This window comes from Stegodyphus dumicola, chromosome 10 (assembly GCF_044657685.1).
Source record: "Stegodyphus dumicola isolate Sdum_Otavi_A_Nest chromosome 10, ASM4465768v1".
NCBI classification, from domain to species: Eukaryota; Metazoa; Arthropoda; class Arachnida; order Araneae; family Eresidae; genus Stegodyphus; species Stegodyphus dumicola.
This window is the reverse complement of record NC_140777.1, coordinates 185,617,949-185,762,127: the sequence shown is the minus strand read 5'-3', so window position 1 is coordinate 185,762,127 and position 144,179 is coordinate 185,617,949. Positions and strand designations below refer to the sequence as shown.

The 144,179-nt window shown below is 32.3% G+C and overlaps 2 protein-coding genes and 1 long non-coding RNA gene across 6 annotated transcripts; 1 reads left to right on the top strand and 2 right to left on the bottom strand.

Moving 5' to 3' along the window:
* Window positions 1-3,577: 3,577 nt before the first annotated feature.
* LOC146995236 (uncharacterized) lies at window positions 3,578-6,010 on the bottom strand. Its single transcript, XR_015043724.1, has 3 exons — window positions 5,398-6,010; window positions 5,232-5,300; window positions 3,578-3,899 (listed from the first exon to the last, which is right to left on the bottom strand). It is a non-coding gene; the product is annotated as an uncharacterized LOC146995236 (long non-coding RNA).
* Window positions 6,011-33,170: 27,160 nt separating this feature from the next.
* On the top strand, window positions 33,171-65,624 carry LOC118206023 (lysosomal phospholipase A and acyltransferase-like). The gene is made up of 7 exons (XM_085825998.1): window positions 33,171-33,444; window positions 40,311-40,467; window positions 50,445-50,563; window positions 54,061-54,159; window positions 56,456-56,683; window positions 61,324-61,624; window positions 63,478-65,624. The coding sequence occupies exons 1-7, from the start codon at window positions 33,333-33,335 to the stop codon at window positions 63,698-63,700; spliced, it is 1,239 nt and encodes a 412-aa protein (XP_085682124.1). The 5' UTR covers window positions 33,171-33,332; the 3' UTR covers window positions 63,701-65,624.
* BHD (folliculin) lies at window positions 54,655-132,050 on the bottom strand. 4 transcript variants are annotated; one of them, XM_085825996.1, is made up of 11 exons: window positions 131,906-132,050; window positions 121,801-122,037; window positions 116,623-116,769; window positions 105,244-105,465; window positions 100,074-100,338; window positions 98,564-98,727; window positions 97,704-97,817; window positions 92,556-92,787; window positions 84,541-84,643; window positions 67,641-67,743; window positions 54,655-54,861 (listed from the first exon to the last, which is right to left on the bottom strand). In XM_085825996.1, exons 2-11 carry the CDS (start codon window positions 122,035-122,037, stop codon window positions 54,835-54,837), a joined length of 1,614 nt encoding a protein of 537 aa, XP_085682122.1. In that variant the 5' UTR covers window positions 131,906-132,050; the 3' UTR covers window positions 54,655-54,834. The 4 variants fall into 4 exon arrangements, 3 of the variants coding, with proteins under 3 accessions (XP_085682122.1, XP_085682121.1, XP_085682123.1); XM_085825995.1 differs by lacking the exon at window positions 54,655-54,861 and adding an exon at window positions 66,124-67,564; XR_015043657.1 differs by lacking the exon at window positions 54,655-54,861 and adding an exon at window positions 68,750-68,937.
* Window positions 132,051-144,179: the final 12,129 nt, after the last annotated feature.

Below are 144,179 nucleotides of genomic sequence, written 5' to 3'. Positions count from 1 at the left end.
TTCCTTGTATTGATTTAAGGCTACTGCTTCGTTAGCCAAGCCATACTTTAATGCTTTAGTTGAAACGTTATCATTATATATGATACGTTTCACTAAAGCAGCACTGAGTGTTGTTGGACGCCTATCAGCAACATCTTTGAAAAAGGATGATGATATTCTTCTTGATTTTTCGTGACGCCATCTTTCAGATGATGACTGTCCACGTGTTACGGCCTCAAGAGAATCTTTTTTTGGAACTTCAATTGATATAAAAAAATTTTTAGCTGCCAATTCATATGCTTCATCGGATAGGTCTGGTTTCTCAGGAAAATCACCATAAGAAATATCCCCACCTTGCTGAATATGTCCTGCTTTCCTCGTATTTCTCTTTTTGTTCTCAGTGTCAAAAAGTCTACGTCTCTCAAGACGTTTTACATGGCGCTTATTTCTGGAAGCTAAGAACTTCAAAGTTGGAGTCCTGGGGCTACTTCCTGTTACAGCTTTTTGTGCATTTTTTTGCCACTGATGTGCTGGATATTGATAGGCCATGACAGCAATACTCGCACGCCTGTTCATGCCACCAGCTTTGGAAAAATCAACTCTTTTTCCACCAGATGTTTTACACAGTTGACTCATGAAGCTTTCAACAGGATTATTTGTGGCATTCCAAATAAGAGTACTGCTACACGATATCAGTACTCTTCCCACTTCTGCTTCAATAGCTTGCAACATACCCGAGGAAAAAATTTCATTGTATGTGCTGTCCAACTCTGCACCTTTCTTTGCACAAAAAGCACTACAAGCATCATGCTTGCCAAATACATGATGTGGCCCATTTGTCAAGTCAGATACTAATGCATCAATAGCTTCTTGTGTGTGCTGATAATGGCTAGGTAAAGCATGAGCTTTTATAGCTACTCTAGCACCTCTGACTAACAGTGGCATTTTAATTTTCAGCAATTTACGGGCAGCAATTCCTTTAGCCCCGGGGAAGCGCGCAGTATTTTGCTGAAGTTTCTCAAGAGCTCTGCGATATCTTCGAACAGCATGGTTAGCACATTCTACTTTGATCACCCTCCTCCATATGAAACGCTTTTTTTCACTTTGGCCATTGTGTTAGCATCTCCATCTCCAACAAGTCGAGTACAACGTATTTTGTGAACACACTGGAGATAATTCAGACCTTCCACAATGGCACTGCTTTCCATACCTGTAGAAGGCCCATTCCAATTTCGCCAACAAAGGTGCACTTTATTTGGCATCTTGCCATCTTCAATAGCACTGCATATAAGGCACACTTTGTTGCGAATTCCAACAAACAAAATTTTCTGGGTGACCATGCCTATAATAACAGATATGCCACTTGAAGCATTGTAACCATGCTCATAGCTTCTTTTACACCAACCTCCATCAACAATGACAGTTATACAGTGATAACCATCATTATCTTTATCATTGCGAAGTTCTGCCTGCCTTTTCTCCTCTTCTATAGCAGCACACATAGTTTCCTGTGCACATCCCTGTATTATTTTGCCAGTAGTTCGCTCACAAGAAGCAAAGGTCGAGTTGCTCATATACGGAATTTCCATGATGCTAAACTTTTCCTCCTCTTGTGAAAATCCACTGCCAGTAGATAACGCACCTAATACTGCAAGCTGATTTAGGCTGCTTTTCTCCATATCAGAACAAATTGTTGCCATTTCCCCACATAAAATTTTATCACATACAAGGTTATATGTAGTGACAAGACCACGTCGAATCACTTTGTTAAAAATAAATGATCCTCCAAATTTACAATTTAGGGAATGTTGCTCTAATGTCCTAGCCTGCACTATTACAAAAGACATATTGCAAATTGTTCTGCCAGATGGCAATGGATTTGCCTTTCGTCGATCTTCCCTTTCGATAATTAAAGGTGAATCAGGACACAGAAATTCATCATTAAGGTTCTCCTGAAGAGGCTCAGACTCCAAGCTAATATATATATATATATATATATATACAATATATATACATATATATATATATATACAATATATATACATATATATAATTAATATATATAAATATTACAAATTAGGTTTAAATTTGGCTTATTTGATGACAGCAAAGCACTTGATCTTCCTAAGAGGAGGAATGCTTTCATGGAGGACTTTCTAAGGGAAATGGCTCATGTACACGGGGAAAACCATGAAAACGCCCATGCAGGCAGCCCATTCGCAATTAGGTTTAGGAAATTTAGGCAACAGATAGCAAATAAATTAACAATAATAATACACTGGATTACCAGTATATTACTACAAGAAGATGAGTCATCTTCACAACTGCTGCTTCCATGCTCGCAGTGTCATTTGCTCGTGCAATATTAGTCAGTACTTTGTGTGCCGGAGGTTTCACATGAAGGGCCTCTACACTTGAGTATAAAATGATGGTGTTCCAGTAAACACTGAATTCAGAGGGGCAAGAATAACTCTTTCATGGTGGATAACTCAGTTATCAAATGACTTTCTAAGGCTCTATTCAAGCCGTTGTATAAATGTCATAATTCCCAACTAACAACGCTTTGTAGTCAGACCTTGCTATGTCACAAAAACTAGTTTGGGCATTAAGCTTGAAGTTTTCAACTTTGTGCCGACTTGATATAAGAGTCGGCCAATCAGAGCATATACATAAAACCTATTGAGAGAGAAAGCTGTAGACACATACATGCATGCACAAATTTAGCTTCTCTAATTGGCTATGGCTTAGACCCTCTCTCGCAGGTGTGAATGGAACTCCCACATTTTGTGCCTTATGATTATGCGTCTATGACATTTATACCATCATGTGAACGGAGCCTTAGGATGGCATACTAAAAAGATGCACTGTCTTGTGGGGATAAGCAATTTATACTCCTAAGCCTAAAAAAAAAACTTGGAAAAAAAGATCACGACTTAAATTTGTTGTCTAATTGCTCTAATTTGAGGCACATTACGAGAGGAAAGCAAAGGTAGTAATCAGAATTATTTAAAAATTTTATCCTTATATTTTTCTTAAAAATTCTGTAAAATAATAAAATTTTTGGTTTTCCTCAAATAAATATATATGGAAAAAATAATAGCCACATAATCACAGATTTCATTTTGTTATATTTTATTAACAAAATTTAAATTATAAAAAATCTCTTTCATGAAGGGAACATAAAACATCATGAAAACAATGAAAAAGAAGCAATATTTAAAAAAGATAGTAGGCTTATTGATGAGGCTCCCATCAAAAGAATCAAACCCCAAAATATTTTCATTTGCTTCAGTGTCCCGTCTGAAAATTTCACTGATTTCAATGAATATATTTTTAAAAAAATCTTTTATTTTCAAGTTCTTTCATGCAAAACGTCCAAATTTGGTACAAATCAAATTCATCCCCCTCTTTTTGATAGCTACAATATTATATTTAACAGTTTTAATAGCTATCAGTATGTAAACAACATAATGTAACACCATAAAAGAAAAACATAAATGATGACATTTTAATTTTGGCATAGAGAAATACATATTTACCCCAAAAGAGAGCTTGTATTTCTACCTTCTACGTCAGAGTCAATAACTGAAATGTCCAGATCAGAACTGAGAAGAAAAGAACCATAATTAGTTTAATTAAGATACAATAACACACCGACCAAGTATTAATTTGAGAGTCAAGCAACAAAAATCAGCATCATATTTTGAAATATTCACTATTTGAAAATATAACGCTGATTTTGGTTGCTTGACTTCTAAATTAATACATAATTAGTTAACCATAATTAAGTAACTGTAATATCATGCACAGCTAATATCTATTTTAAAAATAAACCAACTTACCTCAGGAAAGCCTGGTTTGTCTTAGGAACATTAGCTGTAACTTCTGGCGTAGAAAAGTCAAATTTTTCACTTCCGGACCTAAGAATGAAAGAAATAAACTGCTATAACATAATTAAAAAAAAACATGAATAAATAAATAACACATAACAAATTTAAGCATTAAGCTATGTATGACTACCACCCATCTCAGACAGTGCGACAGATATTGCTGTATACTGTTTCGCCATACCCTGTGTAGCTATTATTTCATGCTGTATAACCACAGTTTAGAAAAATTACAAAATGTGTTATTTATATCTATCTAAAAAAGTACATTACTACATGATTTGTAAGAATAAATTAGAGGGCTCTGCGAATGAAATTCCTTCCAATTAAAAAATGTAGGAATAAAGAAAATGCAGGAATTGCAAATGCAGAAATGAAAAAGGGATTATATTTTTTGTACAGAATCCAGATGACATATTTTTCAACATTTTAGAAATTTCAATATTAATTTTAGGGGCATTAAAATATTAGGCCCCTAAAAGCAGAATATAGTTTTTAAATGTTCAGATAATCTTCCTATGAGAAGAATTCCTTTGAGAAGTACACATCTGAACCACAATTAAAAAACATGTACAAGAACAGAGCTGAGGACTTCTGTTTGCAGAAAGTCTGTCACATAACATATGAAAAGTTTCTTATTGGTAGATTTTTGATCAGACAGATATTTTATTGTTATACAGAGAAAGCATTCACTCCCTTTATACTGAAGATAATTCAATTTGGACAATGGCAAAAAGGCTAAGCAAGCCTGAGCGTATTGGTCCCATTCTTGGCACTAGTTTGGTTTACGCTCAAAATACACAGCAGATATTTTCTAATTACCTGCATCCCATTATCAATTCAATTCAGCTTTTGGTGGAATTTACCATTTGTGACATATTTTTCAAAAACTACACAACATGCATACATGACAAATACACAGAGCCATAAATAAACAAGCAATAATATATATTTATATATAAATTTTACTAAATGATCATAAAATGTTCCAACGCTAAAAGAAAGTTTTAACATCCAAGTAAATGACATAATAAAAAAAGCAAGTTGAACAGCGAGCACATGAATAAATGTGCATACACCTGTAAAAATATACCATAGGTAACTGACAAAGCATTTCGTAGCAAACATATGACTATAAAATTTCCAATAATACATGTAATGATGGTGAATTCAATTTAGATCGCAAGAACATGCTCATACTTTTGAAAAGATTCAATTATTTCAGCAATTCCTTGTGAATTGGAATTTACCCTTTCAATATTTCCCAAAAATTTAGTGTGAATGGAGGAATAAATTGTTATAACAGAATTGAACAATTATTAGCATCCCCTCATACACACACATACAAAAAAAAAAAAAACTTACTTTGTAAAAAAATCATCCGGGCAATGATTCTCCTTTGACACAGATGCAGTTGTATCAATAATTTCTGACCTTCAATAAAAAAAATACGCATATTTTACTTCGGAATTAACTTACTACGAAATCATAAACACGGGGTAGTCGATATAAAGAATAAATTATTTCTCACCTTTCGAAAACATCCGCTTGTTCGGAATCTTCCACATCTCGGGAATTTAATTTCATATTTTTTTCTTGAGCTCGACGTTTACGCTGAATTCTGGATCTTTTATTAAAACCAGGATGTTTTTTCGGTCGTCCTTGATATTTTCGCATATTTTTTGCAAACTGACCACAGTACAAATAAATGTAAACAAAACGAGTGCGGAATAGCAATGCAATAGGGTTGCCGTAAACGTCATTCTGCTGACAGCTGACAATGTTTAGTGAAAACTGTGTATAAAGGAATATATGAAACGCTTCTAAATATTATTTAGAAAAAAATAGGATTTATAACTGATATCAAAATCAATTACTTCGTGAATTTTTGCAGAAATAAGATTACAATGTTAAATTTTAACTCGTAGCGCCATCTATTGATGGCTTTCCAAACTACACATTAAAATTACGTATTTCAAACTAATTTTTTTAAAATATAATATTTAAGTAAATTTCATTTCAAACCTGATTCTAACATTGTGATTCGAAAACTGACCTATTGCTTTATATTTCTGCCAAATTTCACGCAACATAGTTTCTTAATTAGCGATTCTGCGTGTAAAAAAATTTTTAGTATTGTAATGCTGCTGTAGTAGACCACCTTAATTTCGTATTTAGTTTGGCCCAGAGGGTATTCGACGTTGAATGGATGTGTTACTGCTTTGTCGATTAGCGTTGACAGTCTTGATTTGAAGGCTATGTCACATTTTTGCATCATTTGCAACAAACTAAACAAAATGGAAAGCAATCTTCAGCACGACGTATAGTTCATAATATATATAGCGTAACATAATTATTCTGCAAATTATAAAGAAGCAGCTTCGGGTATGGAAGCAGTTGGTGTTTATTCGCTTTTTGAATGATCTATTAAATTACGAAAGCTGAAGTACACGGAGTATTATGAGGACGGAGATTCTGAGGGGTTTTTAATTGTGAAAAATATATATGGTAAAGATTCGGTCAAGAAACTGGAATGCATTAGACATGTACAGAAAAGGGTTAGTAGTGCACTACGAAAAATAAAAAACTCCACTCCTGGATTGAAAGGGAAAGGTAAACTGATTGGTTCTTTTATTGATAAACTACAGAATTAGGGATTGCAATTAGAAGTAATGTTGGAAACTTAATTGAGATGCAGCAGGCTGTACTAGCTGCTTGTTCCATTGTAGCTCTTCTTCGAAGCCAATGCCCTCCTCAATCAACGAGTTGGTGCAACTATCAATGTGCGATTACAGAAAAGAAAAAAATCAGCCAAAAACCTCTGGTATATCAACATATATTTTGAATTTAATTAAACCTACATATATGGAGTTGACTACATAAACAAGAGTTATTAAAAGTGCATACATGGCAAAACTCAAAATATCAAAGAACGTTTTAATGGCATTTTATTGCAAATTGTTCCTCGCGAACATTAATGTTTGGAGCAATAATGGATTTATAGGTTTGCTTGAAGCATTTTCAAGGTTAGCTGTGTGTTCTGAATTTTACACTGAGCAGGGAATTCTAAAACTTAATAAAGTGCAAAATCATGACTCTTGGCGTCATTCCGCAAGTTTTACAAAAACCCAAAGAAAAAAATTACGCTTTGTTCGAAAGAAAAAGCGCAATGTTTGCGAAAATACAAACAAGGTGTCAATTAAAAAGACGGGGATTTTAATTATCAGGGATGCATTTTTCACTAAGAAATTGTTTTATGAAAACTTTAAACTTGTTTTCTGAAAAACGAGTTTTTCAGTAAATATTGCCAATGGTAACAGCCATAACTCACAATTTTATGAATAAAACTAAATGATACTTTCTATGCATGTTTCATATAATCTGATGCATGCCCTGAAGCAGAAGATTTTAGAAATATTAATTAGAAGTTGAATTGTTACTTTTTATTTTTAGATTTTGGATGCAATAATAAGAAAATATGCACTTAATGCTATATATTTTGACATATCTCAAGAACATATAAATATTTCTTAATTATTTTGCTTCATTGCATACAAAATAAGTGTAAACATAAATACAAATTAAAAAAACTGTATATTTATGTATACATTGTTCACCGTGGTTGTTGCCGTAATGACAAAATTTAAGCAAAATTTAAATAAATAGATAAATCGTTTTACAAATTTTTTTCATTATTTTTCAAAATTAAAATTACTTAGCGTTACTTTTTAAGCTGTTTTCACTCAATAGTATGCTTATCTTTAAATTAACCCTTTAACTGCTTAAGACGTGTTTAAACGTTTTTGGAATTTCTTTAAAAATGCTTAAGACGTCTTTACACGAAAAACTGGTTAAGACGTGTAATCACGAAGCCCGAATTTCGCGAAGATTGCTTAAGACGTGTTTAGACGACGCGATCTGGTCTTCCTTCCCCTACCTTTCTGCAGGCGGCTGTCAGTTGACACAAAAGTCTTAATAAGGTGTGAAGTCTCTTTGAAAAGAGCACTTTAGGAAAAAGTCTTTAGAGTGAAGTATCTTTGTCAGACAGCAGGTATGTATTATCTGTGTGCCGACTAAAAGTTTGCGAAAGAAGATAAATCGTTTTACAACTGTTTGCCTTGTGGTAATTTATACAAATGAAAGTCAAACAGGATCCGACGTTGTTATAGTACATTGCCGAATTTTAGTAAAAACAAGAAAAAATAAGAATTGTAACGGAGGACGCCTTTATGCCTATATGTTATGGAATCGAATATTTTATTTTGTATTGAAAAATGATTACAATTTTTGATTAGTCAGGAAAAAATATAAAATGTTGCAACCAGCTTTCTTGTTTGCCTTCGTATTTCAAATGCGCGTTATTATAATGGTATATTCTTTTTACATTCTTAAATGTTAAAACTGTGCTTTCAGCATGCCTGAGTTTTCTACTCGTATATGTGGCTCTATGCTCCGTAGAAATGGCGAAATGACATATAAAAATTATATGAATGTTGAAAGGAACATATTCTACTTGAAACTTCAACTAAATGGAATAAATGAATACGCCGAAGGAATTTCTAGAAATATTTGTTTTAAAAATTTTATTATTAAGATTTTAAATCCAAAATGTTTTGAAATCTAAAGAAAAAAATATGTAATCCTTGAAACATTTTTGGAAAGAAATCTATCGATATAAAATCTCTTAAAATTAATGGAGTGTAAATTAATTAAAACAGTTAGTGTACGGAAGGGTTAGATATACTGCGCACAAAAAATTACAGTTAGAAGATCAATTATTAAAAGATATAAATTAATTACATTAAAAGAATTTAAAATTAAATTAACATCTGTCCAAATGTCAATGCTAACAGCAATAGCACGAATGAAAGTTATTCTTTAAATTCCGAACTTAATTCATCCGTCGGTACGCAATGATTGGATCTTTGCAATTACTTTTCTTATAGATACTGTAAGGATCTTAAGTTTTACTAACGTTTATTTTATTTTAAATCTTTACTATCACTTCTTATTTTCTACTTCCGGCCAGAATTAAAAGCGTTAACTTATTTATGCAAAATTTGTCTGGCGAACGCCAAGTTGGCTTTTTGCCAAGCGAGAGAGAGGAAGGAGTTAGTCGAAGCAGGCCGCTTACCTTAGAAGTTTTACTCAGTTGCTGGTTGCCTTCCAGGCCAGAGGTTTAATCATCTTGATAATTTTAAACGTATTGTAGTGTTAACAGTTCTCTTTACTACATACGGCTTCCTGTTAATATAAGGCCAATCTTCCACGTTTATTATTTCAAAGTTAAGTTAGCGTTTAGTTATATTTTTATATTCTTACGTTTAGACCACCAGTAGTGGGTCTTTGTATTCCGAAGTACGGAAATTATTGTAAAGAGAGAAAAATAAAGGGTTTGTATACCCTTCTTGTGTATCCTGTCTACTTCCCACAGTTATTGAACATAGCTTTAGTAAGCTCTCTGTTCCGAGTCAGGTTCTTGCATGTTCCCAAAGAAAGTAAGACGGAACATTGATCCTGATAGTGGCGCCCAACGAAGAAGAATAACCATGGCCGAGTTTCAAGAAGAATCTGTGCTGCCTGCAGAAGCGGCTCAGAGTCCAGAAATGCCAGCTGCCGCGCTGGAAGGATTTGGTTACATCGTCCAGACCATGCGCGCTTCGATGAAACCAGAATCAACATTTAATGGAAGCCCACCGGTAACCAGTTTTTTGGAAAAATTGGATGACCACTTCATGCTCTACCCCGTGCACGAATTTCAAAATGTTACCTTAGCTACCAGCGCTTTGAGGGGCCAAGCGCTTAATTGGTTCAAATGTATAGGCAGAAGTCTCTTGGGTCAAGCAGGAAGTCCCACCTATACTTACGAAAATTTCAAGACTGCCCTACTAAAAGCCTTCCCTGTCGTAAGGGATCGTGCAAAATTAGAAACGGAACTTTTCAGCATATACCAGAAACGAATTGAAAATCTCTCAAGTTTTATTTTAAGAAAAATTCACGTCTTCAAACTCCTGTATGGAAACCGTCCGGATCCTGAGATAATTCAAGTGATTTTGCCGAGGTTACTGCCCCAAGTGCAAGACTTTATTGAATTAAGAAATCCGACTACACTGGAAAAGTTATTTGAGCTAGCAATCCAGTTTGAAAGTAGAAGAACGGCGGACATTGAAAGAAGACGCCAATATCAACAGCGAAACCAATTTGGTGCGCCAAGACTACAGCAAACTCAAGCACACGGCTACGGAAGCAAAGCGAATCAGTGGGCAAGGAAACCCGAGCATTCAAAAACAGCCGGCAAACGTCGACAGTTCAATAGCAACCCAGGAAAAAAGTCTCAAGGCCAGTGGAAAAAGAAGGAAAGCACGGAAACGAAAAATAATTTAAACTAAAACGGATTTCTGCTGTCGGAAGGGTGCGGAAATCCGAAGGCCACGAAAACCCCTCTTCCTTCAAGTTAAATACAGTAATGGTGAAAAATTTGACTCTTCCGAAGATTGAAGTGTTGGTGAATAATATCCCAGCCACCGCACTCCTGGTTACAGGCGCGCAGTGTTCCTGTGTGGCAGAAGATTTTTTAGGAAGTATTTTCGGAAATACCGCATATATAATTCGGATAATACGACAGTGTTAGCTGCGCAAGGAGAACGATGTAAGTGTATAGGTAAATTACCGCTGTATGTCCGTATCAAGGACGAACAAGTAAAGGTTATGTTTTTCATAGTAAAGAATCTGCAAGCACATATTATCTTAGGAATAGACTTTCTTTCAGAGGCACAAGCAACGCTGGATTTTAATGAAGCGTCCCTTAAGCTGACGATGAAACCAGTTCGTGGAGAAAAGGCTGAACCACCGATGTTAAACCTTGACCACCTGCCTAATGAAGAGCAACGAAGAATCCGACAAATGGTAAGTGAATTTGCTTCGTTATTTAGTGATATTCCAGGATTTACTCAGGTTACTAACCATAGTATTGACACCGGAGATTCAATGCCAGTTCGCCACAAAGCATACCGGTATGATAAGAATAAGGAAAAATTTATAGAATGGCATATCACCGATATGCTACGTAAAAAGATCATAACGCCCATCTCAAGTAGTTATGCTAGCCCGGTGGTTTTATGTAAGAAAAATAATGACTACCGTAAATTAAACTCCATAACTAAATATCCGGTATATCCGTTACCTAATTTTGAAGAAATTCTAAGGAACATAACATCCACCAAATATATAAGGACTTTAGACTTAACGACTGGTTATTTTCAAATAGGGGTTAGGCCTGAGGACGTGCCTAAGACTGCTTTTATAACCAAGTCTGGCACTTATGCATTTCTGCGTGTGCCGTTTGGCCTTTCAGGGGCACCGGCAACATTTCAGCGATGTATGGACATTGTGTTAAGGCCTGTTCTTGGAAAGTCTACATTTATCTATTTAGACGATATCATTATTACTAGTGATAATCTCGACCAACATGTACAGGATTTAAGACAGGTGTTTTTTTTATTAAATGAGGCCGGTCTAAAAGTTAATGTCGAAAAGTGCAAATTTGCAGCCCCTGAATTAAAATATTTAGGTTACAAAATATCTCAGAAAGGAATCGAGACAGACGAATCAAAAATAATCGCTGTACAAAAGTATCCGACTCCAAACACGGCGAAGAAGCTCTCTTCTTTTCTAGGACTTTGTTCATATTATAGGTCCTTTATAAAAGATTTTGCAGCTATTGCTGAACCATTGTTAAAATTAAAAAGCAAAAAGGCAAGATTCTCGTGGACGGCCGAAGCCAATAGTGCTTTCGAAAAATTAAAACAAGCATTAACGCAAGCCCCTGTGTTGAAATTTCCTGAAAAGGATGAGAATTTAGAGATTTCAGCGGATGCTTCGGATTATGCGGTAGGAGCGGTACTTTCGCAAAATCAGCAGCCCGTGGCATTTTTAGCCGAACTTTAAATCAAACACAAAGAAACTATTCCGCGACCGAGAGAGAGGCACTTGCAGTTCTGTTAGCAGTGCAAAAGTTCCGAGTCTATTTTGGAAAGGCGCCAATAACAGTGTACTCTGATCATGCGGCGGTAACTAGATTGTACTCAGGGAAAAACTTATCCCCAAGGTTAATAAGATGGGCACTCAAGCTACAAGAATATAATCTGGTAATCAAGCATACCCCCGGAAAGGAAAATATCGTAGCAAATGCCCTATCCAGAATTAAAATAGATGAAGAAGGTAATACCGTAAAGTTGGCAATGCTCACAGCCTGTACAATGAATTCCTGAGAAACTGTAATAACCGGACTGGGTAAGGATCCTGAGTTTGGAAGCATTTATGAGTATTTAAAGGATCCTGAAAATTTTAGCCACCAAGATATTGTGGCGATAAGAAATAGGGCGGCCCATTACGAACTAATAGATGGTCTATTATTTTATACAAAAACTACGAATTCCAACAACGAATTTCGACCTGTTATCCCAGCTAGTCTTAGATTAAATATCCTGCAGGAGCTCCATGACAGCCCTTTAGCTTCTCATGCTGGTATTCGAAAAACTATCCAACGCGTACGCGAGGCAGTCTATTTTCCTGAACTGCAAAAGTTAACAAAAGCGTATGTCCAGTCCTGCCCAACATGTCAAGCAGTTAATTATATTAATTTCCGCCCGGCCGGGTTTCTAAATAGTATTAAATCCGAATTTCCAAATGAAATAATTGGCATCGATTTATTGGGCCCTTTCCCAAAAAGTCAATTAAATAAAAGTTGCTATCTCCTTGTTGTGGTCGATCATTTTAGTAAGTGGACCGAAATTGTTCCCTTAAAACGAGCCTCCGCGAAATTAGTTACTGATTCTATTTTAAATAAATATATTTTAAAATACGGGGCGCCCCTAAAAGTTATATCGGATAATGGTCCTCAATTTGTAAGTAATGTATTTGAAGACATGTGCCAAAAACTGGGCATACGTCATTTAAAAATGGTCCCGTATCGGCCGCAATCAAATATAGCGGAACGGGTCAATAGAAATATAGTGAAAATTATCCGTAGTTATGTTAACAATTTTCATAAAAGCTGGGATAACTATGTCAATGAATTTGCTTTCGCCCTTAGGACCGCAAAACATGATACAACGGGGAAAACTCCTGCTGAGTTATTTTTAGGCAGAAAGATTATAACGCCGTTAGATAAATTATTTTATGTGCAACAAAGAGCCCCAGAATTTAAAATGGGTGATATAGAAAAACTAATTAAAGAACCAAAAAAGAATACTGAAGTAGCACAGAGAAAACAAAAGCTGTATTATGACTTGAAACGACGGGAAGTAACTTATAAAGTAGGGGATGAAGTATTAAAAATTAAGCATTCACTTTCTTCAGCACCAGAAGATAAAACTGCCAAATTTTTTCCACGATTTGAAGGACCATATGTCATAGAAAAAATAACTCACGCTGTAGTAGTGTTAAAAGCCAAGAATGGTGAAACCTGCTCCGCAAACATTGATCAAATCAAACCCTACTATGATCGTAATAAAATGTAAATATTAACAAATCTTTTGCAGGATCCGGCGCGGCAGACACGGCAGGCACAAGCTCCAGAGGTGGAACAACGACAAGTACAAGGGCAAGCCATTAAGAGGTAGGAGCAAGTGAAAAGAAAGTTTCCCCGCGGGAAAATTAAAGGTAACAAGAAAAAGAAGCCGTTCCACCGTCCAGAAAAGAGAGCTCACGAACACCCCCAGAATGAAGAAGGGAGAAGGACGACGTATGCAAAGAGAGCCAGGAGAAATGAGAGCAACTATAACCCGGCTCTAAAACGGAAGATCTACTCATCCGACAGGACTCCGCAGCAAATGTCGCCGAACTGCGGAAGGGCCACCAGCGGCGGAGGAAAAGTTACAAGGAAAATTTGAACGGCCAGCAACGACGTCCAAGCAGGAACGCGAAAGAAGTTTCCCGGTTCCGCCAAGACCAGCTGCCATCAAACGGCCAAGACCACAGGCAGAGGCGAAAAAGAAGGTATTCAAGGGTGATCGAACTGGAGAAAAAAGAAAGCTTCTAGAGGAAGGCACTGAAGGGCGAGCCCGCACAAGAAGGAGGATAAATCAGACGAGAATCTGCGCTACCTTCCAGGACTGGGCTCAGAAAAGAATGTCCGAATATCACAAAGATAAGTAAAATTTTATGTTACTTTTCAAACTTAAGTTAATCTTTCATTCTTACTGCAAGTGACAGGTTTCAAGAAGTTTTACCTCATGCGAGGTCTACCTTTATCGCCAAAAGGGCGAGAAATGAGTTGTTACCGATTTTGGTATTATGTTTTTCAATTACTCGCGCGTAAAACTAAAGTTGATGTATAATAGCGATGTGTAAATACTTAAATATTGTAAAAGTTATTGTATAAATTTTATTTAAAACATTCTGGCAAGAAAGAAGTTTTAGTCTGAAAGACTTTTTGAAATGTAGTATTTCAATGTAGAAAGAATTGGCACTTGCTTTGAAAAGAATAGAAGTTAACAATGTACTACTAATGTATGTTTTCAAATGCGTAAAATTAACGGTATGTTAATATGTTCTTATATACAATGTGAACTGTTATTTTAAATGTTAAGAAATACCGTGATATGGTAAAAGTGAAAGTAATGTTAAAATTTTTTTTTTATTCGTGTGACTGTAAAAAGACCAAATCATGGTGAATATGTGTTAAAGGTTGAATGAATGTAGTTAGGCTCTCTGACGCTACACTTCAGAGTTAGCCACTTTCAGAATAGTACCTCAGGGTTTAGAGTTGAAGTTAGGGCGTGTTACTAGGTCTTGGTATGTTGAATTTTTAACACGTTAGTGTTTTGATTGTAGGAGGAAGTGTTGAACACGTATACATAAACACATTCGTGTTTGGTGTTCTTTTACAACACATGTCAGAGAGCACGGGGAGAGATAATTAAAATAGTCATGAATGAAATAAGAATGTTAAGAGAAATATAAATATGCATGTTACTTGCCATTTCATTAAACTAGTTTTCCTTCCAGATATCTGGAAGGAACCAGATTTGAATAAAAAGCTCCTGTTTAGATGCAGTACAGATGAAAAATTGCGTGTCCTTGGAGCTGCTATTGTAAAAACAAATTTCTTTTTTTTTTTAAATTTCTAGTTTCTAGCGAGAAATGTTTGTAAAAGATTGGCCTCGCGTTAGATTCTAGAGCTAAAAGTTTTCAACAAGGTCGTTTTAGACCTCAGTTTCAAACTAATTAACTCTGGCGGGAAGTATGTAAGGATCTTAAGTTTTACTAACGTTTATTTTATTTTAAATCTTTACTATCACTTCTTATTTTCTACTTCCGGCCAGAATTAAAAGCGTTAACTTATTTATGCAAAATTTGTCTGGCGAACGCCAAGTACTCAAGTTGTGGCTTTTTGCCAAGCGAGAGAGAGGAAGGAGTTAGTCGAAGCAGGCCGCTTACCTTAGAAGTTTTACTCAGTTGCTGGTTGCCTTCCAGGCCAGAGTTTTAATCCTCTTGATAATTTTAAACGTATTGTAGTGTTAACAGTTCTCTTTACTACATACGGCTTCCTGTTAATATAAGGCCAATCTTCCACGTTTATTATTTCAAAGTTAAGTTAGCGTTTAGTTATATTTTTATATTCTTACGTTTAGACCACAAGTAGTGGGTCTTTGTATTCCGAAGTACGGAAATTATTGTAAAGAGAGAAAAATAAAGGGTTTTGTATACCCTTCTTGTGTATCCTGTCTACTTCCCACAGTTATTGAACATAGTTTAGTAAGCTCTCTGTTCCGAGTCAGGTCATTGCATGTTCCCAAAGAAAGTAAGACGGAACATTGAACCTGATAATACTACAAAAGGCCGCCAACGAAGTAGCGGTAAAATCGTTGAATACTAATAGTTTGAAGTGGGTTCAAATCCTGACGAATGGATTGCCTGCATACCAGTTTTAGGAATTTTTGCTGCCCATGTTTAATGTGAATATGAGCCAATTTTAGTTAGCTTTTCATGATGACGTGCCTTGATTACGAGTCCTCGCTCAGGTTGTGTTTGGTTTGGCTTGTTAGATTATTAAGCACGTGAAGGCGATCTGTCTAAGGGGAGGTATGCTTTCGTGACAGATTTTCTAAGGGAAACAATCTCGCACTACAAAAAGTTAAAACCATAAAAACGCCCATGCAATCAGCTTGTTCACGGGGGTGTTTGAATGCAGGTCAAACTACCAGTATGTTAAGAGAAACGATTTCAAGAATGTTTAATTATTTTATTTAGTTTGTCATAAGCTAAATAAAATAATTAAACATTCTTGAAATCTCTTCACATTACTGAAATGGCAATAACTTTAAATTATACTATGCTAGCACTTTTCCTCTAATATGAAATTTTGAACTTTTCCGTTATCGGACAGCCCGCCAGCGACTGAGCGGAGTCTAACGGAACAACTGGTGTTTCTGTCCGGGGTTCGAATCCCGGCAAACGGGCTGGTTGCCAGGATGATATTCTTAGCTTTCCATATGTGTAACATGTATGCAAGCCAATTTCCGTTAGGCAGTCCTCGACGAAGGCATCCTTCACCTTAGGCAAATAACCATCGAGTACTTTGCCATAATCAAATAAACATTTATCCATAACATGCTTCAAATATTTTTATGTTGAAAAGTTCATGCGCCAAAGTTGGCCCCCGTTGAATGAAATATGTTGCTTATTTTTTCTTTGTTTTTTATAACAACAATGTTCTTGTTTTCAGAATCTGATTTATCAATAAAATTCTGTTAATAATATGCGATTCTATTTTTTTTTTTTTTTTTTTTTTTTTTTTTTTTTGTTTTTGTTTAATGAAAAATTAATTTAAGCGACAAATCTCTTACATTTAGAAAAATTTTCGATTTTCGAAACGAGTTGCTGTCAAAAGCGCATCTTCTTGTTGCTGCATATATTTATTTAAAGCAAACTGCTTGGCGTGTGCTTTTATATTTGAAAAGATTCAGAGAATTTTCAACAGGGAAATAAAGTTATTAATTTTACTGAATTTTGTGGATTCTTTGTGTTTTGAGGTAAAAGTCAAACCATCAGATATGTGATAACCTTAAAATAAGGGTATATATAATCAGGATTTTGCGGCCAGACATTCCCAGCAAAATACATTACAAAAAATTATCTATGTAGAATTAATGTATATTCCGTTTAGTATTTTAATTTATCAGCGTTATTACACATCAGTTTATCAGTGTAACTTATATCGAGTTTTAGTTGTGTTCAATATAAGAATTTTATTTGCTTTATATAAATCCGATTCGTTTAATAATATTATATTTATTAAATACTATTTATTAGGTTTCCAAATCTGTCAAACCCAATTAATGGCCTCCTGGATAAGATATCTGATTATCGCTATTTCGACTCATATTCGAACCCAAACAAACGAACTGTTTGCATGGTTAAGTTTTGTGATTTGCCCTATGTGTAACATGAACATGAGTACGTTTTACTTAGAAAGTCGTCCATGGAGACATTCATTGCCTTCGGCTGATAGATCTCGTTTCCTTTGCCATACTCAAAAAATCTAAAAATTTTTCAAAAAGACTAACAGATGCATATAACAAAATAAAATTAAGTAAATGCATATAAGAAAATAAAATTAAGTAAATACATATAAAAAAACTGAAGTAAATGTATATAACGGAAAAAAAATGAGGTAAAAACAAATTTTCAATAATTTTTCAATACAGTAGTTTTTAAATTGCTTGTTTTCAAATTTTATTTCATTTTTATGTATGTATTAATATACAGTGTATGTGTGCGAAAGTGTGCTTGTTCGGCATATCCATATATATTAATTAAATAAATCTGATTTGAAAATGAATGCACTAACGCGCTATTCTCGTAATTTGAAAAAGACTAAAGTATTGTCTGAGAAAAATATTTATAAAGAAAATTAAATTTCGTCTCCTTACTCGGTGCTGTGTAAAAAATTTAAATAAGCTTATTAATTTTTTTCTTCTTTATTAAAAACAAATTAGTTTCTTTTCATCTATATATGAAAAATAACAATCTTGCTGTCAGAATGGAAATTCTTAAAAATATAAAACTCGTTTTTTTCGGACAAATGTTTCTGAGAAATTTATCTAAGTCAGCAGGTAGTAACAGGACCACTGACTGCTTTGTTTGAAAAACCCGATGAAGTGAATGATTTTACCCCAAAAAGGTTTTCTTTAACAAAGCAGATGCGGTCCAAATGGCTTTGCTGAGAAGCGTTCGTATTTGAATAGCTTTAAAGCTTGAGTTGGAAGACTTATTGTTCGAAGCAATCAGTCAGACAGCAATAAAATTTGTTATAGACATTTCTCTCTCTCTCTTTGTGAGTTCTTAAAATCTTGGAATGGGTGAAAGTTTATTTTGTTTTACATATATAAGGAAACTGCATGTAAAGCAAAATAATTCAAGGCACCCATTGTATGTTAATCATTGTACGTCCCCTCAGCTCTTCGGTTGGGTATTAAGAAAAGAAATTCCTATACCGCTTTTGTATTACTTGTATAGTGAAAGATTTGAAAAAAAAAATAGCTTCATATGAAAAGTTCTTCTCCGATGAATGAATACAGCTGAAACATGTTTCTGTCTTCAAGTATTTCCACAAAACATGAAATAGTATTGTACTCTTTTGTATTTTGTATTCTATTGCATTTTTATATTACTTCGTGGTAAATTTTTTGATTCTTAAATTTCTCTCTCTCTTTTCTTATAATACACAAGTACTCTTTCAAATATGGCTGACCTATGAACTTAAATTTTTATACTATAAAATTTTATATAAAAATTAGCCGTAATCATTAGACACAACTTTGTGTATATTATATTCTTGAATACATGCCTGCAATTAATACTAAGAATACTATTGATAAAATTCGTGATATAATTAATAATGAAAATACTGTTTAAGCTAAAAACCGATTTGAATCTTTTTTTCATTATAGGGTAACATGAGCCAAACAATTTTCGTTAGAAATATACAATTATGCTAACTTGACACATCAGATAGAAAATATTTTGTCGTCATCATCGGCTATGATAAAAGATTTTTACGCTTAAGATTTTGGATTATGATAAAGCACACAGGACCTATTTGTCTAAGGGAAAGGAAGTCTTCAGGGTAGATTTTTTTTTGTGGGAAACAAACTGTTAATTCACAATCAATTGTACTTATGAAAAACCCCTAAACCTCCCACGCAGCCGCTAGAATTTACCAGTGCTCAGCTATCTTACCGCTTGGAGACTAGTTGGCTTTCTAAACTTACGCAATATCTATCTGAATTAGAATATTTGCATAAAAATCGAGCAAAATAAAATGACACATTGTAAATAGTACATTTTACTGAAATCAAACTTTCTTTGAAAAAGGAAAATTAATTGTAAGGAATAAGATGGATGCATTTAATTAAACGCCTTGCAATAACAGCGCTGACCATATGTTTCGTATAGGAAATCATTTTCTTCGTGTTATCGTATAACGGAAAATATCCACAGATTATATTTTACAGTTTTTAAGAAGTCATGGGTTATCTGCTTTAAGAGAACACCTTCGTGGGCAATTTTCTAAATAAAATTGGCTTGAATTCACGTTACGCATCGGGAAAATCATAAAGACCACAAGTAGGTAAACTGTTCGGTTGCCAACAACATACTACCAACATCTAGCAATCTTATTCACTCAACTATAGTGAACTTAAACTAATGTTTGTATATTATTAGTAGTATTAAAATAACGAAAATATTTATTCTAATAAAAATTTTTGTTTGAATATCCTCCCTAGTAAGGTATTTCCTTTGGTTGAAGATTTGTCAACAATAAATGCTATGTTCAAACAAGACATTTATTTAGAGCATAATGCTTCAAAAATGTATGCTGGGATCCCTAGAAAAAAAATATCGCCGGAAAATATGTCTCCGAAAAAATATTTAATTATTCATATTCTTATGATTAATTGTTAAATAATTAATAACTTTTATAATTATTAAATGAAATGCTTATTTATACTTTACCAAATGTACAGCAACACTCTTTCTTTACAAAAATACCATACTGATTAAATTATATTGTAAGCTAATAAGTAACAACATTGCTTTGTTTAATTAAGATATAATAACAAGCCGAACAAACATTAAATTGAAAGTCAAACAACTAAAATCAGCGTTATATTTTCACAATCTAATTTTCATTATATCTTATCTCGTTCATTTGCGCTTTTGCAGCTGAGGATGATGGTTCGGTAAAACCATCGAAACTAGTATATAGGACATGTAGATGTGAACCGCGTATTTTGGTTGCAATCGGCCGCACCAAACGTATATAAATATATTTATATATATATCCACTCTGTTACCCGGTTCAGTGATCTGAGGTTCTTTAGTCTTATATGTTTGTAAATTGTACATTTTTTGCTTTAAAAATGATTGAATTATGTTGTTCTTATCTTCTGGTTAAGGTTTTTATGCCTTTAGTAAATCTGTATGCAATATTTTTAGAATCAACAATTTTAAAGTTGTTTAAGTGCCGCTAAGCCTAATAATGTTTTTGATGGTGGTCATTGCTTGTTTACATTTGAAACAGCAGAATAGTGGATTTGTTGCCAATCTAGAGAAACTTATCTTCGCAACGGCAAAGATAACGCCTTCATTTATTATTGCGAATTAAATCATGTTTAATCCTTTCTGGAATTTTTTCGAGGAAATAAGTGTTTCAGATTTACTTCGTAATTTTTAATACAGATATTTGGTATTTTTGCCTTGTCGCGAAGTGAGAACTGAATTAATTCAATGAGAAGTACTCAATCGTCTGTGAAAAACTGTTTCTTTTTTGTTTTGTTTTCTTAATTTCTTTTATACATCGTTCTAGCTTTAGTATAGTATTTGAATAGAACATGTGGCAACGATTAGATAATTCTTTAAATAATATAAATTTTGTGCATTCTGAGTTATAATATGAAAGAATTATAATACTGTTAAGTGAACCTCGCGGCAGAGTGTCGCTATTTTAAACAAATAGAGTGAATTTTAAAGAATGCATTTATTCTATTTTGGTTTATGCGCTGTCGGCGAAGTAGATTTAATTCAATCCATTAAGTTTAAATGAAATGCAAGAAAAAATGCGTATAATTTAATATTCTGTACAAGGAAGTCATGTGCTGTACACATCAGATTTTTTATATTTATTATCGTACAAATGTTCGTTTAAATAAAAATGCCATACTCGTGGCTTTTACAAAATATTTTCATTCAAAACTGATATGCTTATCAAGATATTCTGTAAGTAAGGATATTCGTAGAACAGTTTCTGTTTGTTCACAGCATTCTAAAAACATTCAAACTCGTAACAGATTTAAAATGTTAAGTTGGTATATTTCGGGGTTGTGGCTTTCATTGAAAAGATAATTCAAAGTAAATCAAGCCCAGTAAACCATTTTTAACAGTATGGATTTTGTATATGATCGGGAGTGATTTTAGGAAAGCTGTACGGAAACATTTACGCTTAAGAAATAAGATTAAAATGCAAAAGTAATGCACCCCTTTTCATATTTTTTTTCCATTACAGTTCCAAATACAATGACATATTAGTAGTATAAAACAGAGAGCCTAAAAAAATTCGAAACACTACAGGTTTTATGAGAAAAATAGATATTCAACAGATATTTCAAGACAGAAAATATTAATTATCTGAAGAGAAATGCAAAAGCAGTGACTTCCAAAATTATGTCATGAGAATAATATTTAGCATTTTTATATTACTATAATACTTGCATTTTGCATATAACCAGCAACTTTTATCTACATATTTTGTTATTAATTACAAATTACAAAGATTCGAAAGTCGGAATCATTACGCCGGGATAGCGTCTACACACGGGCATCCGCTTTGCGAACCTCATCGAGTTTGCCTGAGCCGACAATAGCTTCATCTTCATAGGCAGGTATTCTTGAGCAGTTTCTGTTCATGTTATCATTTATTAAATATATACTTTCTTTACAAAATAATTAAATTATTTTTAGCAGTGATCTTCTGCATATTTCCTTTATTTATTTTTATATTTGTCAAAATATGCCCCTGTTCGTATTTTATACGCAAATTTCCAAGTTTACTATTTTCTGCATTTCACTTATTCTTTTAACTGCTTCTGTAGAAACAATGTTTCTTACTTTTTTCTTACATATGGATCGCTTTAAACAGCACTTTTCTTGGAAAGAGAGATATAAAAATGTAGTACTGGAAAGAAATAATAGAAATCATGAAACTAAACGCTTAATGAAATTTCCTAATTATGTTAACTTTTGAAATTTATTAGAATAATAACGAATCTAGTATTTAAATTAGGTGAAAAATAAAACATAAATGAAATTACTTTCCAAAAGAAATCTAGTCCTTTGAGTAAAAAGGCGAACTAGTGGCAGAGCGGTAAGTTCATTGAATCCTGGTAGTTCGATTCGGCTTCGAATGCTGGCAAACAGGCTGGATGCAAGGGTGTTTTGGAAGTTTTCCCATGTTTAACTAGGATATAACCCAGTTTCCCTTAGAAAGCTCTTCACGAAAGCATACCTCTTTAGTTTGCTTTGCCACAGTAAAAGAAAATGCAATATAAGAGACACTTTAAGGAAAAAATTGTTTGTTAACATGTAGGGATTATCTTAACTTTTGCGATTATTTTCTTAAAAATCAGAAGACAATAGAAGAAACTAAATTCTTTTGTTAATATCAAAATAGATAATTATTATCTCACATATTTTATATTTAAACGAAAATGTTAATTTCTTTTCTTCATCGCGTTTGCTGAAATTGTTATAAACTTGCCATTGTCCTGAAATCGGTAGCAAGTGAATGTTTTCGCGATTTGATATCTGAACTATTTAATAATGATATTTTAATCTCATAAATGAACTCAGCCCTGGCCAGAGATATGACGGTAACGTTAACTTTCTAAAGCAGGCGGTACAATCAAAGTATCTATTCGCCTATAGATTCTTGGTACAACTATTGTACCGCGAAAATTATTTGCTTTCAAGCCGTCTATGTTACAACTGTCCAACCAGCCTTTCTGTCTCCCCCTTTTCGAGTAATCGTTTTCTTTAGATTCTCCAGGTGGTCCAAATTCCTATTCGGAGCAGCCCTTGGCTATGCATTGTTTCCCGTTTCTTAGCTGGTTAGCTACGTTTTGGCCAGGACTTAGAAGAGAAGGGCTAGCTCATAGAGCTTTTCCCCCTGAAGCAGAAAGTGAGAAGTGATGACGTAGCCATGATGACCCTGAGCGCTCCAATATAATTCACAGCTTGGAAATTAGCGTTTTTGAACCAGCGTTTAAAATGAGCTGTGTGTGAAAGATAGCTATAATTTGGAAGAGGCAATGTTACTGCTTTATGAATCTTAGACTGAACCATTAAAAAATTTAATAATGCTTACTCAATTTTAAAATAATAGATAAAATGTGCTACTCTTTTAACATAAAATTCCGTGGTTTTTTTATTTTTATTTGCAGGTTTTTTTATTTAATGCACGTTTAATTCTAATCATTTCTTTATTTGCATGCTAACTGAGAGAATTTGTATGCTGCTTCTAAGATAACTATAATAGCAGCTATTTAAATTTACTCAAAAAACAACTTTACATTGACATAGGTTTAAACATATATGACATATATGGCAACATTTCTGCTAACCTACGTTTGATTTTTTGCCTAATTGTAAATTTTACATTGTTATAATTCTCTTCCGATTCAATATAATAGATATTTTTTAAATAATTTTGTAATTTATACTTATATCTATATTACAATTAAATAAATGTATATAAGATTGTTACCTTAAATTTGACAAAATAGCTTTATTCAGAGTACCTAAAACAGTTATTTAATTTTTCAAAAGTGTGAGTAAAGGTGTTGGTGTATTTAATTATGGCAAAGCACACGAGGGCTATCTGCCTAAAGGGAGGGATGCCTTTCGTGGAGGACTTTCTAAGGGAAACTGGCTCGTATACACGTTACACATGGGGAAAACCACGAAAACGCCCATGCAGCCAGCCCGTTCGCGGGATTCGAACCTCAGACCGAACTACCAGTGTTCAGCGTCTTTACCGCTCGGCCGCTGGTGGGCGTGAGTAAAGGAAGCAGGTCTTTTTATGCCAATTACTTTGATGTTTTATACTATTATATTTTATCTAAAATGCTAATCTAGCACAAAATCTAATCAATAATTAGTCACAAAGGATACGATAAGAATAACTTTAACAAGTACTTTACAAAATGAGTTTGTTAAATACTTGTTATTCTTGTTGGTACTATTCATAATACCGAAGAGGCCCACCAGCGGCCAAGCGGTAAAGTCGCTGAACACTGGTAGTTCGGTCCGAGGTTCTAATCCCGCGAACGGGCTGGCTGCATGGGTGTTTTCGTGGTTTTCCCCATGTGTAACGTGTATACGAGCCAGTTTCCCTTAGAAAGGAAGGCATCCCTCCCCTTAGGCAGATAGCTCTAGTGTGCTTTGCCATAATTAAATACACACATACACATAATACCGAAGATATTATCGATTAACTCATAGAAGTCAGATGCTTTCTGATTTCCTGTGGGATAGAGTATACCTTTTGCGGTACTTTTCGAAAATAATGTTTTCTCTGGAGCGACTTTTTGTCTCTTGTTTCCTTTGACCATTAAATAATTTGGTTTTAGTTTGTGACACAATTTGATCTCTTTTCAATCTCTATTTAAAACCTCTTTAATAATATCAAAATTTAAAACAGTTACATCTTCTAAAACAAATCCTCTATCTAAAACGCGGTTTCTCAGTAATTTGAGGCAGAGCGCGAAATGAGACCTCTGATTAAAACAAACTGCACATTTTGAAAAGAACCAACTTAGTCCAGTTTAGAGTCATAGCAGTGTTTTCAATCTATATGCATTTCGTCGAAACTGAGAACGCATATTTTTTCTACAGAATACAAATATTCGCCTCTTTTCTTCTTTAGAGTAAGAACATTACTTTGAATTCTTGGACTACACTAAAATTTAGAAAACACTAAAAAATAAAATAAACACCATTTCTTTAATTTGATAATACTAGGTAAAGATATTCCAATTTTTTTTTCTTTCCAAAAATCACAGCTTTAAGATGACAGAGCTCTTATGACGATACTACGTGAAATATTTTCACTAGACCACTTGATTTTTTTCTTCTTTTTCAGTAATGCATTAATCTGCGTCTTTATAAAAATAGGCTTTAGACATTTTTCCAAATTCTCCGATTTGTGCTCCCCCCCCCCCAAATTTCGCTATTTGAGATTTTAATTTCTGATACCAATTTCTGTCTAGATGTCGTCCACCTTCTTGGTCGCTGAACAAACATTCTAAAATTGTTCTTTTCTCTATTTTTCAATACTTTAATACAATTTAATACAATTTTCTAAGGATATTATTTTGTTCTTCAAATTATCAATGCATTCTTGTTTATCCTTAAACATTCAGGATGATCTACATTTTCATTTGTGAGTTTTATTTCAAAATCATTAAAATTTGATTCATTATTGTCATCATCAATTTCGATTTATTATTGCCATCATAATTTACTTTCGTCACAGCATTCCATTCCAACAGTTTCTTTTTGTGGCTATCCAAACAAGCGATTTTTCATATCATCTTCAGAAACACTGCATAGAAAATGTTCGCTGCAAATTTTTCCGCTCTTCGCATTAATAGAATCTTCTCTTTGACATTTGTGTATCAATACTTTCTTCAAAAGCAAACTCTCATTTGGATCCTTTGGTCCCATGAAATAAAATATCTCATCCTTTCATACTTCTGTAAGTGCTACGGCACGTTACTGCAGCGCAAAAAGCCATATTACGTAAACGATACTTTACAATATAGAATTTAAAATAAAAACTGACTAAAATTACATATATATAAATTATTTTAAATATATACATTATTAGAAAACAGATATATATATTATTAAAATTAATTTGGGATATGTAACCTCTAGAAAATCGTCTCGCAGCTCAATGAAAATACTGTTTCAAACGCGGGAAATCAGGACAGGTGGCATCACAGTGACGTCAGATTATTGCCTGTTACGTCCCCCCATTAGGCTCGCGTCGGCGAGGAGTCGAACAAAGAAATGAGCTAGCCCCTTTATTTACCCCTGCGTTTTGGCGAAGACCGTTAGTTTCGTCTCATGCCAGTGTACTTGAAAATAAAACAGATGATATCTCTCTTTCAAACATTAGAGCTTTTTCTCGTGATTACAGTGTAACTTTTTTTCTCGCTGTCTTATTCAGTTCTTATAATGGCACCTCGTGTCAAAGGTCCCATTCAGAAAGAAATTAATAAGTTTCTAAAGAGATTTAGAAGAGGAAACTTTTGCTGATACAGATTCGGACTTTTCAGATACAGAAGAAATATATTTTAATCAAGCTTTTAATAAAGATAAAGTTACCGATGACTTCAAAAGCAAGGCTAATAATTTATTTGAATGGAGACAGCGAAATGAGCATGACAAAGCTAACATATTGACATTTAGCGGTAATCCTGGTATAAAGACTGAATTTTCGGAAACTCATCTTGCTACTGATTTTTTAAATTATACTTTTCAGATGAATTGTTTAAAATTTTAACCAGATAAACGAATCGATATGCTTCTCAAATCTTAGAGTTGCCACCAAATATAAGCGGAAAAAGGAAGCATGAAAGCGACTGAACGCCAGTTACATCAGATAAGCTTCAGAAATTTTTTGGATTAGTCTTACTCACAGGGCGTATTGAAAAAGACAGCATTCGAGATTATTGAATCTCGCCCTCTGACGAGGAAAGCGATTTCATAGCATGTTACTCATGAAAGTCCCAAATAAATATTTTTTACGCTCCTAATACCAGGAATTAAATCTTGACGAGCTACCAGTGTTCAGTGGTCACATTCACTCAATCATGGTTTCTTAAATTACTGTTTGTATATCATAAATAAGGATTAAAATAGTGAACAATAAAAATTAGCCCGGTAAATTTTTTGTTTAATGAGCTTTTTACTACAAATTTTGGCAGTTTAGTTGAATAGCAGAATGTTACATTAGATCATGGTATTTATTTAGAATTCACCGCTGCTACTTCTTCATACAAAATAAAAAACCGGAAAAAATATTCCTAGAAGAAGGTAGTTTTGTAAAAAATACACCCAGAAAAAGTATCTCTGGAAAAACTGTATCAGTTCTAGTATAACAGTATTTCAGTATAAGGGGAATATTTACACCTTATACTGAAATACTTTGGATTATGAGAACTGTTTAATACTTTTTTATTCATGGCAAAATATACTCTAATATTTACTAGTACGTTGGCTATATATAAATCTACTTAAAAAATCTACAAAAAGAGTCTGTTTTCTATTCGATTGCGTATACAGCTCCTTAGAGAATAAATGGTATTTATACGATATATTTCAAAATGTTTTCGAATTGGAAGTACGATTCTGTATGATGCGTGGAGAAAATTAATCAGCGTAAGTAAGGTTTTGTATATATGCCCACGATTTTCTTCATTAAAAGTATAGCTTAAATTTATATTCGAAAATCCAGTTAATGAAATTATACTCGTATATCACTTCATGGTTTATTCTATTAATTCTCAATATCTCTTAAAAATAATACACATTCAATGCATCTTTTATAACACAAATTATTAAGTGTAGAGGTAACATTATTATTCAAGTCAACAAGCCTTGTTAATGCATAAATAACTTTCGTTACAAATATGACTTGAAATTATATAATTTCTCTCAAAGCTTTAAAAAAAACATAAACAACAATGTATTTCTTTTGCCATTTTTCCCAAGAATAATAAAATACAATATTACTATAAGAAACGTGATAAAATTATCTCTTATGAAAATACGATAATGCAATGAATGTTTTTGCAAGTGTACTTATTATTCTGAAGCTTAAAATCAATTTACATACTAACTCAGTGATTTTCACATAAAACTCGTATTAGTCTGCTAGCATCTAGTGCTGCAGCTTTTACTTTTCAAATGAAACATGAAAGCAAGAGATTCAGAATCCCTCTACGCTCACTGTTTGAGATTTTGTGAGGATGTTAAAAAATATTGCACTTTTCTCATGATCGAAGCCTCATCAGTAGACGAGAAGTTAAAGACTGTTGAATTGTTGAATACTGGTAGTTCGATTTACTTTCGGTTGAAACCCAGGCGAATGGCATGCCAGCGTGTTTGTTTTTCCCGTATGTAAGGTTAATTTGTTCTTGTTTCCTACAGAAAGTCCTCTTTTTGAAAGAAGACGTAATTATCTCCTTAATTTATAATTCTGAATATTTTTTAAATTTAACTGCTTTAAATCTCACATCAAATTAAGTTGATAAAATTTAGTGTAACTAATAAAGTAATTATTCATCAAATCATAGGCAATGCATTTTGTAATAATATTTATTAAAATAAGAAAACTGTAGAGGTATTTTTAAAAATAATTGTAAAAATAATTGTTGCTAATACATAAATGGAGAATAAGAAAGATTTTAAAGGTTTTACTGTTTCAATTCACAATGAAAAAGTACTGAAAAACAGAAATATAAATTGCAATAGAAAAATAGAAAAAAAATTGATATTTCCGCGCTTCAGTCATGAAAGGAAGAATAGAAATTGAACTAAATAAAACTGATTTAAATTCAGGTTACGTATGAGAAAAATCATAAAGACTCAAGCAGTTAACCAGTTTGGTTGCCAGGACCCAAACTCGTCACGAACAACCAACGTTCAGCAGACTTATTCAATCCACTATAGTAAACTTAATTTATTTTTTATATATTAATTATTAACAGCATTAAAATAATAAAAATATTTGTTCTAAATAAAAGTTAATGATCCTTCCTTGTATGGCATTTTCTTTGGTTAGGAGTTTGGTGTAAATACTTAATGCTATATTCAAACAAGACATTTATTTAGAGCTTAATGTTGCAAAAAATGAATACTGGGAAAATTATCACTAGGAAAAAAATATCTCCCTGATAATGAATCCCATAATATATATTTAATTACTCATATCCTTTATTAAACACATTATCATAATTATTAAATGCAATCTTTATTTATTACAAAACATTCGACAATACACTTTCTTTACAATAATACTTTACTTTTCTATACAAAAATACCATATTGAACGATTATATTACTTATGTGAGTTAATAAACAACAACACTGTTTAGTTCATGCATAATAACTTAGATAAAGTGTAATAAAACATTGCATAGTGATATTAATTATGTTACATAATTCATTTGCAGCTTTCAGTTTGTAGAGTCATTCGGTTATTTTTGAAGTAAGAAACGAAAAATGTGCAATGCCCTAGCCAGGACTTGAACCTGGGCCTCTCAAATACGCGCCGAGTGTGCGAACCATTACAGCACGAAGGTATAAAGAAAGGAGGGGAAAAATACCTTATGTACTCTCCCTTTTAAAGAGCGCCAGGGGATTAGGGTACCCAATCGCCATATCAGGATGGTGAAGAATCATCATGCATCACCTTTTTTAGTTCGAGTGCCCGTGAAAAGTCATTAAGTTATTTTTTAAATAAGAAACATGAAAAATGTGCAGTGCCCTAGCCAGGACTCGAACCTGGACCTCTCGAATACACGCCCAATGTGCTAACGATTACACCACGAAGGCCTAAAGAAAGGAGTGAGAAAATACCTTATAAGTTATAAAAGTAATGTTTTAATCCTATTTCACATCAAGTTTAGTGTTTCAGTGGCAGAAAAGTAAGAATTTATAAACTCAGTCAATTAATAATAAATTTCTAAGCTGCATGAATTTCTAAGTTTTGCAAGAATAGCATTAAAAATGCAATCCTTAAAAAGAAGAGTGTATTATTTTGGAGCTGATATAGTTTGCATTGAGATTCAAACAACTGTTCTTAAATAATCCAAATCTTTGTTTTCGTTAAATAAGTCATATTTAATACCTATCCTCTTTCAAATCAGCAATCCACGCATAATTTTAAAAATGCTTTCCTTTACACTGAATTTTAGACATTTAGTCACAAAGTTAGTGAATATTTAAATTTGTTTAAAAATTCTTTTCTATAAATTTTTCAACTATAAACAAACAAATTTAAAATATTTTTCCACAAAACACCATTCCTTCGGAAAAAGATTCGAATTTGAGCATAAGAGAAGCCTAAAGTTTGAAATATACCTTATTTTTCACTATCAGTTTCTTTAAAAGGCAGTTTTAAAAGTCACATCATATTCCGTTGATTAAACTTGCAGAAATCATAAAACACCATTTTTTTATAATAATTATTCGAATATTATGCTAGACATCTTAAAAATATAAAAAGGAATATATCTATAAGGAATTATAGAACTGTTAAAAGATAATTATTATTTGCATGCAAATAAAAAATATAGAAAAAGATTATTGTTTTAAAGCTTTTTAATTTATGCTAAAAAATCGGAAAATAATGTAACATTCAAGAGAACTAATAAATAATGCTATTTAAATGTTGTAACAGTGTCACAGAAGGAATGAAACATGTACCAGTTAATACAGATTTTATTAATAAATTATAATGAAATTTAATCGATCTGCAATGAAATCAGTGACTTCGAAATCTGGGTAACTTGGTTATAAAATGCATAAAAATTAAAAATGAAAACAGGCAAATTTTAAAAGCAATTTATTCGAAAATGAGATGTTTGTATGAAAGAATATCCTTTTAGTTCTGATACCGTTTACTCACGAAATGTTGATGAGTATTTGGTGGACAATTACCCTAGAGCACTCCCAGGGTCCGTCAGAGAGAAGCTATTCATTCGCAAAGTTCTTGACAGTTCGCATCTACTAATGTTTACAGTGCAATCAATCTCTTTTAGGCTGAACAATTGATCTAAAATTCTGGGAGGCATGGGAAATAACAAAAGAACTGCTTGACAATTTTCAGAGGTTTAGGGTTATTTTCGCGACATTTTACGGGAAGTTCGGTCCAAAACTAGCGACAGTTTTAAAGGGATTCGCAGAAAATTACTCGACAGGCTAAGGGTTAATACGTTTATAGTTAAAATAAAAACCATTTCTTAAAAAATGGTACCCGAACGAGGTCGGATACCTTAAACATCGGAGTGCATAATGGCACAGATCCCGTGTGTGTCCATAGCGTTGGCATTTATGACATTGCACGGAGCCCGGCCGTGCTCTGTATCTAGCCATTTGAACGTTGAGACCTCTGAGGTTTTGTATATCGAAAATTTTCGAAAATTTTCTTTCCATCTTCACATCTTTTCACGTCTGCTAGGAAGACAGGGAGCTTGACTAATTCTCCGTTCCTTACTGCGGTAATTTGTCTAATTTTCTCTATTGGGATGTTCAAATCTAAGATTTCATTTTTAGGAGTTCGATATCTGTGGTGGCAGGCAATTTTTAATGACTGCTTTGATTGGGCGTTTTGAGTTTAATTTAAAGGTAGGGAAAGGAATAGCTTTTTCATTTAAATATTCAGTCACTATTCTATAGTGATCGGGGGTAAAGACACGAATGGTGAGCCTGCCTCCTTTTAAGGTCACCTGTGTAATTTTTAACTTGGAGTTTCTCCTCGAATTCAATTTTCATCCTGTCCCAATTTCCGGTGAAGTCGGCCAGAACAATTGGCGGAATGTGACCCGCCGACGTTTTTGGTAGGACGAAAGGAGCGTCGTTTGTGGAGTCTTCCTCTATATTAGTTTCATTGTTGACAGCTTCGAACTTGTTTTCCTGAGGGGGGTATACGACCTCGGATAAATTTAGATAAATTTAGTTTTTGGGTTTTCCTGGGTGAAGTGAATCCCTCACTAGCAACTTCCATTTTCCTTTTTCCTATTTTTTCCACTTAAGGTGCGTTTGTGTCTATTAGTGTCATCATCTTTCTAAGAATTGAGCATTAACAACTGTTTCGTGCATTTGTTCTCGGAGTCGTTCTCCGATTTTTTACTGAATAGTTCGTCAGCTGGAGTGTCATGTATATGAGTGAGATATTCAATTTGTTCGTGCATCAGATTTATTCTTGGGTCAGCTTTTGGAATATTTGCATTTTTGTGACTCATTGCCTCAACTTGTAACGCATTAATTCGTAAAGGAAGATTGTTGTAGTCGATATCATCGCAGTTACTCCCACGTATCTGCTCTAAATACTGGCGAAGTTTAGACTCTTCAATGTTGCTCATCTTGGGCTGCTATTGACCTAACCAGTTGGCTCGGTAATGCATGCTCGAGATTAACAAGAGAGAAAAGAATAACTTACCAGCAAAATAAGGCGTTCAGCAGGAGCAGGTAATCCAGATCAGGTAATCCAAATTGAGAAAACAGATAAGCGATCCCGAAAAGAAAGCAGAGAAACCCGACCTCGTCACTAGGTGCTCAGTGGTCGAGTGTGTAATGACTGACAAATTTTACTCTACAACGTGCTTTTCCGTTTTAACCCGAAATCCTCTGCAACGCCATTGGCTGCTTAGAAATTCTAGGATTTTGCTTGGTTCAACTCGCCAAGAAGTTTTCACCAATTCCTACGACAACCCCAAGGATTTGGGTCGGAATTGAGACGCTCATCGGCACATCATTCCATGATACGCCAATTCCAGGCCATTTTAAGATAAGAAGCACAGTTCAGAGAGTTCAAGAAGCTTGTTATTTCTTCTTACAACTACCAAAATTTGCAACTCAACATGTTAAATCTTGCAACTTTTGTTAATTAGTTAACACTATTAATTACAGCTCGCGGTTACTTAAATAGCATAAAAGCCACTTTCTCTAATGAATTTATAGGAAATGACTTACTGGGTCCAAGTAGTGAAAAAAAAAAAATAATCATTTTCTCATGATTGCGAATACCTTTTTAAAGTTAGTAAAAAATTTTCTCATCGAAAGAGTTTGCGTTAAAATTATTTCAGACTCTTTCTTAAATAAATTTATATTAAAATATAGAACACTACTTAATACAATTTCATCAATTTGCTACTCAAATCTTCGAGAATCTATATTCAGGAAACACGCATTGTCACATTAATTAGAGAAATATAAAGAAATGAAAAGAAATTCTCCACATATTACTGAGCAGGATTTGCGCTGCAGAATTTTATTTTTGATATACTTTGCAATAAATTTCATAATAGCTGGAATGAGGAACATACCAAACAAAAGCTTCAGATATTACAAAATAAATAAATAATTTAAATAAAAAATTTAAATTAAAAAAAAAAAAAAAAAGCTGTGCAACAGATCGACGTAATATCGCACCATCTCAACCCACGTGATGTCAACAGAATGGCAACAAACACAAATTTTTTACCGGAGAGAGAGTTGCACGTTGTTGTAAACTACCCAAAGAATTGAACTAGCCCGTTTCTCTTTAAGCTCCGCCGCTTCAGATTTGTAGTTATTATATAGTTGTTGCTCATAAATCTTCGAATTGCAATGTTTAGTTCATGTAACATTTCTGTTTTAGCTGCTAGTATAGTTTTCCTGGCATTCTTACGGCTACATGTTACGGCACGACAGGCCGATCGGCATAGCCCCGTGATATTAGGTATGAATTTCATAACTTCTTAAAATGTACCTGATGATTGTAAAGAAACCGATTTTTCTTTTTTATTTCTTACTCTCTTTTTTTCCCTTCACTTTTACTCGATATGCCTTTTTTAAATGTATGCATGTGCCATCCTACATTTAGTGCATGTTTTAAATTGACGAAATAGATGTGCTGTTCCTTGTTAAATTCAAAATTAACTTTCAGTGTTTGGAATCATTAGAAATGTTCTTAAGTAAATTTGGTTTAACTTGGTGCTTTGAACCGTATATTTCGTGTTTTCCACTTATGCATGAAGGTGGTACTAAAATAGTCAGGTTCTTTTATCAGCGTTATCAATACAAGTTCGTGATTTTTTCCCTCTAAAACTGCAAAGACTGTCAGTATCACATCAGAAATACACATTCAGACCGTATTTAGAAATGTATATATGGATGCATGTATGTACATATCTATGTGTATATGCATATGTTACGGTGAAACACCGAAATCTGGAGAATGTCGACTTTCACCGGTCAATGTCAACATTCACATAGTCTCTTGGTGTGTGTCCGAAATATTTTCCAAATACTCATATTTCTGACTTACACCGGTCAATGTTGAACATATAACAATATTATATTTTCTTCTCCGTAATTCAGTCGCGAATAAATGCACTTGAGACTTGAATTAAGAACATGAGAACCTAAAACACACAATACATTCAAAATGAGAAAGGAAAATAATAGAAGTTAAAAACTTACTTAATTGTACAGTACGTTCTAATAGGCTCTAGTGTTGAATTGGGTGCCCCTTCGATTAGCGACAATTTTTTGTAAAATTTTGGCGATGAAATCTCATTTCTGGTTACCATGATAGTTTAACTTTGCTTTAGCCTCCTGATTTTTTTTAAATAAAAATAAGGGTTTTCATCCGCAGAGAACCCGTTGGCGCTTCGGGAAAGAACCCGTTGGCGTCGTTGCATTCTTACTCGCCAAGCTCGCGATGAGCCGAGCCGTAAACGTGATTTTTAGTGCATGTAAATTCAAGTTAGCAGATAAAACAGTATATTAAGCATATGGTAGTAAAAATTCACAGATAATATGCATGTAGATGTAAAACTAAATGGTTAAACGTGATATACGAAAATAAATTTGTATTAAATTCAAGTTAGCACAGAAAGGAATATATTATTAAGCATAAGACAATATATAAGCATTTATAACGGAAATAAAAATTCATTTAAAAAATATAAATTGGTATTAATATACTGAAATTAACAGGTTAAACGTGATATACGAAAAAAAAATTGTCTTAAATTCCAGTTAACACAGAAAACAATATGTTCCTTACACCAGCAGTGGTTTGCTAATTTTGATGACCATGGTGATGCATCAAACTATTCTGTCATCTTAAACAATCAATAATATTTTTTTATTTCAATTTAATCATCTATTTATGTCACACCTGCCATCCTCTGAAAGGTTATTGTTAGAAAAGCATTAACAATATATTATCTTGTTAAAATTTTATTTATAAAAATTGATTTATTCTCATAATTTTAGATGCCAATAACCAATAATAAAAATAAAAGCATTACTTAATCATTTAAAATGCACATGCACATTTTTGCGGTCTACGAAATCAAATTATTTTAGACTTTGGAAACCTCATGGTTCTTAGAGCTGTTAATTAAGAACACAACGTGAACAGCCGTGTTACAAATTAGCATTCATCCCGAACCGAGAACCAGCATCTATCTACGAAAATATTTCTATCTATTCGTTGTTAAAAATTCAGAAAAAATAATAATAAATAAGAGAAGAATAATATAAATCTGCAAATGCGAACAACGACAGTGTTAATTCAACAAAATAAACGCAAGAGGAATGGTTGCAAACTTTGAACAAGCGAATAGGATAAATCCAATGGGTTACCAAGTTTGAACTATTATCGCCAAAGTTTGCGATGTTTACATTTACCGGGTTCTCTGCGGAAGTGCTTGAAAAAATAAATTGATGTGTACATGGTCAAATTTAAAGCAGTGCGCAATGCCTAGTTTGTGCAATTCTGGGATTTTTTTTTAAGTGAAAACAGATCGATGTGTACATGGACACAGAGTTTATGCAATTCTTTGCTTTCTTATTTTGGTTTTGTGTAGCGGCCATCTTGAAATTGTGTCTTCCTGGCACCGATCTTGGCATCAAAAAAGAATCGCCAAAAAACAAGGGGCACCCGATTGTAAACTTTTAACCAAATAAAATAACAGTAATTATGTGATTCAAACCTTATTTATTGCAACAACTTAAACTATTATGGCACTTTATGACCTCTCTTTTCGACTTTCACCAGAGCATATCTGTGATTGTCGACATACACCGGTGAGGGTCCGAATATACAAGAATGTAGTGAAATATTCGGTCTTTCACCGATGCATTTGGTGAATGTTGATATTCTCCGGTGAAAGTCGACATTCTCCAATTTCGGTGTTTCACGGTAACACATACATACATACATTTTGAACCCGGTTTCGATAACAGTAGAATACCAAAATTTCCTTTGTGTTGAACTATCCATTTTTTTAAACTTTTGTCATAAACTGTCAAATTCAACTCAAAATGGGCAGCATTTATTGTTCCCAAAAAAGAATTCATCGAATTTATTTATTTATTTATTTTATTTTTTTATTATTATTTTTTCCCCCGTTTTTGTTAAAGTACTTAAATTTATAATCTGGATGTAGCATATGAATTTCACAGAAGTATTGTGCGTAGTAGTGTTTGAGTAAAACTCGTGTAAACCATAAAAATAGCGCTTTTTCAAATACATATCTAGAATGCAAAGTTTAACTTTGCTCAAACTTAAGATCTAATGCTATTAACTTAGATCTAATGCTGAATTAGTACAAATGTGCATTTTAAACATCTTGATTTATATAAAGAAACATTCTATATTTGACTTAATTTTGCTTTTTTCTCCCTGTGACTGAGTAGATGATGTAAATTTTCAAGTTTACTCTTTCTTAATTTCTATTTAATTCATCACAGTTCATCCATAGTTTTCAAGTAGTCAAAAGTCGTTAATTCGGACGACTTTCAAATACATATTTCATTTTGTATAATTATATTACATTTTGTAGTCAAAAGTCGTTAATTCGGTCGTTTTCAGTCAAAAGTCGTTAATTCGGACACCCATAATCCGGACCTCAAAGCTAAAAACTTTCTGCGCATGGGCGTTTACGCATGCGAGTAAGACCTTTACGACTGCGCAAATTATCTAATTATTTATTTCAGTTAATGTTGATGATTGCGTTGTTCCTTAATCTTCGAATTGGATGTGGCTTATTATTTTTGCAGACTGTAAGAGCAATTTTATAAAAGTAAACTTGAACTTTCGATTATGTCAAATAGAATTTCCGATGCTGGAGCTCCCAAAGGATCTACAAAACGAAAGTATGTTTCGATATCCATCAAACAAAAAGTGGAATTGCTGCAAAAAATGGATAAAGACACGAAGAAGGTGACAGAGAGGTTGGTGAAAACGAAAAAATTTTGATTGACAAGTTAGTCGGTATTCTCGACACAGCAATTACGGGACTTGAACAGCGGAACTTTGTAACTGAACAAGAAATTATGTATGTTTATAGAATTAAAGAGAAAGTATTATCACATAAAACGAAGCAACTTAAACAACTTACATTGAAAGAAATACTTAATAAAGTAAACAAATAAATATTAAGTTTTTTTTGTAAATTTTAATACCCTTTAGATCATAATTGTTCTTTATTTCATAAATTATGGTTTCATATTTTTAATTTTAGAATTTCTGCATGCCATCTTACGAGATTTAAACTGATAATCTATAATCCGGAATCACCGAAGTCCCGACGAGTCCGGATTAACGACTTTTGACTGTATATGGTAACGTTTTGGGGGATACTCAGATAACTGGCACTCAGTAAACTTCCTGAAATTGCATTTGGCAACTTGGGTGATAAGTACCAAGCAGTAGGAAGATTGTTTAGGTTGCAAGTTCAGGTGTTAACTAAGATAGGGAGGAAGGGATATTTTCTTTCTGTTAGTAGATACTTTGCTTTGGGTGTCATGTGAGTTTGCAGAAAAATCTTTGTGCTGATGATCACGACTTTGCCAGTAGATGTTTTGAATATGCGCTTATGCTGTTTATTTTTCCATATATATATATAAATGCTATTTATTTAATATCTAAATTAAGTTTAAAAGTAGATGCTTCGATTCTTTAACGCATGTTTTCTTTTATGCACATTAATGCTATTTATTTATTTTCTAAATAAATCAATTGCACCTGTAGTTAGATTAAAATAATTTTATTTTTATACAAAAAATTTGCAAAATATGCTATTTTTCTGTGCTTATGGCTCATATTATCTTGTGTGTATTTACATATAATTAATTTCTAAATAAATTAATTCAAAAAGTTTATTTAAATTTTTTTTATTTATGGCCTTAATAAATTAATTGTGCTTCTGATCATAAAAAATGTCTGTGATTTCATCATTATTGTTACCATTGATAAAGGATAACATGTTATGCGTGAAATCCTCAAAGCATCTTGTACTGTGATAGGCATTATACATATTTGGATACTACTTTTTCATTATGGTCATTCATTCTTTAATTTTATCCTTGTTTCACATCTGGAATCACCTCAATTTTGTATCCATTTGCTTTCCTGTTTCTCATTTTATTAGGTCACTTGGTTTTAGAAGCATGTTTTGAATTTAAACTTCCATTTGCGAAATCTTTGTGTCTGAGGTATATAACTTTTCAGATAGTGCACCAAAAACTCCTCGTCCATTTGGAGGGGCAATGGGAAAAGGTGCTAGTGAAGAAAAAGGCATACGTTTCAGTTACTGCTTCAGTGGTTTCAGAATACTTTTTGTAATAGCGCAGCTATTTATTTATTGGGTAAAAGAATTAATGTCAAGTTGTGGGAGAAGCAACTCAGCCTTTATAGAAATACAGTTTTTGACTGGAATTTTATGAGAGAGATGAATTCTCAATATCTAATCTGACAACCAAATAAGCAAATACATGGCCCTTAAGAAATAGTGAATGTAAATGAAAATCAGTTTGTACAGGGTACAAAAACAAACTGCCAGCAAGACAGATACAGAACATTTTGAGGGTTATGCCTAAAAGTTGTGAATTCTTTTTCACTCAGGTTCCAAATAAAGAAACAGCCGCTTTCATGACAGAAGCCATCATTCATGTACAAGAAAGATTGTTGATTTATATAGACTTTGGTGAGCATATAAAACAGACGAATAGAAAAAAGCAGGTTAAAGACATTTTACCGTGAATCATAAATAGGTAAAAGTATAGTTTAGAGTACCCCTTGGCGATTTTTGGCAGTACATGGATACCGATTTTGTGCAATTCTTTGACTCGTTATTTTGGCTTGCTACACAAAGCCAAAATAATGAGACAAACAATTGCACGAACTCGGTATCCATGTACACATCAACTTATTTTCACTTAAAAAAAAAAACCCCGAATTGCATAAAAATGGCATTGCACACTCCTTTGACTTTATCCATGTACACGTCGACCTATTTTCACTTAAAAAAAAATCCCTGAATTGCACAAAAATGGCATTGCGCACTCTTTTAACTTTATCCATTTACACGTCGACATATTTTCACTTTAAAAAAAATCCCAGAATTGCACAAACTTGCATTGCACACTCATTTTACTTTGTCCATGTACACATCGATATATTTTCACTTAAAAAATCAAAGGAGCACCAAATTCTACAGTATAGGCACACAAAAAATACATAATTTCAATAAAATACATTTTAAAGCAAACAATAAAATAACATAAGAAAGGAAAAACATGTTATACATTTAAGCACTACCAAAAGCAAATATTCACTTACCATGATTTTCAAATTCGCTTTGTACACCCAGAGCCAGGTAAAAATCAAAATATAAATCATACTCAAATGACTTTTTTCAAACCAGGTACTCTTTCTGATCGAACGCTTCACATAGTGACCTTCTGAACCTTTCTTCCTACAAACCCATCTAAACGGTTTTTACATTTGACTAGATGCATATCCTTCCTACATACAGGACACTTATAATGGCTACTAGGTAAACCTTCATTTACACACCAGTCAATTAAAGCTCTTTTCCCCTTTCACTCCAAGTCGTACAGAAACTTCAAATTAATCTTACTATATTTGGCCATTCTACTGTCTAAAGAATCAAACCAACACACAACACAAAAACACTTACAAAACATTCTATGATTAAAAAATTCCCAGAATCATGCACCCGATTACGTCACAATAGGGTTTCCATAACATTTAACTAGTCAGGCTACCATAAATGAAACAACAACTTGACGATAAATCAAACAACTTTGCCATAATAAAAGGGGTACCTTAAAGTCTACTCTACCCCATAAATATAATTTAGTTGAGCTAATAACAGCTGCTCATTTACAAAATGTTGAAAGGCTGTGAGGGCTTTCCTAAGTGGCAGAATAAAAGTCAGTGAGGTACGGTTTGCCATTATCATAAATTATATCTTGCAGAGCCCATGTGGTGAATGTCCTTGCAATGAGAAAATACTTCTGATGCCTATATTGAAAGCAATCATGAAAAAGCGTATGAATTAAACATGAACTTGACGATAATCGTGGTGCCAACTTGGTATTTAAAAATTATTTTGTATTTAATATTTAAAGTATGAATAATTTATAACTTCTGCATGTGAAAATGAGTAAAAAATAAATGAAATTTAAATAAATCTAATTTTTGCATTATGCTACAAAAATATGTTTTTTCTTTTATCATTTATATTTGATCTCTATTTTTTTTATATAAATATTTATTTGCAGTGCCCGGTGATGGAGGTAGTCAGTTGGAGGCAAAATTGGATAAGCCAGAAATTGTTCATTATTTCTGCAATAAGAAGACAGAAAATTATTTTAGTTTATGGTTGAATCTTGAATTACTTGTTCCATATGTTGTTGATTGTTGGGTTGACAATATGAGGTAATAATTATGAAAATTTGTGTGTAGATTCCATTAAGAAAGCACTGGAGATTATTTTTGCTATTATATAATAATAATATATGAGTTCAATGAGTTAAATTTGGTACTTTCTTAATGAATTAGCCACTGCTCCAAATCACCAAATCTGGCAAATTTAATCATCAAGTTTGTAAAATGCAACTTATTTAATTCCACCATATTAATTTTAAATATTGCTAAAAGCCCATGTAGTGGCCATTCTAGTAAGAAAGTACTATAAATTTTTATTTTAACACATTGAATGCCATGCCAATTTTCTAGACTTAACAATTAAATATACCCTATTGTATTGTTAAAATCTTCATTGTATATAGCAATTGACAAAAATATTTTTTTAAAAGTTATTTCTTAATTAGCATGTATTTCTAGTAGCCAACTATTGGTTCATTCTTACCCCAGTATGTTTTGAATTGTTTCAATAAAGGAAGAGTCGGGATGTTTATATGTTTATGACAGTGAGGAAAAAGTTACATTTAGTGCTATCTTTCATAGAAGTCAACTGGTGATTGCAGTACTGGTATTTTGTGTTATTTTTCAATTTTGCAAAATCCCTAAGGTAAAATTCTGATATTTTCAATATTACCTGTAAATATTTTTTAATTAAAGAGTTTAACTTATTGAGCATCTGCCGTTATTTGAAATATATATGTTTTTTGTCAGTGTGGCAGTATCATCATCAATCATCCAATCTTCTCTCTTTGTCTGGCCCTCAGGGGGCTCACTTTTGTGATTACGGGTGTGGCAATCCCGAGGAACCCTAGCCCTTCAGGAGATCATCTTCTTGGTGAGACGGGCGTCACGATCCTGGAGCCTCAGTGATCTATCCTCTTTTCCGTCTCCTCTCCTCTTGGCTGGAACTTTCCCCCTTCTCTTCTCCCTCGTGGTTTCTCTCTACGGAGTTTGGGGCTCGTCACAAGAAACTGGAACAGCCCTTGTCTCTAGTTCTCGAGTGGCAAGAAAACTGCCCACGTGTTTGCCGTGCGTGGAGACCCGTGTCACTGGAAAGGAGGGTCCTGGTAGTTGAGGGGCGAGGTACTGTCCCCAACACACTGCTTTGGCCTCCGCTTCAGCTAAACGGGAGGCACCTTAGTCGTCCTCACGGGTGTCAATCGGCTGGTCACTAGTCCTTGTGTCAGTGGCTTGGGGTCAAGCTCTTGGGAGTACCTGCTTTCGGGAAAGCCGACTATGGGGCTTCAGTTTGCATATAGGTCCAGCTAGCCCTAACACAGGAATCTGTGTTCCCTTGTTGGGCTCCGTGGTGGGCGGGGTCGTCAGACCCGAATCTTTTCTTCTTAAATATGGCTTCTCTATTTATTCTTAAAAAAACCCGAGTCGAATGAAACCAACCAAGATATTGAAATAGTCGACAAATCCATCAATAAGAAGATCCGTACAGATGCAAATTCCAAAGATATTGAAATTGTTGACAAAACGATTAGCAACAAGATCCGTACCAATTCAAATGCCAAGGAAACTTCTTAAAATCCTTGCTTCCTCGTTGTCTCTAGTCCTTCTGGTGAACTGCAAAAGATGTCTCCTTTTCTCGTTAAGCAAATATATACATTTGTGTATAGGTGAGCCAAGGAACATAAAGCGTCTCCGATCAGGAGACCTGCTTATTGATACCCTATCGGCCACCCAGTCTGCTTCTCTTTCCCGACAAACCAAATTTGGAGAAATATCTATAACTGTGTCAGTGCACAAAACATTTAATACTTGTAGAGGTGTGATCTCGGAGATTGACCTTCTGTGTGTCTCAGAAGAAGAGTTCGTCTCCGAGTTAGCTGACCAAAATGTCTGTGGTGCTAGGCGGATCAAGATGCGAAAGGAAGGCCAGTTGATTGACACGAAACACGTGATCCTGACCTTCAACATGCCTGATCTGCATAAGAATATTAAGGCTGGATATCTAAATCTTCCTGTAAGACCATATATTCCTAACCCTATGCGATGTTTCAAGTGCCAGCATTTCGGCCATTCTAAGATGTCTTGTTGTGGCAGCCTCACATGCGCCCGATGCTCACAAATTGGCCACAATTCTGAAAATTGTACCGCTGCGCCTCTTTGTATAAATTGCAAGGGTGAGCACCCAGCATTTTCACGCCTGTGCCCAAAATGGAAATCCGAAAAAGAAGGGCAGACTGCAAAAGTTACCAGGAACATCTCGTGTGCAGAAGCCAGAAAACTAGTTCAAAGCACACAGCTCCAATCAAACAAATCATATGCCAGTGCAGTTAAAACAACATGTAGCATTGCCACCCAAACATTAATAGGCACGCAGACTGTACCAAATAAAACCCAACCGACTACATCCACCAAGAAAAAGAAAAATGCAACTCATTTGATACAAAAAAAAAAAAAAAAAAAAAAAAAAAAAAAAAGAAACAGTCAACCTAAAACTGAAAGTCCCAAACTAAACCTAAAACTGAAAGTCACAAAATAATTAATAAAAATAGAAGTCCTAGCAATAGCTCTCTTGACGATATGATTTCTGAATCTGCGGATTCAGACACTATGGAAGTAGAAGAGGGTCTAGAAGTTCCCAGGCATCTACTTGCACGAAAAACAAAAGAACAGCACAGAAAAAGCAAAAAACATTCATAATGGCCACCTTCGTGTCATGGAACTGTCGCGGTTTCCACCGAAATTTGCTTGACATCAAATCTATAATAAATGCATATCATCCTGTGTGCTTAGCTATACAGGAAACAAATCTGAAACCAGAACAACATGCAAAACTTCGGAGGTTTTCTTTCGTCAGAAAGGATAACCTTGCAGGTGAGCGTGCCAGTGAAGGTGTAGGTCTTCTCACTTCACTCGACTATCCCTCAAGTTCCTTTTCTTTGACGACATCCCTCCAAGTTGTCGCTACTCAAACAAATTTTGATATTGTTGTTACAGTCGTTTCTCTGTATTTGCCTCCAAATGAGCACATTGATCAGGAAGATTTAAATAATCTCATAGATCAGCTGCCTGAACCTTTTATAATAATAGGAGATTTTAACGGCCATAGTCCACTCTGGGGTGGTAAAGATACAAATTGCCGAGGAAGACAAATTGAGCAGATGATCGAAGATCATAGCCTTTGTCTCCTGAATAATGGGCAGGATACGTACTTCCATGAGCCTTCAAGGACATTCCACGCTCTCGACCTTGCCATCTGTTCACCATCTCTGTAGCCATTTTGCACTTTTAGTGTCGGAAATGACCTGTACAACAGTGATCATTATCCCATTTTGGTGTCTCTTGCACGAAGAGGAGCAAACCCCATGTCTAGACTCCCTTGGTTTATACTGGAGAGGGAAGACTGGGAAGTCTTCTCTTTCTCTGCAGAGCTCTCAGAGGAAATGGTAGAAGATGTGCATATCGATGACGCTGTTGAAGCTGTTACTAATACTATTATTCAGGCAGCTATGCTTTCGATTCCTAGAACATCAGGAAAAATACTAAAATATTCGAAACCGTGGTGGAATAGCAACTGTCATGAAGCACTGAAAAAACAGAAAAAAGCATGGGGTATTTTTCGTAGATATCCTACTCTGCGAAACCTCATAGCATTTAAAAGAGACAAAGCAAATGCACGAAAATTAAGAAGGCAGACCCAGAGGGATTCCTGGATTTCATATGTGTCGTCAATAACATCCTCTACGCCTAGTAAGCGGGTTTGGGAAAGAGTTTGAAAAGCATGTGGAATATATAAAGACCACTCATTTTCCTTTTTGGAAAAAGATGGCCGAGTGATTAGCTCCATAGAAGAAATTGCGAATACTATTGGTGAGACATTTGCTGCCATTTCTTCCAGCAGAAACTATTCACCTGCATTTCTCTCTATCAAGCAGCACTCTGAAATAAATCCCATCGCGTTCAACTCTTCCAAATCTGAGCCTTATAGTAGAGCATTTAGTATGCTGGAATTAAAGTGAGCTTTGTTGCAGACACAAAGGTCTTCTCCGGGTTTTGATGGCATAAATTATGAAACGCTAAAGCATCTGTTCTATAAGTCACTGAATGCCCTTCTCACTCTTTACAATAGAGTGTGGAAGGAGCATACTTTTCCCAGTGCATGGAGGAGAGCTGTTGTAATTCCTATTGCTAAGCCAGGGAAAGATCCGAGGAATCCTTCCAACTATCGGCCAATTGCCTTTACGAGTTGCGTATGCAAGCTGTTTGAAAAAATGGTAAACAGCCGCCTAGTCTACTTCTTGGAAAAGAATAATATTATATCACCTTATCAAAGCAGTTTTCGAAAGGGGAGAACAACCGTAGATAACATGCTCCTCTTAGAGACTTCCATTCGAAAAGCATTTGTAAGAAGAAGCCACCTTGTCTCGGTATTCTTCGACATTGAGAAAGCCTATGATAAGGCGTGGAGATACAGTATAGTTCGCGATCTTCATGAGAGTGGCTTGCGCGGCAACCTACAAATTTTCATTCAGAATTTCTTGAACACTAGAACTTTTCAAGTAAGAATTGGCTCTGTTTTTTCAGATGTTTTTCAAAAGGAAGAGGGTGTGCCTCAAGGCTGTGTGCTTAGTGTAACCCTGTTTAGTTTAAAAATAAACTCTGTACTAAAAGAATTTCCTTCCACCATCTTGGGATCTCTATATGTTGATGATCTGCAGATTAGCTGTCGAGGGGCAGACATGAGATACGTAGAGAGGCAATTGCAGATAGCTCTGAATAAGATCCAAGAATGGTCAAACAAACAGGGATTTACTTTTTCCAAACAGAAACTGTTCACTTTTGTAGGAAGCAAGGTCTCCATCCGGAGCCTGAGTTATATCTGAATGGTACAATTATTCCAGTTACGCCCGAAGTAAAATTTTTAGGAGTGATGTTCGACCGAAAATTGACCTTCCTTTCTCATGTTTTAAACGTGAGAAAGAAGTGTCTAAAAACACTAAATATTTTAAAAGTGTTGGCGAACACCTCCTGGGGTGCAGAGCGTTGCTCCATGCTTCGCATTTATAGAGTGCTTATCCGCTCTAGACTGGATTATGGCTCAGTTGTTTATGGATCCGCTCGCTCATCTGTTTTGTTAAAACTGGATCCTGTTCAGCATCAAGCTCTGCGGATTTGTTCAGGAGCTTTCAGGACTTCTCCTGTCCAGAGCCTATATGTTGACTCTAACGCACCATCACTTTATCTGAGGCGTGAGCAATTGTCCCTTTTGCAATATTTTAATATTCTATCTCAACCTGAACATCCTAATAAGCTATGCTTATTTGATAATGAGTGCAGTACATTATTTGAAACACGTCCATCCTGTATTCCTACCTTTCCTTTAAGAGTTCGCCCTATCATTGAGAAACATTCCCTCTCTGATGTGCGCCCCCAAGCAGTACAGAACTTTGAAAAACCACCTTAGGTAAATTCACGGATTCAGCTTCTTGATGTTTTCAAACATCACGTGAAGGCAAGCGCTAACGAGATCGTATACAGATGACTCTTCGCTGAGCACAGGCACAAATCTAGCAGTTATCTTGCAGTCTATACAGATGGATCCAAGTCAGAAAATCATGTTGGGATGGCATTTGTAATTGAAGATCACATGGAGGGCAGACGCTTGCACCGTGATTTCTCTGTCTTAACATCCGAACTAACTGCGATATATTATAGTCTTTTGTACATCTCAAGGCTCTGCCACAAAAAGTTTATAATTTTTACAGACTCCTATAGTGCGCTTAAATCATTAGAAGCTTTTTCTAACACTCAAAATCCAGTAATAGTGGATATTCTTAAGTTACATATAAACTCTTAACTTAATAATATATATGTTGTGGATATGAAGTCCTGTACTGCTGGGTTCCCGGGCATGTGGGAATAAAAGGAAATGAGCTGGCAGATATCACAGCGAAATGTGCTGTTGAACTGTCCAGCCGTCTCTTCCCTTTTGGAGACATCTGTTGTGTTGTGAAAAACAAGATCCGAAAAAAAATGGCAGCAACTTTGGGATGTTCAGCTTCAAAATAAATTAAGACATGTAAAGCCTAGAATTGAGCATTGGGAATTAACCAATAATCGTAAGGAGGAAGTTCTTTTGACTCGCCTCAGAATTGGCCACACTAGAGTAACACATAACTACCTTTTAAAAGCTGAGAATGAGCCTGTTTGTTCAAATTGTAATGTTTGTCTATCTGTCCGTCATATTTTAATTGAGTGTCCATGTTTTAATAGTCTTCGTCAGAAATATTTTAATAGCTGTGACTTAACTCTCGACCATTTAATCGGAAGAGAGGTCAATATTAATTTATTTTATTATTTAAAAGAGACTGGCTCTTATTATCTAATGTAATTTGTTTTGAAGACTTTGTCTTGAATTTTAATGTGTGCTTTTAACTTGTTTTTATATGACTTCATCCTCTGGATTTGGTACATTTGTCTACTTGTTTTTAATTATTGTATTTTAATTTCATCATTTGTAATCATCCCATCTCGTGTTTGGCGCGCTATAATCATCTTTGGTTTTGCGCCATAATCTCTCACTCACTCACTCCCTTTAAGAGTTCGCCCTGTCATTTAGGAACATTCTCTCTCTGATATGCGCTCCCAAGCAGTACAGAATTTTGAAATCCCACCTTGGGAAAATGTACGGATTCAGCTTCTTAATGTTTTCAAACATCACGTGAAGGCAAGCACTAACGAGATCGTTTACAGACAACTCTTCGCTGAGCACAGGCACAAATATAGCAGTTATTATCCGATATACACAGATGGATCAAAGTCAAATGATCATGTCGGGATGGCTTTTGTATTTGAAAATTACATAGAGGGCAGATGCCTGCACCATGCTTTCTCAGTCCTAACATCTGAACTAACTGCAATATATTATGGTCTTTTGTATATCTCAAAGCTCTGCCACAAAAAGTTCATAGTTTACACAGACTCGTATAGTGCTCTTAAATCCTTGGAAGCTTTTTCCAACACTCAGAATCCTGTGGTAGTGGATGTTCTCAAAATTCATATAAATTTAACAATTCGAGGTTATGAAGTCTTGTACTGCTGGGTTCCTGGACGTGCTGGAATAAAGGGAAATGAGCTTGCAGATATCGCAGCCAAATCTGTTGTTGAACTGTCCAGTCGCCTTATCCCTTTTAGAGGTTTCTGCAGTGTCATCAAGGGAAAGGTCAGGAAAAAATGGCAGCAAATTTGGGATGTTCAGCATCACAACAAGTTGAGAAACGTCAAGCCTAGAATTGAGCATTGGGATTTTGCTGGAAATCGTAAAGAGGAAGTTCTTTTGACTCGCCTCAGAATTAGTCACACTAGATTGACACATAACTACTTTTTAAAAGCTGAAAATGAGCCTGTGTGTTTTAATTGTAATGTTTGTTTATCTGTTTGTCATATTTTAATTGAGTGTCCATGTTTTAATAGTCTTCGCCAGAAGTATTTTAATAGCTGTGACTTATCTCTCGACTGTTTAATCGGAAGAGAGGTCAATTGCAATTAATTTTATTATTTAAAAGAGACTGGCTCTTACTACGTAATGTAATTTGTTTTGAAGACTGTCTTGAATTTTAAATGTGTGCTTTTAACTTGTTTTTATACTGATTTCATCCTCTGGATTTGGTACATTTGTCTACTTGTTTTTATTTATTGTATTTTAACTTCATCAATTGTAATCACCCCATCTCGTGTTTGGCGCATTTTTAATCATCCTTGGTTTTGCGCCATAATCTCTCACTCACTCTCTCTTTGTCTGCAAAATGCGAAGATCAAGTACGAAACCTAATCTCATATCACGTGACACAACTCTACCAACCAGCTTTTGCTGGAATGTTCGGACCTTGATTTGCTTGCAAGCACCACACAGTAGCCTCGTAATTATTGCTACATGATAATTTCAAGCATATCGTCTCTCCTGAATAATGCTATGCTAGCATTTGAAAGGTTACTTCTGCATTTGCTAGGGATGGGGCAGTAATGCTGAGATTTAGCTATTTTTAAACTGGTGAGTTTTTTTTTCAAAAAAAAAAGTACAAATTTTGCATTAACACATATATGTTTTATTTATCCATAATGAATAATAATAATAGCTTCAAAGAACATAAAATATCTGGCCTATAATATTTTGGCTTGGTTTTACTATTTAAATGATTTAAAAATATGTGGGCAAGATCAAAACATGCTTAAGCATTCAGTTAAGTTTTCAAAGGAAGTATAAGTAGACTTCATGCACATTTAAAAACACAACATAACATTAATTTGTTCAAAAGAAACTGATCCAAAACAAATTCCATTTCAGCTAAAAATGATATTACTAAATCAAAGCCATCATAAATTACAGATGTTTTTTAATGGAAAAAATGACTGTTTCAATGAAGTTCCATCTACAATGACAGCATTAGATGGTTTGCTGTTCAGAATGTTTTGTACTTCAATTGAATTAAGAAACTCATTAATTGTAAAAGCTTTCTAAAATATATGAAAATCTGTTAATACTATAAGGAGAACTGTTATAAACTATAGTAAGAGTGTTTGCAGTTCTTTGAGGAAAGGGGCCCACCAGCGGCCAAGCGGTAAAGACGCTGAAAACTGGTATTTCGGTCCAAGGTTCGAATCTTGCAAATCGGCTGGCTGCATGGGCGTTTTCATGGTTTTCCCCATGTGTAACGTGTATACGAGCCAGTTTCCCTTAGAAAGTCCTCCACGAAGGCATCCCTCCCTTTAGGCAGATAGCCCTCGTGTACTTTGCCATAACTGAATAATCCAATCTTTTGGGGGGGGAAATTAACAGAATTAAATGGTACAAAATTTTGTGTGGCATTTGATGAATGGACAAGTGTATGAAATAGATGTTACTTAAATATAAATATTCGTTGAGAAAAGGAAATTTAGAATGTAGGATAGCACTCACACATATCTCAGGAAGTACGCCAACTGTAAAATATGTAGAAGTAATTAATTGCAAATTGGAGGAACGTGGATTATCTGTGAAAGAAGATGTTGTTTGCATAACCAGTGATTAAAAGTTTGGGAAGTTGGTTGATACAAATCAGCAGTTATGCTCATAGAATTCAGATTAGAGTAATAAGTGTGCTATATCAACAAAATCAAAAACAGAAGAATTATATTTTTTAGGATTGCATTTCAAAATATGCAGTTATTAATTTTTTTTCTTTCTATTAATATATAATACACTACACAACAAGATTTCTATGTGATACTCTTCTTAATTATAATACTATATGTTTTGTTCTTTTATTGTATTTTAATACTGTAATCATTTATTTTTTATATTGCATTTTTTGTTTCTAATGTAAACTGCTCTTATTAATAATATTTGTTCCTTTATATTAAATGCATAACAAAATTTTTTATATTTTTATAGTTGATACATTTTTTGTATAAAACTAATAAATATGGTAAAGAAACAACAGCATTTAAAAAATTCCTAATACTAGTATTCTAGTACAACATTTAAAAAATACCAAATACCGGTAATGTACTTTTGGTCCAGTATTGCAACCTCAAAAGTCAGCAAATTAAAAGGAAAAAAATGATTGTGTAACTACATATCTCATAGCTGGCAATTAATATTTTAAATAAAAGATTAAGAAATTCACTGCTAATGAGTAATTTTATGTATTAAAAATGTTATTTTATGCTTTTCTCACAATTTAGCCTGATTTACAGTTAATTTTTCATATACTATTTTTTAATGACTTGAGCTTGATTCATTTGTGTTAACTTTGAAGATAAATTTTCATTTTTTGTATAGATATCTTGTATTTTTTGGTTTCGTATTTCAATTTAATTCCTTCAAAGAAAGTAATATGTATTTACAGTTTCATACTAATTTATCTTTTACCTTTTTTTTTTTTTCCAAAACAAATTTAGATTACATAACAAATTGCTTTTTCTTTTCTATAATGTAAAAAAGTGTATTTGCCCATTACATAGTATATATACGTTTTATTAATTTCATGATTTAGGATGGTTTATGATAATGAAACAAGAACAACATCTAATTCTCCTGGTGTACATATTAGAGTGCCTGGTTTTGGCAACACTACGAGTATTGATTGGCTGGATCCTAGTCAGATATCACCCAGTATGTTTGTAGACTTTTAATTATTTTAATGTTAAAATTAGATAGCAGGGTAAAAATGTATTTTTAATCTCATATTTTTAGCTATTATCTTTAATTGCTGCATTGTTTCTTAATTAATGATAATAACATCTGAACTGGGTATTTTTCAGTTAACCATGCCAAAATCTAAGGGAGTTAAGAAAGTTAAACTTAATATATTCTTCTTCTTCTTCACAGCCTGTTACAGGCCAAGGCTGTCTCTCTACGTTTCCTCCATCTGACCCGGTTAACTCCAATTAACCTTAAATCTTGCTCGACATCATCTATCCATCTAGTGGGTGGTCTTCCTTTTCGTCTTACTCCCTCAATTCTTGAAAAGGTTATCTTTTTGGTTGGAAATGCATCGTCATATCTAAACACATGGCCCAGCCATCTGATGCAAGATACCTTTATGATTAAGCATTTTGAAAGCTCCACATTTATATAAAGTTCTTGTATTCTATGACCCAAACCTTGGATTCGATTTCAAGCCAGGTTGTCGGGAACGTGTCAGTCCATTTCTGAATCAGAAATTTTTACGAGGCAAGGGAATTGGCCTTGCCCTCAACCCCTAACCTGGAATGCCAGGCCTCCAAATTTATAAACCCCATGGAGGCAGGGGTGCTCAGCTATACCCCCGGACACTGGGTACTCCTTTTAGTCGCCTTTTACGACATGCATGAGCTACACTGAGACTATTCTTTCACACACAGTCACCACATGGGTGACATAGGTGAATGGCAGATTAACAATATATACAACTTTATAAAAGGAATGGCATTTTAATAAATCCAAAATGAATGCCAAGGCCAATGCAGACATTCTAAGTTAAAAATTTTTCTAATCGGCAGTTATATGATGATTTATTCTTAGTTCTAGTTGACAGGATTATACTGCTGTGAAATCTTGACATCAAAAGTGAATATCAGAAAAGGGTTATGCAAGCTCTTATGAAGAATCTGCTCTATAGAGCCTCCCTCTCAAGGCACGGTCTTTCATATGTTCAGTAGTAGTAGAAGTTCCATTTTATAGTTTTTTAAAACATAGCATTTCAAACTAGGATGCCTTTGTTGAATTTAATTGTGACTTAATAACAATCTTAATCTCTGATAATTGTGAATTCTAATTGAGAATTTGATCTTGGCTATTGGCTATTCGTGATTTGGCGTTTAATTCATGCTGCTAATTCTTTTTTTCCTTTTTCTTCTAGCTCTCCCTCTCCCCTTTTTTGAATTCTGATAAAATATCAGTATTTGTGGCGTAACGTTAATGTATAACTTGTATGGTGGGGGGTGGAGGGTTAGAGGATCACATTTTATGTAATTACTTTTCTGTATATAACTGTTGTGTATCACATTGGTAGCTTTATCAGTTTTGGAAAAATATGAAAAGTTTTTATTTAAAAAAAATGCAAACAAATCATTACTGTGAATGATCATGTACTTAAAAAGTACTTGCAACAGGCATAATTTTATTTGTGGATCCATAAGACCTGAATTTTCTACTACACACTTTTTTTTATTGTACTTAAGATTTATTATTATTTTATTGTACTTTTATTTCCAGATCAACTTACATTTCTCTAAATTCAGTTTCTTCTTTTCCTTCATGAGGATCTAAATATTTTGGCCATTTAAAATTGGTATTTTCTGTATGTAAAATTATGTAAAAGGAAATGGTCATCCAAACATATAAGTAATTCATAATTCTTAAATTCTAAAGCTGCGTTCACACCAACGCAGTTACGTGTTTGCATGCAAAGCGTTAACCAATCAGAAGCGAGTTCAGAGGCGGCAATTGCCGGATGGCCGGAGACCGCGTGAATTGATTCAACTTCAACTTTTTGACGCTTGATGCGTCAGTTTCAGGCATCTCGTTTCAAACCTCCAGTTTATACTGTGATTTTCAAAAATTATTCTTTATCTAATCTTAATAAAAATTTCAGATTAAATAAAAAAATGCATACGCTAATAGAATAAATAGCTTTATAAATTATTTAAAGGAAAATTCTCAATTTTATTAGTAGTAATAAACCGTAATAATAAACCATAAATGATACATGCTTGATTATTAATTTTAATAAACTTAATTTTAATAATCTAAAGCAATAGATTGTTGCAAGAAAATAGTGATGGATTTCAAAATCTCAGATTCTGAATTTTTCTTAAAATATATCTACATCAGTTTAAGGTTGCTCTTGTTGCCTAGTGGATAAAACGTTGGGTTCTTGAGTTAAGGATTTAGGATTCAAGTGTCACCAGAGTGGTTTTGTAAAGGAATTGGTATTTTTTTAAAAAATATTTACAGAAAATATGGCTAGTTTCATAGTAGCCCAGATGCTTCTTCAGTTTCCTGAACTAAAATATTTTTTAAAAAAAATGATGTTTGTTTATCAACTTATAAATAACTGCTTTTTTTAAGTGCGATATTTAATTTAGTAATGCTGTAAATCCTACATATATTTAAACAAAATATACTTTTTATTGCATTATTTAAACCAATTAAGGGAAGTTTATACATCATGCAAAAACATTTATGGTATTCTACCACATGAAAAATTTACAATCCAAAATAGAATCATGCAATTAGGATTTTTTAATTATCATTCAACAAAATTCATAAATAAATTAAATTAGATATATACAGCGTTTGATATATACAACGATCCTTTTCTGGGATATCCTATTCTTATAGTCCAAACAATTCTTTTCTGGAATATTCTGACAAAAATTAGTGTTCTGCTTTTGAATAAATAGTTCAATGAGCGCTAGAAATTCATTGAATTGATGAGGTGTCATGCAAAAGTAATTAAAAGAAATTTAGTTCCGTTCAAGCGCATTTCTTCAATTAAATTATTTGCATCTCCTTACTGCAGTCATCTCTTACATATTAATATAAACCACTGCATTCTGTTTCTCTTACACAAAGCAAGAAGTAAAATAAGTTTTAATCGAGAAGAAATTAAAATCCATTTTAATTTTAAAATGTAATAAATAGTAAGTCAAAATACCACACAAAAATTTTACGTTTTTCCCCCAAGTTTCTGACATGAAGAGGCATCTAGTGCGAGCATATGACAACTTTTAAAATGAAAGTTGCCGCGCTGGTGTGAACTGGCGTACACGGAAAACATTTTTTGACGCTTGATGCCCGAACGGACCAGTGTGAACGCAGCTTTACTCTGTTAATATCTCCTTAGGTCATAATTAACAGACTTTAACTAAATGCCAAATTTTAAAACATATTTTACTATATATTAACTTCAGAGAAATCTCTCTGAATCTTGGTTAATAAAAATCATTTTAATGTTGATCTGCTTCTATATTAAACTATCCAATTGATCTGTAAGCATTTATCCCCTAGTAGTGTCAAATCAACACTTTGAGTTTAAATTAATCTTTTTTTGGACTCTTGTTCTATATATTTATCATTTAATAAATATAATCATGCAGTTGTACATCTGACAATTTTATATTCAGGTGCGTATTTTGTGAACATCATTGATATGCTAGTCACGCAAGGTTATACAAGAGATGTAGATATTCGAGGTGCTCCATATGACTTCAGGAAAGCTCCAAGTAAGTTCATAGACTGTTAATTTAATAAAAAACTTTAAAAATTACATATTATCTTACTATTATGTTTTTTTTTTTTTTATTCCTATATCAGTACTATTTGAAATTGCACCTGATCAATAAATATTTGATAGTTAGGCCCTCTTTGGTTTGTTGTTCAAAATGCCAACATTTTAGAATGTGGCATTACCTTTTTCAGAAAAATTAAAACTGTATATAAGAAGTTTTAAACTATATAAAATAAGTGAGAAGTAAAGTATGTTTCTGAAATGTGATGTAAACCACCGAAATTTCAATTTAAAAAAAATTCAACATAGCAGATTTAACGGCAGGTTTTCTTATATATATGTATGTGTGTGATGATTTGGGAATGACAAAAATAGATGTTGAAGTGCACATGGTTGATCCAGAATGAAGAAGAAGCTTTGAAGTCATACTCATAGCATATTTAAATCATATTTCTTTTATTGTAGTGAAACATTTTGTGGCTGCAAATGCTTGGCACATTTTTCACGCCTGTTTTGGAAAAGTTACATTTTTCATTTTGTTGCAGTAGGAAAAAAGTAGTAAAATACATCTTAATGAGAACATAGGTAGAAGCGAAATCCATAGTTACCAAGAAAAAGTTCCAGTTCTCGAAAATTTTGAGCAAGTTCTGAATTAGCTATGTCATCAGCATTATGTAAGTCTTATGTATGGATTGATCTAAAAATGACCCAGAGCAGAAAAAGGTATTTTAGAATAGAGTCCAAATTAAAATTAAGCGTTAAGGGACTGTTGTTAATTTAAATTTATATTTACATATATTTTTATACATTTCTTACACACACATATATCTGGTTGTAACAAAAGTTTTCTGCCAAAAAACGTTCTTAATAAAATTAGAAAAAAAGAAAACATGAAAGCACTACCTTTAGTGCAGGTATCTATGATGTTCTGTTGTTCCAAATCTATGGTATTCTGCCAACGCTTTAGTAATTTTTCTAAACCTTCAGCCCAGAAACTTGGGGGTCTCAGGTCCAAAAACATTTGTCAACCTCATTTTGGACGCCCTGTGCAGAATGGAAGATAGCATCAGCAAGATGTGGCTGCAGGTGTGAAAAAAGGTAGAAGTCTGAAGGAGCGATGTCAGGGCTGTATGGTGGGTGTGGCAAAAGATACCATTCACAGGCTGCACACAGTTCAGCCTGTGAATGCAGACACACATCGTCTTGCATCTCGCTGCACACCTTACTGTTGAGGGTTTTAGCTTTTTCCACAAACTGTTTGTGGATAATGCCACTGCAATCCCACCAGATGCAAAGCATGATCTTTTTATTAATCAAATTGCATTTTGCGATGCTGCTGACGGGCTCACATGGCATAGACCATCCCCCTTTTCAACCTGTGTTGAAATAAATCCACTTTTTATCACTGATGACCCTATCCAGAATTTTGTCCTTTTGTTGATATTCAAACATATTAGTGCAGGCCTGAACATGTCTATCCTTATCTGCTCGAGTCATTTCTTGTGGCACTCAGCGATTGAACTTGTACATCAAGTATAAACTTGATGTAGTAAAAAAGTAATTTAAAAAAAAAAATTGAAAAGTAATTTACTTTTAGAGTACGTACTTTAAAAGTAATTTCATTAGTAAATATACAAGTTTTTTATAAAATGTGTTCATACATTTTTACAAAAGAATTGCATTTTTTACCTTAAAAACATTTAACTTTCCTTTATCCTTAATATCTGCATTGAGTTTTTCAATTTTAATAGCAGTTTTATTTTTTAAATAATTGTTTTTAAAAAGTGTAATTTTGTTTACTATAAATCTTCATTATCTAATTCTTAAACTATGAATTTGGTTTAATTAGTTAACTTATGGGCAAAAAAATATAAAATGGATATAAAATTTTAAGACAAATGCAATTAGTCAAAAAACATAACGTTAAATTTAAACTTAAAATAATGAGTCAAATATTAAAGTGATGTATCTTGCATCAAAATCATGTTTAATGACCATAATAAATGGACTTAACATCGAATTTGTCAGTGGAGTGTCTTTGAAGCAACATCAATGCATAGTACAGAAAACTCCCAGTTTTTCTTATTTTGAGGTATGTAAAGTAATTTAAGATAAGATATAGAAATATCTTTTTAATATTTAAAAATTTTGAAAATGCTTGTAGTTATACTTTTTTAAAAGGTAGTTCACAAATATGAACTACCATTTAAAATAGAAATAGAAATAGATTTAAAATAGATAGGTATAGCACTTATTTTTAGATTCTTGACGCATTTTTTAATTATTTTCAGATGAAATGACAGATTATTTTAAATGTCTTAAAAATTTAACAGAAGATACATATGAAAAAAATTCTCAGACCAAAGTTACTTTTATCTGCCACAGCATGGGCTGCCCTATCATGAGCTACTTTTTTAATCAGCAGACACAAGCTTGGAAAGATGAATATATAAAAGCATTGGTTTCACTTGGAGGAGCATGGGGAGGTGCAGTGAAAGCTATGAAAACATTTGCATCAGGTGTGGTATTATTAGGTTTGATATTATTTCATTTTTTTCTTTTTTATATTAAAGTGTTGAAAATTATAATTGTGCTTTACTGCTGCTCAAAATTATCTTTACAACTCATAAAACTAATACTTCATGAAGTAAGTAATTAATTAATTTTTCTATGGAATGAACAAAAAGGCTGATTGACTTATTATTATGCAGTGCAAACTGATTAATCTATTTCTAAAAATAAAATAAAAATCTGAAAAGTTTCAGATTTTAAATTATGTCGAAAGGGGCACTTTTTTTAACATTTCTGTTACTTTTATGTATTAAATATCATGTTATTTGCACACTTAAGCAGCAATATCGCAAAATAGTTTTAAATTGAGCATAACTTTAGAATTTCCGATGCAGAGTCTCGCCACGTCGAAGATAAAGATGTTTTTTCTTTGCAATGTTTCCATGGCTTGCTTTGAAATCCTTGAGTTTGTTAATCAAAAGTTTGTTAAAGATTTATAAGATATGAAATCGATAATAAAATAAATTTTAAATTTGGGCTTCCACATGCCCATATTCCCAGTAGGATTACGTCATTCAAAATTTGATGGCTTACATACCGTTGTTTTATCACAATGCCAAAAATATATACATTGAGAAATATACATATTTTCATTATGTAATTTCTTCAAATATAATGCAGGACTCTTAACATTTGGTGGCAACAGTTTGAAAAGTGAAACAGACATTTATAGTGAATCAACGCAAAATCGCAAAATGAAAACAGTCCTTCTGGGATGAAGCCCCTTTATGGTGTGATGTCATCCAGAGCTATAAGAAGCAATTTCTCAAAGTGTCATTTTGTTTTTCGACACATTTTTAGTTTGATTTCAATGTTTATCAAATCTGAATTCCTGAATATCATTTTGAAGAACCTTTGAGGTGGAGAGCTGTTAGGCATTTAGAAGCAGGGGGGTCAATTAGAGAATTGTCAAAATAGTTGAATTTTTTAATATGACTGTACTCTGGAAACAATTTCAGATTTTAACTCGTACTGAAATTAATGCACAAGAAAAAGAGCAGGTTTCTTTGTTAGTCATACAAGAACTACCAAGCAGCAGCTGGACCAGGTGTTATCAAAGCTGAGCTATTAAATATGAAATGAAACTCACTAAAGCAATTCATTATTACATTATTTGTGACATATGGACACATGAATGAATGCCTTCTGAGTGGAACGAAGGGTCTGTTTGTTCTATTTATAAAAACGGAGGCAACTTGGAATGTTGTAATTACTGTATTGAATACAGCATATAAAATCTTCTCCACCATCCTTTATAAAAGATTGCAGAGATATATTTCTAAAATTATTGAGAACTACCAACTACCCCCTACTATTACTACTACTATTGGGTTTTACAAAATGGAAGAACGATGATTGATCCAATACACTCTATCAGAAGAAATTTTGGAACAAACAGCGGAATATAACATTGACACCTATCATCTGTTTATTGATTTAAGCTGCATAATACAGTTTAAATAGAGAAAGATTACTTGGAGCTATGCTGGAATTTAACATCCATAGGACGCTGATCAGTCTTACAAGGATGACACTTAAGAGTATAAAATGCAGAATTGTTTCCTTTTTTCTCTGAGCCTTTTTATACTGAGAAAGGTCTGCCACATGAAGACTCATTTTCTTGTCTGATGTTTAACTTGCCACTGGAAAAGGCCGTGCGAGACTTCCAACTAAACATAAGTCGAATAAAAGAACAATTCAACTACTAGCTTTTGCCAGTGTCATTGATATCATTGGACAATCTAAAAAAACAGAGAGTAAGCTCTAAATTCTAAAAGTTTTGCCATTTCTAGATTTTGTTGTTCGGTGTGTCGCTAAATTCTAAAAATTCTGGCACGTGGCACATCAGCTCGGTAACCGGCCTTTACCATATGTATGTCATATTTCTTTTGAATGTTCATATTACTAAAGAAATAAAATTAGCCACCTTTTGTATAAATTCTAAATGAATTAAATGTTTTTTAGAACAACAGAAATCCTTAATTAAATCCAAAAATTCTAAAATGAAACAGAAACGTGTTAAAGAAATTAAATACATAAAGAAAATTATTCTTCAAAGATATGTGCAGTTATTATTATGTAAATTACCAAATAGTTTATGATTTGAGCCTTTACTATAATTTCCCACTTTTATTTCCTCATATGATAGAGTTACTGAGCCAAATTAAATTGTATAATCTTCAACCACTAGTCCACATTATTAGTTTGAATTTGACTGTTCTTGTTTAATTACGTCACCGTGAGCTGTAATTGATTTTGTTAGCATCAGAAAATGCCTTTATGTTCTAAGTTCGTTTTAAATAAGAAGCTTATTTAAACTTTTCTCTGATATTGTAAATACTTTCAGATATAGCGATAATATGCTTCCAATCTGTCGGGGGTTTCGAACTATTTAACTTCTACCAGATCAAGTAAACCCTTATAGGTAACAACATTGTGGAGAGGTTGACAAGTTAGGACATAAAACACGCAGAAACTAGCGAGAGCATTGGTTTGAATAGTGAGACAAATCTTTAATTGTTAGAAAAGATGCTTAAAGAGAAGGAAATCAATATAAAGTAGCCAAAATGTTTGGGAAGGCTTCAAATTAAAATGATGGATAAATATTTTTTTAGAGTTGTTGTTACAAGACATAAATGTTTTGTAGCTTTTAAAGTGTAATTATCCTAATGTCATAAATTACATGTATTTTAAACATAAAATGTTATTAGATTTTGATTTTAATAGTGTTTTTTTTAACGAATATTGTTAAAAAATAAAATTTAATAGTGGCCATGTAAATCCATAATGACTAAGGTTATCAAACTACCTAATTTAATTATTTATAACTAACTCCTTACCCTTAAAAACTATCTTTACATATTAAAGTGAGCTATTGCCTTTCATTAATACTCACTGTGGTCACAAGATAAAATGTAAAAATTCAAGTAAAACATATTCTATGCATCTACTGAGACTTAAAATAATACAAAACAACTCATCACCTCTGGTGCTTTAATGGCTTATTGGAACCTTAAAGTATATTAACTGGGTTACAACCCCTGGAACTGTACACAAAGCTACGACACTAACTGCATCAAACAGAGCCTGACTAACTTTCAACACATGCCAACCGTGCCTACGTCAGGCCTTTCAGGTTTGTTCTAATCAGCAGGTCTCTCTGTAGACAAGCAGCAGTGGTGACAACATTCAGTTTTTCGTTAAGAATCATGCTGATTATGATCTTGCTTCTCATTTTTACCTATGCAGTTTGACATAAAATCTACCTGCTATTTACTAAACCTCTAGACTGACCAAGTATGTGACAAAATGAGACATAAAAAAAATCAACATAAAGCTAACTGTTAGTAAAATGTAAATGTCACTCATTTCTTTCAAATATGTCCAACTATTATAAGTGTAAAATATTTAATGCTACTTGATAAATTGCATAAAGTTTATTTTATTCTCAAACTTATTAATAATTATGTTAATTAGTTCATGTCTAGTAATAATGCATACTACTTAGGGATCTATTTCATTTTTAGGATGGTATTACAAAAGTGAAATTCGGGCATGGATATTTTTAATTGAATTTATTGAGTTCCCATTTGCTCATAGGTCCTTAATTTTTTTCATTAATGGTCCTTAAAAGTACTTAATTACTGTGTGAAGAAATGTGTACGAACCCTGATAGCCATTGGTTCAACATAATTTTATTATTGGGTAACTCATTTCTTTAGCTGCATAATCTGACACATTTATGGGTGCAATATGCACCTCAAAATTCTTGGAAACTTGCATCTTAAAACTGTGGATGATAGATAGAATCGAGCAGCAACATGTTACTTTGATGCAGGCAAGCAGAAAATGTATAATGAATTCAAAAGAAGGAAAGATAAAAATACAAGATAATGCATATAAAGCTGCAAATTTTAAACAAAGAGGCTTCAGTTGAAATCTTTAATCTGATTGGCTATAATACACCTGCATTGTAGGGTTATATAAGAAAGGTGATGCAGATTAATTTTGAAATGATACTCTCTAAATTGATATATTATAAAGTTACATTTTTAGGACAGATAGGGGAAATGTCCAAATTACAGTGAAGAGTATAAGGGGCTTTTACCAATTTAAATTAGAAGTTTGTTTTCATATTTTTTAGACTAATATATTTAAAAAAAGTAAATTAAATATTTAGAGAATACTCTAATTCACAGTATTTAAATTATTTTCGTAAAATTATGTACCTTATCTTAAAAAAAGGTTTGTAAGTTAAAATGCATATCTGTTCAATATTCAGCGAAATAAATGTCAGCATTTTTTTTCAAATTTCTTGCATATATTGCAATTTTTTAAAATATAACATTATTTTAATTATTCAAAGCAATTTGAATTGAGCCAATTTCCTTTGTTATCTGCAATTTAAAATAGACTTAATACTTTTAGATAATAAGCCATGCTTTACAGCTTAGATATTTTTCGTGGCTTTGCAATTTAAATGTTTTTGTATATTTTTAACATTTTAAATTATTAAAACAAAAAAGTTTTTCTACCAATTTACAGTATTTGTATTTTGCTCTAATATTTTCCTCTTTTCATTTTGTAGGAGAAAATCTTGGTGTTTTCGTTATAAGCCAGACAAACGTACGTAAGGAACAACGTACATGCCCCAGTCTTTCTTACATGATGCCTTCGGACTTACTTTGGGGTAAAGATGAAATCTTGATGATTACAGCAAATAAAAATTACACTGTATCTAACTATTATGAATTTTTTCAAGATATTGATTTTCCTATTGGGTATGAAATGTATAAAGATACATATAAATATGCAAGAACTGGCTTGAACCCCCCTGGTGTTGAAGTGCATTGTCTTCATGGCTTGAATGTGACTGATACTGTTGTCAAGTGAGTTAGTTATCTTTACTATAGTGTTTCAAAATGAAAAAGAAATATTTTTTAAATACTATTTTTTTTTATTTTTTACATAGTTCTTAAAAATTTTTCCTGTCTTCTTGTTCTGTCAGAGTGAATATTGGATCATTTTTAAATAGTAGTGTGTAAAGTTGTTCCCTTATCTGTGGCACACATCTGCAAAGGGGAATGGGGGGAAATGAAAAAGCTCACAGAAATTTCGAAGTTCTGCAGTGGAAACCAAGTGACTGTGGGCATAGCTGAAATGCATGTTAATTATAAGTAGAATCAATTCTATATGTACATTGGCTGAATTTAGATTAGTGTGTAGTTTATCTAGTATACCAGTTTTTAGGTTCACTCAAGAGGTTATCAGACTTCTCTGCACATGAGAAAAATCTGATTATCTGAACAGAAGAAGCTATTTTAAAGAATGAAGCATATTTCATATTTATTGGATCTTTATTTACTTCTTTCATTTATTTTCTTTAGCATAAGTTGCATAATAACCGGGCAATTCGGCTAGTGGAGGAGACTGATATTTTTAGTTCTTTACAAATTAAACAAAAATATTAAAAATTGAATGGGCAAGCATCTTTAGAATTTCCAGTGCAAAAAATTTTTTTAAAAAAGTGCATTTTAGTGCCTATAATAGATAAGAGTGACATTATAAGATACTCATAAGCTTTTCAATTTGGAAAAACATAATTTTCATTTTTTCCCATTGTTCTGCGAGTAAAACCTGTATCTAATATTCATGCATTCATACATATTTCATCTTTTATATCCTTATGTTAAAAAATTTCACACAAAATGCATGTATAGATATTATTTGAAATGTAAGATAGAAAAAATTAATCTTTGAAGTAACATCTATTGGAATACAGAAATTTCCTGTTGTGCTTCCTTTCCTGGTAAAGCATTAGGAGAAAGTTTCTTTTGATATTTGCCGTAAACTAGACTTTTTTGGATAATTTGAATTATGTAAAAAGTGACTTTAATATTTCACTGTATGTATTGTTTGAATTTTCTGAAATTACTGACTCCAAGAACCAGCCCTCAGTGGTTAGAGTGGAAGAGGGACCAGAAACCACAGTACTGAAAGTGAGAAAAAGTGTTTTTTTTTTTTGCATGTTTCGGATTTGTCCTGTAGTAAGAATTCTTTAACAGGTGAATCCATGTGATTTTTTGAAGGGAGAATTGATTTGATGCATAAAAACACGAAATCTGTACTGCTCTCACTGGGATTTGAAATTCTGGACCTACCAATTGCTAGGCAAATTAGCTTCCTATTACACCATGAAGGCATGTGGTAAGGAGAGAGAAAAATCCTTTCAATTTTTTTTATTTATTGCTCATATGCATAACCACTTACATGTAGTATGCAGTGGCATAGACATACTTATGTATATCATTCTGATGATTACAGGGAAAAACACACTTCTTTGATCAAAAGATGCTGTAAATCCATTTGCATTACAGTATGCTATGCTCTTCTGAATGGTGTTATGTATATCTTCTACAAAGAATATTAAGCCAGCCAGATTTAAGTTTTGTAAATTTCATGTATGCAACATGACTTTTCCACATTATGTTTAGGTATACAATATATATATAATGATTTGTTTTTCTTAAGTTGGATATTATATTCTAAAACACATTTAATCTTTAAATGAAAATTGTTTGCGTCCCAGCTACAAATAATGGTGTTAAAGTTTTGCTGAAAAATCAGAACTAAAAACTTTTAAATGTTTTCCTATGCAAATTTGGCAATGTGTTGTTAAAATCATGTCTATTGATAAAATAAATGTGCACGAACTATTTTGTAATTTTTTTGCTTTTTGCAGGCTGGATTTCCGAAATACATCCCACTTTCCTGATAATCCAAAATTAATTTATGGTGATGGAGATGGCACAGTGAATGTTAGAAGCTTACAAGCATGTTTGCAATGGCAAGGCAAGCAAAAGCAAAAAGTAAACCATGCTGCAGTATATAATGTGGATCATATGGGAATATTGGCAGATGCTCATGTCCTGGAATACATCAAGAATGTCGTTCATCAGTGGTGATTTTTGATTTTCCAGACTTCTGACTCGTATGTGCCTTTCCTTGAGAATATCTCCTAGTTCAGAATAACATGCAAAATTTTATTTAGGTAAATTTTGTTTGCAGCATAAAACAAGGTTATGCTTTTTATTTATTTTTAATAATAAATTTAGGTAGGATTGTAAATATATATATATATATATTTATATTTTCTAAATGCCTAGTAAGGCAATAGTAATTCAAAAGTCAGAACTATGTCTACAAGACTGATCATATCACTAGATGGCAGTATTAAAGTGTTATTTTATATCATGAACAATCATTTTCTGCACTTCTCAATAACTAATTGGAACAATACCACATTAAAGTAACATTTCTTCAGTTTCACAACTTCACGATAATTTCGGTATGCAGTTGTGCCACTTGCCTGAAAATCTTGTTAAGTCAGGGAAACGAAAAGTGGCTTTTAAAAGAAAAGTAACCTACAAACAGTTGTTTTTATAAGCAAGGAAATAAAAGAGTTCTGTAATGTTCTGTGTTGCTCTTGCTTCTTGAAAGTATTTTACTTAGCTGAAACAATTTTATAGACCCATTATGCTGTTCTTCATGTATTTGTTTAAAGTAGCATTATCACTTTCATATTTCTTTGGTGTGTGTCTCTCTTGTTACCAAGTGGTTCTCATACTTGTTTTGTTTGAATTGTATTAGTTCACTGTTTTTACCAGAGACTTTTTTTACAAAAAAATTATGTGGCATGAAGATTTTATTTCAAAAATGTTATTTCTGCAAGGGGGAGAAATCCTTATCATTAATTATATTAAATAAATTTTAAACAGAAAAAAAATTAAGTTATTTTATAACTCTTGAAATAATTATTTTCATTACCCCATTTCCTCGGATTTAATATTCACTCTTCAAATAATTGCATTTAGAATGAATTCTGTTAGTTCATATAGTATTTCTTTAAATTGCTTTTTTGTATATGTTAAATATGTTGAATATTTGAGTTTTCATTATTCAATACATATTAATGTGTGCAGCTGTATGTAAATATAAAAATAGATATTTTAAAGATCTTTAAAAGTAGAAAAGTTATTTACTCATCTAGTAGAAAAATCCAGAGTGCCTATAAGGGTGGCACAGAGGTTGCCATTTCTTAATTACGAATAAGCATTTTGCATGTGACAAAACATCATACTGCCTTATACATAGGCTCACAAGTTGAACCTCGGACCGAACTACCAGCGTTTATCGCTTGGCCACTGGTGCACTGTGTTGTGTTCTACATTCTTAAAAAAAAAAAAAAAAAAAAAAAGGGGGGGGGGTGTCATAAAATATGCTTTTTATTGATTTTATGTTTTTTTTAGTAATTTCAAATCTTGTTTTCTACTTGTTACTTCATAAATCCAATAAATAAATAAAATGATAAAAATGTTAAATGAAGTCAGTAACTTATAAAAATAAATTACATTTAATTAACTTTTTATTATTAATTCAATGAATGGCAGTGTACTTACAAACTGATAAACCATTTTATTTTGAAGAAAATATTTTCCAAAAAACCAGGTCTACGTTTCTTCTTGGATTAGTGATATAATGTTTAGTTCATAGTTTTCAGTATAATATAAGTAATATCTAATATTGCAATATTTTACGATTTTTTTGTAAAATTATTGACAAAGATGCACATTATTCAAAAAATTTACTGAGCTGCGAATGAGTAGATTGAATGTATTTAAGGTATGCGAAAGCTGCAAGTTAGGTATGTTTTTTAGACTTTCTTGCTGTTTTCATTGACAGTAGATGTAAACTCATTAAAAGAGTTTATTTTAACTGTACAGTTTCTTATAATGTTATTCTCAAATTGCACACATACTTGTGATTATACAAACTTTTGTGTATTATACCAAAGTCGCCATATAATAAATTTAGATTATTGAAAACGTTTATTAGTGTTCTGTACTTTTTAGACACATATATTTTACAAGTGCTTTGAGTATTACATTTAATAACAAACAAGATTAAATTTTGCTTCTTATTAGATAAGTACTTATTTATCAGGTGCTGGTACTTAACAAACTTCACAGATACAAACAAACCAGTTCTCAAAGAGTGAAATTTGTTCCGAGTCGAAAAGAAAATATTAAAAATTATTTGTGAAAAGAAAAAAAAAAAGTGTCAATTCCATTTGAAACTAAAATCGTAAGTGGTGAGAAAATGGTGAGTGCTACATGTTCGAATATGAATCTTTCTCTCAGAATAACTCTTGAGAACAAAAATTGCATGCTTCAACATTTTAAAGCTACGATGCCTGTGGAATTGGTAGTTTTCTGGGGGAAGTTGGCTGTACTGATGCATCTCAAAGAGCCGTGAAATAAGTCAATCACCATGAGGTTTGGTTTGTTTCACACTAAGTTTTCAAAAATCTCAGGCAGATTTCAAGAAATATATATACTTCATTTTATTAAATTATTTACAAAAGTAAACATATATTACAAATGATACACACTGTTTACATTTCTATATATTATATTTTTGTTTAAAAATAAATAATATCTATAAAATTTATAAGTACCCGAAAACAGTGGTCATGTGCTTTACTTCCTTAAATACTGATCCTAGATATAAGTTTCCAATTATAAAATTACAGCAGAAAAGGTATTGAATGTACTGAATACTCTCAGTACTTTAGGTAAAATGGTTTAATAAATGTAAAAGCTAATTTAGCTGTTAATTTCAAGTAAATTAAGATATTTCAAGTAATTTAAATGAATATTTATTATATGAAATGAATGATTATATAAAGAAACAAACCAATCTAGAAAATTATGCAGTACAAAATCTGAAATCCAAATGTCCTGTATCTAGAATGATCTAATATGTCGACCACCAACTGGAAAAGCTACAGAGCTAGGGTAGCTGGTAAAATTCTTGCACAAGAAATAATCTCCCACTGGACTATGAAGTTGGGAACTCAATCAAAACTAGCCTGAAGGAAATTTGGACTTGGTTAGACAGACTTTTTGCACTTTGTCTAAATCAAATAATCCAATTCAATCAAAATAAATCAGTGCATTATTTTTGCGATAAGAAAAGGGATTGGTACTTTTTGTATTGGTCTAATTTATTTTCAAAATATAAAGTTCCAATCAGTAATAGGAATTTACAGAACCTTTCCACTAACAGTGTTGTAATTTTTCATGAAATGTTCTTTACTTTTTTAGAAGCCCTTGTAGAGTCATTAGTTTTTTGAGACAGGAGATGGGAAAAATGTGCAATGACCACACCAGGACATATCGAGTATGCTTTCAATTACACCACAAAGAAATGTGGACAGGGGGGAGAAAATACCTTATACTCTAAAAACAGAAATCCAATTAAGTTTTCTTAAAATGAACACCACAAACCCATCTGGATGTTCATAGTCTCATCTAAGGGAACTTAGACGACCATAAACCTCCAAATAGGTTTGTAGAGATAATGTTTGTCCTTTTACTCTTAAAGAAAAACCCAGGCTTCATGGTAGTCAGAAGTGGTCATCAAGAAGATGTACATAGAATCAATATTAAGACATTAAAGCACATCAATCACTCTTTTTTTTTATAATATATATAGTAGTATTACCATAAAGTCTTCTGAGAAACTTATAACCTGCTCACATTTTGCCTTTTATTAGAGCATATTTTAATCATAATTTAAATCAAAAATTGATATAGAATAACAAAATAATCTTTCCTGATAGGAAAATTGATATTTTTGTAATGGCTGGATTATGATATAACAGTTTAGTAGCTTTTACTAATTGCCTGCACTCCTTGCTGTACAGATGAAGATAAAATCCTAGTTTTGTATTGTGTACTTAGACCAGTCATCCAAAATTTTAATACCTATAAAAGTAATAAATTTACACATATGTTTTCTTCACAATTTAAAAAAAATTAACTTCTAAGACACTGAACTTACCTGTTTATCATGTTCCTGAGCTCCAAGAACTGTTAATAATTTATTAGTTTCCTCTGGGCTGTGTTGTCCACCTCGTGAATATGCAAATAAAACTTTTACTTTGCTATAAAAAAAGCACATCTGTATTAAAAAACTTAATATATTTTAATAAAGAATGATATAATTTGCCTCATGCTTATAGAATTTAAAGTAAAGAATAAGAACATATAATTAACTATAATATGAATCTACAGATTTCAAAGTACTAAATGATTTTGTATATATAATGAACAGTCTTCAATTTAGCTTAGCAATAAATGAAAGTACATAATATATAGCATTTAATTCTGAGGTGAAGACAGAGCAGGCGCCATACAGTCATTTACCCTCCATGTGGTCTTCAATAATAAAGGATGCACCAACATGTTCTACTGCTTCGACCCATCCATATACAAGGGAACCTAACTAGTGTATTTGCACCTGTGGTTAGAAAAAAGTTGTCTGTACACAAATTCGTTAGTATCTTTCTTCTCAAAATGCTGGAAAACACCTAGAAGCCGAAGCCGAGCATCCTCCCAAGGTGAGATTTCAAAATGCTTTACTGTCTAGATAGTGAGATCTGTCAAGTTTTCTCGATTAGAGAATTAATCCTAAGTGAGAAATAAGGCATATGGGATGGTCTGGCCTCAAACAAGAATTTGTAACAGTCGTCAATGAAAGGAACATGGTTTGGATGGACAGGAAGATACATAACATTGAAATAGTAGCAGAGAGACCAAATGCTCACATCTTAACTGAAGCGATGACTCTTGGTAGTCATAGAGACTCTCTTCTAACCGCACCAGAAGATATATGCAGTGCCTGATTTGATGAACAGGATCTAGTTTAAGTAACATGGAAGGCCGCAGAGAACCCTGAACCGTAATCAAGTTTACAGCATATACAGTGGTGGCCAAAATTGTGGACACTTTTGGAAATTTTTATGTTTTTGAACTTTGCATGCTTATAGAAAATGTTACGTTTCACAAAATGCAAACTTCTATATATCATTTTAAAGTGAATTTATTACTGAATTCAATACAAAACACAAAATTCAATTATTTGCAATAAAAAAAAAAAGTTATACATACTTTAATATAAATAAAAAACACAGTTATGAAGTGGTTTGTAATGTCTAGCTTTCCTGGTCAATCACTGTTCTTGTTCTGAGAACCAATCAAATGTTAGTAACTGCCAGTAGAAGCTGACATCATGTTTACACTTGAAACAATTCATTATTTTGCTTTGTTCTGTAGAAGGAGGACCTGTTTCTTAAACACTGCAATTACAAGTAGGAATTTTTGTAAAAATTTTTAATATTTAGTCAAGAAGCAATGACATCAAATAAAAAGAGTAGATTGGACACCTAGAAAGAGATGTAATATTATTGTGTTACGAGAAAGTGGTCTTACCTATGCTGAAATTGCAAGGCGGGTGGGTGGTTCAGTGACTACATCTGGAGTCCGAAAGTTTTGTTTACAATATCAGGAGACAAATTCAATAAAAAACAAAGAAGGAAAAGGCCGGAAAAGGTGCACCATATCTATTGATGACAGAAGAATAAAAACACTATGTCTCCAAGATAGAAAAATGACATCAACGGCCATCAGAAGTGATCTGAATGATGCTGGTGTTTCTGTCAGTTCAAGAACAATCAAGAGAAGATTAACAGATGTTGGACTGAGAGGTAGAATTCCACGAAAAAAGCCTTATCTTAATTTTCAGCAACGAAAAAAAAAAAGACTACAGTGGGCAAAGGAACACATTAATTGGACAGATGATCAGTGGTCACAAGTTATATTGAGTGATGAATCTAAGATATCCTTATTCGCTAGTGATGGGCGAAAATATGCAAGACGTAGAATAGGAGAAGAGCTACATCCTGACTGCATTCAAGCAACCATGAAGAACAAAGTTAGTGTTATGATTTGGTCATGCATGTCAGCAGATGGCATTGGTAGCCTTCATGTCATCGATGGGACACTGAATGCCAGAAAATACATTGACACTATTCTAGAACCAAAATTTCTACCTTCCATCAGAGATCTCTTTTCCAACAATGCTTCGTTTATTTTTCAGCAGGATTCTGCTCCTTGCCACACATCCAAAATATCGCAAGAGTGGTTTCGTACAAAGAGCATTAAATTGTTGTCATGCCCAGGAAACAGTCCTGATCTCAATCCTATCGAAAATTTGTGGCACTGTTTGAAAACTCTTGTCCGAATGAGGCGCCCGTCAAATAAAAAGGAACTAATTGAGGCTATAATTGTTCCCTGGCATCATGTAATAACGAAAGAAGAGCTTAAAACTCTTGTCAGCTCAATGAAATGTCGATGTGAAGCTGTAATAAAAAATAAAGGGTACCCTACTAAGTACTGATAACTCACTGCAATCATCACTATCTAATGTATATCAATAACTATTATCGTTAACTTTTTTTTTTGTATTGCAAATAATTGAATTTTGTGTTTTGTACTGAATTCAGTAATAAATTCTCTTTAAAATGATATATACAAGTTTGCATTTTGTCAAACTTAACATTTTCATACTTGCCAACCTATGACACTCAAAAATCAGGAGATGTTTTTAAGAAATCAGAAGATTTTTCACAATGTTATAAAGACTTTTTAAATGAGGAAAATATAGTTTTTAATAATGAATTAACTTTAAATAGTAACTAATTCTTAAATGCAAGCAACAAATACCTTACACATAAAAAACATTTTTATTACTTGCATCGTTTAAAAAAACAAAAAAAAAAAAAAAAAACCTTTAATCAGTTTTCGTACAAATGGTATAAACAGTGGCAGATTTTGCTTTCTTTAAGAAAGAAACTTAATAATTTTGTTCATAGCAATTGCCACGTAGGCCTGCTTTCACTAATAAAAGTTTTCTAATGTGTCATCACTAATATTAGATCTAAATTTAGTCCTCGTTTTCGCAACAACACTGAAAATCCTCTCACACTCTGCATTACTATGGGGAACTGTCAAGATGGCCAACATAATTCTAGACTGTTCACTATATTTTAAAATTCCATCAGCATCTTTCAGTTTTCCAATTAAACTCCACTGGGTGTCAATCCTAGCTGATTTTATAACTTCATCCAAGTTTTCTAATTGTAAACTGCTGTTATGCAGCTGTTGGACCTGTTTCAATTTGTCCTCCTTTTTAGAACTCCTTTCAAGATAATAATAAATATCAAAAATGTGTTCATCCACATTTATTGGTAAAGAAGCTACTCCTTTTTCAGCTGCTAAATTTAAGAGGTGACAGGTGCACCTCATAATCTGCAAATCTGAATTTTCTTTTCTGAAGATGCCTGCAACACCAGTCTTCAAGCCTACCAATACTGGTGCATTATCGGCACCAAGTGCTAAGCAATTATCCAGAGGGACTGCATTTTCTTTTAAAGTTTTAATAATTAGCTGTGCTATGTTAAAGCCTGTCAAATGTCCTTCTAAAGTGGGGACAGAAAGTAAACTGCACTCAATTTCTGAAGACTCTGGATTAAAAAAAGAAACAACAATTGGATACAGTTTTGAATCAGTATTATTGCTTCCATCCGTTGAGAGGCAGAACGGAGCTATTTTAATGCAATCAATAACTGAAGATTTATTTTTCAAATCCATTTCTTAACAATTGCACCTCTTTTGGTTCTTGCACTTAAGTATTTCTTAGCGATTTCACTATCGGGAAACATTTTTCTAAATAAAGCTGCAGCATGAACCAATGCATTCAGTGGCAGGTTGTGCTCCAGTAAAAAGGCAGAGAACAGACATTCTGCATTAATAACTTTTTGGTCCTTTGTTTCCAAAGAAAAAAGGTCTTTTGTTTCTTTTTTTTTTTTTTTTTTTCAAAACAACTCATGTTGCCCTGGTGTTTTTGTGTAAGCACATGTTTGAGAACATCCGCCCTTCCACCATGCGAAATCGAAAAATCGCAACGACAGGCGGTACACGTAGCAAATTTATTACATTTCCTTGAGGAAATAATGGAAGGAAAGTCAACTGTGTACGATTTTTGAAACGTACACTAGTATTTCACCTTTCTCGCAGACATAATAAAAGATGATAATTTCTAAAACTATTTCCCGAAGGCACGTGTATTCACACAACTCAGGACAAAATGACCGAAATAACTAAAGAACATCCAAATAACAACTTGTTTTGTCCTCATTGGCTAATATATGCCAGATGACATGCAGTGGAGCACGATGCCCATTGGAGAACTGGAGAAGGACGTTTCTGGATACGTATATGCTCTCACTCACAATACAGAAGTTATCTAATTCGCAAGGTTTTGTTTTAGATATAGTCTAGACGAAATTCATTTGCTTCGGACATCCAAAATCACTTTTTTTTGTTCACATAACAAAGTATTCAGCCAAGTTCCATAAAAATCGTGAGTAATTTTAAGAATAAGAAAAAGTCGGGAGAAATATATTGTAAATCGGGTTGGCGGGAGAGCGGTCGAAAATCGGGAGTCTCCCGCCTAAATCGGGAGAGTTGGCAAGTCTGCATTTTCTATAAGCATACAAAGTTCAAAAACATAAAAATTTCCAAAAGTGTCCACAATTTTGGCCACCACTGTAAGTGCTCTGTAAACCCGAAGCAATGAGCAACAGTTTGCGTCCCAGGAAGTGTTCACCAGGACTTTTAAAAGATTCAGTCTCTTCAAAAAGTTCTTCCTTTAGGTGCAGGATGTGTGGAAGGAAAGCCAATTTTTGGCCGAACATCAATCCTAAAAATTTTACTTCCAAGATATAGTTCAAGGTCAGGATGAAGGTTACGCTTTCTACAAAAAGTACGCATACAGTCTTCTGTTTTGAAAAACTAAATCCTTCTTTCTTGACCACTGCTAGATTCTATTAAGAGTGATCTATAGCTGCTTCTCTACATATCTCATGCCTGCACCTTGACAGCATATGTGGAGGTCATCAACATATAAAGAACCTGAAACCGAGGGAGAAAGTTTTTTTCAGAATAGAGTTAGTTTTTAAGCTGAACAAAGTAACACTTAGTGTACACAGCCTTGAGGCACACCCTCTTCTAAAGAGAATATATCAGAGACTACAGAGCCAATCCTCACTTGAAAAGTCCTACCCTTCAAGAAATTTTGCAAAAATATTGGCAAGTTGCCACGTAATCCAATGCTGTGAAGATCAAGTAAAATCCCATGCCTTGTCTATGTCAAAAACACAGAGACTAGATCGTTTCTTTTGACAATGGCTTTACGAAAGGAGGTTTCCAAAAGGAGCATATTATCAATAGTCATTTATCAACTTATAATTGTGATTGGAACGGTCTAAATTTGAAAATACTGGCATCCAGGGAAGGAAAATCGGCACCTGGCTACAAAAGAAGAGAAAGGAAAAAAAAAAAAAAGTTTAAAAACGTAAAAAAAAAGTACACTAATGGGACCGTAGTTTCAGGCTGCCAAGAAGTTAGTGATGGTGATGTTGAAGAATGGATGAAACTTGTTAAATTTTAGGACATGCAGAAATAGTTGCACTGATGGAAAATCTTATCTTATTTGTTCTTTTTATGATCCCTGCTGTTCTAGAATTTGACATAAAAAAAATCTGATGTGTACTCCACATGACTTCCTTTCACGGAATATTAAATTATACACATTTTTTCTTGCATTTTATTTAAACTTATTAGATTGAATTAAACCTACTTCGCCGACAGCGCATAAACCACAATAGAATAAATGCATTTTTTAAAATTCACTTTGTTTACCATAGCAACACTCTGGCACTAGGTTTACTTAACAGTATTATATTTCATTCATATTATAACTCAGAATGCACAAAATGTATATCATTTAAAGAATTATCTAATCGTTGCCACATGTTCTATTCAAATACTATAATAAAGCTAGAACTATGTATAAAAGAAATTAAGCAAACAAAACAAAACAGAAACAGTTTCTCACACACGATTGAGTATTTCTCATTTAGTTAATTCAGTTCTCACTTCGTGAGAAGGCAAAAATACATAAAAACTCAAAATATCTATATTAAAAATTACGAAGTAAATCTCAAACGCTTATTTCCTCGAAAAAATTCTAGAAAGAATTATTCTTTGAATTACTTTAGCATGATTTAATTGGCAATAATAATTGAATTCATTATCTTTGTTGTTGCGAAGCTAAGTTTCTCTAGATTGGCAACAAATTCACTAGTCTCTTTCAAATGTAAACATCAATGGCCGCCATTAAAACAGGCTTAGCAACAACTAAAAAACTTTAAAATTGCTGATAATTCTAAAAATATTGCACACAGATTTACTAAAGGCATAAAATCCTTAACCGGAAGATAAAAACAACATGATTCAATCATTTTTAAAGCAAAAAATGTACAATTTAGAAACATATAAGAGTAAAGAAACTGAGATCACTAAGCCGGGTAAGAGAGTGGATATATATGTAAATATATTTATATAAGTTTGGTGTGGCCGATTGCAACTAAAATACGAGGTGCACATCTACATGTTATAGCAGTCCTATATACAAAATTTCAACGTTTTGAGGCTACTCGTTTTTGAGTTATGCGAGATACGTTCGTACAGATGCCACGAAAAATTCTCTTCAGAATTAATTTTAAAGCAGTTTTATAATTTTTTTGAAGGAAAAGAGTATTTTATTCTGTCCTTACGTACAGATATGATGCAAAAACATCGTTAAATTGCATTCGATAGCGGTCAAAATGGATATTTTCATTGAAATATGCTGCCTGAAACTTTTCGCGATTACAATACTTCCTTTTTACTTCGTTCAAGGAAGTAAAAATCAGCATTAATTTAATTGTCTTTTCCAAATCCAATATTGTGCTAGAAATGTTTAGAGTAATTTACAGTTAAGAGTTCTGAAAAACTCATCCCTTATCCCATAAAACTCAAAAGTCTCTCAGTCCACATTATGTCAAGTTTGCGAGACTCTACTGTATCAGCTTCAAGATGTCTGTAGATATCAGCTTGTTCTAGCAATTATCAAAATATACACCAAATGAATGTAGTGAGAAAAATTGCTCACACCAATATGCAACTATCGAGCATGGAAATTGTGTACAATGCAAATTCACAGCTTTCTGAGAATTGCACAGCAAAGTATTCATAAAATATCTAATTTACTGACTCTTTGGTTCCGAGTCATATAAGTGAACAGCAAGCCACAAAAAAATTAACAAAGAGACGACCGCATGTGGTTCTCAGACCACACATTTGATACGTCTGCTCTACATTTTTCTTTAGATTACCTGTATCTTCAATGAATAAAACTGGAAGCAATTTTCTTTCTCTTGAGATGACTCAATAAATATGAAAATACATTTAACAAATACAGACACTCACTACTTTATGAATTTTTGCATATATAAACAAACCTGTTCTTAAACAGTGAAATTTGTTCGATGTCAAAAAGAAAATTAAATAGAAACTTCACTTTTTTGGAAAACATATATTGGAATACAAATATTAAGGCCCAAATTCCGAGAGGTTTGTTAAAATAAAGTTTACTGTGCATGAAGCCATATATGGTTACCATCTTATTTGAGACAAAAGAAAAACCTGTTCAGACAAGTTTAGTAATTTTTAAGAAAGACACTTCAGAAATTGGTGTTAGTGCCCCCAACTAATCTGCCAACTCTTAAGTACCTCTCATACAGTCTCCTTATCGTCAGCAATTTTTCAAGGGTGAATCAGACATTGACTCCCCCACCCATGTAAAAATCGACTCATGCCTCAAAGATGACAACTCTTAGTAATTAATTTTTTACTTCTAATGTTATTTGTTGTAGCATTTTTAATTGTTTATTTTGCAGCATTTATAGTTCTTTTCTCACAACCAGCTTTAGGGAACTCTCCATGTTTTAGTATTCTTTCATAATAAAACTTGGAGAGTCCCCAATTCTTAATTTCACTTTGCTGCTGACACCAACCTTGTGAATCATTGTTTATTATTTTTTTGCTTTCATCTAGAATGATTCTCAACACACTGGAGCTTCAGAAGTTACTCACACAGCGATGTTTAAAGAATTTTTTATTTTTAATATTAGTAACACCTAGTAAGGAGGGATCATTAATAATTGAATACCAAAGAGCATGGCAACCTTTTACGCTGACATTACACTTAATGATGATTACAAATTTCAACTAACTATGCTGTGAAGTGTTGAGTGTATGGACAAGAAATTTCTTTCCATATGCAAAAGATAGATTTTATAAATGATACTGGCAGGCCAAATGATTACAGTTAGTGCTGTTTGAATTCAGAATAATTGATTTGTTATTCAGTTAATTTTAGGGCAGGTGCTACAGCTGGTGTAGCCAGCAGAATTTAAGGAAGGCAAAATTTTTATAATCTAGAGAAGCACCGAACAACATAAAAGGATGGCAAAATCTTTAGAATTTAAGAAAGGTATGGATGCAAAATGTATATATACATATGACTGTATATATAAACATGAGTATTATTAATTCTTTTTTTATTGCAAGAATAAAACACAAAATATAATGTTTAAAACCTTTCTAACACATTCCTTTAAATGATTTTGAGATGCACAGCTTAACTGATAAATGTAATGAAAGGAGTATTTTATAACAGTCATTTTTAAAATAAAATTGGCCATTTAATTCTTTGAAATTCATCAGTTAATAAATTAATCCTTAGTGAGGAATTAAGTGACTTAATCATGAATCCGATTATAGTTTCATATTAAATCACATTTTCCTTCCTAAAACTAGCTTATATCCTCAAATGCAAAATTATTCACTAAATTGTTAGTGCATATCTTGTCAATAACTTTGTGATTTTCACTATTTATTTCTTGACCACTCTATAAATTTAAATTTTCACCCTACAATAAAATTACTGAATTATAATGACTTTTATATTTGTGTACTGTTAAGTTATTTAGATACTGCAAAACTATTATTCACTGATAATCGAAATAAATATCATTTATCAGTATCCAGATATAAAGTTAATTATAACTTCTGTTACCTTTATCATGAAAAAATCTTAAATGTGTATCTCTTTTCTGTTTTAATAGAACTGCAATTAGGCAAATGAAGCTACTTTATACTGCCTGTTGGAAAAAATGCAAACAAATATTTCGACACCATACTTCTTTATCAAATAAGGGTATATGTTTAAGATGAATATCGGTTACATGATCTACGAAGTTGTTTATAATGCAAGGTACCCACGGAAAATAAACAGACAAATTAAAAGACCAAATAATAAAACAAAAAACTGAGAGATTAAATGTATGTTTAAGAAGAGTGACATTAAACTGGTTATTTTGTCGTTTGCACATCAAAAAAAAAAAAAAAAAACTTAAAAAAAAAAAAAACTTATTTTTATTTATTGAGACGATACTGAACCAATATTTTGCTTTAAGATGAAACAACATTATAACATTACATTTCGTTACACATTAGGTAAATCTACTGCCAAAACGTTATCTAACATGTGAGCAAGAATCAGAATGCAATGCATAGTAATATTTTCTGTTCTGGATTTCCAAGCTATCAGAAATCTAGTCCAACTACTACATCACAAAGCTCCTTTTTTTAAAAACAATTTTTTAGATTTGTAAAATTTTTAGATTAGCACCTTATCGGACGCTATTCAAAAATACCTACACCTGAACTAGTTAGTTTGAGTTTCGGCAGAGGACTAGGAACATGTACTTTTTATTTTCATTTGAGTAATATTTCTTTTGTGTTACTTCTTGTTAGTTTTGTCATGTAACTTTCTTTATGTAGTGTTCGTGTTTAATTAAATTCCTTTTGTTAAATGTTAAAGTTTGTCTGAGTGAAATTTTACCAGTTTTGTCTAACAACTTTACAGCTAGCCATGGTCACAACGCTACAAAAAAGAAAATGGCTGCCCAACGGTGGACCTTGAAAATTAAAAATTATTCTGAAATAAAAGTCGTACTCTTTGCCAAAACTCGAGCTCAATTTTTTCTTCTAGCTTTTCTGGTGATATGAACAATTTCATATATCCATTTTGAAATATGAAGGATTAATCCAATGTCCTTGATTTTAGTGTGAAGCAGTTACACAGTAGGTAGGAGTTTTATTTTGTGTAAAATTTCATTCATTGTGATGGTTTAACATAAGAGTGAAAGCCTGTTTCATTTTATAAATATTTAAGAATTAACCGAAACAATACTTAACTGAGATTGTATTTTGATAATTCGGAAGTTAGAAGATGTTATATTATTACAACCCATGATATTTCAGTTATGAGAAAATAAATACGTATCTTCAATTATATGGTACATCCATATTTTTTTAAGAAAAAGAGCAAAAGTAGTTCTTTGTTAATGTTATTAAAATTTGTAAAAATGATTTTATATTTGCATTAATATTGTTTATAAGTATTTAAAGCTTCATTCTTGTTTGTTAAATGGTTATTTATATATATAACTGAAAACAAAACTTGCTTTTGAAATAAGTGTTACATATTTTATTCCATCTGAGAGATTGTTGCAAAATGAAGGTTTGTCCTTTAACAAAAATGATCACTTGTGAATAACAATTCTTTAGCATGATTCATATCAAAATTAGAGCGTATGTTTATTGTAATGAATAATTTATTGAGATAAGCCGTGTATGTTATTGCAAAATATATTGCTATTTTCCTTTTTATTTATAATAACTCTTATGTAGAATTTGTGTCATATTAATCTGCTTTCATGTTCATTATTTTAAGAGTGAAAGATTAATGATGTTGGCAGCTCGATAAAAGTAGTTTGGTAAATTTAAAAAAAAAAAAAAAAAAAAAAAATTACGAATGTGTAAAGAGTAATATATGATTAGAATTCTGTGAATTTTGATATTGCTTATGTGGAATTTTTGAAAGTATATTCCATTGCCATGAAATAAAACCCTCATTGCTTAAGCTTACATATAATTGATGCTAAGGATTGAATTTTATTCTTATATTCGGTCATACTGTATTACATTTTAAATAATTAGTGTTGAAATTATTTCTAATTTTTCAACATATATGTATACAAAAGCAATTCTGTTTAAGAAACATCTGATTGCAAAGGTGTTGTTATTGTGAATTTTTTGTTCAAGATATATTTAAGAAATATTAATATTTCTTTATTGTTCTAAGTTGTTAATGAAGATATTATATTCCAATTCAAAAAGGTATAGTAAATTTTAATGGTTTCCCTATTCTTTTAATTTCTGCCAGTGAACAATATTAAATTAGATTAGAGACTTTTTCAACTATTTAAAGAAAAAAAACTACATAAATCCCCTTCGAGATGGCGTATTTAGGCAAAGGCTGCAAAGAGGACCTTAAATTATTAGCTTAGATCTTGGATTACAAGTCGCATACAACTTAAAAGTTGTTCAATTGCGAGATCTAATAACGAGTTCTAAAACCTATGATGACGAATTTACAAAAAATATGTTAAGTAACATAATCGATGAATGTGTAAAAGCCGAGAAAGAAGCTGAAGATAGGGCTGAAAAAGAAGCAGTAGAAGCAAGATTAGCCAAGGAACGCGAGTTTGAATTAGAAAAGTTTAAACTCCAGCTTAAGTTAATAAGAATATGCCAAAGGCATCTGTTTCTCAAGTAGATCAGCCTAAATTTGTTTTGGTTCGCATTCTTCCAAAGTTTAATCCAAAGGAAGATGAGATAGGACTTTATCTGACCATGTTTGAGCGTCAATTGAAGTTCGTAAATATACCTGAAACTGATTGGATCATTACCATCTGAAATAAATCAATTAGTTGTTAAAGAAAATGAAGAGGATTCTAAAGATTATGCAAAAGTAAAGCTATGCTTTTGAAGCAATATAGACTCACAGCTGATAGGTTTCGACAAATGTTTTCTCAGCACAGAAAATCTGCAGAAATTACATGGAAGGACTTTGCTTTTGAATTGAAATCTTATTTTGAAGGATGGATTAAAGAGAATTGAATATCTCTAGTTTTGAGCAGCTACAAAACTTGATCATTGCAGATCAAATAAATAAAAGAACACCTCCCGAGGTAAGAGAACATTTTGTAGACAGTTTATCAGAAATGAACAATCCATTGGAGCTTGCAGAAAAGCTCGATTATTATGAAAATGTAAGACTTGGCATGAAGAAAAATGGATCTTCCAATGCAAAGAAACCATACTGTAAAGAAAATATTAAATTTGTTCCAGAAGGAAAATCTAAAACTGGTAATTCTAAAAATGCTAACCAGATTAAAAATACAAACATTGACAATTCAAAATTTACTAATTCCAGACAAGAAAGGAAAACTTCTATTCATTGCTATGGTTGTGGATATCCCGGTTTCATACAATATGAATGTGTAAAGAGTAATTAATATATGATTACTCTAAGTGCCCTAAGTGTAATAAGTTAAAAGAAGAAATTAAAACTGTCGTCAATTGTGTAAAATTGTATGCAGTTGAATCATCCGATCTACTGTCCAGTTCCATTTTTTTTTGTGTTCCAAATGTTTGTGGAGAAAAAGCAGCTTTTTGCGCTGATACAGGGGCATCGAATTCTACTGCAGGAGAAAGATTTTATAAGTTGTTCAGAGATCGAGAATTTGGATTTAAAACAACAAATATTACGATGGTACTAGCTAATGGCGTTCAAGCTTTAACTACAGTGGTAAATCTTAATGTTGAAGGAAAGATAGTCCGTATGAAATTTATTGCTTTGCCAAAAGCAAAAGGTAACAGGACATTGCTTGGAACTGATTTTCTACAGGCTGCAGGAATAGTGCTCAACATCCAGAATGGCACTTGGTATTTCAGTGAAAATACACAAAAGCAGTATCCCTTTTACAAAGAACCATTTGAAACTAAAGAGACTCCAAACGTACTAACATCTCTGAAAGTAACATCTCCAGAAACAAAAACGTCTGCTGACACTCCTGTTGCAATTCCGGGAGCAACCGAATCCGTGAAGTTGAGAGATGATGAAGGAAAACATTTGACGAGAGAACAACAGAAGAAATTAAATTCATTATTAGAAGAGTATAAAACTAGCTTTCAGCTAGAGGGAGACCCTACTCCTTATATTGAGCACAGAATCAAGACCGAAAATAAGTTGTTAAAAAAGGAGCTAGATTCCTTATTAGCTCAGGGTATCATTGAGGAATGCGAATCACCCTATGTGAGTTCTGTTGTGTTGGTTCCTAAACCTAATGGTTCTATCAGACTGTGCATAGATTATTGAAAATTGAACTCCCAAACCGTTCCATATACCTATTCATTACCAGGAATGGATGATTTGCGAATTGAAGCCAAATCAACGAAATATATGTCTATGATTGACCTAAGAGCAGGTTATAATCAAGTTAAAGTTCACAAAGCAATTCAAGAGAAAACTGCCTTCCATTTGGAACTGTTTTTGTGAATGCCATTTGGGTTGTGGAACGCACCTGCAACTTTTCAACAACTTACTGATAAATTTAGATCAGGGTTAAAAGATGTTTTTGCCTTGTCATATCTCGACGATATAGTGTTATCAGAAACCTTTGATAAACATTTATCAGCTCTGAGAAAAGTGTTTGAAAGACTTTCTGTGTTTAAACTAAATGCTAACAGGAGCAAATGTCAATTTGCTTGTGACAGAATAAAGTATTTACATCATTGGATTACAGAAAACGGTGTAGAGGTAGATGCTGAGAATGTATCTTCCTTTCAGAAAATTCCTAAACCAATATGCGTAAAAGAAGTTCAGTCTTTCCTACAGATCTGTGCCTGGTTCCGAAGATATGTCCCTAATTTTTCAGAAGTTGCTAGACCCCTTAGTGACTTAAACAAAAAGAATAAACAGTGGACATGGGGTGAAACTGAACAAAAAGCATTTGAAGAGTTGAAAAAAAGGTTGATTTCACCGCCTGTGTTATCTCAACCTGACAGAACTAAACCGTTCATCATAAGAATAGATGCCAGTAATTATGCTTTAGAAGTAATCCTTATCCAAGGAGAACACCCAGAGGAATATGTGATTGAATATGCAAGTCGATTGCTAAGCTCAGCAGAAAGAAATTATTCAGCTACCGAGAGAGAAGCTCTTGCAGTAGTTTGGGTTTTTGAGAAGTTCCGCGGTTATATAGAAAACCAAGAAATAATAATTGCATCTGACCACCAACCTCTTAAATGGCTAATGAGTATTAAATCACCATCTGGTCGTTTGGCTCGATGGGCCCTTCAAATCCAGTCATATCATCCAAAAATTGTCGACACTCCAGGAAAATCCAATGTTACAGCAGATCTTCTTTCTAGACCTTATGCAAATAATGACTTTGTTTGTGATTTAAATGCTGTTTCTATAGATTTACCATCCCGGAAATCTAAAGACATTCGTGAGGAACAAATGAAAGATGAAGATGTAAGGAAGATTATAGACTGTTTTGAGAGTGGCAAAAAAGATGAAAATTATGTAAATTGGACTAGTAGAGGATATCTCATGAATCAAGGAGTTTTGTATCGTTACTCTCCCAACACAGACTCCGAAGAGGCTCAGTTAGTTGTCCCCTGTCAAGAGCTGTAGGTTATTTGGTCCTACAGCAGTACCACGATTTCCCCACTGCAGGACATTGTGGAGCTGAAGGCACGTACCATAAGATTGCCTCCAGGTATTACTTTTCTGGTATGAGAAAGTATATCTCAGAATACGTGAAAAATTGTGCTGAGTGCAATCGGTATAAACCAAATAACCAGAAACCTGCTGGATTACTTCAAACACCTGTGTATGCACAGAGGTTTGAAACACATGCTATAGACATTTTTGGCCCACTTCCAGAAACCCCAACTGGGAAAAAATGGATTTTTCTTATTGAAGACACCAGTACGAAATGGATAGAGCTCTTTGCCTTGGAAGAAGCCACTGTGAAAAATTGGGAAAAAATCTTAAATGAAGGAGCTTTTTTTACATTATGGTTTACCCAGAAGGTTGATTAGAAGTTGAAGTGCGGTAATGTAGCAAACCTGTAACTTCCTTGGTATTAAACAAGAACTTATTCCTGTTTATAACCTCAAGTGAATCCCTCCGAACGAAAGAACAGAGATTTAAAACCCAAACTAGCCATACTAGTCGGTGATGCTCATGATACTTGGGAAGAAAAACCGCCCATGATTCGTTTTGCCATGAATACAGCAATATGTGACACTAAAGGTCATACTGCTGCTTATTTGCAGTTCGGAAGAGAACTTAGGAAAATGAATGACGTTAATCACAATTTAAGAGCATTATTGAAAACGACAACTTTGTTGCTGAAATTACGCCGTATCTGAAAGAATTCGCTCGTTTGACACCTCAAATCAGGGAGCGTGTCGAACAAAAACAAGACAAAAGAAAGGAATACTTTGATAAAAGACGTAGACAAACTTACTATCAGCCTGGTGACAAAGTATGGATAACTATACATCCAGGCAGTAAATCCATACACAAGAAAAGTAAAAAATTTATGCCTAACCGCGAAGGTCCGTATCTAATGATTACTAACAGATCTCTCACAATATATGACATTGCAGATCCTGCTACTCCTGATTAAGTGTTAGGTACTTATCACCAATATGATGAGACCCTATAAAATGCCTCCATTGAAAGACCAAGGTCCAGTGACTCCATGAGGAAAAGAGGCAGACCTCGCAAAATTGAACTATCCGACATGGGCTCTTTGACGGGATGTCATCAGAGCCCAAGGGGGAGTCTACAACGAATGCTACAGCCTCATGCACTGCAGCGCCACCTTATCGGAATGCTATTCAAAAATACCTATGCCCGAACTAGTTAGTTCGAGTTTCGGCAGAAAACTATGAACATGTACTTTTTATTTTCATTTGAGCAATATTTCTTTGTGTTACTTCTTGTTAGTTTTGTCATGTAACTTTCTTTATGTAGTGTTTGTGTTTAATTAAATTCCTTTTGTTAAATGTTAAAGTTTGTCTGGGTGAAATTTTACCAGTTTTGTTTTTACCAGTACAACTTTACAGCTAGCTGTGGTCACAATGCTACAGATTTTAATTTCAGATAAACATATTTCAATTAGAACATTACATGATGAGTATGCCTTTTCCCATAAATATAAGCATTCACCACATGTATTTGCCATTTTTTTACCTGCCTACCTGTCCAACAATAAAAAAAATTACAGGAAAATGTGTTGTTCTTAGCGCTGCTTCTTTTGAATTAAGTTGTGTACATAATCTAGTGCTACTACCTTTGAATAAATTAGTGCATTACTCTACTTCCTTAGAATGAAATGGTGACAGCATTTAAGTTCTTCAAATAAAACTATAAGGTATTTCTCCCACTTTCTTAGCATGCTTTCATGGTCTGCACATGGGGCACATAATTCAGCGGTCCATGGTTCAATTCCCAGCGAAGGTGTTGCATATTTTTCATATTTCATGTTTCCAAATTACCTAATGTCTCTAGAAAACAAACTTCTAATAATGGAACTCTTCATTAAATATTTATGACAACTGGAACTGCACTTTTTGCTGATTTCTTACGTATACATGCAGTCACTTGCTGTTTCTGCATGTAGCAGTTTCTTCGGCAGAGTCACATTTATGCACTCTTAGCAATAATATTTGAAAATATTTTCTGATTTCACATACAAACAAATAATATTTATAAACTTCTGATTAAAATACTTCTATAACATACAGCTGAGAGAAAATGCAAGATAAAAAATAAAATATTATGCTAATAAAATATAATATCAAATAAGCAGTGATACGTTTCTTGAAATGTTAATTTGACTTTCTCCAGCAATCGTTAAATTTACTTCAGTAATAAGTTCCTTTTGATATGTTTAAATTATCATTTCTAAAACTTAAAAAATTACAATGCAGACTTTTATATCAGTTACTGAAAAACTTACTTCATCCATATTTCTTTTATGCTGAATAAAAAGCTATCCAATGCAGCATTTGAAAATGATGGATCTGCTATTGCTCTTTCCATTTCATTGAGAATTACAGGAACTAGAAAAAATTACACCAAATGAGAAAGGCAATAATTTTTACTTTTTTGTTCATAGCAATGTATCTTTAAAAAAAAAAGAGGTTACATATGCATATTAAAAAATTTGAAACTTTTTTCACATCATTTAGTGAACAACTCTATGCCTCCAAAAAAAAGTTATCTGAAGGTTTGTTCTCAAAATGTTGCAGAATTGCTCTTTTTATGCTATCATCATCAATGTCTTTTCACAAAGGTCAGATTTCAGTTTGAAAAACAAATAACAATCACTTGAAACTAAATCCCAGCTTAAGGTCAAGCTTCTTAAACCTTCATGAAGTGCTGAAAGAACTCAAGTTACCAATATTTCAAAACTTTGTTAATGTAAAATGATGGTATTTGTATGTATAATGATAGTAAAAGACTAACTTCATTTCAGTATTTGGCCAAACTGATGTTTTTTACTTATAAAAGATTAAATTAATTTCGCGGATCTGGCATCAGTTGTCAATGCTTTGATTTAGAGGATGTTCTGGCTATGATGACTGCTTTTCAATAAACTTGTTTGGAAGTGTTTCTTTTTAATGTTTATTTTAAAAATACTTGACATCTAAAGACATTAAAGCTTAGAAAACATCAACATATGGCAGCAGAGCATGGTTGTCTTCTTTGATAATGAAATTTTAAGACATAAGGGACATCAGTGAATTTTTTAAGGTAAATCTTATCTATATAATAATTTGTGAATTAAAAGGAAAAGGTGTAAAATACAATACACTTTACTCACATAGAAAAATTAACTGGTGAAAATTTCATGGCCAAAGAGAATTAAAAGCAGACTAAGAAATTTAAAAATACAGAGAAGTATCACAGAGGAAGATGAACTACCATATAAAAGAGAAGAAGTGAATTATGAAGGTGAAATAAAAGCTTAGGAGATCTGAGACGATAATGACAAAAGTTAATGAAACAAACTTAAGCAGCTTCACAAACATCAAAATATGTCAATGTAAGCTGTATTCAAAGAAACTATAGAGAAAAAAAAATAAAAACTGAAATGCATAGAATATTAACTTAAAATGGAGTGGAAAGAATCTATAGATGAATAAATCCATAACTTTGAAAAGCAAAAGTATTAAAGTAGATTATGAAATAAAAGACAAAGAATTATGGATACTGATCCTGAAGCCAACAGAACTAACAATCATTATACCAATCCTGGCAGAGTGTAAAAAATATAGCCATATCAAATTACTAATTAACATATTTTCAATAGAATTTTTAATTTTTTACATTGTTCTACATAAAAGAATTCCCTTTTTCTACTTTATTCAATTGCTTATAACAATTGCAATATATTGCTATATATAATGCAATATATATTATTGCTTATAATGTACAAATAAGTTTTGAGCATTTTTTTTTTTTTTTTTTGGAAACTTTGACGCTTTATTCAGAGAAATTGGAAGAACATTTCCCCCCCCCCAAAGTATTGTCCACCGTTAGCTACAACTTTTCCCCATCTTTCAGGTAGCATACGGATTCCTCATTTAAAAAATTCCTCATCTTTTGAGGTGATCCAAGAACCAACCCAATTTTTGGCTTCATCGTATGAAGTGCTGCTCGGACAATTCATGAGTCATCAACTGGAACAAGTGGAAGTCGGAAGGAGGAATATCTGGTGAATACAATAGGTGAGTAGAACATCTCACTGAAGCGCCTCCAAAGTTTCCTTGACGACTTTTGCAGCATGTGGGGGAGCTCTGTCGGGTTAAAGTTTGTCATGTCTTTTGGAATATTGGGGGCGTTTGAGCGTCAATGCTTGGCTCAGTTGTATCAACAAGTTCCCCAGTGATGGTTTTGTAAGGCTGGAATAGCTCATAATACATCACTTCGAGCTCATCCTACCATTAGCATTAGCTTCTTGCCATGAACATTTGGTTTGGCCGTTGAAGTTGATGCATGGCTGGGGTTACCCCATGATTTTCTGTGCCTTGGGTTGTCATAGTAGATCTATTTTTCATCCCCCATCACAATTTGATGCAAAAATTCCCTTCCGATTTTGCCTTTGGAGCAACTGTTCGCAGCGTTTGACGTTGCTTGGCTTGATTGAGTTCATACAGAACCCAATTTCCTTGATTTGCACTCTACCCGTGGCCTTGAGACACTTTGAAATCACCGAGTCACTACAAAAGTTTTGCCAGCCTCCTCTTGAGTTTGGCATGAATCATGGTCCAATAAACCCTCCAACTCAGCATCTTCAAACTTTATTGGTCACATGTTTTTATTGATAGAGTATGTACCCCATATGCTTCACACAGCAACTGATGTCCATCAGCTGCACTTTTCTTCAAATTAAAACAAAAAAGAAGAGCTTCCTGCAAATTTCGTTTTGTTGGCAAAGGTTGACATGGACTGAACACAAAGAAAGTTTGTTACTTACACTTCAGCGAAATGAAACAGACTGAATTTTAGACAGAAATGCTGGGGCATTAACATAAATATAGTTACAAGATTGTCCGATGGGATTTAATACTAGTAACACCATCTTATGTAAATCCTTCAAAACTTATTTGCATACCCAATTCATCATTTGAAGTCTTTTTATCCAGTGTGAATATATTTTCTGAAATATCTCAATTGTGCATATTTCATCTATAAAACATATTTTAAATCTTTATTTATTATCAATAACTCTGGTTAAAAATATTTAAGGTTTATAAATGAATCTGAATTTGTTAGATATATGCAAACATTCTGGCATAAAACCTATAATGTCCATCAAGAATAACAATATAATGTATCTCACTTTTTATTTAAAATCCCATACATCCAAAAGTATGAATGTTCCTTCATATCTAGAGGGAACTTATGCAACTTTTTTTCTTTACTACAGGATTATTCCTTGCATATGACTGAACTTCATAAATACAATGCTGAACTTTCAATTAGGAAACGTAGTGTGCATTTATAATAACCAGGGCTGTGGAGTCGGAATCGGAGTTGGGCAGATTTTGGGGTAAAAGGAGTCGGAGGGCAGATTTTGGGGTAAAGGGAGTCGGAGCTCGAGTCGCTAAAAACAGGTCAACTTCGACTCCAGTTTTTGTTGGGCAGTTTGAATTTGAAATTAAAGTGAATTGGAAAAAAAAAAAAAAAAAAAAAAAAAAAAAAAAATTATTTATTTATAGACTACATTAATAAATAGTTATTTTCTATTTTATTGACATATTAATAAATAAATATAAGGGAGGAGGATGGATGTGATATTTACCATTAGTATTTAAACCGATTCATTAGTTACTTCATTTAGTTACGAATCTCACTGGTAAATTTAGGTAAGCAACAGCAGCAAGAACTTTCAAAATTGATACCATTCTTAGGAAAAGGAGCAATTATTGATCAAGCAACGCTATGAGGAAGTACATATTTGATGACATAGAGGTTGTTAGAACTTTTTTAGAAGATGTAGATAACCCTAATGTTTCGCTAACAGAAAGACTGTAAAATGATCTTGCAGAATTGGAAACTTGTTTTTCAACATCATATATAGCCACAAAAAAGCTACAATCTGAAGAATTAACAGGAGGCAAGAATGGGAGAATGTGGTGTTTGTACTTTCTGATGGAGGGTTTATTGCAGAAGGAATAATTTCTTCAATGAAGAAAAGGGAAACTAGTTTGTTAATGTGGAAAGACTCTTCTCAGCTCCGAAGTTTATCAAATCAGATCCATTGTCCTCCAAGAAAGAAGATCTTGCCAAAGCTATATTGTTTCTTAGAAATAACTAATGGCAGTTTTTCTAACTAATATAAATAATTTGCTGTCATTATTATTATTATTATTATTTCTGTAGCATCTATTACTTCTTTTATATTAGAAAAGTAAGCTGTAACCCATGTGTTTATGTTTACATATATATGTAAAATATAAAAAATACGATGGCTTTGTTCTACACGAACACGCAACCTTTAATTAATTTTTTGCTATTTAGGATCTTTCCCCTAGACCAGTACCTTCTAGAATTTGCTAGCCTATTACATAACGGCTACTATAAATACTGAGTACATGCCATTTTTCAGGCAGATTTGCTTCCTAATCTTGCTGCTACAATACTCTGCGCTGCCCTGACCATCTTTTCTTCCTTTGTTAGAATTAGTTACAACGCATAAAGTTTAAATTCAATCATACTTAGTTAAAACCACTATGGATATATAATTTAAAGAGTGTTATCTAAAAGGAAAATGATCTGCTAATTGTAGTAAATAAAAATGGGCAATTAAAAGCTAAATCAATTTGTGTCGTCCTTTAGATTCAGCCTTACCACTCAGCCATCACAGTGCCAAGCTTCATCATGACTGCTGGAAAATAATAACACTCTGCTATAGAAATGCCTACCGTATCATCACAGTTGTTAATTAGTTTGACAAGATTACCTAAGTGCGAAATGGATCATTATTCCCCAAGTGGATTTCGGTAAAGTATCTACAAAAGTTCAATAGTGCTACAGTGTTATCATCCCAATTGTGGCTACGATTAGTGAAAGCAAAATAGTTAATTATTGCCTTCATGTGCTTATCTTCATCTACGGCTCCGTCAATCTATGTGCGCTACTAAATTCAGCATCAACTGCAAAAAGAGTCAAAGTTAGTTACAGTGCATCATTTCATCAGCTATGAAATGAGTATTTTTCAAGTGCGCTGTGAAGTGAAGTGAATTAGTGAAAAATTTTCAGCAAAATATTGTGTGATTCAGATTAATTTTGGTGAAATTATATTCCATATTCAAGATTCGTGCTTCAAAAATTTTAAAAGCATCGATGCAAATTCATTGGAAAAAAGTAAAAAATTAATCATAAATACAAGATCTAAGGTCATGACGTCTTCAAAAGTGCTTATATTATTTGGAAAGTGAAATATTATCAAAAATGTGATCGAAATATCATTAATTTCTTAGCTTCCAATTTAAATGTTCGAAGTTGTTTCCATTGATGAAAACAAGTGACGATATTGAAAAAATGTGTTTTAACTGCATCATTAAAAATAACTTGCTCAATAATTGGTTATATTTCGAAATCTAACAATGTAATCATATTAGAAATTTAAATTCTAATAATTTAGTAAGGTAAGTAAAGAATTTTTAGATTTTAATTATTTTTAGGGAAGGTTATAAGATAAATAATTATATTTTCAATTTTTGTCAAAAATTTTGAATTAATGTTAAAAATTTGGGGTTTATTTTGTTGACAAGATGAGAATTTTGAAATATTTTCTAATTAAGATTATTGTTTAAAAATTTTGAATTTTCTAATTATTTTTAGAATGATGTGTTTGTGAAATATAAATGAAATAATTATTAAATGGGAGAATGTTAAATATTATTAAAATTAATATACAAATATCCGAGACTTAAGAAAATTGAATAATCGTATTAAAATTTATATCAGAATTTAATTAAGAGCAAATTGTTTTAAAATTTGTTTGGAATTATGGTAAATGAATGTTATAATTATCAATAATTGTATATTTAATATGAAGCTTGATGAGGGAGTACTGGTTAAGAAACAGAGGTTTTTTTTACCTCTGCATAATTGTTCCTTTTACCCTTGTCATGTAATATAATATAAACTTTGAAGGCTCACACTTTATTTTATTTTTTAATATGATGGAGTGTGATTTTTTTTAAAAATTTAATTGAATGTTGTAGTGCAATTCGCTAATCACTCATGAAAATTTAATACATGAGTCTGTTTAAAGTTGATTTGCCCAACTAGCTGGATGTGCGTACTAGGAGAAAGCCATGGGGTCTTCTAGTTTGTGTAAAATAAGAAAATTGTAAAATGTAGTAATAAAAGTAAAACCATAATTTCAATCATGTTATTACAAATGGTAAAAATATTACTTATAAATGGTTTAAATTTTAAGATTTATGATCGTTCTTAATAACTAATGGGTATATAAAATTTTTATAATTGTGATCTGGTACGTACAAATTTTTGGATAATCCTTCCCTGAAATATCAAAATTGTGATGTGCCAGAAACAAGACATTTCTATAGATTGGACTTAAATCTTCATAGGATGCTAAAAATTATTATTGAACTGAAAATTTTACATATTATAAATTTATTGTTCTAAAGTTAATATTATATTTTGTATATTTCAAAATTATATATCTCATGTCAAAAATTTAATTTTGTAGGATTTTGTATTTTTACAAAAACACTTTGATACTATGTACAATGCCAAAAACCAGTTAACTTTTATTAGGCAACGGAGGTTTTTTGATATTTTGTACCTAGCACCCCCCAACCATCAGCAAGCTAGTCATGCTGATCTGTTGGCGAGGACGTGCCAAAATTTTGATTCAAAGTGTTAATGTCTTATAGTATCGTATCTTATAGTATATTGCTTTATTGTATCATATTACTTATATTGAATTGTATGGTAATGTTTTGTATTCAATTTTTAAACTATTTTCAAATATGTCAATGCATTGTTAATTACCTACGATGAGAATAAATGCACATAATACATTATTTATAAATGGTATAAACTGTACATTTTCTATTCAAAAATTATTATTCAATCATATTTATTGGAAAAACTGCATAATATTTGTGAACTTGTTAGTCCACAAGATGAAAATAAACCGGACTTACTGCCATCAAGAGACCTTTAAAAAGTATTTTCATTTGACTTCAATTATTTTTATGAAAGGACTGTTTAATGGACATTTTGAGAAAATTTCAGGACTTTTATGTTTTTAATTTATTCTTCTTCTTCCATATAAAATTTAGTTATATGTTTATTTATAAATCATTGTAAAATTATATAATTCAAAATTTTATAATTCTTTCTCATACTTCTGGCTTCACTAAGGTACTAATGCTTTGTTTGCCCGGTCTCTCGTTTTGAGGGGGGGGGGAGATGTAAAATATAAAAAATATGATGGCTTTGCTCTATGCAAACACGCAACCCCTAAGTAACTTTCCATAATTTAGGATCTTCCCCTCTTGAACAGTACCTTCCAGAATTCTGTAGTCTGTTATGTAACCACTTGTATAAATAACGAGCTCGCGCCATTTTGCTACGCAGAAGAAGCTTCCTCTCCGCTTGCGTTACGCGCCTTGCTGCTGCTTATACCATCTTTCCTTTGTTAGAAAGTTATGATGCAGAAAGCATAAATTTCATCGTACTTAGGTTAAATCATTATGGAATATGTAACTTGGAAAAGTTAATTTGAAATCTGCCATTCGAATGGAATAAAAATGTATAATTGAAAGCTAAATCATGCATCGTCCTTTGGATTCAGCCTTACCACTCAGCCATCACAATGCCAAGCATCGTCATGATTGCTGGAAAATAATAACACTCTGCTACAGAAATGCCTGCCGTATCATCACATATATATATGAAGGAGTCGGAGTCGGTCATTTTCACTACCAATGCCATAGCCCTGATAATAACAATATGCCACCTTTTATAACTAAAGTAACATATCTTGATTACAATTTACATATTAATAATCAAAATAATATCTCTTCATGGTAAAAATTTTATGGTTGAACTACATAATGCATTAATTGAATGAACTACTTCATAGTGCCTTGATTTTTATATAAATTTTAAGAAATTTCGAGATTGTTTCAGTTTTTGTACAAGAATACATCATTTAACAATAAACAATTGATTTCATTTCTTTCAAAATTATTTCTCAATTACTGTCCTGTATTTATTGAAATAGAAGACTTACACTTCTTTTAAAACACTTCTATTTTATCTAAACATGAAAAGTTGTAACAAACAAATTAAAAGCATTTAATAAATAAGCATTTTGCATCATATCTCACTGTTGACTATTTTTTAAAAGGAATTTTTATAAGGATCACTTGACTTAAAGGTTAACTTGTATCGGAATATAAGAAACTAAAATATTACCTTTATCAGGTAAAGTTGCAGTTGAATGGAAAACTATTTCAAAATCATCTAAGCTATTAACAACTGCATCATCATTTTTGCTTGTTATATTGATCTGGATATGTAACTCAGATGAATTAACATGATCAGGAATCTGAACATCAGGCAATAAACCCAAAAAGTTACACTTCCATGAATCTTGATAAGAAACTGAATAGTAGATAGGATAGTAGCAACCACGTGGCAATAAATCCTAACAAAGAGAAAAGGGAAATGATAAAACTTAGTATGAAGTCGAACAAATACTATTTTACTCTCTATCATAGCAGTAATTAACAATACAAATACTAATACAGGAAACAGTGCCTGGGTATGAGATGACGTTTGTCGATACACTGCCAACAATACAAAACATAACTTTGCTTTCCTGAAAGCTTTGAAGCAACTCTAAAAGAGCTCTTCTGGATTTTTTTTTTTATAAAGATGCATTTTTGGGACAGCTAAATAAGAAGCAGGATTAGATGACAGCTAAATAAGAAGCAGGATTATATTTATTATTTCTTTTTCAGAGCAATTAGACTAAACACATATCTATCTGCATTACTTTCTTTTCTTAGTTTTTTAAGTAATTAGTTCTCGAGATTAGTTCATGTAGTGCTAATTTTTATTGAATTCAGCATCATACATTTACTAGAATTGCTGAGAAATTAATCAGAAGCAATTCATTATCAGACATATAATATTTTTTAAATTGATTGTTGAAAAGTGATTGATGGATATTGGGTAATATTCAAGTAGTAGAAACTGTTTCTGCAACAAAAACATACAGTATATATCCTACAATGATTTTACTTTTATAAAGAAGACTAAAAAAATTGCTAGTTTTCATTTAAAATATGCTTTCAAAATGCTGGCATGTGTATCACAAATGTCACACAAAATATTATTTAAAACTTATAAGATTTTAACAAAACAAAATATCTGTTTGTAAGACCTGTTATGAATAATGTCGTGGCAGTTCCTCAAATATGAAAAAATCATATCTTTTACATAAATAATAGTGTTTATTATGATGATGCTTGCTATGTCAATCAACAGCATCACAATTTCAGCTTCAATATATTCAACATTTTTATAAGAAAATTTATATCTAATTAAATGTGGTTTTCCATATTCTTTTAAAATTTAAATATCATAGACTACCAATAATAATGGTAATACAACATTACACACTGAAAAATAACTTTGGTAATGATGCTAGTTAAGAAAATTATATATAATCACATACCACTATTAGATGGAAGAGATACAATACATAATTAATATAACAGTATTAGATGGATTGTTGATCCATCTACATTAATGATTGGCTTTTCAAGCAACTGCATATAGTGACCAAACACAGTAAAACAATTAATTCGTATAAATGAAAATTATGCATATAAATTAAATAATCTTATCTCTACAACATGTGTGAGCTATTAGCAAAAATATCATCCAACATAAATGACATGTAACAAAAAGACTTTTAAAACAGTAATTACAGGACAATGTAACCGATAGACAGTAAATAATGAAAATAAAGTCCAGTTTACATCACTTGTAAATTTGGTTAAATCTGTATAACGATAACAACTGAAAAATATTTTTTTCTGGTTTCAAGCCTGCAGTCAGAAGTTTGAAATAAAAGTTTTAGAAAACTGCTGCCATCAGTGATTACAAATTTGAAATTTCAATGGTATTTTTTTAATTAGCGTACTTAAAATATGAGTCTTCATAGAAGCAATATAAAACACATACAAATTTTAAATGTTATAGCAAGAATGATAAAAAGTAATCTTTGCAGTATAAATGCATCACGATGTGTCATTGGCCGATCTGACACTACATCATCGGTCATATGAACATGAATTTTTCACATCTAATTGACAGTTAGCCCATATGTACAAAAAGAATTTGCTGTGTTCATTCTTTCAATGAATTTCGCATTGTAGGTTTCTATTAATCTCTATTCTTCTGGTAGCCATATTTTATACCCCCTAGTTTCCTTGGCATATCCAATCTTCATTCCTACTTTGCAACTCATTTGTAATTTATCTCTAGTCTGTTTTGGCAAACCAACATAAGCTTACATCCAAACACTTTGAAATAAATAACACTGGGCTTTCTATTGAGAAACATTTTATATGGGGTTTGGTTATTTTTATGACACACCCAGTTCCAAAGATGTATGAAACATCCAAGAGCTTCTGCATACCTTTCTTTTCCTGTTTTACTATCATTAAGTATAGCTTTAAGCATATCTAATGCTGCAAATGTTTACATGCCCCATTCTCTTTGTATGTTCAACTCTAATTCCATTTTGGTTAATTACCTTTCAAATTGCCAGTTACAGAATTCACCACTTTTATCAGTACGTATACTAGCTAATTTTCTATTTGTCAGTTTTCTCATGTGACGATTCATTTTTACTTTTCATACAATAAACAGTTACTAATCTACTACAGACATCTACGATAGCAAGGAAATATTTACTCCCACCTTTAGATGAAATTGAGAGCAAGTCACAAATACTTAAATAAACCACTTGCAATGGTTTATTACATGTCTTCGGAACAGATTTAAATATTTACTAGACTTAGCAATAATAAATGATTGGCACTTCTCTATTGATTTTTCAATTTCGGGTCACACTTTGCATGCTTTGATTTTTACTAGTGTTCTGAATATAATTAAAGTATACACGTTAAAACCTTTGAAGCCATACCTTTGCATCATTTATTTTATTTAACTTTCCATACTGTGAACAGCTTCCTTTTAGTCTGTAGCATACCTAAGTGGTTTTACATGAGTCTAATAATGCAAATCATACATGATAGAGTTGGATAATACCATTTTGCATAACATAATCTATTCCTATTATTGAAGTATATCTACATTTTACCATTTGAATGTACAAAATGGGCACCTATCTTTTCTAACCTTGCTCCCAATAGTAAATTTCCTCTCAGGTTTGGATTATATGACACATTTTCTAATTCAATCTGAATAATTCAACTGCCTACTTTTCTGCAAATTTGATGGTGTCTTTTCTTAATACATACTGTGAAAAATTTCTACAGCTAGAGATATATGTACATCATTTATTTCTTCAAAAATATATCACTACTATTATTGCAGAAATGAGTCATAGTTGCTTATCTACTACCTAATTAAATTTTTTGCATGACCTCCTTTATCTGTAGACATAATTAAATTTATCTGCATGACCTCCTTTATCTGTAGATCTAATTAAATTTATCTGCATGACCTCCTTTATCTGTAGTTGATGCATAATTTCTTACTAACATTAATTCTTCATTTTTAAACTGTCCCTTTTGATAAATTGTTTTAAACTTATGTATTGGGGTAAACTTATGGTTACAACTGGGATCTATACTGATTTTTTGTAGACCCCAGTTTGTCATGGCTTAACAGTTCAAACCCTTCAGATAATAGTGACATATTCAATTACACATAAGCACAACAGCTTGAACCAACTTCTAAAACATGCCTGCCTTTGTTTTTCAGATAGTGGCTCCCTTCACTTGTATTCTTTTAACACTGAGTTGCATCACCTCTCGTAGCTGGAAGCATACAAAGCTATTGAAAAGCATACTTAGCTTTTCATACACAAAATGCTGAAACTTATAAGCAAAAGTAACAATAATTTTACTTGTAAATTAAAACACCTATGCTGGAACAGTAGCCTTTATATCAAAACCAAAGCAAAAGCAAGTGAATACTCCCGGAGTTCACTGATGTGATGTATTCATTAGCATAAATAATACATCACTGTACATCATCGGCCAATCATGTTAATTTACTGCAAAACAGAACATTAAGTAAAAATTTTCAGCTAAAAGCAATTGCTATGTAATGAAAGGTGGAAGAAAAGGTGTTTTATTATGGATGTTTCTTGCATTGCTAATATTATCAATTGATTGCTGTTTTATTTGATTCTTAGTGCACTGCCATTTTTGATAATAGCTTTTGTTCTTTATGTTAAAGTCAGATGAAAAATTAGTTGCTAACGGCATTTCAAGAAGGGAGAATCAGAAAGTACTAAGGAGGCTTCTAAGGCACAATATTTTATGATAACAGAAGAAAAGTCCATTTAACCTTGTGTGTCACAGAAACTAACCAATTGAAAAGAAGGATAAAGGAACCTTCCTGGAAGCAAGGGTCCATAAAATGCTTTTCTCAACAAGGTACTGAGGAAGACTTGTTCAAACGGATAACAGTTTTAAACTTTCCAGCTTCCAATATATATAAATACAGAAGCATTGGCCTGACAAGAAATATGACATCAATACACAACAGCCAAACTGCCTAGCACTTAGGGTATTTTGGGTGTTACAAGTTTATGATCCTAAGGAGGATTTTGTATTAGATGGTATCCTCAATATACCACCAACAATGCTACATGACTCAGCTTTTCCATGAGTGTTGAGGCAACTCTAGAAGCTGTTCCAGATTCTTTCACAAGAGATAGAATTTTGTACTTGTTTCCTTCCCCCCACACCTCATCCCCTTTTTAGCTAAGGATGACGGGAATGACTTTCTTCAATATCAACTTCAGCTCAAGAGGACCAAGCTCATTCTTCACAATGTCAACTTAAAAAAAAAAAAAAAAAAAAAAAAAAAAAAAAAAAAAAATTGTTCTCAGGACATTAATTTGTATTGCATCATGCATTTATTAGATTTAGTATGAACTGAAGCAGAAGTAATCTATTATTTACCAGCATGTGACATTTTGGTAGAGATTCATAAGTCTTCCAGTTTTTCAAGCATGAGATAGAAGATATAAGGTAAGTAATTAATTAAGGGAAGTTATTTTCCTTTTTATTTAGCACAATTCATATGGAGCCAGTGAAAATGAAGAAGAATCTGTTGCATGTGATTCTGAATGCAAATCTGCTGGAGACTAAAAATTCTATTTAAGAGATCTACTGATATTGAAAATATATTTCATAACAGAAAGGCACCAACAGATTAATGGTGGTGTATTGCACTAATAGCCAGGTATCACTGGCGGTATAATATAAGATACAAGATAATGAGAGGTAAAAAGAAAATTCTAATAAATAGCTGTTATATTTACTAGATTTATTAGACCACATAGCATACCTTTAGACAAGTAATCACTGACTTTATTACAGGTAAATACTTCGATTTTATGATTATCTGGTTTCCAACAATGGTGTGAAAAGCTAGGCAATGGAATTTATCTTTACCCAGAACCTAAAATATTAAAGGGGAAATATTACATTAAGAAACAAAACAATTTTTAAAAATTTAAAAATAATTTTATTTTTTTTAAACAACAGAATTAAGAGCTGCACAGTTAGAAAAATAATCATGATATAAATACACCTTCTCTGTTTTAGCATTTGATACATGAATTCACCCACTGTAACCAAAGGACAATTAAAACACTATAGATATTTTTGTCAAGACTACAGCCTTTTTTAGCAGGCACAGCTGAAAATCTTGAGTACATTTTAATCCATACGAGCACTTTTTTATTATATTTAAATAGTGATTAAAGTTATAAATATTCAGCTAGCTGTCAGGCTTACAGTAGTCTAACATAAAGATCCAAGAAGATATATCAAGTAATGTAATTTCAACTATTATTTCTATTCATTCTGTTTAGAATACTATAATTAATGACATCATATTTAATTAATTTTATAACTTCATGCAAGTCTACATAAGTATTTTAATATATTTTCAACAAAAGATGTGCAATAAAATTTTACACATGATTATTCTCTTTGTCTGCACAGAAGGCAAAAGTTAATTTTTTCCCCCTTAAAAAAGTATCAGATAAATTTTCACTCAGCATACTGCTTTATTGTATAATATTAAACATCTGCCATGACAACAACTTAATACATAACATCTGAAAGCCTATTTTTAAAATTAATAACAATAAATAAATAAATTCACAGCACCAATTCAAATAGTTCAAAAAAGAGCATAACCTGATAAAGTTCCCTGATAGAGGAAAATGCTATTGCACCATCAAAACTATCTTCCTCTCCTGAAGTCAGACTGTTATCAGATTTATAGCATGAATCATTTATAGCTGGTATGATTTCATCTCCTGATGGAGTCAGATGAATTTTTATAAAGCCTTCCTCCGTTTCTACAAATATTGACTTTATGTTATTTTATAGTATTAAATACATAACTTCTATTTTTATACATAAAACAATGACACAAATTAAACATGAATTAAATTCAAATAACTGTTTTGAGAGCATATGATTTTCTGCACATCTGCTACATGAATTAATAAATTACATATGGTGATTACTGTAACTTAATCTCTTTCCTTATAAAATAAATCATATAATAAAAAATGATATAGTTTTTATAACCATTAAAAGCAGAACTGAGATGAATATAATAAAAAGCATTATGAAAAGACATACCAAGCATAATTTCAATATGGTGACTAATAAAAATTATAAATACAATGCTCTAAAGCAAAATATCAGATATTATGGATTAACTTTTTAAATCATCCTAAAGCTTATATATATATTTTTTCTTTATTACAAAAAAAAAAAAAAAAAAAAAAAAAAAAAAAAAAAAAAAAAACATAAATAAATAAATAAATAAATAAAAAAGAAAATCTGAAAAAACATTTATTTATTAAATATCATGTTCTTTCACTTGCGTTGCCATTGCTCGCTTTGAAATCCTTGAGGTTGTTAATCAAAAATTCATTAACGTTTTACAAAATATGAAATCGATAATAAAACAAATTTCAAATTTGGGCTTCCAGATGCCCATATTCACAGACGGATTGCGTCATTCAAAATTGGATAGCTCTAGGTACCGCTGTTTTACCACAATGCGAGACACATACATACATTTATACAGATTCTTCATTATTTAATTTTTCCAAATATAATACAGGGCTCTAATAGTGGGTGGCAACAGTTTGAAAAGTGAAACGGACATTCAGAGTGATTCGACACAAAATCGCAAAACAAAAAAAAAAAAAAAAAAAAGTCCCTCAGGAACAAAGCCCCTTTGGATAGGAAAAAAAAAAAAATGACAGAGAGAGAGAGAAAGAAAACTCAAACCAACAGTATAAATAAGGTAACATCAATGGAATAATAAACAAAATTATCTGCATTAAAAAGCTATACAGTTTTTACAAAAATTAATTGATAATTTCTGCCTTACCCTGCATTTAAATATTAGACAGACAGAATGCAGTTTGAAAGCTTAAATTGTTCTAAGAACTCCTATAATAACTTATTGGAGTCAAATATATTTTAATTTTGTATTAAAAGATGGACTGCATGATTTAAAAAAATTTGTTTCCAAAATACATGCAAAACTGAATAACAGAAATTTAAGACTAAAAACAGAATAGTAACTAAATATTATTTGCATTTACAAAAGTATTGCTGAGTTTTGGAAATTTATTACAAGAGGAAATTAGAAAAAATTTATAAGATAATTTTAATTAGTTACCTTCTTGTCTTTCCAAATCAATAAAAGTATCTTCATTTGGAAAACTTTCCACCAGTCTTTCTGTTATTCGCATAGCACCAGCTTTTAAAATCCAAGTAAACCATAAGTGAAGATATGTAAATATTTCCTTATCATTTGTAAGATCAATGAGAGACCTTGCTTTTATATTTCCTCTTCTTCTACGGAAGGTGTCAATTGTCATTCTTGTCACGCTGTTAAGTCTCACAGCCCGCAAATTGTTCTCAGACTGCTCTGCAGCATAAACCTAATCAGGATTTCCATCAGATAAAAAATAAATCCCTTTAAGAAATTCCAAAAGTCAAAAAAAATTGTAAAGATCATTTAATTAATTTATTAAAAACAGATTTTTGGCCAACCATAAAACCAACTACAGTCAAAAGTTGTTAATTTGGATACCCATAATCCGGACCTCAAAGCTTCAAACTTTCTGCGCATGCGTCGACCTTTACGGCTGTGAATATGCTTGTGCGCGTGCGCAAAATACGTTTACAAGTGCGTGTTTAATGTATAACGGACGGTATAAGCTAAGCTAAAATTATCTAATTATTTACTTCAGTTAATACTGCAGATTGCGTTGTTCCTTAATCTTCGAATTGAATCCGGCTTATTATTTTTTGCAGACTGTTAGAGCAATTTTATAAAAGTAAGCTTGAACTTTCGATTATGTCAAATAGAATTTCTGATATATATTTATTAATATGTAAAGGATCTACAAAGTGAAAGTATGTTTCGAAGTTCATTAAACAAAAAGTGGAATTGCTACAAAAAATGGATAAAGGCATATCCTTTGTTTATCTAAACTTTGTTTATCTTTAACGCTGCAGCACACAATGAATTGGAAGTTGATCTGTCAGCACTAACCTTATCTTCAGGGCAGATGTTTTTATTTTATTTGGCTTATAATTCCTTAATAAATGTAGTATTTTGTCTCGATGTACTTCGTCTTTGATATGATTTAAATCAAATTCCTCATCATTATAATTCGCTTCCGATAGCGAAGAAAGCGACAGAGGTTATTGAAAACGAAAAAATTTCGATTGACAAATTAGTCAGTAGACACAGCAATTATAGGACTTGAACAGCGGAACTTTGTAAGTGAACAAGAAATTATGTCTGTTTATAGAATTAAAGAGAACGTATTATCACAAATAAAACGAAGCAACTTAAACAACTTACATTGAAAGAAATGTTTAATAAAGTAAACAAATAAATATTAAGCTTTTTTTTTTTTTTTTTTTTTGTAAATTTTGATACCCTCTAGATAATAATTGTTCTTTATTTCATAAATTACAGTTTCATATTTTTAATTTTATAATTTCTGCATGCCATCTTACCAGATTTAAACTGATGATCTATAATTCGGAATCGCCAAAGTCCCGACGAGTCCGGATTAACAACTTTTGACTGTATATGTAAATGCACATAAAAGTTGAAATTACATTTATCTTCTTAAATTTGAAGAGTTGTGAAATTTGGTACTTTGTGTTATAATAGCCACTATGAAAGAAAACTCATGTGTCAAAGTTGATCATAAACTGAAAAGAAATCCTACTTACTACCAGCTACTAAACTGAAATAGTTGTTGACTAGAAAGTGAACAATTATTTTGCACATTTTAAACTGCTTCTTACATCATTTTATCAACGGGAGTTTTACTCCAAAATAGATAAATTATAATAAAAAATGACAGCTGGGGACCAGAGAACTAATTTACAATTTGAATGCCTTTCTTCTTTTTGCAACTTTTAAGGTTGCATCTCTAATGTTTTATTCACTGATGTATAGATTTGTGGTTATTATCACATCTTCTGTTATGAGAGAGTTGGCACCATACTGAAGCTCATTAACTTATTATTTCTCACAGCAATTGCAAGAAATTATGTACAAGAAGGCCACCAGAAACTACATGAAAGTGGAAAAGCATATGCACAAAATAAATATAATTTTGTTACTTTATGTCTTCCTACAACATTTTTGTTATCTCTGTGTGATTCTTGCTGGTGACTTTTTTTTCAAGCCAGGCTATTTGTGCTTGCTGAGCTAATTTCATGGCAGCTGCTACAAAACAGAAGTACCTGACTAACCCTAAGATAAAAGCAACACAGGAACTGCTAACACAAAAGTACCATTTTGAAGATTTCCAGAAGTAAACAATATATATATATATATATATATAAACTTACCAGTATGGATGCACACTTTTAAAATAATTCTACTTTATGTATATATATATATATATATATATGAAGTAATAAGAAGTAAGTAAATAAGAAAATTGACTGTTTAACCAACCAACTATAAAAATCAGTCATGTAATAACAGTTTTAACAAACCAGAAAAATAAATAAATACAAAATAAAAAAATATTTTATAAAAAACTTTTTAATAATGAAAAATTTCAAAAGAAAAATTTATTTATTTGTCACATGAATAAAAACAAGATGAGGTACATGAAATCAAGCACACATACACATATAATATATTGGTGTAAATACTTAATTGTATTTTTATTTTTGTGTACTATTATAATGTTATGTGTTATGATTAGATTGAATTTTATTGAATAATTTCAAGGGTCTACTTTTGTTTAATAATATTTGTGGTCATACATTGTGTTTGCATTTATTTTGTGTATGCATTGTAGCTCTATTAATCTTGTAATTCTGAAATGAACAGCATTTAAATTGTGAGATTAGTTAAATTAAAAGTTGAGATATAGGCAAAAACTCTCCTGCCAGGCCTTCAAGACATTCAACATTAGACAATTTTCTGCCAATTTGGCAACTTTTTAGGAGTTTTCAAAAAGTGCATTTTCTCCAGAAATGAAACTCTGGGAGCACTTCTCCCCAAAATTTCTTTAAAGTCAGATAACCCCATACAAACAGCAGCATTTGAGCAGCAAGAGTCAGTTATATCAAAGAGTTAATTTGGTTTAAATAGTTAGCTGAATAAATCATGAATTAGAATAAATAAATATCATGATTACTTTCTCTTTCATTTCTAGCTATTTGTAAAACTATTTATGAACTATACAGTACCTTTAAGGCATAAAGATAGCCAAATAAATGTTTTTCAGAGAGAAGATAATCAAAAAATACCAAAATGTTGATGTTTTGATTCTCTACATTGCTGGTTCCAATATTTGATAGATGTGTAGCGTTTCTACCATAAGATTATAGAAGGCCAAACTGAATTTCAAATTCATTCCATAATTTGCTTTTTAAATGCAAGGTATATGTGACCATGTGAAATCTACACAGATCCATGAGTGTATGGCAATGAGGGTATAATTTTTGGGAGTACAAATAAGTGTCCACTGTTTGACAAAAATTGTGCCACTAGTAAGTTATGTTTAAAGCTGTCTAATGTAAAATGTCATAGTGTAAGGTTGAACATCTGCTAGCAACATAATCTTGAAATATTAGCAATTTTATATTAGCATCATATATTTTTCCGTGTGAAAACATCGAGTTTTGAGCCGAACGAACATCATTTGAAGAAAAAAGAGAAGCACTTTATTCTTTCAAAAATACAAGGAATGAGCTGTATTCCAGTATGATTGCTAAGCAGTGTTAGCTTTCTTTTGTAATTAAGTTCATTCATAAAATGATTATAAAAGACAAACAAACATTTAATTAAAGATAAATCGTACTTGTTACTTAATAACCTACACTACAACATATTCGTAAATGTACATAACATAGCAGACATTCTTACTGCATCGTACCAATATACATTTCCATTGTACTACATCTTAATATTTTAAAAATAGTATCAAATAGAACGACATCCGGAAATTAGCTGTTGCCATTTCTCAATAGATATTATGTCTAATAACAATAAATAATTTACAATCGTGCTTACAAGCATGACAATATAATGCTTACATCTTATCAAAGAAACGAAAAAACAAGAACGTCCTGCTTCCGAGTACTAGGCACCCAATATTGGAAATCCCATTTGATGTTTTCATCACTGGAAGTTGTGAATTTTTAAAATTGGATCAAATATGGACCTGATGTTTTGAACTAGATGACCAGAAAATACTCAGTGAAGTCATTATCCAGACATTGGCCTATTCAAGTTTTTTTAATATTCTTGATTTGTCTGCGATACATGCGTGGGTAATTTACAAGAAAACAACTGAATATAAGAACATCTGCCGTTGTGATTTTATTTTGAATATAGCTGAGAAGCTTCAAAAGATGTACATTTCATCCAAATTCACAAACTTTCTGCATCCAATGAAAAGAGAAATGATACTTGTGTCAACCCTTCCTGCAAGCATAATGAATGCCAAATAAATGAATGCAGAGGCAATAAAACTTTTAACACTTGTGAATATTGTAAAAAAATACGTTTGTCGAGCCTGTACAGACAAAATTTAAAAAATTTGTAATCTGTATGCACTGCAAAACTGAGGAATGTACCACGTAAGTACTAAGTGCAACGTAGTGCGGTTTTCAATATAATTATTTCATATTAAAAATTTTTATGAGGCAATTTATTAAATGAAAAAAAGTTTAAAAATATGTAGAATGATTTTTTTTCCTCTTTTAGGTCTTTTTTATATTAAGTGATCCTTCAATTAATATATTTACTCGCTTTATTTTCTACATTTATAACCATCTCAACCATGATTAAAAAATAATTGGCGTCTTGCCTCCCAAGCATATGAAATTTATTACAATTAATACAGCCATCTACCGAATTACATATATATATATATATATATGAGCTTATGCGTGTTTTATTTTTGAAATGAAAATTTTTCCATTAAAAGCTTTTTGGCAATGTTTAAGGAAGAAAATTCATCAAAGAAATGAGATTCATACAAATCAGATGTTAAAATAATAATAGTAATTTTTTCATTTTCCAGACAAAAAAAGAAAAAAAGAGCTGGTTTACAAACTACCTTGGAAAAAAAAATGAAATTTCCAATTTAATGCACTCATTTTCTTTTATTATTATTATTACTATTACTTGAAAAAAAAAAGTAACTAAAAAAGATGCAAGATACTGAGAAAAATTTACAACTTCAATGAATGCTAAGTATTGCAAATAACTTAAAAATTCAGAAAATTTAAAAGTGTAAACAGGTTTAAATACACAATGATATGGAAACGTGAAAGAGTCAAATAAAACTCACTTTATTAGCTTTTTCTTGAAGCTCTGTAATTATTTTTTGGAAATTTTTCACTAAAAATTCCCATGAATTTAGAAGGAAGATCTTATCTCTCATGACAATAATTATACTATACCAGCTCTGAAATCCTCGAGCTTGGCTATCTTTAAGGAAGAATGTGTGACTTAAAACATGCCCTCTGTGATCATCCCCAAAAAATATTGGGCCTTCTCTTCCTGGGCATACCTTAAGGTAAAATCATAGTAACTAACTATTTTCAACAAAATTACAATAAATAAATAAAATAATAACAATAAGTAATTTATACAAATACATCAATTTTACAGCACCCAGGAACAGGTTAAATAAAGAAAATACTGCAGAAAAATAAAAGGAATTTTTATATTATCCCATTGATTGTGGAAATTGCTATTGTCAAACCAATGAAAGTTAGCAGAGATCCTGCCAGATTTATAACAATCATTCCCGTTTCTGAAGAAACTGACACCTCTTTATTTAATAAACAATCAGTATTCAACCCACTTCATAAAAAGGCTTTCATCAAATTAAACTATTTTGTTACACCCTCAAATTTTACTGGAAGCTCTGTCTAGGTATGCTAAGATTAAAGACTCTACCCTCACAGGTTGCAATTTATTACTGTATTGTCGGCCATATCTAGATGTTCGTTTCCCCATTTAACAGATATTAATTCTCTAGTTTGTAAAGGAACACAATTTAATGGCAGGATCTTATAACTTTGAAATTAATCTACTGCTTGCTGTTCTGCAGAAGGCAGGTATGAATATCAACAATCCTTTATTATTTTTTTCCCAAAATGCAACAAAAACTTATAGCCATGCTACTTATCACAAACTTATATTATAATTTATATCTTGTTCATAAAAAAACTGGCTTATCAAAAATCAGTCAGTATTGAAAGCCCAGATGTTATGAGTGTGTTGTTACGCTCCGCTTACCTATAATTGGCACTAATTCACTTTGTTTGACAACAGTTTCACAGTCAATAGGAGGAGTTTTTTAAAGATATATACCTAATGTAATTTTATATTTTCTTTTCCTAAAACAAACATATATAAAAGATATATACATACATATACTGAAGAGCCATTACATTATAACCACCCTCCATCTATAACAATGGGTTCGGCCAGGAACAAAACCACTGCATGTGTGCAGCTGATGTACATAAAGCAGATATGCATTGTCTTTCCAAACATAGTGCAATTAGCAACATAATAGGAAAAGCAGCTGATTTGTCAGACTTCAATAAAGGTCAAATTGTTACAGCTTGGTAACTGAGAACATCAATATCAGAAATGGTGCGATTAGTGGGCTGTTCACGTGCAGGTGTGAGCACATATTGAAAGTGGTGTATAGATGGTAAAATGATAAGTCGCCAGCCAGCAGTCTGTCATTGATGACACATTGATTCCAGAGGATAGCTGAGATTGCTACACATTGTTCTCTGTAACCGAAGAGTTACAACAGTGGTGACCCAGAACATTTTTCTCAACACACATTGTAGCGTACATTGCTGCGTATGAGCCTACGGAACCAGAGGCCAAAGCATGCTCCTGCACTAACGGCATGTCATCGCCAGCTACATCTGCAAGGGACCAAGAAACATCAGAATTGGAGATTGAAAGAATGGAAGAAAGTTGCATGTTCCGACGAATCATGTTTTCTGTTCCATCACATCGACAGGCTTGTGCTAAATGCCAATTTCCAAACAAAATCCTGGATCCCAGATGCACAGTTGGTATTGTTGTGTGGCAATATTTTCATGGAGCACATTAAGACCTCATAGAACCTCATAGAACAATCCCTGATATCGGTGCACTACATGAACATCGTTGCAGACCAGGCTCACCCATTCATAAAAGTATTTCTGGCAGGGTGATAAGTGTTTACAAACAGGATACTGCACCATATTATAAGGGTCGAATCATCACGGAATGGTTCAAGAAACATTCGAGCGACTTTCAAGTCATGATTTGGCCTCCAAATTCACCTGATCTTTAATCCAATAGAACATTTGTGGTCCCACCTGGAAAAACAAATCCGTGCTGCCACGCTACCCCCTCCTAATGTATAGAAATTGCAGGACCAGCTGACGAATGCTTGGTACCAGATAACTCAGACTACCTATCAGCACCTTGTGGAGTCAATGCCAGGCTGTGTACCGGCAGTTTAGAGGGCTAAAGGTGGTCTTACATGTTAATAACAGGGTGGTCATAATGTAATGACTTTTCGGTATAGCATATGTTCATAATTTATATATATCATACTTTTATTATTACTTTCATATTCATACTTTATTTTATATACTTTCATATTCATACTTTTATTACACCATACATATATATAAAAAATCAACTTTAATTTATTTTAATAACAGCCTCTTAATTCCTCCTTTTTAATCTAAGTATTTTCTCTTTATTCTAAAAAAAGATAATAATATTTCTGCACTGCACTATTTCTAAATTCATATATGCCACACAGCTTGCATAATGCTGATGATGTAGTTATTTCAGAGCCTAAACTCTGAAAACTGAACACACTGCCATATTGGATAAATACACACTTTTAGCTTGAACATCTGTGCTGCTTGGATGCTATTTCCCTTACTCTCTTCATATTGCAGCAATATTCAAAAATCTAAATGCTCTGGAAAATAGGCTCAATTAGAGTACCAAGTAAACCAGTGCATACTTGCCAACCTATGACACTCAAAAATCAGGAGTTTTTTAAAGAAATCGGGAGATTTTTCACAGCGTTAAAACTTTTTAAATGATAAAAATATAGTTTTTAATAATGAATTAACTTTAAATAGTTACTAATTCTTAAATGCAAGCAACACGAAAATACCCTACACACACACACACACACACACAAAAAAAAAAAAAAAAAAAAACATTTTTATTACTTGCATCGTTTAAGAAAACACACACACACACACACACACACAAAAAAAAAAAAAAAAAGGGGGGGGGGACATTTAAATCAGTTTTCGTGCAAATGTTATGAACAGTGGCAGATTTTGCTTTCGTTAAGACAGAAACTTCATAATTTTATTCATAGCAATTGCCATGTAGGCCTGCTTTCACTAATAAAAGTTTTTTTAATGTATCACCACTAATATTAGATCTATATTTAGTCCTCGTTTTTGTAACAACACTGAAAATCCTCTCACACTCTGCATTACTATGGGGAACTGTCAAGATGGCCAACATAATTCTAGACAGTTCACTATATTTTAAAATTCCATCAGCACCTTTCAGTTTTCCAATTAAACTCCACTAGGTGTCAATCCTAGCTGATTTTATAACTTCTTCCAAGTTTTCTAATTGTAAACTGCAAAAATTGCAACTGCAATATTGTCAGTGATAACATCAATATCATCATCTTTCATGACTAAATGAAGTAGCACAGGAAATCTGTTCAAAAAATTCCTTATATCAGAAAAATTGTTTCATAAGAATAAATTTAATTTAATTTAATAAATTTAATTAAATATTCTTAGCACCATTGCTGGAAGGAATGAAATTTAAATTTAAACAAATTTAAATTTAAATTTAACAAACACGTATAAAAGTAAAAAAGCAAATTTAAAGCCAAAATTAAAAAAAAAAAAAAAAATATTAAAAAATTTTTAAAAATGTGCAAACATATAAAAAATTTAATTCTCGAACTAATCTACAATATCATTTAAATTCAGAAGCATAAGCAAATCAAGTGCAAAACCAATCCATGAAAATAAATTCACTAATTTAGTAAATTAAAATTAATCCAAACATTTTTTTTTTTTTTTAATGCATAAGTGAATGACTGTTGAGTAGGAAGGAGACCGACTTATCAAGGGGAAGTTGCCTCCAAACCTAAGTCTCCAATCATTCAATTCGTGTTTCCTCATTCATGCAGGCAACGGTAAAAGTCAAAACCAAAAGTAAAAAGTGAAGAATGTCCAAAAAGAAATACCAATAAAGTGGTACCCTTAGAAATTAGCATTTAAGAATTATTCTAAAAGAAAAATACTAATGAAGTCTTTTGAGAAACAAGCAAGTAAAGTCAAGTATTAAATTAAACTTTTTTTAAAAAATTAAATTAAATTTTTTTTTTTATAAAAAATAAAAAATAATCTAGAAACCAATGTATTTTAGAAGCCCTTGCCTACAGAAACCTCCCCAACACGAATATGCATATCAATAAAAAGAAACTAAAAAAGAACTAGACATAATCCATATAAACCAATAAGAAACAAAAAGAACTAATTCACAATTAAAAAAAAATTATATACTTAAAAATATAATTTCATATTTAGAAAATACTTAAATACTACATAAAAAATTTTAAAAAATACTTAAAGCAAGTAAATAGTAAGTTTTAATTCTAACTTACCTACTATATGAGTGTTGTTATCTGCAAAAGTGTTTTTAAAGAGAAGTAAGTGTGTTCTTCAACTTATATAGATGGCGCTTATGTAGGTAAAGTTGAGTGTCAAGCTGCTATCTTTGTTATATTAAAAATTTTTTGCAAACATTAATATTAAAATATATAAAAATATATCAAGAAAAATTAAATTAAAAATCCTAAAGGTATGTAATTACCAATTATTTAGGGAGGTAAGTAGCCGAGCCAATCAAGAGAGTAAGTTTGCTTGAAGTAAAATAAAGTTAAGTGGTATTGTGAATTAAAAAATGTAAACTGTTTGTAATGTGCAATGTGTGTTCTGTTAAAAAATTGTGTAAATATTGTAAATAACATTAAGTGAAAAAATTTTTTGTGTGAAAATTGCAAACTAAAGTAATTAAGTAAAACAGAAATGTTTTAAAATTAAAGTTTTAAAATAAAATTAAAAATGTCTAAAAATTTTCCAAATTTTTTTTTAAACGAAGTCCTTAAAAAACCTCTAAAAAAATTCCCAGAAATTTCCCAAAAATTCCTTAAGGAAGTTAATTAAAAGTTATATTTAATGAAAGAAAATATTAAAAGTTTAGTGGGCTTTATTTCAATTGGTATATCAAAACTTAACTAAATACTGGCTAAAGTATGGAAAATTAGAAGAAGATTGAATGATTGGAGAGTTAGGTTTGGTGGCAACTTCCCCTTGATAAGTCTGTCTCCTGCCTACTCAACAATCATTCACTTATGCATTTTTAAAAAAATTGTTTGGATTAATTTTAATTTACTAAATTAGTGAATTTATTTTCATGGATTGGTTTTGCACTTGATTTGCTTATGCTTCTGAATTTAAATGATATTGTAGATTAGTTCGAGAATTAAATTTTTTATATGTTTGCACATTTTTTAAAATTATCAATATTTTTTTTTTTTTTTTTTTTAAATTTTGGCTTTAAATTTGCTTTTTTACTTTTATACGTGTTTGTTTAAATTTATATCAGAAAAAGATGCATTTGCTAGAGCAGAAACATCAGCAACTTTAGCATGCAAAATCACTTCATGGTTGACTGGAAATTTATGTACAGGGTTCTTATACATTTCTGCACACGTTAATTAAGTACTTTTAAGGACCATTTATGAAAAAAATTAAGTACCTATGAGCAAATGGGAACTGAATAAATTCAATTGAAGATATTATCTATGCCTGAATTTCACTTTTGTAATACCATCCTCCTAAAAATAAAATAGATCCCCAAGTAGTATGCATTATTACTAAACACGAATTAATTAATATAATTGTTAATAAGTTTGAGAATAAAAAAAACTTTATGCAATTTATCACGTAGCATTAAATATTTTACACTTTTAATAGTTGGTCATATATGAAAGAAGATAAGTGACATTTACGTTTTACTAACAGTTAGCTTTATGTTGATTTTTTTTATTTCTCATTTTGTCACATACTTGGTCAGTCTAGAAGTTTAGTAAATAAGTAGGTAGATTTTATGTCAAACTGCATAGGTTAAAATGAGAAGTAAGATCATAATCAGCATGATTCATAACAAGACTGAATGTTGTCACCGCAGCTGCTTGTCTAGAGAGAGACCTGCTGATTAGAACAAACCTGAAAGGCCTGATGTAGGCAAGGTTGGCAAGTGTTGAAAGTTAGTCAGGCTCTGTTTCATGCAGTTAGTGTCATAGCTTTGTGTACAGTTCCAGAGGTTGTAACCCAGTTAATATACTTTAAGGTTCCAATAAGCCATTTAAGCACTAGAGGTGATAAAATGTTTTGTATTATTTTAAGTCCCAGTAGATGCATAGAATATGTTTTACTTGAATTTTAACATTTTATCTTGTGACCACAGTGAGTATTAATGAAAGGCAATAACTCGCTTTAATATGTAAAGATAATTTTTAAGGGTAAGCAGTTAGTTATAAATAATTAAATTAGGTAGTTGGATAACCTTAGTCATTATGGATTTACATGACCACTACAGTAAAAAGTCTTTAATTTGGACGTCCATAATCCAGAATGATCTATAATCCGGACCTCAAAGCTACAAACTTTCTGCGCATGCGTTCTTTTACGCATGCACATATGCCTTTACTCATGCTCTTAATACATTAACGCATGCGCGTTTAATACATAACCGACGGTATAAGCTAAGCTAAAATTATCTATTTCAGTTAATGCTGCAGATTGTCTTGTTGCTTAATCTTCTAATTGGATCCGGCTTATTATTTTTTGCAGACTGTTAGAGCAATTTTATAAAAGTAAGCTTGAACTTTCGATTATGGCAAAAAGAATTTCCGATTGTGGAGCAGCCAAAGGATTTAGAAAGCAAAAGCATGTTTCAATGTCCATCAAACAAAAAGTGGAATTGCTGCAAAAAATGGATAAAGGCATATCCCTTGTTTCTCTAACCTTTCCGAAATCTGTTTATCAATTTCACGCTGCTCAGCGGGAGGAACGCCGTGAATGAATTGGAAGTTGATTTGTCAGCACTATCCTTATCTTCAGGGCAGATGTTTTTATTTTATTCGGCTTATAATTCCTTACTAAATGTAGTATTTTATCTCCATGTACTTTGTCTTTGATATGATTTAAATCAAGTTCCTCGTCATTATAAATATCACGAATACACATCAAATAGTTTTCTGGTTGCAATTTTCTCATTTTGACTATACGTAATGTATGCTTTACGCATGCGCGCATTGAAAGAAATGTTTAATAAAGTAAACAAATAAATATTAAGCTTTTTTTTTTTTGTAAATTTTATACCCTTTGGATCATAATTGCTTTTTATTTCATAAATTACTGTTTCATTTTTTTAATTTTATAATTTCTGCATGCCATCTTACCATATTTAAATTGATGATCTATAATCCGGTAAAAACCGATAATCCAGAATCGCCGACGTCTAGACGAGTCCGGATTAAAGACTTTTGACTGTATTAAATTTTACTTTTTAACAATATTTGTTAAAAAAGCCCTATTAAAATCAAAATCTAATAAAATTTCACAGTTTAAAATACATGTAATTTATGACACAGATTCTTAAACGATATCAAGATTACACATTAAGAGCTACAAAACATTTATTTTTTGTAACAACAGTCAACAAAATATTTATCCGGCATTTTAATTTGAAGCCTCCTCAGACATTTTGGCTAGTTTATATCGATTTCCTTCTCTTTTAAGCATCTTTTCTAACAATTAGAGATTTGTCTCAATATGCAAACCAATGCTTTCACTAGTTCCTGCGTGCTTTATCTCCTAACTTATCAACCTATGAGGGTTTAATTGATAGTCCAAAACCCCCGACAGACCAAAATAGTCCAAAACTCCCGACTGACATGAAGCATATTATCGCTATGTCTGAAATTAACAATATCAGACAAAGGTTTAAATAAACCTCTTATTAAAACTTCTTAAAGAACTTAGAACATAAAGGTATGTTCTGATGCTAACAAAATCAATTACAGCTCACGGTGACGTAATTAAACAAGAACAGTTAAATTCAAACTAATAATGTGGACTAGTGGTCAAAGATTATACAATTTAATTTTAATTTAATCTGGCTCAATAACTATCACATGAGGAAATAAAAATGGGAAATTATAGTAAAGGTTGAAATCATAAACAATTGGGTAATTTACATAATAATAACAGCACATATCTTTGAAGAATAATTTCCTTTATGTATTCAGTTTCTTTCTTCAACACGTTTCCTTTTCATTTTAGAATTTAATTAAAAAGTTCTGTTATTCTAAAAAATACTAAATGCATTTAGAATGTACAGAAAAAGCAGCTAATTTTATTTCTTTAATAATATGAACATTCATAAGCAATATGAAATAGATATAGTAAAGGCCAGTTACAGAGCTGATGTGGCAGAATTTCTAGAATTTAGTGACACACCGAACAACAAAATCTAGAAATGGCAATACTTTTAGAATTTAGAGCAGGCACTAGAAGCAGAATTTAGAAAAGCACTAAGCAGCAGAATTTTGGATCCACAGAGATTGCATCAGGTGGGAAAATGCCTATGTATATGATGCATCAAGAAATATTAGATGAATGTTTTAAATTGTAAGTTTTCAAATTCTTTATTAATTAAAAAATCCCTTTCTATAATGCCTGCCCATGTGATAAGATCAGAAGCATTTTTGATACTTTCCATGCTTCTCTCTAGTGAAAAGTAGAGAAAATAAATTGAAGATAAACATGTTAAGATTTTAGTAGCAGAAGTAAAACATTCAAATATTATGTTTTGATTGTTCTCCCAAAATTAAGAAATTCATTGCAAACTTTCTGTAAAATACATCCATTACGTGTTGATACCATGGAGAACATTTTTTATTTTGTCACATATTTCTCGAATCTTCTAGAATCGTGGGTCTATAAATCTTGCCTTCAAATTCTTCTAAACTTTCCAAGCTGCAATGTCTAAAATCCTAAAGAAAAATTACTCCTACCATTTCTGCAACAGCAAAAAGTCAGAAATATTTTGAAAAAAAATAGGAGGGAAAAGTATAAAATTAATTTTATATAGAAAACTGATGCACATTTTGAGAATTTTGGATATTCTGAGACAATTACGTGTGAAAAACTCTTACTATGAAAAAATTAAAAACAAGACACATTTTTAATTAATTACATAGCTAATTTTGCTTTTGCTAAGAGATGTTTCGTAAATTGTGCTTTATAGCATTATACCTTTTTTTTTTATATTGTATAATAAGTTGCCAAAACGAAACTTTATAATACAACAAAAATAAAAATATTTTATTTTAATGTTATTTTTTAAATATAATTTCAATATATTACCATTATTTTAATGAAATTTATCAATGTTACGATGTTTTAAAAAAATTCTTCGAAAAATTCTCAGATCTCAGAATTAAAAAGTTTCTATAGAAACTAATCTTAAAATCGCCAAAATGTTGAAAAGTCGCCAAATTTAGAACTGTTTAATAAAAGAATTCACATACCCAAAAGCGAAAAGTTGTTTAAGAGCTCTTTACTAGAAAAAATGAATTTCAAAATGCTTATGTTTCACTTCTTGCTTAGAAACTCGAGTATCCCATCATTTATATTAGAAATAGAAACAAATTATAACTCATGAACCCATTTAAAAGATAGCCATATATACAGCAGTGAATCGCTAAAAATATTCCTCAAAATCGTCGGTCATAAAAATGGACAGGAACTTCAGATGCTTAAAATTAAGGACCTTCTTCGGATTTTGGCCAAAATTAAGGACTTTTAAGGACAAAAAATTGATTCCAAAAAAAATCTAAGGACTTTTAAAGACTCTTAAGGACCGTATGAACCCTGAATGTAGTATGTAATCACATACTCAACAGAAGTAACTTCTAACATGAAGATAAAACTTATTTTTTCTGAAAGTTCTTCCCCTACTTTTGTAGTTTCAGCTCCTATTACCAAATCTTCATCTTTCTTATGATTTTATGATTCTTATGATCTTACATCTAATCAACAATTTAGTTCCATGTTATGCTAATACAAAGTGTATAAAATTTTCCCAGTCTTAGACAAAAAGAAGAGAGGTATTTCTAGAGGTAGTTCTAGTTAACAACCCTAATTCCAATCCACTTTTAGCCTCAGCTTTAAGGTAATCATGTTATAGTTTTCTTGTTTCATCAACAGATGGTGTCAGTAGCTTGACTTCTGTCCAGTCATTCTGATCTTGCCACCATATCTATCTAGTTCATTTTCCCTACGGCAGCGGAAGAAGATGGCTCTATATTTAAACTACTGAAACTAATTCTGCAAAACTTACAAACATTATGCTGATTCTAGTTGTTTAACTTTTCCAATAATAGATACACTATGGTTAAAATGGAAGAAACAGACCAGTGGAAAACATAAGACAAACAACTTCGTATTACATACTTGTTGCAAAAATGGTGCTGCAAAGATTTCAAAATTTTAATTATTTGAAGTCTTATTTTATGCTATTTTCATTAGTATTAAAAGAAAGATGAATAACATACAAGAAAATTTATAAACTGTGCTAACTGATTTACAATGAGATATAAATCTTATAAAGATTTAAAGATATAGATTTGATTAAATTTATTCATACTTGAAAAAAAAAAAAAAAAAAAACACCTTGAATTTTTGCACTAGGAATAAGAATAACTGTGCAAAACTATTTATTTGGGAACACATTTATATGTGAAACCTTTCTTTCAAAGTCGAAAATTATTAGGAAAAGATTTCAATTGATCAATGAGCATTTATAGTCCATAATGAACATAATTTCTAGTCATTTTTCTTCAAGGCTGCAAATTCTATGAGAATCGAAATGCTATCAAGAGTCACACTGTGGTACGAAATAAAAAAGTTTATAGTTATTTGCATACAAACATATGTATTTTAATTTATAAGTCGAAGAATTTAATAAGTAAGAGAAACTAAATTTTCATCATTTATTCTCCAGTTTTGTTCAACCTGGAAAATTTTCATAATTTGCCTAATGTAATTTAATGATTAATTAAACATATTAGAGTTATTTGAAATAAGTGTCTAAAATATTAATATTTAGTTGTCAAAGTGTTTATAATTTGTAATTACAAATTTGTAATCAACAAAAATGTCTTGCAGGCACCAAATTCTTAATTTCAAATAGAAAATAAATATAAATTTGAATTGTTTTCCTGCATAATTATAATTGTTTATATACGCTTTAATAAATATATAATAAAAAAAAATTTTAATTTAGTTTATATTTTAGATAAAAAATTTTTATTTTGCCAACGAAAAAACTGGCGTATCAGCTGTTTTTTCCATCGTGCCTACATACATTTTAAGACCATTGATCTAGATGTCATTCAACAATATTATTTATGACAATAAAGACCTTTTCTGTAATCATCAAATATGATACAAAATACTACAGATAAAAAGTATAAATTTATCAGTTGAGGTAAGTATTACATCTCACTTACTTCACAGCTAAGACTTCGAACGCAGGCTTGTCGAACGGCACTGAAAACGTCAGGATGCAACGGATACTGACTGCTGACATAACTCACTCGAGATTCATGATCGTTACTTATATATCCACGTTTTTTACTTGTCATAGAGGTGCAACCCTAAGATATTTTAATATTTTAATGCACAACTCTTGGAAAGAAACAATTTTTTTGTTAAAGAATAAATTTTTACTATATAATAATAAAACCTAATTACACAAAAAGATAAAAAATTATATTCAACTACGAGAAAAATTGGTACTATTATGTTGTGGAATCCTTGGTGACAAAAGTTAATTGGCACATTTCTGCTTTAATGAGAAACAAATGGTTAGTGATATGCAGATGTGCACTTCTTAAACAAGGGAAGGTTTTTAAGCATTGAAAGGTAAATAATAGCTTGAATTTTGTTGATTCAGGTACAGGAATCCATACAAATACAACAGATAGTACGTGGAGGCAGGTAAAAAGCTTCTTGCCAACACACGATCAGAAAACAGATTTACTTTCTTTCTCTATCTCACTTTGTTTTTAAAAAATGTTAATTTACACATGTATTCTAAATGTGTATTTTCAATTTTATTGCTTACAACATGTATTCTAAATTCATATTTTTAATATTACTGCTTAAAGCATGGGTAATTTTCTTACTTTTCATACCATGCTTAAAGCATGTTGCCATGTACTTTATCAGGTATTTTTTAATTTCTAGTTATTAGAATCTGGTACTTTCCAGTTATTATGATAGTTTAAAAGTGAGGAATACAAATGGCATGGCAGAGGATGAGAAACAGATTATCACCTGCCATGCACCGAAAAATGTGGCAGGTGCATAATAAAGCAACAACAACAACAAAAATTGCTATTCTTAACATTTGAAAATTTAATTAATTGAAATTTTTTAACTATTCATCTGCATCTGGGAACCAAACCATTTGTCAAATCACTTCTCCATTGTTCATTTGTTTCAAGTTCATTGGTTTGTATATTTAGTTTTTCTTTTTATTTTACTGCAATGAATTTGAAAATTTGGGATTTACTGAGCACGAACAAGTGGTAAGGTAAAGAAAGGTCTTATCCATAAAGAAAGAGTGTGTTCAAATAAGGTTTGAGAACTTGCGCATTCCGTTTCTCTCCAGTCTAACTATTTATTTGTGGTGCAAAAAGCTGATTTTCATTGATTTTTGCGAATGGCAGCTTCAATTAAGCCTTTCAACCGGATTTTTGCATGATTAAAATTTAACTATGAAAAGTAGCTTAATGTAATGTTGATATACTAAAGGGTTATATGAGTTTAAAGTTTTTAACTTTTCTTGTTTCCTGGAAATCTCCTGCGGCAATATGTCCCAATCGTAAAGGATATTACTCTTTCTCAGAAAACAATACTAGAATTTACAGTAATATATAATGTGAATATTACAAAATGTAAACTCTGTCACATGCACTAGTTTATATATATATATATAAATTTCAGTATAACTCTGATATACGCCCTAATTTCACCAAATGTGGTGATATGCGTTCTGCGCAGATTTTTGGTGCTATTGCGTGTTGTATGGCAACCCTGTTGACACTGAAAAATCTTTCACTGGAGCTCGTTTGCGTCATGCTTGTTGGTTTGTTGGTTCGCGTCTGTGTCTAAGAAGATAGGGGGGGGCAAAGATAAAATGGTGGAAGTTGTTGAATTGAAGTTCGGCAAAAGGAAATATCATTGTGGCCATCCTGTTGAGGAGCAGTGGGTATTTGGAGGTGTGGAAAGAGGGTCTGAGAGATTATGTTTAGTGGCTGTGCATGATAGAAGTAGGGATTTGTGATTATTTGTTATTTTATTTATTTGTGAACCATAGTATGAATTTTCTGGATAGTGTGTCTGGCTGTCATATAAATACGCTAGTGATTATGTGGCGGCATGTTAAAGGCGGTATGAAATTGGCATTTCTACTGTTTGAAAAAGGCATTAATTCATGGTAAGTGCATTTTATTTTATTCTTATTTTGTAGAATGTTATGTTCATTGTTTTTTTAGTATGAATTTCTGTTGTTATTGTTTTTTTTTTTTTTTTTTTTTTTTGAATTGTTTGAAATTTATTTTAGTTATCTTGTTGATTAGTGCGTACCGTCTAAATCGTGCAATTCGTAGATGTTTTTTAAAGTTGAAACAGAATGCTGTATACATGGTATTCGTTGAAATTTATTTTTGTTATCTTAATTTATTAAAGCGAGGGGTGCGTAGCTCGTAGATTCGTTCGTTGCCTAGATTGTGCCATTTATACATGCTTTTTTCTAAGTTAAAACATATCGCTGTGTACACTGTTTTGTTTCATAAATACAAACATAATACATGTAGTAATTTTTATCACTGATGGGACATATTAACCGCACTGTTAAATACGATTGGGATGATACATCCCACAAAAAGAATTTATTCAAAATTTCTTAAATCTGACATTAAAAATGTTAAATTACTACTTAATAAGAACAATAACAACTATTTGATACTATGTATGCCTTAAATTTGATTGTACTTACTGTGAAATTAAAAAAAAAAAAAAATAGACAAATCGAAACTTGAGTAATTGGCGTGCTCAAAACATAAGTATGCCATCTGCAATCTAAAGTATAGCCAGGTTTCTTAGTCCCATAGTTGTTCACTAATTTCTTAAAAGCACTGCAAATGTAAAATCCCATTTAAAAGTGGATTATATTTACCCAATAAAGCATGAAATCTAATCTCTGGGACGTATGTGCCTATTGAGACAAAAAGGGTTAAATCACAGCATGGCGGTGGACTGGAAGAATTATCTCCAAGATGTTTGTTGCAGTTCTTGGATGTCTCATCCTAAGACTAAAATTGGTCATACTGAGAAAAATCATTGAGAGTTTGTTCACAGAAAGGAAACATAATGTAGGTCATGTATTACCTCCAGGAGGCTCTTATCGAGAAAGAAGATAATGCTTCCTAATCCCTATTTCAGATCACTCAGCTATGACTTTAATAGACATAATGCAGAATAATATAGCAGATGGAACAACAATATTCTCAGACTACTGGAAAGGTTACAAATCATCTGATTTGAAAACTGCACGATATGATCACTTCACAATTAATCACTCATTTAATTTTATTGACCCAGTCATTGATTATCATACCCAATCTATCGAATGTTTTGAGGTCAGCCATAAATTTCGGAACAAATGTCAAAGAGGCACTTTAACATTATGACTACCACTTAGTAGAACTCGTATGGCATCACCTAGATCCAAAGGCCAAAACGTTTTCTGCCAGGCTAGTGGATATTTGTAAATTTATGTCTCCCATTTAATGCCCTCGTTAATTTCAGCTTATGTTTTTTTAGTAATTAACCCTTTGCACTCAAAATACTCCTCACAGGTACTATCAAAGTTTGCCATTGTACTCAAAATGTGCCTCTCAGGCACACGGTGCAGAATTTATATACAAGCTATAACTTACGGCCTACACTCTCTTGAGCCCCTCCCCCACAAAAACTAAAATATAATATATAGTATTACGATTTACTTTAACGGACTTATAAAAGGCATCATATCTCAAATAGCTTATGGCCTTATTAGGTCTATATTCAGCTCTGCAGGCACATTAAAAATATGCTGCACTGAAGATCACATGATTGTAATTTACAGTTAAATTTTAGTTGCATGTTATTTAATGTTTCATTGATTTCAGTATCTAGTCATTTGTTTGGTGGATAAAAACAAAAAACATACTATTCACCATGGCAAAAAATGTTTCAAAATAGGAAGAAGCATTGTTTCAAAATAGCAATGATGATGAATATGAAAGTGATTCTGATGACAGGAACATTATTCTACCAGTGAAAAAAAAAAGTATTGCATTACATTAATTCTAGTTAAAGTAATGAAAAAATATCAGAAAATTTAGATAGCGTTATAATTTAAAATTAAAATTTTCATTTACAAAATATTCACATTATGATAATAATAAAATAACATTAAAAATATCTTGCCTTTTAAATACTATATGCAAATTTTACCTTCAAATAAATTACACATTACATATCCAGATACAGCAAAAAAAAGTCAGAGTTGCTGAAAGCTTTAGGCGAAAAAAGTTCGAGTGCAAAGGACTAAGAATGAAAAAGATTCTTTGTAATAATAAACGCAATTTATAATACCAACTTATATCTACAAATTGTTTACAATTAAAAAACTCACCAAAACAGAAAAGTACCCTATCCTTAAACATAAACTTGAAGCTTAAAACATGTATTCTAAACTAGCATTTTAAATTTTACTGTTTAAGTCATGCATTTTAACTTGCATTTTTAATTTTAATATTTAAAACTTGTTTCTTAATGCTTTTTAACAGCTTGGAAACATTTTTTGGTCACCAAGCTAAAAAAATTACCATTGGTGTACTGTATGCAAGCTATTTCAAAAATTTAACATTACTGTTAGTCAAAGTACATTTTCCAATACATAAGTAGATGCTTCATAATTATTATATAAAAATCATATGGCAGTTTAACTTTGAAATCATGCAATTTAGAAAATTTCTTACCACCATATCATTATTCTTAGGATATAAAGGATAATAACTAATTAAAACTGTTGTGAACAAACACCACACAAACACATTGTTTCTATGCTTATTTAAATCTATTTTTTCAAATGATTCTAACTTCACTGACTAATCCCTTAAACCAATTTGAAAATGACATATTGCATAACTCGATTGTATTGAAAATATGCAATTTTTGATGTCATTGAGTAATGCGAGATACGTACGTATGCATAGACATAACAAAAAATCTATTTTACAATCTGTTTAGGAATAGAGTCCTTTAATATGTATTGTACATTCATATGTCATGCAAAAAATCATCAAAATGCATTCAAGAATGGTAAAAATGAATATTTCTGTTGAAATCTGATATTTGAAACTTTTCACAATTACAATACTTTGTTTACTATGTACAAGGCATTAAAAAGAGAATTAAGGAGCTATTATAAGCTAAGGTTAGTTTTATCTTGCATATTCTTTACTTTATACATGCATGTGTGCAACTAAGAGTCAATATTGAAATGCAAAATTCTACATTTTTTCTGGTATTTAAAAAAAATATATTTAATATACTGTTTTATCAATACTAACCTCACAGCTGTCTGACTTTAAAGGTGGTAGACCAGTTTCTGAGCTTCCAGCAGATGCCCGTTGAGAAAAGAAGGATGGACCATACCATGCTTTTGGTGACACATCAGATTTAAAACTTTCTACTGCCTTCACTTGAGTCCATTGTTCTTCTTCACTATCATGAAAAGCTTGTGTACAGAAGAGTACACTTGGTCCATGTAATTCACAAAAGTTACATACTGCTATTACAGCATTCATCTAGAAAGGATATAAAATGTTGAATAAAATATTTATATTTCTTTATTTAGTCTTTTATGAATCAAATATTTATATTTCTTTATGATTATATATTTTTTTTATATTTTCTATCACTAAACAATAGCTTTTATTTTAGAAATGAGTAAAATGTTTGTAGAGAAGACATTAAATAATTTTTTTAAATTTTATTTTGAGATAATGATTGTTATGAGGGGGGAAAAATGTGATGATTTCAATTTATATATACTCCCATTCTCAATAGACACTCAGCAAAGAATAGTTATAATGCAAAAACTACTCTAGTGTTCACTAAAGAATTTGGTTAGAGAGAAGGGTACCCCTCGTATTATCATGAAGTTGTTTCATTTATCGCCATGTTGTTATTTCATTTATGGTAGCCTGAGTAGTTGAATGTTATGAAACCCTATTATGATGTAATCGGTTGCAAGATTGCAGTAAATTCGTAAAGGCTTGTGGTGTATGTGTGTTGGTTAGGAAGTATATTGCTTGCTTTGTGGTTTAGACGATAAAATGGCTGAATGTAGTAAGATCAATTTGAAAAGAAAGGGAAAAGAACATTACTTGACTTGTGTGTAAATGAAGGTTTACTTAGTAGCCATTATTAGGTGTCCTGTCTGTAGGAAGGAAATGCGTATGGTTGAACGTCAGAAATGCGTACAGTCAAACGTCTCTACGGACGATATTTTTTACTATTATTTTGTGAATTTATGTGGCAACGGCAGTATACAAATTCCAGTTCAGATAATTTTAGGAAGTTTTTGGATGCTGTTAAGGAATTTTGTTTGACTGAAGATGTATTAATTCGTAAATAAGGTAAGTGGATAGTTCATGTGTAGTGCAAAGATGAATTTCCTTTTTTATGTTATTTCATTGTTTGGTTTAAAATGTAGTTAATTGAGATTATATATTTTTTGTTGGCTGCTCCTTTGACTTTTTAAGTGAATATAATTCAATATGTACGAGGATAAAGTCAAGGGAATGTGCAATGCCATTTTTGAGCAATTCTGGGATTTTTTTTTAAAGTGAAAATAGGTCAATGTGCACATGGAAACCAAGTTGTTTGTGAAATTCTTTGTCTTGTTATTTTGGCGTTGTGTAGCGGCGAGCCAAAATAACAACTCAAAGAACATATTTTATTAATGTAGAATGTATTAAGCCAAAGAATGTAATTACTTTGGCTACACAAGCCAAAATAACAAGTCAAAGAATTGCACAAACTCGGTATCCATGTACCGCCGAAAATCGCCAAGTTTCACCAAGGTAAATATACTTTTACCAAGAATGATTATAATGTGAAAACTACTCTTAGTGTCCACTAAAGAATTCATCCAAACACTACTAAATGAAACAAGCATTTATTTAGCAATGAGTAATGCATATTTAAATAATATATAAGTTAAAATGTTTTAACACTGAAGTTAAAAATTTATGTAGTTCAAATACATTTTAACAATGTTACGAAATAACACAATACTCCTAAAAATCCTTTAAAAAAGCTTAAAACTTTTATAAAAATGTGGAATGCTGTTATAGTTTCTTATACATACTCCTAAAGAAGAAACTACAAAACGATCAATTTCCTTTTTCAAAACCTTTTCGATTATTTATATATTTCTTGGAAGCACACCATACTCTTCTTTTATTCTTGTAATTCTTAAAGTCTTTTTCTTATTGTATACATTGACTCTTCAGGATAAATATTAAAGTTTATTACATACTTTAACAAGTTACTACATTTCTCACTAATCACAAAAGACTATAAAGAATTAAACATTTCACTAAAAACCACCTACAGATTCATTAATAGCATATATTTTAGTACATAACATGATTCGAAATAACTTCAAATATAAAAATAAATAAACCTGAAATCTTTCAGATTTTATATCACACCCAAAGGGATTTTTTTTCATGGGGAACTCTAAACAGGATTTGAAAAGTGATAGACATTCAAAGCCATTTAACGAAAATTACCGTTAGACATTGTGACGTCTTTTCATAGCTATGCTACTGACATAATACCAGTAAGAAATGTAAAGAAACCTCCCACATAAAATATCCATGCTTGAAGATGCATGCAATGTTAATGTAAAGATGTAAGTGTGTAAAAAGTGTAGATTACACCTTTACACTTGATCGCTTCATTTAATCTTTTTGGGCATTGACTCCACAAGTTCTTTTGGTTATTTTTGGATTTATTTTATGCCACTCCTCTTGAATCACTGCTTTCAGTTCCTGCTGCGAGGATATGGTCTATTTTAAAATTTTTGAATCGTAGTTCCTGACAAATAAATTCAAAGATCTGGCAATTGGGGTGGTGCCTTAATTACTTCTGGAAACTTATATAACAGCCAGTCTAATACTGTGCAGTATCAATGTCCTGGTAGAATTTGAAACTATCCTGTATACCAATTCAGAAGTCAAACAACAAAAATCAGCGTTATACCTACAAAATTTTCACAGGACTAGTTTCGATGGTTTTACCGAACCATCATCTTCAGCTGCAAAGCCGCAAATGAACAAGATAGGAAATAATGATTAGATAAGATAAGAAAGCCTGGACAAGAATAAGCAAGTGGCGCCATCTGTTGGCGAAACCAGAACTAAAACATAATTTCTCTAAAAGCCGAAGGCAAATTTGGATTGGAATTAGGATCGTTAACTAGAACAGAAAGATTTTTATGAATGTGAAACGCCTCTAGAAAATCCAGTTCTCCAATGGAAGATGTTTTTTGAATAATTTTGGCAGCAGAAAAATTGAAAGTGTGATTTTTGGATTATTATATTATATTTTAGAAACTTCTCACAAACCTGTAAACCCTCGATTCCAAAGATTTTGGCTCCTATCGAAAAGGCTTTCAAGTTCAGTAAAGTATCAGATTCACAGAAAGAAATCATTAGGCATCTTATCGCTCATAATGTGAAATTCAATAATAAACCTTTGAAATCAAATCTAACTGCGAGAGAAAGAGCTACAATTCGCGAAATTCATTCTAACCCGGATATTATCATTTCAAAGGCCGACAAAGGTGGCCAGATAGTCGTCATGGATAAGAACACTTACATCAATGGTGTCACTTAACTCTTAAACGAAGGACCATATAATCCGATCCCTAAAGATCCTTCACCTTCGGACTTATCCAAAATAAAAACTGCGATCAAATCTTCGCAAATCATTTCAAGCAACTTAAAACATTCGCTTATCCCATCTGTTGCGAATTGTGCCAGATTAAATGCTCTTCCCAAAATTCATAAAAGTGGTATTCCTTTCCGCCCTATTGTATCAAATTTAGGTACTGCCTCGTATCCTTTAGCTAAATATTTAGTTTCTAGATTTTCCACTCTATTAGACAATAACATTTACACCATAAAAAATTCAATAGAGTTTTTAAAAAAGGTTAAAAACATTTCTCCTAGTAATTTACTCATGGTTTCTTTTGATGTAAAATCATTATTCACCAATGTCCCAGTGGAGGGTGCATTAAGATGTCTAGAAACCAGACTTCGCGAATTTCATTTCTCTTGCATCGAAATTGATGAGCTAATTTCTCTCACTCAACTCTGTTTGAAACAAACACATTTTGTTTTCCAAAATAAATATTACAAGCAAACTGAGGGATTAGCCATGGGAAGCCCCCTCAGTCCCATCCTGGCTGATATCTACATGCATTATTATGAATCAAAATTGTTTGAAACTTTAAACTTCCCGGCATGGTTCCGCTACGTAGACGATACTTTTACCCTGTTTGAAGGTAATAAAGATGATTTAAATAAAGTTCTTTCAACAATGAATTCTATTGATCCTGCTATTCAGTTCACTTTTGAACTTGAGACTTGCAATTCTCTTCCGTTTCTCGACATTCTGGTCACACGTAACACATCCAACTTCAGTACTACAGTTTACCGTAAACCTTCATCTGTTTGCCTTCCACCACACTTTAAATCATGTCATCCGACTAAACAAAAGTTAGCTTCATTTTATTCCTATGTTTTCCGTGCTCTTCAAGTTTGCTCCTCCAAACTAGCCCTTGATGAAGAACTAAATTATTTAAAAGCAATAGCTATTGACAGGGGCTTTTCACCCAACATTATTAATCAAGCAATTAAAAAATTCTCATCTCAACACACTAAAAGCCACACTCTTATTTTAGGAGATTATAAAAATTCTGTTGTCATTCCCTTCTTTCCATCAATTAGCTATAAAATTGCACATATTTTGCAGAAATTTAACTTTCGGGTTGTTTATTCTCCCATCAATAAAATTCCAACTTCTATACTCAAGGACCCCATTCCGGATATGAATTCCTGGGGTATTTATAGGATTCCTTGCCAGTGTGGTTTAATTTACATTGGCCAAACTAAGAGAGCCTTAAAATTTCGCGTCAAAGAACATGAGGCATATGTTAGAAAAAAGGAAACACAGAAGTCTTCTGTTGCTCGACATTGTTGGTCCGAAAATCACACTTTCAATTTTTCTGCTGCCAAAATTATTCAAAAAACATCTTCCATTGGAGAACTGGATTTTCTAGAGGCATTTCACATTCATAAAAATCTTTCTGTTCTAGTTAACGATCCTAATTCCAATCCAAATTTGCCTTCGGCTTTTAGAGAAATTATGTTTTAGTTCTGGTTTCGCCAACAGATGGCGCCACTTGCTTATTCTTGTCCAGGCTTTCTTATCTTATCTAATCATTATTTCCTATCTTTTTCATTTGCGGTTTTGCAGCTGAAGATGATGGTTCGGTAAAACCATCGAAACTAGTCCTGTGAAAATTTTGTAGGTATAACGCTGATTTTTGTTGTTTGACTTCTGAATTGGTATTTGTTCGGCGCGTTATTGTGTCTTAACTATCCTGTATATTAAGTTTTTGTGCTGACGATGCCAAATCCATAATACCATCTACAAACTCTATATTACCAACAATGGAATGTGCCACAGATCCCCACACCATAAATCCTCCTTCATCATGTTTAACACTTGCTACTACGTTTTGTTTCCTAAATTCTTCTTTGGATTTTCTCCACAACAGCACTCGTCCATCTGAGCCAAAGATGTTAAATTTGCTTTTATCAGCAAACACTTTTTTCCAGCAGTTGGGCGTCTTTTGTTTCATCAATTTTGTGAAAGTGGGTTGAAGTTTTTGTTTTTTTTTACCAACATAAAATTTTTTTCTTCGTACTCATACAGATAGCATTACTCTTCTTACAGTTTATGGATTTACACATTTTTCATATAATTTACAAAGTTTTGCAACAAGTTTAGGAGCATTCAGTCTTGGAGTCTTTTCAGTATTCCTTAGAATAAAGTATTTCATTACATCAGATAAGTTAAAACAGTTTTCTTTCGTTTTGAGTCCAATTCTGTATCTTATAACATTTAATAATATAAAAAACTGTAAAATTACTTAAATACATAACCAATATTTTTAATAGATTTCCCGGTACAACTCTGATATATGCCCTAATTTCACCAAATGTGACGATATGTGTTCTGCGCTGGTTTTTGGCACGATTGTGTGTTGTATGGCAACCCTGTTGACGTTGAAAAATCTTTCGCTGGAGTTCATTGGTTCGCGTCATGCTCTGTGTCTGAGAAGCTAGAGGGGAAAGATAAAATGGTGGAAGTTATTGAATTGAAGTTCGGCAAAAGGAAATATCGTCGTGGCCATTCTGTTGAGGGGCACTGGTATTTGAAGGTGTGGAAAGAGGGTCTGAGAGATTATTTTTAGTGGCTGTGCATGATAGAAGTAGGGATTTGTGATTATTTGTTATTTTATCTATTTGTGAACCATAGTATGAATTTTCTGGATAGTGTGTCTAGCTGTCATATAAATACGGTAGTGATTACGTGGCGGCATGTTAAAGCCGGTATTAAATTGGTATTTCTACTGTTAGAAAAAGGCATTAATTCATGGTAAGTGCATTTTATTTTATTCTTATTTTGTAGAATGTTATGTTCATTGTTTTTTTAGTATGAATTTCTGTCGTTATTGTTTTTTTTTTTTTTTTTTTTTTTTTAATTGTTTGAAATTTATTTTAGTTATCTTGTTGATTAGTGCGTACCGTCTAAATTGTGCAATTCGTAGATGTTTTTTAAAGTTGAAACAGAAAGCTGTATACATGGTATTCTTTGAAATTTACTGTTATGTTAATTTATTAAAGTGAGGTGTGCGTAGTTCGTAGATTCGTTTGTTGCCTAAATTGTGCCATTCGTAGATGTTTTTTTTTAAGTTAAGACATATTGCTACGTTCATGGACTTTTGTCAAATAATTTTGGTTAGAAACTTAACGGTTTTGCCATCTAAATTTTTTGTTTTTGTTTCGGATTTTTAGCTTAAATTGTGTGTTCAAAACGTGGTTTCTGCATTCATGAAAACCGCGTTTTTGGAGACATTTTAGGCTTGAAGTTCGAAATGTAGACAAAAAATTTAGATAGCAATATGGCAGCGTGGAATCTGAGGGCGCATATCAGAGTAGTTCCGATTTCCCTTTCTTTTGATGCAAATCACTGCGGGTTTCTAACGAAGTTTTCTTTCGTGACCGAGCCATTGTAAGAAAATATCAAAATAACGAACATTTTCTAAAATGAAAATTCAAATTATTAAATGCAAACAATTTTTAGATTTTTGTCTAGCTTCTTTATCCATAAAATTTCACTTTTTATTGCAGACGGTTTTAATTAGAAATTATGCAAACGTCCGATTAATCTTGTAGAATTTTTTTTTTTTTTTTTTACCATTTCAGTCTAAAACGCTATTTTTAAAATTTACTATTTAATTTTTTCAAATTTATTTAGTACAGAGAAAGAGCTAAGAAAATATGCATTCAAAGAAAAAATATTCTTTATTACTTTATTTAAAGCCTTTTCTCCTACTGCTTAAAAAAATATACAGTGTCTCACAAAAGTGATGGGACACTTGTGCTTTACAAAAGGAAACTGTAATAAAATAAATTTAAAAAAAAAAAACATGTAAAAATTTTTGTGGGTGTGTTTCATACTTAAATTTAGTAACAATTACAGTCAAAAGTCGTTAATTCAGACCTCAAAGCTACAAACTTTCTGCGCATGTGTTGCATAGGCGTTTACGGCTGCGAATATGCGTGTGCGCATGCGCATAAAACGTTTACGCATATGCATTTAATGTATAATGGACGGTATAAGCTAAACTAAAATTATCTAATTCAGTTAATGTTGCAGATTGCGTTGTTCCTTAATCTTCGAATTGGATCCAGCTTATTATTTTTTGCAGTCTGTTAGTGCAATTTTATAAAAGTGAGCTTGAACTTTCGATTATATTAAATAGAATTTCCTATATATATTTGCTAATATGCAAAGGATCTAAAGCGAAAGCATGTTTCGAAATCTGTTTATCAATTTCACGCTGCTCGGCAGGAGGAACGCTGTGAATGAATTGGAAGTTGATCTGTCAGCACTATCCTTATCTTCAGGGCAGATGTTTTTATTTTATTTGGCTTATAATTCCTTACTAAATGTAGTATTTCATCTCGATGTACTCCGGCTTTGATATGATTTAAAACAAGTTCCTCGTCATTATAATTCACTTTGGATAGTAAAGAAAGAGACACAGAGGTTATTGAAAACGGAAAAATTTCGATTGAAAAATTAGTCGGTATTCTCAACACAGGAATTATAGGACTTGAACAGCGGAACTTTGTAACTAAACAAGAAATTATGTCTGTATAATAGAATTAAAGAGAAAGTATTATCACATAAAAAACGAAACAACTTACATTGAAAGAAATGTTTAATAAAGTAAACAAATAAATATTAAGCTTTTTCTTTTTGTAAATTTTGATACCTTTTAGATCATAATTGTTCTTTATTTCATAAATTACGGTTTCATATTTTTAATTTTGTAACTTCTGCATGTCATCTTACCAGATTTAAACTGATGATCTATAATCTGGAAAAATCGATAATCCGGAATCGCCGAAGTCCCGATGAGTCCGGATTAACGACTTTTGACTGTATTACAAACCATACATTTTCCCAAAATATTAATTTAATAAAAATACAATTGTTTAGAACGGAGCAAAAAATGGCTCACATAAGTGATGGGACACCATTAGATACTACTACGTACTACAATAAAAATATTTTTGGGGGTTTTTATTTTTACTCAAAAGCAATTGGCAATAATTTATAAAATTGTCTGCAGTATTTCTCTCCAGTTTTTTTTTGGAATTTTTGTGTTTTTTAGCTCTGTGCAGCCATAAATGCTGAACGAAAAGAAACTTTGCCTGAAATTCGAAGATTAGTTATTAATTTGCATGTTGAACGTGGAAAATCTATTAGAGAAACTGCTGAAACAGTTAACTTGAGTCATTCAACAGTTTTTAATATCATTAAATGATATAAAAAGAATCATATGATTCAGGATAAAAGAAGACCTGGCCGACCATCTAAGCTATCCAATGGAATAAAGCAAATTATTGTTTGAAATATTAAAAAAATCCAAGAATGAGTGCTCCTAAAGTTGCTGCTGATTTGCAAGCATTATATAGAGTAATTGTTAATCCTGAGACTATTAGAAGAGCAATTCGAATTGCTGGATATCATGGTAGAGCAGCCAGGAAAAAATTCTTCGTAAGTGAAAAGAATAGAAAACTCAGACTGACTTTCGCAAAATCCAACATAAATAAGAATTCTGATTACTGGAATGAAGTTATATTTGCTGATGAGAGTAAATTTAATATATTTGGTTCTGACGGTAGAATCTTGGTGTGGAGAAAACCCAGGGAAGAATTTCGCAAACAGAATTTGGTGGCAACAGTAAAACATGGTGGAGGAGGAGTTATGGTATGGAGGTGTATGTCGTCCGCTGGAGTTGGTAATCTTGTTTTTATTGACACTATAATGTATCAGTACAAGTATATTGACATTTTAAATCAAAATTTGAAATCTTCAGCACGAAAATTGAACCTTAATAACGATTTTAAATTCTACCAGGACAATAACCCCAAGCACACTGCTTTGAACATTAGACTCTGGTTGCTGTATAACTGTTCTGAAATAATAAAAACACCACCACAATCTGCAGACTTAAATGCCATAGAGAATATTTGACAAGAATTGGAATCAAGAATTCGCAAACACACCATTTCTTCAAAACAACAACTAAAATCGGTGCTTCAAGAAGAATGGGGTAAAATCATTCCAGAAATCACAAAAAAAAAAATTAGTCGAATCCATCCCAAGAAGATTAAATCATGTTTCAAAAGTAAAAGGAAATCCCACAAAATATTAAAACCTTTTAAAAACTAAAATTTTTGAATAAATATTTGATGGGAAAGTAAGTGTCCCATCACTTATGTGAGCCATTTTTTGCTTCGTTCTAAACAATTGTATTTTTATTAAATTAATATTTTGAGAAAATGTATGTTATGTAATAATTGTTACTAAATTTAAGTATGAAACACATCCACAAAACATTTTTACGTGTTTTTTTAATTTATTTTACTACAGCTTCATTTTGTAAAGCACAAGTGTTCCATCACTTTTGTGAGACACTGTATAGTGGCCGATCATTTTTGTGAGACATTCTACGTTCATGAAGATTCCTCACTACTTAATTTCTTTAAATATAATGCACGACTCTAATATTTGGAGGCAACAAAAGTGAATCAGACTTTTATAGCTAACCAACGCAAAATGCTAAAACGAAATTAATAGCTCTTCTAGGAAGAAAATACCAACTTTGGCTTTGGGATTCAAATGTATATGTGAATTAAACAATTTCCATACGATATCTTTGAAATTTGGATATAATATATCAGAACATAAAACAGGCTTTCAGTCATACGAAAAAAATTCCAAAGTACTTACGATCTCAACTTCTAGACACAGAAACAAAAGAGTAAATATACATATCGAAAATACATCTCCAATATTATAATAAATTACACGCGCTCCTCAGCGATTAGAAAACAATGTTTATCGTTGCCAATAAAAGAAAGCAAAATAACGACACTTCAAAATCAGGTGATCTACAATATACAATCTTATGACCTTAAAATGATCGATCTGTATGTATAATAATACATCTTCCAAGGATCTAGTTCTTTTTTTTTTTCTTTTATATCCTCCGGGTATTATTAAAATTTTATTTTTAATCAAAATGGATACAATCTAAAACATCTTCCTCTTCAGACATCAATCATATTCAAACTACCTTCAGCTATTAAAAGAAAAATACTTGTCTTTTAAACACTTTATTAAATATATATATAGCTCTATTGAAGCAAATTAGCTCTTAAATATTTTATAGCTTTATTGGAGCAACATAGCTTCAATAAAGCTAAAATTAGACTACACCAATACTAAAAAACACTAATCCCCGTCTTCAGCAGCTGGTTAATTCATATATCAAGAAATGCTCATCTCGAAACCCTACTTCCGCCAACCAGCGGCCGAGCGGTAAAGTAGCTGAACACTGGTAGTGCGGTCACGAATGCATCCCTCAGGCAGATAGCCCTAGTATGCTTTGCATAATGAAGTAAACCAAACCAAACCAAAACAAACCCTACTTCCACTTTTTAAATTTTGATGTCGCTGAAATATCGACTACTTTCACCTGGAAAATAGAAGTCAGCGTACAGTCGGTCACAAAAGTATTCGAACACCGGCACCCATTCAGAAAATTTACTTTTCCGTTGAGAAACAAAATTGTCTCCAGAGTCCATCTTGGTTCGAGAGAAAAAAAAAAAAAAAAAAAAGGATGGCTCATGTCCAAAATTGGCTAGGTGTATGAAACAAAATACAACATGACCTATCTGGGTGAGATGGGAAACAAAATGGCTGCTCACGTGATCCATTATTGCGCTCATAGAAAACGCAAAGTGTCGCTGCGGCTCGTCTCGTTTCGCGAAGAGTGAAAACCCAAAACGGTCTGCAGTGTCTATCTTTGTTGGATGAGAAAACAAAAGGATGGCTCATGTCCAATTTATTTAGGTGTGGGAAAAAATATAACGTGACCAATCTGGGTGAGATGTCTCCAGCGATCCAGTATAGACTTTTTCCCCATCTGCAATAGGTGACATCTATAAACAATTTCATTGAAATCTCCTCGAAATATAAGAAACAGCTAGCTCGTGAAATTGTAAGGTATTCCCAAAGAATTCCACTTCTTGAAGAAGGAAAAACATCCTAGATGCAGATGAGGTAGAGAGAGAGAAAAAGCATGTTGCACTATGGAGAGCCCGCACGGTTCTGAACAGAAAACGTGGAATACTTTTATAGAAAAGAGTTGAAAGTGAAAGTAAAAGCCGATTGGAAAGTTTTCACTTGGTTGCCGACTGGGAAAAAATTTTCAGAGCTCAAAAAAAAATTATGAGATGTAAAAAAAAAACTTTTTGTTAATTTTTATCATGTTTTCTAGACATGATAAAAATTAACCCTACCCCCCTTTTGTGTGGGAATGTTGTCTCACTGTTTCTAAAAATAGACCATGACTCATTCTAGGAATTATATGTTTAAGAAAGGATGAGTCATGGTCTTTGGGTTTCTCCATTCCAAAGTAAACAAAGTGAAGACATCAATTTAATAGAAAAAAAAGGAAGAGTTTCTTTTTTTTTTTTTTTTTTTTTTTTTTTTTTTCAGCTTTGGAAATATTTTTCCCATTCAACAGCCAAGAAATATTTCCAGCCAATACAATTTCATTTTTACTTTCACTTTCAATTCATTTCTTATATCTATAAAAACATTTCATGTTTCTGTTCAGATCAGTGTGGGTTGTTCAAGATGCAACATCTCTATTCCATCCCACAACCACGAAAAAAAGATGTTTTTTCATGAGGAATTTTTTTGGCTTTCGTAAACAATGATGACATGATGATTGTAATACATTTGTGTTCTCATGTCCCATGATTGAACTCAGAATTATTTCCAGAGCTCTGAGAATTTTTCCTAGTCAGCTCGATGAACCAAATTTCGTATATTTATTTTTAAACCACTCGAGTTTCGACTTCCCATCGGTGTGTGCTGTGCATTCAACCTAGACACACATTCCCTGAGCTCTAAGAAAATGTTTCCCAGCCCACTCAATCGCTGAAATGGATTAAAAAAAATTCTTTCATACATTTTTAAAGCTCAAGCGTGTTAGCTGTCATGGAAAGAACCTTTTTTTCCCTGAGCTCTAAGAAAATGTTTCCCAGCCCACTCAATCGCTGAAATGGATTAAAAATTAATTCGTTCCTATATTTTTAAAGCTCAAGCATGTTAGCTCTCATGAAAAGGGCCTTTTTTTTCCCCAGCCCACTCAATAGCTGAAATGAATTAAAAACAAATTCTTTCATACATTTTTAAACCTCAAGAGTGTTAGTTCTCATGGAAAGAGCTTTTTTTCCCCTGAGCTCTAAGAAAATGTTTCCCAGTCCACTCAATCGCTGAAATGGATTAAAAACAAATTTCTTCATATATTTTTAAAGCTCAAGCGTGTTAGCTGTCATGGAAAGGGCCTTTTTTTCCCAGCCCACTCAATCGCTGAAATGGATTAAAAATAACTTCTTTCATACATTTTTAAAGCTCAAGCGTGTTAGCTGTCATAGAAACTGAAATTTATGTCATGGTTTGTGTCTCACACGTCGTCAACGGTATGGTTTGAGGTGTCTTTCAATATCATGACATCTCCTTTCAAATAGGATTTTTCTTAAACTATGTTGAAATATTGTTGCATCCAAACCACGGATGGGAAATTCTGATTCATGGATGGATCATCCAATTTCGCTAGAACCTGATAAACGGTTGCTGATGAAATTAAAACGAGGGGTCCTAGCTTTTCAAAAGGGAAACATTTTCCCCTAAACAGAAGAATGATTTCTATTCTGTGAGACATTAAAAAGTGGAAAGAAACTTGTCTTCACAGAAGCTCTTTCTAGAAGAATGTTCCTGGGTCCAGATGAGATAGAGAAAGAGAAAAAGCATGCTGCCCCTTGGATAGCCCGCACGGTTCTGAATAGAAAACGTGGAATACTTTTATAGAAAAGCGATGAAAGTGAAAGTAAAAGCCAAATCGTCTTCGCTGAAAAATTTTCACTTGGTTGCCGACTGGCAAAAAAATTTCAGAACTCAGAAAAAAAAAATCTGAGATGTAAAAAAAAAAAAAAAAAAAAAAAAAAAACTTTTTGTTAATTTTATCATGTCTTCTAGACATGATAAAAATTAACCCTACCCCCCTTTTGTGTGGGAATGTTGTCTCACTGTTTCTAAAAATAGACCATGACTCATTCTAGGAATTATATGTTTTATGTTTTAGAAAGGATGAGTCATAGTCTTTGGGTTTCTCCATTCCAAAGTAAACAAAGTGAAGACATCAATTTAATAGAAAAAAAGAAAGAGTTTTTTTTTTTTCAGCTTTGGAAATATTTTTCCCATTCAACAGCCAAGAAATATTTCCAGCCAATACAATTTCATTTTTACTTTCACTTTCAGTTCATTTCTTATATCTATAAAAACATTTCATATTTCTGTTCAGATCAGTGTGGGTTGTTCAAGATGCAGCAACTCTACTCCATCCCACAACCAGGAAAAAAAGATGTTCTTTCATGAGGAATTCTTTTGGCTTTCGAAAACAATGATGACATGATGATTGTAATACATTTCTGTTCTCATGTCCCATGCTTGAACTCAGAACTATTTCCAGAACTCTGAGAATTTTTCCTAGTCCACTCGATGACCCAAATTTCGTATATTTATTTAAGCTACTCGAGTTTCGACTACCCATCCGTGTGTGCTGTGCATTCAACCTGGACACACATTCCCTGAGCTCTAAGAAAATTTTCCGAGCCCACTCAATCGCTGAAATGGATTTAAAATAAATTGTTTCATACATTTTTAAAGCTCAAGAGTGTTAGGTGTCATGGAAAGAGCCTTGTTTTTCCCTGAGCTCTAAGAAAATGTTTCCCAGTCCCCTCAAGCGCTGAAATGGATTAAAAATAAATTCTTTCATACATTTTTAAAGCTCAAGAGTGTTAGGTATCATGGAAAGAGCCTTTTCTTTCCACAGCCCACTCAATCGCTGAAATAGATTTAAAATAAATTGTTTCATACATTTTTAAAGCTCAAGCGTGTTAGCTGTCATGGATGAAATGGATTTAAAATAAATTGTTTCATACATTTTTAACGCTCAAGCGTGTTAGCTGTCATGGAAAGGGCCTTTCTTTTCCCAGCCCACTCAATCGCTGAAATGGATTAAAAATAAATTCTTTCATACATGTTTAAAGCTGAAGCGTGTTAGCTGTCATGGAAAGAACCTTTTTTTCCCCAGCCCACTCAATCGCTGAAATGGATTTAAAATAAATTGTTTCATACATTTTTAAAGCTCAAGCGTGTTAGCTGTCATGGATGAAATGGATTTAAAATAAATTGTTTCATACATTTTTAAAGCTCAAGCGTGTTAGCTGTCATGGATGAAATGGATTTAAAATAAATTGTTTCATACATTTTTAAAGCTCAAGCGTGTTAGCTGTCATGGAAAGAACCTTTTTTTCCCCAGCCCACTCAATCGCTGAAATGGATTAAAAATAAATTCTTTCATACATGTTTAAAGCTCAAGCGTGTTAGCTGTCATGGAAAGAGCCTTTTTTTCCAGCCCACTCAATCGCTGAAACGGATCAAAAATAAATTCTTTCATACATTTGTTTAAACCTCAAGACTGTTAGCTGTCATGAAAACTGAAATTTATGTCACGGTTTGTGTGTCACACGTCTTCAACGGTATGATTTGAGGTGAAAATTGAAAACCCGGTATGAAAAATCTCTTTAACTTCACTTTAGAAGAAGGTGTGGGATAGAGAGATTTCGTCATGGGAAAATGTCTTTCAATGTCCGTCATGGGAAAATTTCATCTCCTTTCAAATAGGACTGAAGGATTTTTCTTAAACTATGTTGAAATCTTGATGCATAAAAACCACGGATGGGAAATTGGATGATCCATGGATGGATCATCCAATTTCGCTAGACCCTGATAAACGGTTGCTGATGAAATCCAAACGAGGGGTCCTAGCTTTTCAAATGGGAAACATTTTCCCCTAAAAGGAGGAATGATTTCTATTCTGTGAGAAGTCAAAAATTGGAAAAAAGCTTGTGTTCACAGAAGCTCTTTATAGAAGAGTGGTCCTGGGTCCAGATGAGGTAGAGAGAGAAAAAGCATGCTGCACCTTGGACAGCCCGCACAGTTCTGAACAGAAAACGTAGAATACTTTTATAGAAAAGTGTTGAAAGTGAAAGTAAAAGGCCAATCGTCTTGGCTGTAGAATTTTCACTTGGTTGCCGACTGGGAAAAATTTTTCAAAGCTCAGAAAAAAAAATTGAGATGTAAAAAAAAAAAAAAAAAAAAAAAAAACTTTTTGTTAATTTTTATCATGTCTTCTAGACATGATAAAAATTAACCCTACCCCCCTTTTGTGTGGGAATGTTGTCTCACTGTTTCTAAAAATAGACCATGTATACCAATATACTACAAACGGACTTGAACGCCTGTTCTCAGTATGTAGTTATACAAATTTGAAGGTAAAATTAAAAAAAAGACATCTTTTTGGGGAAAAGGGAGTAAATTTGTATAGGAATATGCTACAAACGGAATTTAAGGCCTGTTTTCAGTATATAGCTATACAAATTGGAAGGTAAAAAAAAATAAAAAAAAAGACATCTTTTTTTTTCGGGGGGGGGGAAGGCAGTGAATTTGTATAGGAATATACTACAAACGGACTTTAAAGCCTGTTTTCAGCATATAGCTATACAAATTGGAAGGTAAAAAAAAATAAAAAAAAAAGACATCTTTTTTTTTCGGGGGGGGGAAGTCAGTGAATTTGTATAGGAATATACTACAAACGGACTTTAAAGCCTGTTTTCAGCATATAGCTATACAAATTGGAAGGTAAAAAAAAATAAAAAAAAAGGCATCTTTTTTTTTCGGGGGGGAAGGCAGTGAATTTGTATAGGAATATACTACAAACGGACTTTAAAGCCTGTTTTCAGCATATAGCTATACAAATTGGAAGGTAAAAAAAATAAAAAAAAAGATATCTTTTTTGGGGAAAAGGAGTGAATTTGTATAAGAATATACTACAAGAACATCAAGAAAAGAACATCATGGGTCCAAGAATTGAAAGTGAAAGTCCAAAAACGAAATGTTAACGACTGGGAAGAAAATTTTCAAAGCTGAAAAAAGATTTAAAAAAAAAAAAAAAAAACTTCCTTTTTCTTTCTTAATTTGATGTCTTCATTCTTTTGACCTTGTAGAAATAAAAAAAGTGAAGACATCAAATTAAGAAAGAAAAAAGGAAAGTTTTTTTTTTTTTTTTTTAATGTGTTAAAATTTTTCCAGAGCTCTGAGAATTTTTCCCAGTCGGTTTCTAGAAGCAACTCGTTAATGTATTTAAACCACTCTCGTTTCAGTTTCAGATCAGTCTGTGCTGTGCACTCAACGTGGATACACGCTTCTCACTCTCCTGGGAAGAGCTTCTGTGAAGGTATGTGAAAATTTTTTTCTTACTCTTTTGTATTTCATAGACTACAAATATTTATTGAGTCACCCATTTTATTGAAATGTATTCTTATTTCCTTTCAATACTTTGAGGTAGGGTAATATTTTCCCCCCTGCTACTGTTTTTGTTTTTCAAGGCTAGAAATGTTTTACTCAATAGCTGTTTTTATAGAAAACATGCTATTATTTCATATACTGATATATTTTGTGAAACTTTAACAAATTCCTTTCAAGAAGCCAAGATCTCGTGATCCACAGCTGGCTAGATACGTCAGTGTAATCGGATCACGATTGTTCCATCATATACTGATATATTTTGTGAAACTTTAACAAATTCCTTTCAAGAAGCCAAGATCTCGTGATCCACAGCTGGCTAGATACGTCAGTGTAATCGGATCACGATTGTTCCATCATATACTGATATATTTTGTGAAACTTTAACAAATTCCTTTCAAGGAGCCAAGATCTCGTGATCCACAGCTGGCTAGAGCAGTCAGTATAATCGGATCACGACTGTTCCCTCGTATACTGATATATTTTGTGAAATTTTTAACAAATGACTTTCAAGAAGGCAAGATCTCGTGATCCACAGCTGACTAGACCCGTCAGAATTAACGGATCACGATAGTTCCATTGTATACTAATATATTTTGTGGAACTTTAACAAATTGTTTTCAACAAGGCAAGATCTCGTGATCCAGAGCTGACTCAATCAGTCAGGATTAACGGATCACGATTATTCCATTGTATACTGATATATTTTGTGAAACTTCTTTAACAAATGACTTTCAAGAAGGCAAGATCTCGTGATCCACAGCTGACTAGACTTGTCAGAATTAACGGATCACGATAGTTCCATTGTATACTGATATATTTTGTGGAACTTTAACAAATTGTTTTCAACAAGGCAAGATCCTGTGATCCACAGCTGACTCCATCAGTGAGGATAAGGGATCATGATTTTTTTCAATCGTATACTGATATATATTTTGTATATTTTGTGAAACTTTAACAAATCCTTTTCAAAAAAGGCAAGGTCTTGTGATCCACAGCTGACTCCATCAGTCAGAATAACGGATCATGATGGTTCCATTGTACACTGATATATATTTTGTGAAACGTTAACAAATGACTTTCAAGAAGGCAAGATCATGTGATTCAATAGAATTGTTCAAACTTATACTGGCATATTCTGATAAAACAACAGAATGATCCAATTTTGAATACGATCCCAATATGTTTTTATAAAATCCATTTCATATTTTGTAAAACGTGAACGACTGACTTTCAAGCTGGCTGCATGGGTGTTTTTTTTCGTGGTTTTTCCCCATGTGTAACGTGAATACGAGCCAGTTTCCCTTCCAAAGTCCTTCACGAAGGCATTTCTTAAGGCAAATAGCCCTCAAATGCTTTACCGTCCTCCAAATCGACTTGACCTCTCTCCAACTTCCACGGTGTCATTTGAACGATCGATTCGGCTGTTGGAAAAAAATGTCTGACAGCTGAAAACAATATCTCCACACACCTTCACGAAACCTCTTTCCAGGAGGAAGAAGCGTGTATTCAGCTCCAGTGCACAGCACAGACTGATTTAAAGCTGAAACGCGAGTGGTTTAAATAGATGAGAACCCTCTATAGAAATAATTTGAATATATCTGGTTTTGTGAATCAAGCCGACTGGGAAAAAAAATTCTCAGAGCTCAGAAAAAAATTCTGAGATGTAAAAAAAAAAAAAAAAAAAAAACTTTTTGTTAATTTTTATCATGTCTTCTAGACATGATAAAAATTAACTCCCTTCTCTTTTTGTCTGGGAATGTTGTCTCACTCTTTCTAAAAATAGACTATGACTCATTCTTGTGGAAATCTGTTGGGATTTTACTTTTTATTGGCTTTTGACTTTGTTTCAATAACTGGGGATAACTGGACATGATCAATACATAACTGGGGAAGTTATCTATAAAAGCATTCCGCGTTTCACTTCAGATCCGTGTGGGCTGTGGAAGAGGCAACACGTCTCTCTCTTTACCCAATCTCATGATATTCTTTAAGAATTTCTTAGCCATTTGTCAAAGAAGGGGACTATAATTGAAGAATTTATGAATTTGGGAACATGTCACCCATGGCAAATCTAAAATCTTGGAAGTGGATACTGGAAAGCCCCGCTCTGATTATAATTCTGAGTTCTAGCATGGGACATTTTTTAAATCAATAAGCTAAACTATTTTTCTAGTCTCATATTCTCTCGTGACTAGGGTTCCAGATTTGGGTAGAGAGACACATGCTGCCTCATCAACAGCCCGCACTGTTCTGAACAGAAACGTGGAATGCTTTTATAGAAAAGTGAAGAGTTGAAAGTGAAAGTCGAAAAACGAAATAAACGAAATGGGATCGGCTAGGAAAAATTTCTCAGAGCTCAGAAAAAAAATTCTGAAATGTAAAAAAAAAAAAAAAATCTTTTTGTTAATTTTTATCATGTCTTCTAGACATGATAAAAATTAACTGCCTTCTCTTTTTGTCTGGGAATGTTGTCTCCCACTTTCTAAAAATATACAATGACTCATTCTTTCTAAAGAATAGAATTCCAAGAAAAGATTGGATGAGTTATGGTCTATTTTTAGAAAGTGGGAGACAACATTCCCATACAAAAGGGGGTGAGTTAATTTTTATCATGTCTAGAAGACATGATAAAAATTAACAAAAAGTTTTTTTTTTTTTTTACATCTCAGAATTTTTTTCTGAGCTCTAAAAATATTTTCCCAGCCGATCTCATTTCGTTTTTCGACTTTCACTTTCAAATCTTCTCTTTTCTATAAAAGTATTTCGAGTTTCTGTTCAAAACACTGTGGGCTGTTGAAAAGGTAACACGTCTCCCTCTCTACATTAATGGGGAAACCAAGATGTTCTAAAGAAGAATTGTTTGAGAATCTCTTAACCTTTCTGAACTTTAGAAGAGCTAGCTGGATATTTCTTCATTTCTTTTTCAAGTATGGGTTCAAAGGATTCTTTTAAATAGTTGCAAGTAAGACGTTGTATCATTTTCTCTTGATCATGAATCTATTAAAAAAATTTCAATGCCTAGTTTTAGGACTACCTATACCCAACATGATTCATATGTTTTGCTCTACGTTTTAGATGAGACCCTCACTTAAAAACATGATTTTCCTATTCAAAGTTGAAATGAGTTTCTAAAAGCATGATTCTTTTAAAAAAACATGTGTGATTGTGTAGGTGTGGTGGGACGGTTTATTTCTTCTCTTACGAGATAGTCATCTCCACCCTCTCGTGGCCGCTGAAATCTCGTGATAGCTCAAGTGAAAAGGGTTCGTTTATTTTGACTCACAACCACGTTATATTTTTTTGGATATCTCCTCCAACGACTGGTGGAACTCTTTTCACTCAAATCAGGTATGTTTAGCAGTGCACGCCCTCTGAAGTGAAGCTCAGAATCCTTTGACAAATCCTGTCGAGTGGATTATGAAACCATTTTTAAAGGACCTCAGAGAAACACCCATGAAGACGATACCAACGTGTCGTTTTTCAGAAAGCATGAAGGTGGTTCATGGTGAGAGATGAGATGGTAAAATAGTTTTTTTCTTAGAAAGTTGAAAAAATGGAGAGTAGTAAGACACAGTCTCTTTTTTCGAAACTGAGTAGGAGGGTCATTTTGAGATGAGCTGGAAAATATTTTCTGAGAGATTTAAAAAAAAAAAATAAAAAATAAAAAATATATATATATATTATATAATATATATTTTTTATTTTTAAATTTTTATTTTAATTTAAATTTTAAATTTTTAAATTTTATCATGTCTTCAGACATGATAAAAATGAACGACATCTCTCTTTTTTTCTTTGAAACCTCTTTCAACCTATCTCGTCCTGTTTCTCAAGTAACATTCCTTTCCTGAAAAGCTAATTTCTTTAGAAACCTAAGACAACTCTTTTCCTGAAAAGCTAATTTCTTTAGACACTTAAGACAACAGGTAGAGACATACTTCGAACCAAAAAGAGAGTAGAGGATCCTTTTGAATAATGTCGAATAGACAAAACACGAGTAATCATTTCAATTCTATGCTTTTTCCTAGGGACGATCACACGAAAGGGTCCTCTTTTGTTCACGAAGTGTGGTTCACCCATGAATTAAACACGTAGGCTCGAAACATCTCTACCTCCACGATGCAGTTTGAAAGGAAGGTGACCCACCCATCACCCCAGCTATGAAATGAAAACGTCAAAACAGTGCACACGTTCTAGAAAAAGAACCCTTGTAGACATTTGGGGGCTCTACAGCATAGACTCAACAGAAACAAAACGATAAAAACTTTCATAGATCCCAGAGAGTGGATGCTTAAAAAATAAGGTGATGTCTCGTCGATCAAATCAGCTGTAAATAAATGTCTAAGAGCTGTGAAGAATGGATGGCCTACCTTCACAAAAGCTCTTTCTAGGAGGGAAAAGTATGTATCCAAGCAGAATACACAGCACAGACTGATGTTAAGTCGAAACTGGAGTGATTTCAATACACAAGTATGAATTCGTTCTAATAACCCTTTAGATAGGTCTTGTTTGACTCATCGAGTCGAGGGGGGGAAACATTGAAGTGTTGCTTTTCCAACAGCCCACACTGTTCTGAACAGAAACGTAGAATACTTTTATAGATAAAAGAAGAATTGAAAGTGAAAGTAAAAAAACGAAATCAGATCGGCTGGGAAAATTTCTGAGCCAGAGAAAAAATTCTGAGTCAAAAAAAAAAAAAAAACTCTTCCTTTTTCTTTACTAATTTGATGTCTTCACTTTTTGACTTTATACAAGGTCAAAAGAGTGAAGACATCAAATTAATAAAGAAAAAGGAAGAGGTTTTTTTTTTTTTTTTTTCAATCTCATAATTTTTGAGCTCTGAAAAATTTTTTCCCAGCCGATCCCATTTCGTTTTTCTGATCTTAAGAAGAATTCTTTAAGAATCTCTTACAATTCCTGAACCTTAGACAAGCTGAATGTTTCTTTTTCGTATTTCGAAGCTATTGATGGATCAAAGAAGAAGATTTCAATAGAATGACTTCATCGTTCTAGATAGAATATTTTTTCGAAATCTCTTCCTACTTTCGTCTACACAGAAATGCTTTTCACGAAAGTTTGGTCCTCTTTTACATTTACTTTTAAATAGTTGTTCAAAGGGATTTTCGTTCTGCTGATTCAGGTTTCCCGCGCTTCACGCTACCCATCCTCACCCATTTCTAAAGGAATCTCAGAGAAAATTAAAAGGGAAAGAAATAGCCTCCAGTGAACACAACTCCAACAACGACAGTGGATAGTTTTTTTTCTGTCCTTCCAGAGATATCACCGGTGACCGATAGGTTGTTCAGCCACACGGGTGTCGTGAAAAGGCACACCATGCCTGTTTCCCTCCCCAAAAATGTTTCTTCGGAAAAGGGAAAGTTTTTTTTCCCACCCCTTTGGAGATTCCTTTTCCGCATCGATACCCAAACCCATCGGCCAAAAAAATAAATTTTTTTTTAAGAACATTAGGTTTCTGAGATATATTACAAACATACGTATTCATTTTAATATTTACCTTGATTGGATGAAATAGTCTGTAAACTCTAAATTTCTTAAATGA

Coding starts and splice junctions, on each gene's coding strand:
- LOC118206023 (XM_085825998.1), top strand. CDS start 33,333: ATGTTTAGTTCATGTAACATTTCTGTTTTAGCTGCTAGTATAGTTTTC. Junction 33,445..40,310: donor GCATAGCCCCGTGATATTAG/GTATGAATTTCA, acceptor ATTTATTTGCAG/TGCCCGGTGATGGAGGTAGT. Junction 54,160..56,455: donor TGACTTCAGGAAAGCTCCAA/GTAAGTTCATAG, acceptor AATTATTTTCAG/ATGAAATGACAGATTATTTT.
- BHD (XM_085825995.1), bottom strand. CDS start 122,037: ATGAATGCTGTAATAGCAGTATGTAACTTTTGTGAATTACATGGACCA. Junction 100,339..105,243: donor TTCAAGAAAAAGCTAATAAA/GTGAGTTTTATT, acceptor AATCCTGATTAG/GTTTATGCTGCAGAGCAGTC. Junction 98,728..100,073: donor TGATTTGGAAAGACAAGAAG/GTAACTAATTAA, acceptor CAATATTTGTAG/AAACGGAGGAAGGCTTTATA.